Raw genomic sequence first — 144,179 nt, forward strand, 5'->3', positions numbered from 1 at the left:
GTGGAAATGCCTAGTTAACAACCGGTTGTATTAAATTCTCTGTGAAAATCACTGGTATGATTTCCATCTCATGACTAGAGTCTGACACACATTTTTATCAATTTTAAGATTTTGTATTGATTTTTGCAATTTATGAATCACTTAAGAGATCAAAGAATATACCTTAGGGCATCTAATTATCTGTCATAATACTTTACTTACAGTGAGAGACCAAAAAACTTCAGTGAATGAAGTTTATCTGCCTACAACATACTTATCACTTCTGAGCATATCCTCTGAACTCTGCCCAAAGAGCCTCACTGATTCTCCAAGTAGTTTCTTCCTTTTGATAAGTTTAAGAACCTTCTGACAAAGACTTTAAAATCTGTTCAAGCGTTTGCTCATTTGGGGAATTGCACCTTGAGTATCTGTATCTGCTTGTCAAGTTTTATTTGGTAATTTGTTTTTACGTTTATCTGCTCTTACTTCAGGTAAACATTTCAAAGAACTTCCAGGCTTACACTTTTCCAGTGAAACTTCATCCATAATTTGTTCTTTTCACTTATTTTAAAAAAGAGAACTGCTTTTCTTCAATTATCCCTCTTCCATCAGGATACTGATAACAGTTACATTACGCTTCCTTGTGTATATAAATGAGAGCAGAAACTAGTGATGTTATGCTCTCAAAGATTCAGTAATTACACAGTGCCTCTCACAAACAAACTATCCACTCTAAGCAAATTTTTATTAAATTCTTATCTATACAATTTGATAACTGACACTCATTTAGCACAAAACATTCACTTCACAGATTAAAAATAAAAATAAAAACTAAGTAAAATTGGAAGTCCAGGGCTTAAAGTGACTTGTTTAAGATCAGATACTACAGCTTTTATCTTTACTTCACAGTCTAGATAACAACTACTTGCAGTGTACAAAGTTCAGTGTGAGACTGTTTTCTGAAAATGTCAGGTTAAACAGTGGATGAGAATGGCAATATCTTTTATTTGTCCCTTTCCTTTTTTTGCTTGGTTATTTCTTTTAAGGCATATGGAAAATTACTCCTAAAATGGTGTTTGAAATCAGTAAGGTAATTCTTTCAAAGCCATGACTCCTAGTAAAATAAGCACAGATTAGAAAATCTGTAAGAAACAATAACTTAAAATAGCAAATAAGACTTTAAGCAGAAACTTAACAACTTGTCAATATTCACTTACAAATTTACCCTTATAACACACCTTTTGCTAATGATATAATATGTAAATAAATCTTAAAATCTGAATTAACTGTTAGGCCATCCAACTTTCACCCACAGTTCTTTTTGGTGCTTTCATTTTTACATGCATTTCATCTACTTAAAATGAGAAAAAAAGGGAGAAAGTAAAATTTAATAAAATTCTGATTTTGAACTACTAATGCAATATTTATAAAGTATACAAGAAAATCTTCTACTTAGTGTTCCATTTAAGAGTAACTATATTCTCTAGAAATTCTATTGCTCATTAAAGACATTTAATACCTTCACAAATCAATGTGTTTGTCTAAATTCTTCAGCAGTATTCTTCAATGTATCATGTTCTCCTACCTGAAACACTGATTCCCTACTATCCAGAGGACCAATCATTCCAGTCTGCCAGTGGCTGAGGGGTTGCTTGGGATATGGGACATGAGACACTACAATAGCTAGCTCCAGCTCTAGCAAACCTGGAGGCCAAACTCAGACCATAAATCAACAGCTAGCTATTGCAGCATATCTCCTTAGTTACCTTCACTGGGTTTTCCTCTTTTTCTTAACCTAAAAATGTGTCCTTGACAACCTCTGGACTTCTACTAGGTATCTTAAACTTAACATGAATAAACTGAACTCTCCTATGGGCAGTCACATCATCATCTGGACCACAGTACAGGCATCACCCCTGCTCCTCTTTCCTTAACTACATACACCAGCATTCCTGCTGGTTTCACCAGAATCTGGCTGCTTCTCATCACTTCAACCACCACCTGCCGTTCGACTCCAAGCCACCATCACCTCTCACTTAAGACTGCTGTCTCAGGCTCCCAAAGGCCCTCATGCTTTTCCTCTTGCCCCCCTAAACTTAACTCTCTACACGGCAGCCAGGGTGATCTTTTAAAACACAAATCCTACTTCACAATATTACAGGGAAGGATAAAGGAGATAATATATATAAAGGAAGGACAGGTCATCCATGGGATCAATGATCTCAGTTGGGCCCATTTTGCTAGAGTTGGAGAATGAGGGCATGGGGGTTTTTAACTGTTTTATTTGTAAATCTGGCATATTAAAGTTAAATAAACATAATTTAGATCATGCCACTCCTCTGCTCAAAACCCTCCAATGTCTTTTCACCACACTCAGGTTAAAATTCTAAGTCTTTACCACAGACCACAAGGTACCACATGATGTGGCTACTGTCCGTCATGTCCCCCCTCATCACCCACCATTCTCCCAGGACCTCACTTGCACATGCCTTGCTGCCATTCCTCAAGTATGTCCAATCTGTTCTCACTTCAGGGTTTTGCACTTGCTGTTCCCTGTGCCTAGAAGGGTCTTCCTACAGGTCTTCACAAGACTTGCTCCTTCTCTTCATTCACTGACATGCAAATATTAAGAAGGCATTTCCTGACCACCTAGTTAACAGGTACCTCCCCGCACACTGTTTCATTACATCTTCTCTCTTACCCACTTTCATCTTTCTTCCTAATGATGACATGATGGACATCAGCTATTTGTTTGCCATCTCTCAACCCCACCAGGAGCTAAGTGTTTGCCTTGTCAGTCATGTTTATCTCTGTATTCCCAGAGTCTAGACAGAACCTAACTCACTGCAAAGCAGCACTATTCAAAAGACCTTTCTGCAGTGACAGAGCCATTTTGTTCTTGTATTTGTGCTGTCCAATACAGTAGCCACTGCCACCTGAAGCTACTAAGCATCTAAAATGTGACTACTGTTTACTGAGGAACTGAATTTTAATTAAACAGCCAAATTTATAGGTGCTCAATTAACCTTTGCATCTAACTCTTTCTCACAAATTCTGATCTTCATGGTAAAAACAAAACAATAAGGAAACATTTACACTGAACGCAGCAAGCATTAAAATACAAAGCTAGGACACAACAAAATCTCTATAGTGTATAAAATTATACTACTGACGTAAAGTTAATAATACAGGACTCCAAAAACTGAAGTTAATTAAAAAGTTAACATTACATTGTATTTTAAAACACTGTGTGTTTTAAAAATATTAAATACAGTATACTTTAAATTAAGGATCCTAAGGATACAAAGAGTGTATTACAAATAAACCACCTCAGTCAGGATCTGAGTACTCAACCACGGAAAATAAGATTTAATATTAACTTGAGATTTCTTTCCAAAGATGAAAGATTTCAAATTCCTAAAAAGCTTTAAAATAAAAAATACTTGGGCAAAAATGAAACTTCTCAATTATGCAGCAAATACAAACACACTATATGCGTTTAACAAAACTTAAAAAGTAAGCAGTCAGTTACCCTAAGGTTGCACCCTAATACAGATGCCAATTTATCAACAGAAAACCTACACATTTTGAGAGAAAAGAGCTACAATTCAGCCTGTGGTGCATAATTAGAATTTGAGACCAAGAAATGCCATTTCATTCCTCCTAAAATTTGAACTTTGACCACTCAATACTTTAAGTACTAAGCTATAACTAAGGTGAATGAGAAAGTGGAACTGACAGCAGGAATGGTAATGAAAAATAAACTAACAGACATTTTAATGTAATCTGGTGTAACATACATATTTATACTTTGTCTGCAAAGTAATAGATTTACCTTATTCAGTTATTATAGTTCAAATCTGCCATGGTAAATTAGAGAACTCTGCCAATGGATGCTTTTAAATACTATTTCAGTTTGAATTTGCACCATACCTGCAACTGCAGCTTACCTACAGTAAAGGTTAACTTTAAGAAATATTTTCCGATTTATATCCTTTAACAAGAAAATAGAGAGAGACTGAGTAACTCTCTTAGTAAATGTCACATTGCACTTGAAAAGATGTGGGTTATTTTCAAATATCTTTTTATGTTGGTTTCTAACGTAATTCCACTGTGATAAGAGAACAGACCCTGTGTGATTTCAATACCTTTAAGACCATGAAATTTTTGCACGTTGTTTTATGTCCTTGGATAAGTTCCAGAGTCTCCCAATTTACAGTCTATGGGAACTTGAATAGAATTTGTGTCCTACTGTTGTGTAAAAATTGTATAAATCTTAATTATATTGAATTGGTTCATAGTGTTTTTCAGGTCTAGTATATCATTCTATTTCTCTACATATTCATTCTATTAATTTTTGAGAGTTTGATACTAAAACTCCAACTAAAAATCTTAATTTATCTCCTTAAAAAATAATTGTAATATACAGTGTATTTTCCAAGTCTCCTGTAAATGTGTTATCATACTTTCAGAATTTAAAAAATTGAAATTAAAAAACTACTATGTATGAAGTAAATAAACCCCAAGGATGTATTGTACAGCACAGAAAAAATAGTCGTTATTTCATAATAAAATGAAGTATAATCTGTAAAAATACTGATTCACTGTATTGTATAACTGAAACAAATGTAACATTATAAATCAGCTATGTGCTCATGCATACTCAGTCTCTTCCATCGCGTCTGACTCTTTGCCACCCTATGGACTACAGAACACCAGCTCTTCTTTCCATGGGACTCTCCAGGCAAGAATACTGGAGTGGGTTGCCCTGCCCTCCTCCAGGGGATCTTCCCGACCCAGGGATTGAACCCAAGCCTCCCGTGTCTCCTGCATTGTAGGCGGATTCTTTACTGCTGAACCACCAGGGGAGTAAATCAACTATATTTCAATATAAATACCCTCCTCAAAAGAGAGACTGAGTAGGAAGATAAAGATCAGAGAATCTTAAGTGATACATCAGCCAAGAACCCTGATTTAAACAAAGAAGCTCAATTATATATTATGGCAATCAAGGAAATATGAACACTAGATCTTTGATAATATTAAGGAATCGTGGATAATGATAAAGGAATTTAAATTATTTTTTTAAAAGACTCACTGCCTTTTAAGAAAACATGCTGAAACATTTATGGATGAAATGATGGTATAAGATGATTTGCTTTGCTTTGGTTTAGGATTTGCTTCAACCATCTGTATGAAGGGTTGGGGGGTGAGTTGGGTCGAGCAGAAATAGAAAAAGCTTGTCCTTGAGCTGAAAACTTGGAGCTGGAGGATAAGAGAATATGGAGATTTGTGTTCTATTTTTTGTGTGTGAAATTTTCTACACTATAATCTTTAAAAAAAGAAAAAAAGAAAAAACTAGTAGAGCCATTTTTTTTTTTTTTAAATGCAAGTAGGTCATAAGAGAGTAAGAAGATTTCCAATAATGAATAAACAACCTGCAAATAGCTATATATTATGGTTATCCTACTGGAAATTTTAATATAAATAAATTCACTTATTTGGGAAAGTTTCTTTCAGGTTATATGTTGTATTTGGAAAATATAACAGCCATACCCAGGGGCAAGTGACAAGACTCATCTGCACACCTGGGTCTTCACTGCCAGTGCCTGTGACACTTGACTATTTTACCATTTCCACGTCACCATTCTCAGAATATAAGGCAAATCTTGCCTGAATCACTGTCACTGACCCAAGAGGGTCCTAGCCCAGAGTCTTAAGGAAGGTCTTCCTCCAGAAAGTAGACACGGTCCTTGTGTAGTTCTGTCCTCTAGAATCTTTCTCCCAAGTAACATAAGAACAAGAGGAGAAAGGCAGAGATGATCTGGATTTCTTGAGCCATCTGGGTGGATCAAGTTTTTTATTTCTTTCCTCTGCACAAAGTCCCTCACCTGTGACAAGCTTCAGCATTAGGTCCTGGTGACACAGTCCCCTGCGGGGGGAGATAGAGAAGTAAGGAGACAGGTAGTAGTAAGTAGCTTCTTAATCTGACTAAGATCAATTTAATTTGAAAGAGGAAGTAGCTTTACAGCAATCCTTTTTCTCATCATTGCCAGATTACCTCATTGCTTTAAAAGAAAATGAATTCCTCCATCTCAAGTGTTTGGCAAACAATAGTCAGCAGATTTGTGTAAAAAAAAAAAGTATACATAGTCAATTAGGGGTCGATTACAAATTTCTATTTGGGGAGTCTCCAAATTTGGAACCTGAGAGTAGAGTAGAAAAAAGATTTTTCCCTTTGAATACTTCATGCTTTTAAAATTTTGAGCCATGTGAATGTATTGCTTTATGTAATTAATTAGTTAACTTATTAAAAATAAAGATTAAATAAATAAATAAAAATAAAGATAAAAATGGAGATCATAATGCCTAAAAAGAGATTAAGATCACAGGGCCATTTGCTTCTAATGTAAAAACTAATACAAATCACTCTGTTAAGATTCAAAAGGCTATTATAATTAAATGACACATAATATCAGATTTTCTTTTGCAAAATAGGCCCTTATGGGCAAAGTTGGTGAATTCTGAATAAAATCTCTAAGTTAGATAACAGTATTGTATCAATATTAATTTCCTGACTTTAATAATAGTACTGTGGTCATATAAAAGTTTTTTTAAGAAACACACTTCAAAACATTAGGGGTAAAGTGGTGTCATATCTGCAACTTTCTCTGAAAGAGTGGGGATGAGATATATAGAGAAAGACAGAGAGAAAATAATAATAATAAAGTAGACTCGATAAAATGTTGATATTTACTGGCAAAGAGGGGGAGCGCCTGGAACTCTCATACACTAATGGCAGAAGTAAAAAAATTATGACTATTTTTGAAACCAGGCAATGCTTTAATAATGTTAAACATAGACTTATCATATGGCCTAGCAATTACAATCCTAGGTATTTACCCTAGAGAAATTAAAACATAGAGATCCAAAACATGTGTCTAAGAATGTTCATATCAACTTTATTCATAATAGCCCAAAGTGCAAACAATCTCCATGTTCATCAATAGGAGAGTGAATCACATTCATCAATAGGAGATGAATAAACAAATATTTATCAACAGGAGAGTGAATAAACAAATGTATTCTCACACAAATGTTTGACAAACATTATTTTCACAAACAAATGTATCCACCTGCAAAGTGGGAGACCTGGGTTCAGTATAGAAAAGGTGACATAAAATTGTGCTAATTCATTTTACTGTCATTGGTGAAACAAGTGTTATTCAAGCCTTTTGATGTGGCAGAAATATTTTAAGACAACCCCTTCTATTCTTTGAGCAGGAAATAAAATCTAGCAAACTGTGTAGCCAGTAACCTTAGGGATGGTACTTGAGGCTTGATCTCTAAAAGATGTTGAGTCCAAAAGTTGAACCTAAATCTGCCTGTATTGTTCTGCCTTGAGTGAATCTTTCATGCAGGCTGTGATCAGTGCATTTAAAAGAGCAGAGATCTGAATTTTATTGAGATTTACCTTATGTTTTATTATTGTGGGCTTGCCAGGTGGCACTAGTGGTAAAGAACCCACCTGCCAATGCAGGTGATGTAAGAGGTGCTGATTGGATTTCTGGGTCAGGAAGATCGAGGAGGGTGTGGCAACCCACTCCAGTATTCTTGCCTGGAGAATCCTATAAACAGATGAACCTGGTGGGCTACAGTCCGTAGAGTCGCAAAGAGTCGGACACAACTGAAGCAACTTAGCATGCATGCATGTTTTATTAATAATGAATTTCTGTTTAGTAAATGTTTCATAGTTATGTGCCAGACTTGCTTTCCTTATAACATGGTGGCAAGGTTAAGGAGGCATCGTTAGTCTTCATCCACTCTAACTAATAAAAGCTACATGAATCTACCAAAAAGAACCTTATAACTGTGCTTGAAAAGTTGGCTTAGGGTAGCTCTTTATAGGGTGTTTGGGGGAACACTAAACCCCAAGATGCTCATTTGAAGATAGAAGACCTGCAAAAAAAAAAAAAAAAAAAAAGAGAGAGAGAGAGAGAGAGAAGAGAAAGAAGACTTGCATGATTAAATAAACAAAGGAAATGCTGCATAGGCGAATATTTTATTTTTTTTTAATTCAGTCCACCATTTACCAAAGTTATTGATTAAAGATTTTAAAATTTCATAAGAATAACATTTTGTGGAATATATATTTAGCAAAGAATTCTCCAGTGCTCTGGTGAAAATTTTAGCTGTGAAGGGGAACACAGGGATAGAGAGGCAAATTAATTTGGCATTCTTGACTTCAAACTTACATTAACCACATTTGTTTCCACTATTAAATGTAAAGAATTTGATGGATTTAACAACAGTCATCAAGGATAGTCAAAAGGTAACTTCCTCAGTGATCTGGTGCAGCCAAAAATCAACTGGAGAATATACCTCAGGTGCCCGCTGCAACTCGAGAAAAACCATGAGGCTTCCCCCTCGCTACGAGATGAACCCCAATTCCCCAGCATTGCATGAAGACCAATTCCGTGTTCCCCATCAAACAAGAAAGGAGCCTTGACTTCCTTGATGGAACTCCAGAGAGGCCCCAAGAACACTGTCGCAAGTCTAGAGGGACCTGAGGTCACCGCAATCACACAAAAGAGCTCCATGTACCACAAATCAACTCGAGATGAGGCCTGATTCCCCTGCAATGGCTCCAGAGCTAGCAGGCGTTCCCCTGCAAACACAGCAAGTGGCTTGCCTTCCTTTAGGCAACTCCAGAGATTCCGCGAGAACACCATCCCAAGACTAGAGGAACACGAGTTCAGCACAGCAACTAGAGAGAAGCTCCGAGTACAGCAAATCATCTCGAGATGAGAGCTGATTCTCTGGCTTTGACTCAAGAGGAATGCCAACTTTCCACAAGCACCTCAAGAGGAGGCTTCTCTCAGCTATAGGTATGTGAGAGGGACCCTGAGTTTGCTGCCTCAAGTGGAATGGACACCGAGATGCCGTGACTCGAGATAAGGCCGGATTTCCCTGCAGTGACCTGAATGCAAGCTCGTCTTTCATCTCACGAGATGAAGGGATGTCTGAATCCCCTGTGGAGACCCTAGAGAAAGCCCTAGTTCCACGTATCATCTCAACAGGAGGCCTCACACTCCTTTCAAAACTTGAGAGTCACGCAGAGGTCAATGCCTCAAAAGGAGACGATTCCTGACTCCTCTTGAAAATTGATAGGAATCCCAATATCCCTGTGGCAACTGGACAGGAACCCTGGGTCTCTCGCCTCACCTTGAGAGGGGTCCCTATTGCCCTATCAAGCCTCGATGAGAATACCGAGGTGTCCCTAACATCTAGGCAGGAGTCCTGACGTCACTGAACAACATGAGTTTTGAAGGGTCATTCCCGCCGTAACTCGAGAAGATACCCCAGGTCCCCACCACAACTCAAGAAAACCCAGGAGAATTCACCCTCACCGTGAGATGAGGCCCAATTCCACTGCATCGCATGTAAAGCAATTCCGTGTTCCCCATAAAACAGGATATGAGCCTTGACTTCCGTGATGGAACTCCAGAGAGTCCCCAAGAACACTGTCGCAAGTGTAGAGGGACACTGAGGTCCCTGCAGCAACACGAAAGTGCTCCGAGTACCCAGATCAACTCGAGATGAGACCCGATTCCCCTGCACTGGCTCCAGAGCAATCCCGCTTTCCTCATCAAACTAGACAAGTGGCTTGACTTCCCTTAGGCAACTCCAGAGATTCCCTGAGAGCACCGTCCCAAGTCTAGAGGAACACCAAGTTCAGCACAGCAACTCGAGAAAAGCTCCGTGTACCCCAAAACATTCGAGATGAGAGCTGATTCCCTGGCTTCGACTCAAGAGGAATGCCAACTTTCCACAAGCAGCTCAAGCGGAGGCTTTTCTCAGCTCTAGGTATGTGAGAGGGACCCTGAGTTTGCTGCCTCAAGTGGAATGGACACCGAGATGCCCTGACTCGAAATAAGGCTGGATTTCCCTGCAGTGACTTGAATGCAGGCTCGTCTTTCATCTCACAAGATGAAGAGATGTCTGAATCCCCTGTGGAGACCCTAAAGAAAGCCCTAGTTCCCCACCTCATCTCGACAGGAGGCCTTACATCCCTTTGACAACTCGAGAGGAACACGGAGTTCAATGCTTCAAAAGGAGACGATGCCTAACACCTCTTGAAAATTGATAGGAATAGCAATATCCCTGTGGCAACTGCAAAGGGAAGCTGGGTCAACACCTCACCTCGAGAGGCATCCCTATTGCCCTGCCAAGCCTCGAGGAGAATCCCGAGGTGTCCTTCAAAACTAGACAGGAGTCCTGTCGCCGCTCAACCAACACGGGTTTTGAAGGGCCATCCTCGCCGTAACCCAAGAACATACCCTAGGTCCCAGCCGCAACTCAACATAAACCATGAGACTTCCCCCTTGCCGCGAGGTGAGGCCCGATTCCCCTGCACTGAGTGCAGAGCAAATCCGTGTTCCCCATCAAACATGAAAGGAGGCTTCACTTCCTAGATGAAACTCCACATAGTCCCCGAGAACACTGCCAGAGGTCGAGAGGGACCCTGAGGTCACCGCAGCAAAACAAAAGAATTCGTGTAAATGAAATCAACTCGAGATGAGGCGCGATTGCCCTGCATTGGCTCCAGAGCCATCTCGCATTCCCCATCAAACATGACAAGTGGCTTGACTTCCTTTAGGCAACTCCAGAGATTGACCTAGAGTACCGTCCAATATCTAAAGGAACACAAAGTTCAGCACTGCAACTCGAGAAAAGCTCCCTGTACCCCCAAATCATCTCGAGTTGAGAGCTGCTTCCCTGGATTCAACTCAAGAGGAATGCCAACTGTCCACAAGTACCTCAAGAGGAGGCTTCTCTCAATTATATGTATGTGAGATGGGCCCTGAGTTTGTGGCCTCAAGTGAAATGGACACCGAGATGTCCTGACTCGAAATAAGGCTGGATTTCCCTGCAGTGACTTGAATGCAGGCTCGTCTTTCATCTCACGAGATGAAGGGATGTCTGAATCCCCTGTGGTGACCCTAGAGAAAGCCCTAGTTCCTGGCCTCATCCCAACATGAGACCTCACATCCCTGTGAAAACTCGAGAGGCACACGGAGTTAAATGCTTCAAAAGGAGACGATGGCTGACTCTTCTTGAAAAATGATAGGAATCCCAAAATTCCTGTGGCCACTGCAAATGGAACCTGGGTTTCCCCTCTCACCTTGAGAGGCGTCCCTATTGCCCTCCCAAGCCCCGAGGAGAATCCCGAGGTGTCCCTCGCAACTAGACAGGAGTCCTGACATCACTGATCCAACCCGAGTTTTGAAGGGCCATCCTCGTCATAACACGAGAACATAATCCAGGTTCCCACCGCAACTCGAGAAAAACAATGACACTTTCCCCTCGCCACGAGATGAGGCCCGATTCCCCTGCACTGCATGCAGAGCAAGTCCGTGTTCCCCATCAAACAGGAAAGGAGCCTTGACTTCCTTGATGGCACTCCAGAGAGTCCCCAGGAACACTTTCACAAGTCTAGAGGTACCCTGAGGTCCCCGAAACAACATGAAAGCGCTCCATGTACTCCAAATCAACTCGAGATGAGGCCTGATTCCCCTGCACTGCATGCAGAGCAAGTCCATGTTCCCCATCAAACACGAAAAGAGCCTTGACTTCCTAGATGAAACTCCACATAGTCCCCAAGAACACTGTCACAGTTCTGCAGGGACCCTGAAGTGACAGCAGCAGCACGAAAGAACTCGTTTAACTCAAATCAACCCTAGATGAGACCCGATTCCCCTGCATTGACTCCAGAGACATCCCTCATTCCCCATTAAACAGGGCAAATAGCCTGACTTCCTTTAGGCAACCCCAGAGATTCACCGAGAGCACCGTCCCATATCTAGAGGAACACCAAGTTCAGCACAGCAACTCGACAAAAGCTCCGTGTACCCCAAAACATTTCGAGATGAGAGTTATGACACAGGAGGAATGGAAACTTTCCACAAGCACCTCAAGAGGAGGCTACTCTGAGCTATAGGTATGTGAGAGGGATCCTGAGTTTGCTGCCTCGTGTGGAATGGACACCGAAATGCCCTTACTCGAAATAAGGCCGGATTTCCCTGCAGTGACTTGAATGCAGTCTCGTCTATCATCTCACAAGAAGAAGGGATGTCTAAGTCCCCTGTGGATACCCTAGAGAAAGCCCAAGTTCCCTGCCTCATCTCGACAGGAGGCCTCACATCCCTTTGAAACTTTGAGAGGCACGTGGAGTTCAATGCCTCAAAAGTAGATGATGCCTGCCTCCTCTTGAAAATTGATAGGAATCTCAATATCTCTGTGGCAACTGGAAAGGGACCCTGGGTCTCCACTTTACCTCGAGAGACTTCCCTATTGCCCTCCCAAGCCCCGAGGAGAATCCCGAGGTGTCCCTCACAACTAGACAGGTGTCCTGACGTCGCTGACCCAACACAAGTTTTGAAGGTCCATCCCCACCGCAACTCAAGAACATACCCCAGGTTCCCACCGCAACTCGAGAAAAACCTTGAGACATCCCCCTCGCCGTGAGATGAGGTCTGATTCCCCTGCATTGCATGCAGAGCATGTGTGTGTTCCCCATCATACTTGAAAAGAGTTTTGACTTCCTTGATGGAACTCCAGAGAGTCCCCAAGAACACTGTTACAAAGCTAGAGGGACCCTGCGGACTCCGCAGCAACATGAAAGAGCTCGTGTACCCCAAATCAACTCGAGATGAGGCCCAATTCACCTGAATTGGGTCCAGAGCCATCACACGTTCCCCATCAAATACAACATGTGGCTTGACCTCCTTTACGCAACTCCAGAGATTCCACGAGAACATCATTCCAAGTCCAGAGGAACACCAAGTTCTGCAGAGCAACTCGAGAAAAGCTCCATGTACCCCAAATCATCTCGAGATGAGAGCTGATTCGCTGAACTCGACTCAAAGGGAATTCCAACTTTCCACAAGCACCTCAAGAGGAGGCTTCTCTCAGCTATAAGTATCATAGTGGGACCCTGAGCTTGCTGCCTCAAGTGGAATGTACAATGAGATTCCCAGACTCGAAAAAAGGCCGGATTTCCCTGCAGTGACGTGAATGCAGGCTCGTCTTTCATCTCACAAGATGAAGGGATATCTGAATCCCCCGTGGAGACCCTAAAGAAAGCCCTTGTTCCCCGACTCATCTCGACAGGAGGCCACACATCCCTTTGACAACTCGAGAGGAGTGCAGAGTTCAAGGCGTCAAAAGGAGACGACGCCTGACTCACCTTGAAAATTGATAGGGATCCCAATATCCCTCTGGCAACTGCGAAGGAAGTCTGGGTCTCCTGTCTCACCTCGAGAGGCGTCCCTATTGCCCTGCCAAGCCTCAAGGAGAATCCCGAGGTATCCCTGGCAATTAGACATGAGTCCTGAAGTCGCTGAACCAACATGAGTTTTGAAAGGCCATCCCCGCCGTAATACGAGAACATACCCCAGATTCCCGCTGAAACTCAAGAAAAACCATGAGACTTCCCCATCGCTGCGAGATGAAGCCCGATTGCAATGCTGCGTGCAGAGCAAGTCTGTGTTCCTCATTAAACACAAAAGGAGCCTTGACTTCCTTGATGGACCTCCAGAAAGTCCCCAAGAACACTATCACAAGTCTAGCGGGACCCTGAGGTCCCCGCAGCAACACAAAAGAGCATCGTGTACCCCAAATCGACTCGAGATGAGGTGTGATTCCCCTGCATTGCATGCAGACCACATCTGAGTTCCCCATCAAACACTAAAGGAGCCTTGACTTCCTAGATGAAATTCCACATAGTCCCCAAGAAGACTGGGGACTTCAGCACCTCACAAGTCTAGAGGTGCTGAGGCCACCACAGCAACACATAAGAGCTTCGTGTACTACAAATCAACTTGACATGAGGCCGGATTCCCCTCCATTGGCTCCAGAGCCATCGTGCATTCCCCATCAAACAGATCAAGTAGCTTGACTTCTTTTAGCAACCCCAGAGATTAACCGAGAGCACCGTCCCATATCTAGAGGAACACCAAGTTCAGCACAGCAACTCGACAAAAGCTCCGTGTACCACAAATCATCTCAAGATGAGAGCTGATTCCCTGGATTGGACTCAAGAGGAATGCCAACGTTCCACAAGCAACTCAAGAGGAGGCTTCTCTCAGCTATATGTATGTGAAAGGGAACCTGATTTTGCTGCTTCAAGTGGAATGGACATCGAGATGCCCTGATTCAAAATAAGGCCGGATTTCCCTGCATTGACTTGAATGCAGGCTCATCTTTCATCTCACATAAAGAAGGGATGTCTGAATCCCTTGTGGAGACCCTAGAGAAAGCACTAGTTCCCTGCCTTATCTCGACATGAGGCCTGACTTCCCTTTGAAAACTCGAGAGGCATTCGACGTTCAATGCTTCAAAAGGAGACGAAGCCTGACTCCTTTTCAAAATTGATAGGAATCACGATATCCCTGTGGCAACTGGACAGGAACCCTGGGTCTCTCGCCTCACTTCGAGAGGCATCCCTATTGCCCATGCAAGCCTCGAGGAGAATTCCGAGGTGTCCCTCGCAACTAGAGAGGAATCTTGACGTTGCTGATCCAACACAAGTTTTGAAGGTCCATCCTCGTCGTAACTAGAAAACATAACCCAGGTTCTTGCCGCAACTCGAGAAAAACCATGAGGCTTTCACCTGGCCGTGAGATGAGGCCTGAATCCCCTGCACTGCAGGCAGAGCAATTCCCTGTTCCCCATGAACATGAAAGGAGCCTTGACTTCCTTGATGGAACTCCAAAGAGTCCCCAGGAACACTGTCACTGGTATAGAGGGACACTGAGTTCCCCACAGCAACACGAAAGCGCTCCGTGTACTTCAAATCAACACGAGGTGAGGCCTGATTCCCCTGCATGGTCTCCAGAGCCATCCAGCATTCCCCATCAAACACGACAAGTGGCTTGTCTTCCTTTAGGCAACTCCAGAGTTTACCCGAGAACACCGTCCTAAGTATAGAGGAACACCACGTTCAGCACAGCAACTAGAAAACATCTCTGTGTACCTCAAATCATCTCGAGATGAGCGCTGATTCCCTGGCTTTGACTCAAGAGGAATGCCAGCTTTAAACAACACCTAAAGAGGAGGCTTCTCTCAGCTATAGGTATGTGAGAGGGACCCTGAGTTTGCTGCCTCAAGTGGCATGGACACTGAGAAGCCCTGACTCAAAATAAGGCCAGGTGTCCCTGCAGTGGCTTGAATGCAGGCTCATCTCTCATCTCACAAGATGAAGGGATGTCTGAATCCCCTGTGGAGACCCTAGAGAATACCCTAGTTCCCAGCCTCATCTTAAAAGGAGGCCTCACATCCCTTTGACAACTCGAGAGGAACACAGAGCAACATGTAAAGGCTCTGTGTACTCCAAAACAACTCGAGATGAGGCCCGATTCCCCTGCACTGCGTTCAGAGCAAGTCTGTGTTCCCCATCAAACACGAAAGGAGCTTTGACTTCCCTGATGGAAATCCAGAGAGTCCCCAGGAACACTGTCACAAGTTTCGAGGGTCCCTGAGGTCCCCGCAGCAACATGAAAATGCACTGTGTACTTGAAATCAACTCGAGATGAGGCCCGCTTCCCATGCACTGCATGCAAAGCAAGTCTGTGTTCCCCATAAAACACGAAAGGAGCCTTGACTTCCTTGATGGAAATCCAGAGAGTCCCCAGGAACACTTTGAAAAGTCTAGAGGGACCCTGAGAACCCCACAGCAACATGAAAGTGCACTGTGTGCTTCAAATCAACTCGAGATGAGGCCCGATTCCCCTGCATTAGCTCCAGAGCCATCACTCATTCCCCATCAAACACAACAAGTGGCTTGACTTCCTTTAGGCAACTCCAGAGATTACCTGAGAATACCGTCTCAAGACAAGAGGAATACCAAGTTTAGCACAGCAACTCGAGAAAAGTTCCGTGTACCCCAAATCATCTCGAGATGAGAGCTGATTCCCTGGCTTCGACTCAAGAGGAATGCCAACTTTCCACAAGCCCCTCAAGAGGAGGCTTCTTTCAGCTCTAGGTATGTGAGAGGGACCCTGAGTTTGCTGCATCAAGTGGAATGGTTACCCAGATGCCATGACTCGAAATAAGGTTGGATTTCCCTGCAGTGACTTTAATGCAGGCTCGTCTTTCATCACACATGATGAAGTGATGTCTGAATCCCCTGTGGAGACCCTAGAGAAAACCCTAGTTCCCCGGCTCATCTCGACAGGAGGACTCACAGTCTTTAGAAACCTCCAGAGGCACATGGATTTAAATGCTTCAAAAGGAGAGCATGGCTGCCTCCTCTTGAAAATTGATAGGAATCCCCAAATTACTGTGGCAACTGGAATGGACCCTGGGTCTCCCCCCTCACCTCGAGAGGCATCCTTATTGCCCTACCAAGCCTCGAATAGAATCCCGAGTTGTCCCTTGCAGCTAGACAGGAGTCCTAATGTCACTGAATCAACACGAGTTTGAAGGGCCATCCCAACCATAACTTGAGAACATAACTCAGGTTCCCGCCACAGCTCAAGAAAACCGTGAGAATTCCCCCTTGCCATGAGATGAGGCCCGATTCCCCTGCATTGCATGCAGAGCAAGTCCATGTTCCCCATCAAAAACGAAAGGAGCCTTGACTTCCTAGATGAAACTCCACATAGTCCCCAAGAACTGTGTCAGAAGTCTAGAGGGACCCTGAGGTCAGTGCAACAATAGGAAAGAGCACCGTGTACCACAAATCAACTCGAGATGAGGCCCGATTCCCCTGCACTGGCTCCAGAGCAATCCTGCATTCCTCATCAAAGAGCACAAGTGGCTTGACTTCTTTTGGGCAACTCCAAGATTCCCCGAGAACACCATCCCAAGTCTAGAGCAACACCAAGTTCAGCACAGCAACTCGAGAAAAGCTCCGTGTAGCCCAAATCATTTCGAGATGAGAGCAGATTCCCTGGCTTTGAAACAAGAGCAATGCCAACTTTCCACAAGCAGCTCAAGTGGAGGCTTTTCTCAGCTCTTGGTATGTGAGAGGCACCCTGAGTTTGCTGCTTCAAGTGGAATGGACACTCAGATGCCCTGACTCGAAATAAGGCCGGAATTCCCTGCAGTGACTTGAATGCCGGCTCATCCTTCATCTCAAAAGATGAAGGGATATCTGAATCCCCTATGAAGACCCTAGAGAAAGCCCTAGTTCCCCGCCTCATCTCGACAGGAGGCCTCACATCCCTTTGACAACACGAGGAGAACATGGAGTTCAGTGCTTCAAAAGTAGACAATGATTGAGTCCTCTTGAAAATTGACAGAAGTCCCAGTATCCGTGTGGCAACTTGAAAGGACACTGGGTCTCCCGCCTCATCTCGAGAGGCATCCCTATTGCCCTGCCAAGACTCGAGGACAATCCCGAGTTGTCCATCGCAACTAGACAGGAGTCCTGACGTAGCTGAAAAAACATGAGTTTTGACGGGCCATCCCCATCGTCACTTGAGAATATAACCCAGGTTCCCTCCACAACTCGAGAAAATCCATGAGACTTCCCGCTCGATGAGAGATGAGATCAGATTCCCCTGCACTGAGTGAAGAGCAATTCCGTGTTCCCCATCAAACATGAAAGGAGCCTTGACTTCCTTGATGGAACTCCAGAGAGTCCCCAAGAACACTGATAAATGTCTAGAGGAACCCTGAGGTCACCGCAGCAACATGAAATAGTTCGGTGTACCCCAAATCAACTCGAGATGAGTCCAGATTCCCCTTCATTGGCTCCAGAGCCATCCGGCATTCCCCATCAAACATGACAAGTGACTTGACTTCCTTAAAGCAACTCCAGAGATTCCCCGAGAACAACGTCCTGAGCATAGAGGAACACCACGTTCAGCACAGCAACTAGAAAACAGCTCCGTGTACCTCAAATCATCTCGAGATGAGACTTGATTCCCTGGCTTTGACTCAAGAGGAATGCCAGCTTTAAACAACACCTAAAGAGGAGGCTTCTCTCAGCTATAGGTACGTGAGTGGGACCCTGAGTTTGCTGCCTCAAGTGGAATGGACACCGAGATGCCCTGACTTGAAATAAGGCCGGATGTCCCTGCAGTGATTTGAATGCAGGATTGTCTTTCATCTCACAGATGAAGGGATGTTTGAATCCCCTGTGGAGACCCTAGAGAATACGCTAGTTCCCAGCCTCATCTCGACAGGAGGCCTCACATCCCTTTGACAACATGAGAGGCAAGCGGAGTTCAATGCTTCAAAAGGAGACGAAGCCTGACTCCTCTTGAAAACTGACAGGAGTCACAGTATGGCTCTGGCAACTGCAAAGGGAAACCTGGTGTCCCGCCTCAGTTCGAGAGGCATCCCAATTGTCCTGCCAAGCCTCGAGAAGAATCCCAAGGTATCCCTCGGAACTAGACAGGAGTCCTGACGTCGCTGAACAAACACGAGTTTTGAAGGGCCAACTCTGCCGTAACTCGAGAATATAACCCAGGTTCCACACCACAGCTCCAGAAAAACAATGAGACTTTCCCCTCACCGTGAGATGAGGCCCGATTCCCCTGCATTGCATGCAGAGCAAGTCCGTGTTCCCCATCAAACACGAAAGGAGCCTTGACTTCCTAGATGAAACTCTCCGTAGTCCCCAAGAACTCTGTCAGAAGTCTAGAGGGACCCTGAGATCAATGCAGCAACACGACAGAGCCCCGTGTACCACAAATCAACTCGAGATGAAGCCTGATTTCCCTGCATTGGCTCCAGAACAATCCTGCATTCCTCATCAAAGAGCACAAGTCGCTTGACTTCTTTTAGGCAACTCCAGAGACTCTATGAGAATACCGCCACCAGTCTAGAGGAACACCAAGTTCAGCACAGCAACTCGAGAAAAGCTCCGTGTACCCCAAAACATTTCGAGATGAGAGCTGATTCCCTGGCTTCGACTCAAGAGGAATGCCAACTTTCCACAAGCAGCTCAAGCGGATGCTTTTCTCAACTATAGGTATGTGAGAGGGACCCTGAATTTGCTGCCACAAGTGGAATGGACACTGAGATTCCCTGACTCGACATAAGGCTGGATTTCCCTGCAGTGACTTGAATGCAGGCTTGTCTTTCATCTCAAAAGATGAAGTGATGTCTGAATCCCCTGTGGAGACCCTAGACAAAGCCCTATTTCCCCACCTCATCTCGACAGGTGACCTTACATCCCTTTGACAACACGAGTCGAATGCGGAATTCAATGCTTCATAAGGAGACGATGACTGAGTCCTCTTGAAAATTGACAGGAATCCCAGTATGTCTGTTGCAACTTGAAAGGACACTGGGTCTCCCCCGTCACCTCGAGAGGCGTCACTATTGTCCTGCCAAGCCTTGAGGAGAATCTCAAGGTGTCCCTCGCAACTAGACAGGAGTTCACACATCGCTGAACAAACATGAGTTTTGAAGGGCCATCCCCGCCGTAACTCTAGAACATAACCAGGTTCCCTCCACAACTCCAGAAAAACAATGAGACTTTCTCCTCACCGCGAGATGAGGCCCAGTTCCCATGCAATGTATGCAGGTTAAGTCCGTGTTCCCAATCAAAAGGAAAGGAGACTTGACTTCTTTGAAGGACCTCCAGAGAGACCCCAAGAACACTGTCAGAAGTCTACAGGGACCCTGAGGTCCCCGCAGCAACATGAAAGGGCTCCGTGTACCCCAAATCAACTCAAGATGAGGCCCGATTCCCCTGGACTGCATTCAGAGCAAGTCCGTGTTCCCCATCAAACACGAAAGGAGCCTTGACTTCCTTGATGGAACTCCAGAGAGTCCCCAGGAACACTGTCACAAGTCTAGAGAGACCCTGAGGTCCCCTGCAGCAACATGAAAGAGCACCGTGTACTTCAAATCAACTCGAGATGAGACCCGATTCCCCTGCATTGTCTCCAGAGACATCACTCGTTCCCCATCAGACACACGAAGTGGATTGATTTCCGTTAGGCTACTCCAGAGATTACCCGAGACTACCATCTCAAGACTAGAGGAACACCAAGTTCAGCACAGAAACTCGAGAAAAGCTCTGTGTACCACAAATCATCTCGAGATGAGAGCTGATTCCCTGGCTTTGACTCAAGAGGGATGTCAACTTTACACAAGCACCTGACGAGGAGGCTTCTGTCAGGTATATGTATGTGAGAGGGACCCTGAGTTTGCTGCCTCAAGTGGAATGAACACCGAGATGCCCTGACTCATAATAAGGCCAGAATTCCCTGGAGTGACTTGAATGCAGGCTCGTCTTTCATCAAACAAGATGAAGGGATGTCTGAATCCCCTGTGGAGACCCTAGAGACAGCCCTAGTTCCCCGGCTCATCTCAACAGGAGGCCTCACATCCTTTTGAAACTCGAGAGGCACGTGGATTTAAATGCTTCAAAAGGGGAGTATCGCTCCCTCCTCTTGAAAATTGATAGGAATCCCAAAATTCCTGTGGCAACTGGAAAGGACTTTGGGTTGCCCCTCTCACATTGAGAGGCGTCCCTATTGCCCTGCCAAGCTTCGAGGAGAATCTCGATGTGTCCCTCACAACTAGACAGGAGTCCTGATATCACTGAACCAACACAAGTTTTGAAGGGCCATCCCAGCTGTAACTCGAGAATATAACCCAGTTTCCCGCCACAACTCGAGAAAACCATGAGAATTCCCCCTCGCTGTGAGACGAGGCCTGATTCCCCTGCATTGCATGCAAAGCAAGTCGGTGTTCCCCATCAAACACGAAAGGAGCCTTGACTTCCTAGATGAAACTCCACATAGTCCCCAATAACTCTGTCACATGTCTAGTGGGACCCTGAGGTCAACGCAGCAACACGAAATATCCCCGTTTACCTCAAATCAACTTGAGGTGACGCCTGATTTCCCTGCATTGGCTCTAGAGCAATCCAGCATTCCTCATCAAGCAGGATAAGTGGCTTGACTTCTTTTAGGCAACTCCAGAGATTCCCTGAGAACACCGTCCCAAGTATAGAAGAACACCAAGTTCAGCACAGCAACTCGAGAAAAGCTCCGTGTACCCCAAATCATTTCGAGATGAGAGCTGATTTCCTGGCTTCGAATCAAGAGGAATGCCCACTTTCCACAGCAGCTCAAGCGGAGGCTTTTCTCAGCTCTAGGTATGTGAGAGGGACCCTCAGTTTGCTGCCTCAAGTGGAATGGACACCGAGATGCCCTGACTCGAAATAAGGCCGGAATTCCCTGCAGTGACTTGAGTGCAGGCTCATCTTTCATCTCATCAGATGAAGGGATTCCTGAATCCCCTTGAAGACCCTATAGAAAGCCCTATTTCCCCACCTCATCTTGACATGTGGCCTCACATCCCTTTGACAACACGAATGGAAAGCGGAATTCAATGCTTCAAAAGTAGACGATGACTGAGTCCTCTTGAAAATTGACAGGAATCCCAGTATCCCTGTGGCAACTTGAAAGGACACTGGGTCTCCCGCCTCACCTCGAGAGGTGTCCTCCTTATTGACTTGCCAAGTCTCGAAGTGAATCTCGAGTTGTCCCTCGCAACGAGACTGGAGGCCTGATGTCGCTGAACAAACACGCGTTATGAGGGGCCATCCCCTTCGTCACTCGAGAATATAACCCAGGTTCCTTCTGCAACGCGAGAAAGTCCATGAGACTTTCCACTCGAAGAGAGATGAGATCAAATTCCCCTGCATTGCGTGCAGAGCAATTCCATGTGCACCATCAAACATGAAAGGAGCCTTGACTTCCTTGATGGAACTCCAGAGAGTCCCCAAGAACACTGATACAAGTCTAGAGTGACCCTGAGGTCACCGCAGCAACACGAAAGTGCTCAGTGTACTGCAAATCAACGTGAGATGAGGCCAGATTACACTACATTGGCTCCAGAGCCATCCGGCGTTCCCCATCAAACACGACAAGTGGCTTGACTTCCTTTAGGCAACTCCAGAGATTCCCTGAAAACACTGTCCTAAGTATAGAGGAACACCACGTTCAGCACCGCAATTAGAAAACAGCTCCGTGTACCTCAAATCATCTCGAGATGAGAGTTGATTCCCTGGCTTCGAATCAAGAGGAATGCCAACTTTCCAGAACCCCCTCACGGGGAAGCTTCTCTCAGCTATAGGTACGTGAGAGGGACCCTGAGTTTGCTGCCTCAAGTGGAATGGACACCGAGATGCCGTGACTCGACATAAGGCCGGATTTCCCTGCAGTGACATGAATGCAGGCTTGTCTTTCATCTCAAAAGATGAAGGGATGTCTGAATCCCCTGTGGAGACCCTAGAGAAAGCCCTAGTTCCCCACCTCATTTCCACAGGAGGTCTCACATCCCTTTGACAACTCGAGAGGAACACGGAGTTCTATGCTTCAAAAGTAGACGATGACTGACTCCTCTTGAAAATTGACAGGAATCCCAGTATTCCTGTAACAACTTGAAAGTGACAGTGGGTTTCCCTACTCATCTCGAGAGGCATCCCTATTGTCCAACCAAGTTTCGAGGAGAATCCCGAGGTGACCCTCACAACTAGACAGGCGTCCTGACATCATTGAACAAACAGGAGTTTTAAGAGTCCATCCCTGTCGTCACTCGAGAATATACCCCAGGTTCCCTCCGCAACTCGAGAAAAACCATGAGACTTCCCACTCGATGAGAGATGAGATCAGATTCCCCTGCATTGAGTGCAGAGCAAGTCCGTGTTCCCCATCAAACATGAAAGGAGCCTTGACGTCCTTGATGGAACTCCAGAGAGTCCCCAAGAACACTGATACAAGTCTAGAGGGACCCTGAGGTCCCCGCAGCAACATGAAAGCACTCCGTGTACTCCAAATCAACTCAAGATGAGGCCAGATTCCCCTTCATTGGCTCCAGAGCCATCTGGCGTTCCCCATCAAACACGACATGTGGCTTGACTTCCTTTAGGCAACTCCAGAGATTCCCCGAAAACACTGTCCTAAGTATAGAGGAACACCCTGTTCAGCACAACAACTAGAAAACAGCTCCGTGTACCTCAAATCATCTCGAGATGAGACCTGATTTCCTGGCTTTGACTCAAGAGGAATGCCAGGTTTAAACAACACCTAAAGAGGAGGCTTCTCTCAGCTATAGATATGTGAGAGGGACCCTGAGTTTGCTGCCTCACGTGGAATGGACACCAAGATGCCCTGGTTTGAAATAAGGCCGGATTTCCCTGCAGTGACTTGAATGCAGGTTCGTCTTTCATCTCATAAGAGGAAGGGACGTCTGAATCCCCTGTGGAGACCCTAGAGAATGCCCTAGTTCCCCGCCTCATTTTGACAGGAGGCCTCACATCCCTTTGACAACACGAGAGGCACGTGGAGTTCAATGCTTCAAAAGGAGATGAAACCTGTCTCCTCTTGAAAACTGACAGGAGTCACAGTATTGCTCTGGCAACTGCAAAGGCAAACTTGGTCTCCCCCCTCACCTTGAGAGGCGTCCGTATTGCATTGCAACATCTCGAGGAGAATCCTGATGTGTCTCTCCCAACAAGACAAGAGTCCTGACGTCACTGAACCTCACCCCAGACCCTGCACCTGGGGTCACTCCTCCAGTTTCCAAGGTGACTCCACCTGAAATATCCTGTGTCTGTAATCACATGTGCACATCTCCAGGATGACGCCACTTCCCAGACCCAGTACCTGTGGTCACGCTTCCACAATCTCCAGGGTGATCACAACACACTGGACCATGCACCTGGGGTCACATGTCCACAGTCTGCAGGGTGACATTCTCCCAAACCCTATATCTAGGATCACATATCTACAGTCCCCTGGGTGATCCCTCCCAGACACTGTATCTGGAGTCACACATCCACAGTCTCCACGGTGACCCCTTCCCAAGCCTTGCAACTGGGCTCACAATTCCACAGTCTCCAGGGTGAATTCCTTCTGACCATTCCCCTGGGGTCACATATCCACATTCTTCAGGGTGACCAACCCAGTCCCTGTCCATGGGGTCACATATCAACAGTCTCCAGGGTGACACTCCTCCCCTGAATGCACATTTCAAGGGGAGCACAAAAAGCACACCCAAAATATGCACATTTGACAAAAGGGTTATTTTGGACTGAATAATTAAAAAAAACAAAACAAAACAAAAGAAAAAAACAAACAGCCGCCCCAGGAGGATCTTTGAAAACCAAGTCGAAATTCCATTTTATGAAGTAGATTTACATTTGTTAAGGATATCTCCATCTTTAAGGACGTGTCCCTGTCTGGACCAGGAAATAGAGGATGGCTAAATATCAAGAATGGACTAAGTATCAAGACTGACTTGATATCACTAAATGACTTGACTAAATATCAAGAAGGTCTATGGAATGGACCTGGAAGTTAATCTGCATACCACCATGTCTTTGTTTACTGTGCTTCACCTAATAATCTCCCTTAAATAGCTTCTTCCATTCCTTAACCTCCTTCTTTCATTCTTAGCTGATGATAGCATTTAAGGTAAAGTCTTGGACCATTTCAGAAAGTGACAGTTTTCCCAGGTATCTTTCAACTATATAAGAGGTATGCATGTCATATATTAAACTTCTGATTGTTTTTCTCCAATCCATCTTCCTTTCATTATGAACATCTCAGTGAAGAACATTGAGGCTAGGGGGAAAATTATCTTTCCTCTCATCTAATGCAATAAAATAGCATTCAGAGATATAGAGGAATGAACCACAGATCAATTTAAAATAAAAATAAAGGAAAGCATGAATCTAACACTTACATTACTGAGTGAGGGAATCCAGCCTCAAGTGCTACACACTGTATGATCGTATAAGACATTCTAGCAAAGGTAAAACAGACATGATAAAGAGTTTATGGAATATATGGTTGAAATATTTCACATGGTACTTTAGTGAGGAATACCTGCCACTATGCATTTGTCTAAGCACATAGATTTCTGTTTTCAGAACACAAGTAATTTATTACCTATTCACATTTATTTATTTATGGTATGGAGTGCTAAAGACTGGAATGCAGAATTTAACAAAGAATATAACAGATTGAGAAATAAATGAAAAGCTTCAGACTTCCCTAGGGGCCCAGTGGTTAAGACTCCACGTTGCCAGTGCAGGAAATATGGGTTCAATTCCTGGTCAGGGACCTAAAACCCCACATGACGCGGCACAGCCAAAAGATTTAAAAGGAAGAAGAAAAATTTTAAAAGGCCACTCTCACTCTTAGGACAAAATTATCTGACCTAAGTTCACTGTGTAAATGAATGGAATCTGCAGGCCAAAGGCAAATGTACCATACATAAACAATGGGCTCTGTAAGTTCTTTCCACGGGGGTTTGTAGCTACCAGGACTGAAACTACCATATCAGTTATTGAAGGAGCAAGCCCTGAATTTGATAAGTGATGAGTAGTGGAAGCCAGGTTTCTTACCATTGGAGTGGGAAGTTACAGGCAGACAAAAGGAGAAGGTTATAATTCCTGTGTCATAAGAGATCAGGTTGGAGACATCATTATAAACTATCTTTAGCCTAATGCAGAAACATATAACTCCATGTGAAAATCTTCATAACTGTCTGTATGCATAGTCTGGATACATGCATGTGTATTTCCATGCATTGTCTGCTGAGATTATTAAGTTCCCACATACAAGTTTTTATTAATATGCTCTAACAAAAAGGGACAAGGACTCTTTAAATATGTGTCTGATACTAGGACTGAGACAATAAATATGTAAAGCAGCATAATCTTAAAATGTGAGAAAGAAGGACCAAAAAGCCCCATAAAAGCTGAATTATGTAAAATAAAAGCAGGAGAGTATGGAAAAAGCTCTCAATAGCCAAAGCTAGAATGAACTAAGCAGTCTAATTGGCTGGATTATAGCCAAAAGAAAGTGAAAGTGAAGTGGCTCAGTCGTGTCTGACTCTTTGCAACCCCATGGACTGTAAGCTATGAGGCGCCTCCATTCATGAAATTTTCCAGGCAAGAGTACTGGAGTGGGTTGCCATTTCCTTCTCCAGGGGATCTTCCCCACCCAGGGATTGAACCCAGGTATCCTGCATTGCAAGCATATGCTTTTACAGGCTGAGCCACCAGGGAAGCTCCCAAAAGTTTAAAATAATTTTCAGGTGTCCAAACTGGTAAAAAGTAAAAATTAGGTTTTAGAGTAATGTTGAATAAAAATCTCACACAGAAAGATTCTAAATAATTGATACAGACTCAGCTGTCCATCAAGTATATGAAGCTAACTCTCCTCTCCTCAAATGTGGGTCCTGCATTATGACTTCCTCCTTAATAAGGCACTCAGGATGGACGTGAGGAAAATCAACAATAAAGACAAATAACAAATGTTGGCGAAAATGTACGAAATTGAAGCTCAAAACTTTACTTGTGGAGAGGTAAAATGGTGCAATCAATGTGTCCAAAACAAGCATTTTCTCGAAAACATAAATATGTAATTTTATCACTCAGTAGTGGCCACAGGACTGGAAAAGGTCAGTTTTCATTCCAATCCCAAAGAAAGGCAAAGCCAAAGAATGTTCCAACTGCCACACAGTTGCACTCATCTCACATGTTAACAAAGTAATGATCAAATTTCTCCAAGCCAGGCTTCAACAGTAAGTGAACCATGAATTTCTAGATGTTCAAGCTGGATTTAGAAAAGACAGAGGGACCAGAGATCAAATTGCCAACACCCGTTGCATCACTGAAAGAGCAAGAGAGAAAAACATCCAGAAAAATATTTACTTCTGCTTTGTTAACAATGCCAAAGCCTTTGACTCTGCAGATCACCACAAACTGTGGAAAATTCTGAAAGGTATGGGAATACCAGACTGCCTTACCTGCCTCCTGAGAAATCTGTATGCAGGTGAAGAAGCAACAATTAGAACTAGACATGGAACAATGGACTGGTTCCAAATCAGGAAAGGAGTACAGCACCCTGCTTATTTAACTTATATGCAGAGTATATCATGTGAAATCTCGGGTCTGGATGAGGCACAATCTGGAATCAAAATTGCCAGGAGAAATATCAATAATTTCAGATACACAGAGGACACCACTCTTATGGCAGAAAGCAAAGAAGAACTAAAGAGTCTCTTGATGAAAGTGAAAGAGGAGAGTGAAAAAGTTGGCTTAAAAATCAGTATTCAGAAAACTAAGATCATGGCATCTGGCCCCATCACTTCATGGCAAATAGATAGGAAAACAATGGAAATGGTGACAGAATTTATTGTGGGGGGGGGGGGCTCAAAAATCACTGAAGATGGTGACTGCAGCCATGAAATTAAAAGACACCTGCTCCTTGGAATAAAAGTTATGACCAACCTAGACAGCATATTAAAAAGCAGAGACATTACCAACAAAGGTCCATGTACTCAAAGCTATGGTTGTTCCAATAGTCATGTATAGACGTTACAGCTGGACTACAAAGAAAACTGAGCACCGAAGAAGTGATGCTTTGGAACTGTGGTGTTGGAGAAGACTCTTGAGCATCACTTGGACTGCAAGGAGATCCAACAAGTCAATCCTAAGGGAAATCAACCCTGACTATTCATTGGAAGGACTGATGCTGAAGCTGAAACTGCAATACTTTGGCCACCTAATGTGAAGAACTGACTCATTGGAAAAGACCCTGATGCTGGGAAAGATTGAAGGCAGGAGCAGAAGGGGATAACAGAGGATGAGATGGTTGATGGCATCACCAACTCGATAGACATGAGTTTGAGCAAGCTCTGGGAGTTGGTGATGGATAGGGGAGCCTGGTGGGCTGCAGTCCACGGGGTCACAAAGAGCCGGACATGAGTGAGTGACTGAACTGAAATATCATATGTTTTGGTAACTCCACTCCTAGATATACATCCAAAGAATTTAAAAGAGGTGCTCAAATATATACTTGTACACCAATATTTACAGCAGCAGTGTTCTTGATAATCCAAGTTAAAAACAATGAAAATGTCCACCAACAAGTGAATGGAAGAGCAAATAGGGCAGTTCCATCCATGAGATGCATTACTCTGCCATATAAAGGAATATAGTAAAATAATGCCACAGCTTCAGAAAATAGTAGGGGGCTTTACAAAAACTTAAACACAGAGTTAACATAGAATCCATCAATTCCGGTCCAGGTTATACACTCAAGATATTTAAAACCAAATACTGAAACAGATATTCAAACCCCATATTCATAGCAGCATTATTCATAGTAACCAAAAGGTGGCAGCAGCACAAGTGTTCAACAGATGACTGGATAGGCACGATGTAGTATATACACAGTGGGATCTGATTCAACCTTTAAAAACAAGATAACTCATACATGCTATAATGTAGATGAAACTTCAAGTCATTAGGTGAAGTGAAACAAGCCTGACACAAAAGGAAAAATGTTCTATGATTCCACTAGTATGAGATATCCATATAAGACAAATTCCAAGTAGAGTAAGATGGCCAGGGATTGGGGGTTATGAGTATTTAATGGTTACAGTGTCACTTCAGGAAAAGGGAAAGATTCTGGAGATGAATGGTGGGGAAATTTTTACAATGAGAGTGCAGTTAATGCTATAGAAGTTCATACTTCAAATGACTCAAATAATAAATGTTGTTATATGTTTGTAAGCACAGTGAAAAAAATGACACATGGCACAACATGGAAAAGCACTAAAAACATTCTCAGTGAAAGAAACCACACTGAAAAGCCACCCAGATCATAGTCATCTTGTCACTTTAAATCCATGAAGGTTTTTAACATGAGGGAAAGCCCCAGTGATGGCTCCAGAAAAAGAAAACTGCATTAGAATGAAGAAAGACAGTTGCACAAAGTTTGGGCAGCTGATGAAAGTTGAACTGGTCCTATGGATAGGATTGTAATGTGGAAACCATAATTATCCCCCATTTTGGGGTTGTGGGCTGGTTCCCTGGGAAAGTGACCATGTTTTGGATAAAACACATTGCGGTATTTGGTGTGAATGTAGAAAACTTTGTACCACTAGTTAAAGTAGACACGTTTGAAATTTTACTAGAAAGTAAGTTACTTTTCAATACAGCCATGTAAGTCACATGCCAGAAAATCAGAGATGACATCGAACATTGCAATAGAGGCCAAGAGTTAACCTAACTAAATTCAGCTAAAGTAGTTTGATGCTAATTGCCTTGTACTAGTCCACATGGTATTAAAAGGCACCATAGGAAGAGTATATTAGTAGACACCATGCCCTGGGTGCTGTGGATGACCAGGTGGAACTGAAACTATTAGATGTCTTAATTCTAGTTTTCCACATAACACTACACCAAAGCAACTGTCAGAACTAAAAAGCGAATTCACAGACTTGCCTGGCAGTCCAGTAGTTAAGACTGCACTTCCACTGCAGGGGGCACAGGTTTGATCCTCGGTCAGAGAACTAAGATCCAACATGTCGAGCTGTGGGGCCAAAAAAAAAGAAAAAAGAAAGTCAGCAGAACTGCAAGATCATTTGTGATTCTCTACACTAATAATGAACTATCAGAAAGAGAAATTAAGAAAATAATTCCTTTTACAATTGCATCCCCTCCCCCACACAACTAGAAATCTAACCAAGGACTTGAAAGACCTGAAAGCTAAAAACTACAAGACAATGATCAAAGAAACTAAATGGATACAAGTAAAAAGATATCCCATGCTTATGGGTGAAAATACCATTAAAATATCCATTCTAAACAAAGCAACGTACACATTCATGCAATCACTGCCAACATTTCAATGACATTTTTCACAGAAACAAAAGCAATCTTTACATCTGTGTGGAGCCACAAAGGAACCAGAAGAGCCAAAGGGATCCTGAGAAAGCAGAACAGGCTGGTGGCATGTCTATCCCTGACTTCAATCTAGAGTATGTACCTAAAGTCACCAGAAGACGTGTGGAATTGGCACAGAAATAGTCAAGAGAGCTCAGAAGTAAACCTACAGGTGCATGGTAATTAATTTACAAGAAAGGAACTAAAAATATAAACGCGGGAAAGGACAGTCCCCCCCCACCCCCCTCAATAAACCGTGCTGGGAAAAATGGAAACCACACACCAAGGAACAATATAGGACACAGACAAAAACTACAGACAAAAACTGACTAAAATCCCACAACTTTCCACATCAAGCCCTAACAGTCTTGGGTCCTCTTAAGACAGACTTTCAGCAACAGCCACACACAGAAGCTTCTTCCCAATTTTCCTCACTTTTTCTTTCAGCAGCACATCGTTGCAGGAATCTTGAGGAAACCAGACTCCCGTCAGACTCAACTGAACCCCACAATGTCCCAAAGCTGAAGCACCAATGGGTTCTGAGGAGATCATGGGTCCTGAGGAAACTAGATTCCATCAGCCAAAACTAAACCCCATAATGCCCCAAAGCCAAAATACAATGGATCCTGTGGTGACCCATCTCCTGTCAGCCTGAACTGAACCCCACAATGTCACAAAGCTGAACCCCCATAAGGTCCTGAGGAGATCAAATTCTATCAGCCTGAATTGAACCCCACAATGCCCCAAAGCTGAAACCACATGGGTCTTGTGGTGACCCATCTCCTGTCAGCCTGAACTGAACCCCACAATGTCCCAAAGCTGAACACCCAGCAGGTCCTGAGGAGACCAGATTCCATCAACCTGAACTAAACCCCACAATGCCCCCAAACTGAAGCCCCAGTGGGTTCTGAGAAGACCAGATTCCATCTGCCTGACCTGAACCTCAGAGTATCCTGAAGCTGGGTCCTGAGGAGACCAGAGTGCTGTCAGTGGCCACCAACAGCCAGGTGCTCCAGCAGAGTGGGGAGTTCCCCCTGGGGTGAGGAGAGTGTCAGGGGGGCGGGCTCTTCATTATCATGAATAGGCATGATCAAGAAGGTTTGCAGGGGCCAGGGCAAGGACAAGGGAGATAAGCTCCAGCTCCGAGTATTCTAAGTCCCCACTTTCTGAGATTGCGTGACCTACATGATCCAGACTTTGCAAGGAGCAAGCTGAGTTACAGAGGCAGAAGGAGCAGGAGGTGATGTAAAATTTTAACGTTTCCTCTTCAGGTTCAGAAAGATGAAGCCCTCCCAGGTTCCCAGGTCCTTGTGCCCCAGTGACTGTGAGCTCTTCCTTCTGGGTGTATGACCAACCCCCACACTAAGTCCCCTCTATACCCATGGCCCTGGCCCAAGCCTAACCTCCCCCTCAGGCCCTGATGAAGCTCCCCGCCCCCATTGTGCATCTCACATCCCACCCCAACATGGTCTTTTTGAAGCCTAAACAAGACCATCCTCCTCTCCTCCCTGTGATTCCCCTCACCTGATGAAGCCAGGTCTTCATCCCTTCCAGGTGACTCCAAGGGCCTCATTCTCTCCATGTGTGTGGCCGCTCTCTGTGCCCGTCTTTATGGGCATGTGGTGATCTCCTAAAATGAGGGTTATTTGACAGAGAGAGAGAATGGGGTAAATGGTGGCCACCAAAGATGTGTCCCCCCAGAACAGGGCCGTATCTGGGAAAAGAGTCTTTGTAGATGTAGTTAAGGATAGCAAGGTAAGGTCATCTAGGGTTAGGGTGACCTTCAATCCAACTGACAGACTCCTTCAAAGAGACGAAAGAGGACACAAAGGGGAAGCCTCTTAAAGGCAGAGGCAGAGATGGGAGGGAGGGGGCCACAAGCCCAGGGACCCCTGGAGCCCCTGAAGTTGGAAAAGGCAGGAATGATCCTGTCCTGGAGCCTCTAGAGGGACCTCAGCCCTGTGCCACCTTGATTTCCGGTGTCTGGTCTCCAGGACTGAGAGAGGATGAACTCCTGTTGTTTTAAACCACCCAGCATGTGATCATGTTAGAGAAGCCACAGAGCAGCCACACAGACCCTGCTCTGTAGGATCCTAGAAATGTGGGTCTCATTAAAGCAGATGAAGGGTGGATTACAGAACCCTTAAAATCAGCTCTGGACCCTCAGAAATGCTAAAGCAGTGGCTGGGCTCCAGAATGTTGAGGGGTCAAGTCTGAAGCCTGTGCCTAGGGGTACTGCGTGCACACGCCTCCCCGGGTTCTTACACCAGTACATGTGGTGTAACATCTCAGTCTTGATGGAGGACATTTAATATCAATGGCCACATTGCTAATTAAGAAGCCACCAGTTGCACAGGTGAAAGCCCAATTAGGGCACTTGCTTCAGGGATGAGCAATTCTGAAGATGGTCAGGGATGGGGACTTACTCATGTGTAGCCAGCCAGCAGCCCTTGCACATACCCCACCCCCTCCCCTCCCAAGGAGGGACCTCAGTGGGAAGCTGGGAGACTACACGGAGTCATCTCTAAGTAAATGCTGGCTGACCCCCAGGCTAGCCATTCCTGAACCTCATCCACCCTTCATAGATAAAACACTTGAATATGTGCAAAGACCTCACAGGCTGGAGAAAAGTGGAGCCACTCCAGCGACAGCATGCTTACTGACGTGGCTCCTGTAGGTCAGGCAGAATGGTCCTGGCCTGGGTGATCTGGAAGCTTTGCACTTTCCTACCTGAGTTACTCCTCCTGTGCTGCTCCCATTGCCTGTTTTCTTGCTTCCTCATTTCTGCCTGAGAAGATTTCCAACAGCAGGAACAGGTGACACAGCCCATCCTTAGGAAGTGACAGCTTAGCACCTCCTGCAGAAGGTCCAGCAGAGCCCAACACAGACCCAATCCCCCGAAACACTATGGGCCCTCACTCTCTCTTATCAAGCCAACCCTGCAAGATCTAAGCAGAAAGACAGCATCAGGTACAGCTGCAGGCACTTGAGGGGGTTTATATAGACCTCAACCCAGGCACACATCCAAAGGGCAGGCCAGTCAGGTCAGCCAATCTGCCCACCTGGGCTTGTGGTTTCAGAAAATGGGCCTCGTTGTCCTGGCCAGGGTTCCAGGAACAGGTGTGGGTCCTTTGGGTCAGGATGGATATGGGGCTGCTGCTCTGACTTGTTTTCTCATCTTCTTATCTGACCTATAAGTGGGAGAGGATTTCAGGAAGGCCTTCTTCTAATGAGAGGGACCCAGGGGTCAGGGAGAGGATGGGTGGTGGGTGGAGACAGACTCAGTGCCCAGGTGCTATGGGACCCTCTGGAAAACCTGCTGGAAGGAGGCTGCAACCAGTGAAGCCCAAGGTCACAAAACTATCCTGAAGCTGCTGTATGTTACCTCAGGTCCTCCTCTGAGGGTCTCAAGGTCAGATCTGTCCAACAGAGGAGCTGGGGGCTCTTTGCAGTGAGGGCTCTGTGAACAGCTCCTGGGTGCTGAGCCCTGCAGGATACCTGCCCAGGTGAGCCCCATATCCTGGGAGGCACCTGCCCATAAGAACCATGTATCCTGGGAGGGGCGAGTGAACAAGTATTCTCTCTGTGCAGTTATCACAGATTAGCTTAGTGACTCTCACGTGGGCAGTGCTGGAATTAGATGAGAACAAGGACATGTTGGGGGACGTTCCCTGAAACACCCCCAGGCCCATCCAGAGTGAAGAGTTCAGTAGGTGGGTACTGGTTGCTGTGCTGGGGTGGGAGGTTTCATGGGTGCCTCTTGTTTCTTCACCTGACACCACAGAGGCCTCTGCAGGACACAGAAGACAGCCTGCCCAGGGACGGTGTGAGCCCCTGGCGACCAGGCACGGGAAGTGAGAGGGAAGGACCAGGCTGAGGGGGCCTTTCTGCTCTGAGTTGGGAGTGGACAAGCAAGTGGTGAGTGTGATCTAGGAAAGTGGCTCTGGTGATGGGAGGCTTGTTGAGGCCGTCTGAGTACGAGTTGGAAAAGAATGTTCAGACATAGAGCATTTCAGAAGGGAGTGAGTTTGTATTAAGAACAAAGAGCAGAGATAAAGTGGGCACTGTGGGCTCAGGGGGCCAACCACCTGACAGACTAGGGAAAGTTGACTGATTTCCTGGGTTAAGAGCCAATTTTTACAGTTTCAAGGCAAAGAAAATTCCTACTGGAAGGTTGATATTAGGTGATTGGGTGGGGTACCATAGGGTGTTTACTGGAGTGGGCATCCTTGCCTGGTAGGGAGTCAGGAAGCTCATTAGCGATGATCAGGTGCTTTTGGCAACAGTTGCAAAGGGGGCCCAGTCCGATTCACAGGTGACCTTGGTTCTGGGGCCCACTTCTATGGCCTTGGTGTGAGGACTCCCAGTTGTGGCCTTGGGGAAGGAGTCACCTCAACAAGACTGACCCTGCTTCAGAGTAAAAGTTCCATCAAGTTTTCTCTGCAGGAGAGATCTAGTGATCCTAGATCTGTTTGGAAAAGTCTTGGACACTGCAGGGACACATACTGAGTGTGAAACTGGATATTGAACCTTGTTGGCAAAACTCACCTTTTCTCTCTGTTGGCATTAAAAGGGTGTGGGCTGACAGCTACCTGAGAATCCATCCAATTGACAATTTCCTATTTACAACATAAATGAGTTTGGTCAAATTATTTCTATTTCTATGCAAACAGGCAGCTTGCAACACCTTGTGGCAGGATCATTTCCAATAGATTGTCAACTAATCAAGGTAACAACATTATGACACTCAACACATTTAGATATAATTTCCTAAGCCTTTTTCTTGAGGGACAGACCCAATATGAGCTAGGAATGTGTTCAAAAGGCTCAGAAAGTGCAGGAAAATACACTGGCTATGACTGGAAATTAGGGTCTCTGTGCAAACCTGGAGTTCTGACATCTTACAATCTAGACAGTTCCTGATAGACAGATGCATGAAAAACACTCTACTTTTATGTTTTTCTTTCATCAAAGGAACATGGATTTCCTAGCATTCTGTGTGCTGAGAGTAACTCACTGCTCTAAAATGCTTGCTTGGACTTCATTTTTCAGTAAGAACTTCCCCTGACTGTGTTACAGTCAGGACGGTCCCACACTCACAGGGAAAAAGCAAACTAGCATCCAAACGTTTGTTCCATCAGGTTTTCTCTGTAGGAGAGATCCAGTGATCCTAGGTCTGTCTGGAAAATGCTTGGGTAGTGCATGGACACATACTGAGTGTGAAGCTGGATCCTGGACCTTGTTGGCTAAATCAGCATTTTCTTTCAGGTGGTCCTAAAATGGCGCAGAGTAGCAACTGCCTGAAGATCCATCCATTTGCTGTTTTCTTACTTGTGACAGCAATATCTTTGGTCAGACCTCTTGGATTTCTGCAGCAAACATGGGACTTTCAATTCCTTGCCACTGGATCATTTCCAATGGCAGGTAAACTCATTAGGTAACCAGACTCGATGGCATTCAGCACTCTCAGACACACTCCTACAGCCTGTTTCTTCATAGACAGTCCCAGGATGACCTAGGAATGGGTTCGCTAGTATCAGAAATGTGAGCAAACATACTGGCTGTGACTCTGAAAATTAGGTGCTCTGTGCAAATCTGGAGTTTTAACATTTTAGAATCTAGACAGTTTCTGATAGATGTCTGAAATACACTCCTTTTTATTTTTTGCCTTTCATTCCTCAAAGAAACACAGATGTCACAGCATTATGTTTGCTGAGAGTGACAGACTGCTTGGAAATTCTTGCCTGGAAGTCATTTTGAAGTAACAATTTCCCCTCCCCTGTGTTACCATGGGAAATGCCCCCACACTGACAGAGAAAAGTAAACAAATGTCAAAACATCTGTTCCGTGAAGTCCCCTGTAGGAGGGATCCAGTGATCCTAAGTCTGTCTGGAAAATTCTTGGATAGTGCTTGGACACATGCTCAGTGTGAACCTGGATTCTGGACCTTGTTGGCAAATTAGAATTTTCTCTGTGTTGGCCACAGTAGGCTGGGGTTTAGCAACTCCTTGAAAATCAGTACACTTGCTCTTTTCCCACTAACGACAGCAATAGCTTTGGTCAAAACACTGGAATTGCTGAAGCAAGCAGGCAGCGTGCAACTCCTTGTGGCAAGATCATTTCCATTGGAATGCCAATTAAACTACTTAGAAACAGTATGGCACTCAGCTGTGTCAGACACACTCCTCCAGACTCTCTCCTCATGGTGTGTCCCAGTAAGATAGAGTACTGTGCTCATGAACCATGGAAAGTTCAGGGAAACTTACTGGCTGTGTCTCTGGAATTGAGGGCATCTGTGGAAGCGTGGTCTTCTCACATCTTAGAATCCAGACAGCAGTCATGGATAGAGAGATGCCTGAAAAGCACCCTATTCATTGCCGCTCATTCCACGAGTGAACACAGGTGTCCCAGCATTCTGTTTGCTGAGAGTAACCCGCTAAGTGGAAACCCTTGCCTGGAAGTCATTTTTAAGTAAAAATTTCCCCTCACGTGTGTTACACTAGGGAAGGCTCCCACACTCACAGGGAAAAGCAAGCAAACATCAAAATGTCTCTTCCATCAATTTTTCTCTGTCAGAAGGATCCAATGGCCCCAGGTCTCTCTGGAAATTTCTTGGATACTGCAAGGGAAACATACTGACTGTGAACCTGAATATTTGACCTTCTTGGCAAAATTAGCATTGTCTCTCTTTTGGCACTAACAGGATGTGCGCTGGCAGCTGCCTGAAAATCCATCCAATTGATATTTTCCTACTTCTGACATCAATAGGTTTGGTCAAATCTTTCAGGTTTCTGACACAAGCAGGTGGCTTGCAACCCCATCGAGCTGGATCATTTCCATTAAAATGTCAAATAATCTAGGTAACAACAGTATGGCTCTCAGCAATCTTAGATAATTTCACAGCCAGTTTCCTCTGAATCAGACCCAATAGGAGCCAGGAATGTGTTCATAAGGCTCTGAAAGTGCAATGAAATATACTGGCTATGACTTTGGAAATTAGGCCCTGTGTGCAAACCTGGAGTTCTCACATCTTAGACTTTAGATAGTTCCTGACAGATAGATGCCTGAAAAACACCCACTTTTATGTCTTTCATGCATTTAAGTAACATAGTTATCCCAGATTTCTGTGTGATGAGAGTAACACACTGGTTGAAAATCCTTGCTTGAAGGTGATTTTTCAGTAACAATTTCCCATGACTGTGTTACTGTAGGGAAGACCCCCAAACTCACAGGAAAAAGAAAACAACCAACCAAATGTCTATTCTATAAAGTTTTCTCTTTAGGAGAGATCCAATGATCCTCTGCCTGTCTGGAAAATTCTTGGATACTACAGGGACACATACTGAGTGTGAATCTGCATCCTTGAATCTGTTGGCAAAATTAGCAAATTTTGTCGGTTGGATCTAAAAGAGTGCGGCCTTAGCAACTGCCTGAAGATTCATCCAATTGGTCTCTTCCTAATAATGACAGTGATAACATTGGTCAAACCTTTGAGGTTTCTAAAGCAAGCAGGCGGCTCACTACTCCTATCTGCTGGCCCATTTCCAGTGTAATGTCACCTCATCTAGTTAAGCACTGTATGGCACCCAGCCCTCTCAGACATACTCCTGCATCCTGTTTCCTCATGGGCAGGCCCAGTTTGAATAAGGAATGTGTTTAAAGCCTTGGAAGGTGCAGGGAAACACAGTACCCTAACTCTGGAAGTTAGGACCCTGGGAAAGCCTTGAAGTCTCATGCCTTGAGTTCTAGACAGTTCCTGATAGATAGAGGCCTAAAAATACACTCCGTATGGATGCCTTTCTGTCCTCGAAGGAACATAGCTTTCCCAACATTCTGTGTGCTGAGAGACACACGGTGCTTGAAAACACTTGCTTGTAGGCCATTGGTCAGTAGAAAATTCCCCTGAAGGTGCAATGGTAGGGAAGGCTCCCACGCTCACTGGGAAAGGCAAACCAACATCCAAACGTGTACTCCATAACATTTTGTCTTTAGGTGCGATCGAGTGAGCCTAGGTCTGTCTGGAGAATTCGTGGGTATTGTGGGGACACATCATGAGTGTGAACTTGTATATATGAACTTGGTGGCAAAATTCTCATTTTCATCTCCCACACTCATTTTGGGACCACATTGGTTCTAAAATGGTGCAGTGTAGCAAATCCTTGAAAATCCATCCAATTGCTGTTTTCTTACTTTTGACAGTGATAGATTTGTCCACCCTTTGGAATTTCTGAAGCAAGCAGGTTGCTCACCACTCCAGCCACTAACTGATTTCCATTGTACTGGCACCTCATGCAGGTAAGCACAGTATGCTGCCCAACACACTCGGATACACTCGTGCAGCCTGTTTCTTCAGGAGCAGTCCCAGTATATACTTGGAAAGTGTTTACAAGGCTTGAAAAGTTCATGGAAACACACTGCCCTGACTCTGGGTGTTAGGATCCCTAGGAAAGACTGAAGGTCTCACGACTTAGAATGTAGACAGCTCCTGATAGATAGAGGGCTGAAAGCACTCTCTGTTGATGCATTTCTTTTCTTGAAGGAACATAACTTTCCAAACATTTTGTGTGCAGAGAGACACACACGGCTTGAATATGCTGGCATGGAGGTCATTTTTCAGTAGCACTTTCCCCTGATGGTGTGACCATGGGGATGCCGCACTCTCCATTTTTAGAGAAAGACAAATTAGCATTCAAACATCTGTTCCATCACATTTTCTCAGTAGGATCGATCCACTGAGACTAGTTCTGTCTGGAAACATTGTGGATACTGCATGGAGACATCCTGAGTCTGGACATGGATACCGGATTTTTGGGGCAAAAATAATATTTTTTCTCTTGATTTGGGAAAATGCTACGGCCTTGCAACTGCTTGGAAATCCATCCAATTGCTGTTTTCTTCCTTCTGACAATGATAGCTTTGGTCCATCCTTTGGGATTTCTGAATCAAGCAGGCGACTCACCACTCCTACCCTCTGGCCCATTCCCAGAGGAATGTCATCTCATCTAGGTAAGCACAGTATTGGTACCATACAATCTCAGACACTCTCCTACAGTCTGTTTCCTCATGGGCCATCCCTATATGAGCTAGGATGTCTTTGGGAGGCTTGGAAGGTGTAGGAAAAATAGTGCCTTGACTCTGGTAGTTAGGTCCCCTGGACAAGCCTGGAGGTCAATGTTAGATTCTAGACAGTTACTAATAGATATAGGCCTAATAACACACTCTCTGTTGATGCCTTTTCTTCCTTGAAGAAACATACTTTTCCCTGCATTCTCTGTGCTGGGGATCACACACTGCTTGAGAACGCTCTTTGGAGGTCATTTTTCAGTAGAAACTTCCTCTGACAGTGTAACCTTAGGGAAGGCCCCCACACTCACTGGAAAAGGCAAACCAACATCCAAACTTCTGTTGCATCACATTTTGTCTCTAGGAGTGATCCAGAGAGCCTAGGTCTGTCTGGAAAATCGTGTATACTGCAGGACCACATCCTAAGTGTGAACCTGGATACTGGAACTGGTGGCACAATTCACATTTCTCTTTCGGTTTGTCCTAAAACTGTGTGGCCTGGCACCTGCTTGAAAATCCATCTAATTGCTGTTTTCTTACTTTGAAGAGCAATAACTTTGGTTCACCCTTTGGGATTTCTGAAGCAAGCAAGGAGATCACCACTCCTAGTCATGGGCCTATTTCCAGTGGAATGTCACCTTATCTAAGTAAGCACATAATGGCCCCTCTGTATACTCAGACACACGCCCACAGTCTGTGTCCTCATGGACAGTCCCAGTGTGACCTAGGAATATGTTTACAAAGCATTAAAAGGGCAAGGAAGACACTGCCCTGACTCTGGAAGTTCCGTTCACTGGGAAGGCTGGAGGGCTCTTGTTAGAATCAAGACAGTTCTTCATAGATAGAGGCCTGAAAACACACTCTCTGTTGATACCCTTCCTTCCTCGAAGAAACAGTACTTTCCCAGTATTCTGTGAACTGAGAGTCACACATTGCTTGAAACCGTTTGCTTGCAGGTCATTTTTCAGTAGCAATTTCTTGTGATGTTGTGACAGTAAGGATGTCCTCTACACTCACAGGGTAAGGCAATCCAAGATCCAAACATCTGTTCCATCACATTTTCTCTATCAGAGCAGCCAGTGAGCCTAGGTCTTTGTGAAATATGGGTAGATACAGCAGAGACACCTCCTGAGTCTGACAGTGGATACCGGAACTTGATGGTCAAATTTGCAACTGCTAGAAAATCCATACAATTGCTTTTTTTTTTTTTTTTTTAATTTCTAACAGTGGTCACTTTTGACCCACCTTTGGGATTTCAGAAGCAAGAAGGCAGCTTGCAAGTGCTGCTGACGGCCTATTTGCAATGGAATGTCACCTCACCTGGGTAACAACAGCATGGCACCCTGCAGTCTGAACACATTCCTGCAGCCTGTTTCCTCATGGGCAGTTCTGGGATGATGTAGGAAGGTGGTTAAAAGCCTGGGTTAGTGCAGGGAAACACACTGCCCTGACTCTGCAAGTTAGGTCCTCAGGGTAAGACTGGAGGTCTCACATCTTAGAAATCTAGACAATTCTTGATAGATAAAGGACTGAAAATTCATTCTCTGCTGATGCCTGTCTTTCCTTGAAGGAACATTGTTTTCCCAACATTCTGCTTCCTGAGTGTCACACACTTGCTTGGAGGTCATTTATCACTAAGAATTTCCCCTGAAGATGTGACTGGAGGGAAAGCCCCACAAACACAGTAAAAGGGAACCACATTCAAATGTCTGTTCCATCACGTTTGCTCTGTAGGTGAGATATAGTGAGCCTAGTCCTATCTGGAAAATTCTTGGATACTGCAGGGACACATCATGAATGTGAATCTTGATAGCAGATCTTGGTGGCAAAATTTGCATTATCCTCTCCATTGGGCTTAAAACGTTGTGGCCTAACAACTGCTTGAAAGTTCATTTAATATCTGTTTTCTTACTTCTGACAATGATGGCTTTGTTCCAGCTTTCTGGATTTCTGAAGCAACAGGCGGTTCATAACTCCTAGTCCCTGGCCCATTTCCAGTGGAATGTCAGTTCATTTGGTAAGGGCAGAATGACACACAGCACACACGGACACTCCTCCATCGCCTGTTTCATCATGGACATTCCTGAGTGATCTTGGAATGTGCTTACAAGGCTCAAAATTTGCAGGGAAACACTGCCCAGACTCTGGAAGATGGGTCCTCTGGACAAGCCTGGAGATCTCACATCTTAGAATATAGACAGATCCTGATAGATAGAGGCCTGAAAACACACTCTCTATTGATGCCTTTCCTTCCTCAAATGAACGTAGCTTTCCCAGCATTCTGTGTGCTGAGAGTCACATACTGCTTGAAAATGCTTGCCTGGAAGTTGTTTTTCAGTAGCAATTTCCCTTGATGGTTTGACCATAGGGAAGTCCACCACACTCACAGGAAAAGGCAAAACATCATCCAAACGTCTGTTCCATCATGTTTCTCTGTAGGAGAGATCCTAGGGTTAGGGTTAGGGTTAGGGTTAGCCTAGGTCTGTCTTGAAAATTCTTCAGTGCTGTGGGGACACATCCTGCGTGTGAACCTGGGTAATGGACCTTGGTGGCAAATTTCGCATTTTCCTCTAGGTTGGCCCTAAAATGTTGGGAAAGCAATGGCCCTTTGAGTAAGGAAAGGCGTCACCAGAGAGTGTGTTTCCAGGCCTCTATCTATTAGGAACTGTCTAGATTGTAAGACGTGAGACCTCCAGTCTTGCCCAGATGACCTAACATCCCGAGTCAGGGGATATCCATACAATTTCTGAGCCTTGTAAATACATTCCTAGGTCATACCAGGGCTGCCAAGGAGGAAACAGGCTGTCAGAGTGTGTCTGAGAGAGCTGGGTGCCATGTGGTGCTACCTATATTATGTGACATTTCACAGGAAAGGGACCATCAGATAGAAGTGGCAAGCAGACTGCTTGCTTCAGAAATTACATGGGTGAACCATATCTGTCACTGTCAGAAATAAGAAAACAAGTACTGGATGGATATTTAAGCAGTGGCTATGCCAAACCATTTTAGTGCCAACTGAGAGAAAAAGGTGAATTTTGTCCTGTATTCAGGTTCACACTCAGGATGTGACCCCACAGGATCCAAACTTTTCCAGATAGACCTGGGTTCACTGGACCTCTCTAACAGAGAAAACGTGATGGAACAGGTATTTGGATGCTTGCTTGTCTTGTGATTGTGGGCGCTTCCCTACTGTCACAGTCTCAGGGGAAATTGCCACTGAAAAATGAACTCCAAGCAAATGTTTTCAAGCAGTGTGTGACTCTCAGCACACAGTACATTGGGAAAGTTATGTTCCTTCAATGAAGGAAAGGCATCAACAGAGAGTGTGTTTTTTATAGCAGGAACTGTTCAGCTTCTAAGATGTGAGAGCTCAGGCCTGATTAAAGGACCTAAGTTCCAGAGTCAGGACAGTGTGTCTTGCTGCACTTTCTGAGACTTCTAAATGCATTCCTAGGGCATACCAGGTCTGCTCCTAAGGAAGGATGCTGAGGGAGTGTATCAGACTGTGCTGGGTGAAATACTGTGGTCACATAGATGAGGTGTCATTCCACTGGAAATGGGCCTGCAGCTAGGAGTTGCAAGTCATTCACATGCTTCAAAAATCCCAAAGGGTGAACCAAAGCTAGCATTGTCAGAAGGAAGAAAACAACATTCAGATGGAATTTCAAGCAGTTGCTCGGCGGCACTCTTTTAGGGCCAAGTGAGAGAAAAATGCATATTTTAACACCAACGTCTGGTATCCAGATTCAAACATAGGTGTTTCCCCGCAGTGTCCACGGATTTTCTAAATAGACTTACATTGATGAATGGCCCCACCAAGAAAACGTGATTGAACAGATGTTTGGAAGTGCTTTTGAACTTACCTGTGAGTGTGGCGCCTTCCCTACAGTCACACCTCCAGGGGAAATTGCTAATGAAAAATGACCTCCAACAAGCGTTTTCAAGGAGTGTGTGACACTCAGCACACAGAATGTTGAGAAAGCTATATTCCTTTGAGGAAGGAAAGGCATCTCGAGAGAATATGTTATCAGGCCTCTACCTGTCATGAACTGTCTAGATTCAAACATGTGAGTCCTCCAAGTTTCCCAGAGGACCTAAATACCAGAGTCAGGGCAGTGTGTTTCCCACCACTTTCTGAGATTTGTAAACACATTCCTAGGTCAAACCAGATCTGACCATAAAATTCATGCTGCAAGAGTGTGTCTCAGAGTGCTGGGTGACATATTGTGCTAACCTAGATGAGATGACATCTCCCTGGAAAGGGGCCAGTGGCTTGGAGTGGAGAGCCTCCTGCTTGATTCATAAATCCCAAAGGGTGCACCAACACTATCACTGTCAGAAGTAAGAAAACAGCAATTAGATGCATTTTCAGGCAGTAACTAGGTTTAACCGTTTTAGGGCCAACTGAGAAAACAATGGAAATTTTGCTGCCAAGGTCCAGTACCCAGGTTCAAACATAGGGTGTGTAGGAACAGTATCCATGAGCATTCTAGACAGTTAGGTTGAATGGATTGCTCCTATCAAGAAAACGTGATTGAGCAGACGTCTGGATGATCCTTTGCCTTTTCCTGTGGGTGTGGCGGTCTTCCCTAAGGTCACAACATCAGGGGAAGTTGCTACTGAAAAATTACTTCTAACAAGCCTTTTCAAGCAGTTTGTGACTCTGAGCACACAAAAAGCTGGGAAAATTATGTTCCATCCAGGAAGGTAAGGCATCAACAGAGAGTGTTTTATCAGGCCTCTGTGTATCACAAACTGTATAGACTCAAAGATGTGAGACTTCCAGGTTTGCCCTGAGGACCCAAATTCCAGAGTCAGAGCATTGTATTTCCCTACACTTTCTGAGATTGCATCCAAGTACCATATTTTGGACTCGATTGTTGACCATGATGGCTACTCCATTTCTTTTAAGCGGTTCCTGCCCACAGTAGTAGATATAATGGTCATCTGAGTTAAATTCACCCATTCCTGTCCATTATAATTTGCTGATTCCTAGAATGTCGACATTCACTCTTGCCACATCCTGTTTGACCACTTCCAATTTGCCTTGATTCAAGGACCTAACATTCCAGGTTCCTATGCGATATTGCTCTTTACAGCATTGGACCTTGCTTCTATCACCAGTCACATCCACAACTGGGTATTGTTTTTGCTTTGGCTCCATCCCTTCATTCTTTCTGGAGTTATTTCTCCACTGAACTCCAGTAGGATATTGGACACCTACCGACCTGGGGAGTTCCTCTTTCAGTATCCTATCATTTTGCCTTTTCATACTGTTCATGGGGTCCTCAAGGCAAGAATACTGAAGTGGTTTGCCATTCTCTTCTCCAGTGGACTACATTCTGTCAGACCTGTCCACCATGACCCGTCCGTCTTGGGTGGCTCCACACGTCATGGCTTAGTTTCATTGAGTTAGACAAGGTTATGGTCCATGTGATCAGATTGGCTAGTTTTCTGTGATTATGATTTCAGTGTCTGCCCTTTGATGCCCTCTCACAACACCTACCATCTTATTTGAGTTTCTCTTACCTTGGACGTGGGGTATCTCTTTACAGCTGCTCCAGCAAAGCACAGCCACTCCTCCTTACCTTGGACAATGGGTATCTCCTCAGGCCGCCCCTCCTGACCTTGAATGTGGAGTAGCTCCTCTCGGTCCTCCTGCACCCGTGCAGCTGCTGCTCTGTGGATGTGGGATTGCTTCTCTTGGCCACAGCCCCTGACCTTGGGCATGGGGTAGCTCATCTCAGCCACCTCCCCTGACCTCAGGCATGAGGTAGCTCCTCTCGGCCGCTGCCCCTGGTCTCGGACATGGGGTGGCTCCCCTCAGCCACTACCTCTGACCTTGGGCGAGAGATAGCTCCTCATGGCCATGCTTCTGCATGGTCCGTCACAGCCTGCACCATTTGAATGCCGAGTTCCAAAGAATAGCAAGGAGAGATAAGAAAGCCTTACTCTGATCAATGCAAAGAAATGGAGAATAACAACAGAATGGGAAAGACTAGAGATCTCTTCAAGAAAATTAGAGATACCAAAGGAACATTCCATGCGAAGATTGGGCTCAATAAAGGACAGAAATGCTATGCATCTAACAGAAGCAGAAGCTGTTAAGAAGAGGTGGCAAGAATACACAGAACAACTGTACAAAAAAAGATCTTCATGACCCAGATAATTATGATGGCGTGATCAGTCACCTAGAGCCAGACATCCTGGAATGTGAGGTCAAGTGGGCCTTAGAAAGCATCACTACAAACAAAACTAGTGGAGGTGATGGAATTCCAGTTAAGCTATTTCAAATCCTAAAAGATGATGGTGTGAAAGTGCTGTACTCAATAGGTCAGCAAATTTGGAAAACTCAGCAGTGGCCACATGACTGGAAAAGATCAGTTTTCATTCCAATTCCAAAGAAAGGCAATAACAAAGAATGCTCAAACTACTGCACAATTGCACTCATCTCACACGCTAGTAAAGTAATGCTCAAAATTCTCCAAGCCAGGCTTCAGCAATACATGAGCCGTGAACTTCCAGATGTTCAAGCTGGTTTTAGAAAAGGCAGAGGAACCAGAGATCAAACTGCCAACATCTGCTGGATCATTGAAAAAGCAAGAGAGTCCCAGAAAACATATATTCCTGCTATATTGACTACGCCAAAGCCTTTGATTGTGTGTATCACAATAAACTGTGGAAAATTCTGAAAGAGATGGGACTACGAGACCACCTGACCTGTCTCTTGAGAAACCTATGTGCAAGTCAGGAAGCAACAGTTAGAACTGGACATGGAACAACAGATTGGTTCCAAATAGGAAAAGGAGTATGTCAAGGCTGTATATTGTCTCCCTGCTTATTTAACTTATATGCCGAGTACATCATGAGAAACACTGGGTTGGAAGAAGCACAAGCTGGAATCAAGACTGCCAGGAAAAACATCAGTAACCTCAGATATGCATATGATACCACCCTTATGGCAGAAAGTGAAGAGGAACTAAAAAACCTCTTGATGAAAGTGAAAGAGGAGAGTGAAAAAGTTGGCTTACAGCTCAATATTCAGAAAACTAAGATCATGGCATCTGGTCCCATCACTTCATGAGAAAGAGATTGGGAAACAGTAGAAACAGTGTCATACTTTATTTTTGGGGGCTCCAAAATCACTGCAGATGGTGATTGCAGCCATGAAATTAGAAGATGCTTACTTCTTGGAAGGGTTAAGACCAACCTAGATAGCATATTAAAAAGTGGAGACATTTCTTTGCCAACAAAGCTCCATCTGGTCAAGGCTATGGTTTATCCAGTGGTCATGTATGGATGTACGAGTTGGACTGTGAAGAAAGCTGAGCACTGAAGAATTGATGCTTTTGAACTGTGGTGTTGGAGAAGACTCTTGAGAGTCCCTTGGACTGCAAGGACATCCAACCAGTCCATCCTAAAGGAGATCAGTCCTGGGTGTTCATTGGAAAGACTGATGCTGAAACTGAAACTCCAGTACTTTGGCCACCTGATGTGAAGAGTTGACTCATTGGAAAAGACCCTGATGCTGGGAGGGCTTGGGGGCAGGAGGAGAAGAGGATGACAGAGGATGAGATGGCTGGATGTCATCACCAACTCGATGGTCATGAGTTTGTGTAAGCTCCGGGAGTTGGTGATGGACAGGGAGGCCTGGTGTGCTTCGATTCATGGGGTCCCAAAGAGTCGAATACAGCTGAGCGTCTGAACGGAACTGAACTCTTTCTGAGCATTGTAAACACATTCCTAGGTCATACCAGAAGTGCCCTTAAGAAAAAACAGGCTGCAGGAAGATTTCTGAGATTGCTGGGTGCCATGCTGCACTTACCAAGATGATGTAGCATTCCACTGTAATTGGGCGAGCGGCTACGAGTTGCTAGCTGCTTACTTGCTTCAGAAATCCCAAAGGGTGTACCAAGTGATCACTGCCAGAAGTAAGAAACCAGCAGCTAAATGCATTTCCAGGTAGTTGTTATGCTCTACTCTTTTTGGCCAACTGAGAGAGAAAGGTGAATTTTGCCACCAAGGTCCACTGTCCATGTTCACACCTAGGATGTGTCCACTCAGGATCCAAGAATTTCCCAGACAGACCTAGGCACACTGAATCTCCACTACAGAGAAAACATGATGGAACTGACCTTTGGTTGTTGCTTTTCCTTTTCCTGTGAGTTTGGTGGCCTTCCCTATGGTCACACTATCAGGAGCAATTGCTAATGAAAAAGGACTTCCAACAAGTGTTTTCAAGCAGTATGTGACTCTATGGACATGGAATACTGGAAACCTACGTTCCATTGAGGAAGGAAATGTGTGTTTTCAAGAATCTGTCTATTAGGAACTGTCTAGCTTCAAAGATGTGAATTCTCCATATTTGCCCAGAGGACCTCAATTCCAAAGTCAGGGCAATGTGTTTTCCTGCACTTTTTGAGCTTTGTAAATACATTTCTTGGTCATACCAGGACTGCCCATGAGGAAACAGGCTCTCTATATGAGGAACTGTCTAGATACTAAGATATGAGACCTCTAGGTTGGTACAGAGGACCTAAATTTCAGAGCAAGGGCAGTGTGTTTTTGAGCATTTTCTGAGCTTTGTAAACACATTTCTGAGTAACGCCAGGTCTGCTCATGAGAAAACAGGCTTCAGGTGTGTGTCTGAGGGTGCTGAGTACCATACTGTGCTTACCTAGATGAGGTAACTTTCCATGGCAAATCGGCACGTGACCAGGAGTTGTGAGCCATCAACTTGCTTCAGAAATCTTGAATGGTGGACTAAAGTTTGCACTGTCAGAAGTAAGAAAAAAGTAATTGGGTGGATTTTCAAGCAATTGCTAGCCACACCTCTTTATGGCTCCAGAGAGATAAATACAAATTGTGCACCCTAGGCCCTTTATTCAGGTTCACACACGGGATGTGTTCCCTCGTGATTCAAGAAATTTCCAGACAGACCTTTGCTCCCCAGAGTTCTTCTACAGAGAAAACTGGTTGGAACAGCCATTTGGATGTTGCTTTGCCTTTCCCTGTGAGTGTGGGGCCGCTACTTATGGTCACAGCCTCAAGGAGATATTGCCACTGAAAATAGACTCGCAAGCAAGCACTTTTCAAGCAGAGTGTGACTCTCAGGTCGCAGAATGTGAAGAAAGCTATCTTCCTTTGAGGAAGGAAAGACGTCCACAGAGAGTGTGTTTTCAAACCTCTATCTTGCAGGAAATTTTGAGCTTCTAAAACATGAGACCAGCAGGTCTGCTGAGAGGACCTATATTCCTGAGTCAGGGCCGTGTGTCTCCCTGTAATTTCCGAGTCTGACAAACACATTCCTAGATCATAACGGTACTGACCATGAGAAAGCTGGCAGCAGGAGTGTGTCTGAAAGGGCTGAGTGCCTTACTGTGGTCAACTGTGTGAGGTGACATTCCAGTGACAGGCTCAAAGCTCCAAGGTGTGAGCCACCCGCTTGCTTCAGAAACCCCAAAAGGTAGAGCAAAGCTAGCTCTGTCAGAGGTAAGAAAAGAGCAATTGGACGGATTTTCAAGCTGTTGCTAGGCCGAACCACTTTAGGGCCCCCTGAGAGAAAAATGTGAATTGTGCCCTGTAGGTCAGGTATCCAGGTTCAAACACAGGGTGTGTCCCAGCAGGATCCAAGAATTTTCCACAGAACTAGGCTCACTAGACCTCTCCTGCTGGGAAAATGGGATGGAACAGACATTGGAAGTTGGTTTGCCCCTCCCTATTGTCACAGACTCAAGGAGAAAGTGCCCCTGAAAGATGACCTCCAAGCAAGCACTTTTCAAGCAGTGTGTGACTCTCAGTTCACAGAATGCAGGGAAAGATATCTTCCCTCAAGGAAAGAAAGGCATCAAAAGAGAGTGTATTCTCAACCCTCTATCTTGCAGGAACTGTTTAGCTTCCCAGATGGGAGGCCTCCAGTAGTGCTCAGAGGAACTAAATTCCAGAGTCAAGGCCATGTTTCTCCCTGCACTTTCCAAGCCTTGCAAAGCCATTCCTAGGTTATACCAGTACTGCACATGAGGAAGCAGTCTGCGAGAGTGTGTCCAAGAGGGCTAGGTTCCTCACTATACTCACTTCAGCGAGGTGGCATTCCACTGTAAAAAGGCCCACAGCTGGGAGTTGAAATTCACCCACTTGCTTCAGAAATCAAAAAGGAAGGAGCAAATCTAGCTCTCTCAGAATCAAGAAAAGAGCAAGTGGATGGATTTTCAAGCTGTTGCTAGGCTACATTGCTTTAAGGTCCACAGAGAGAAACACAAATTGTGCCCCCTCATTCTGGTATCCTGGTTCACAAACAGGGTGTGTCCCCAAAGGATCCAAGAATTTTCCAGACAGACTTACGCTCACTAGAGTTCTCCTACAGAGAAAACGGGATGGAACAGACATTTAGATATTGCCTTGTCTTTCCCAGTGAGTGTGGAACCCCTCTGTTTGACTACAGCCCCAAGTGGAAATTACCATTGAAAACTCATGTCTAAGCGAGCACTTTTCAAGCACTGTGTGACTCTCAGTTCGCAGGATACTGGCAAACCTATATTTCTTCAAGGAAGGAAAGGCATCCACAGAGAGTGTGTTTTCAAACCTGTCCCTTGCAGGAACTCTTTAGCTCCTAAGACATGAACCCTCTAGTTCTGCTCAGAGGACCTAAATTCGAGAGCCTGTGCCCTGTGTCTTGGTGCATTTTCCCACCTTTCAAACACATATCTAGGTGATACTGGTACTGCCCTTGAGGAAGCAGACTGTGGGAATATGTCTCAGAGTGCTGGGTCCCTTACTGTGGTCACTTCTGTAAGGTGACACTCCAGTGTAAATAGGCCCAAAGATAGGAGTTGCGAGCTGCCCATGTGCTTCAGAAACCCCAGGGGTGGAACAAAGTTAGCTCTGTCAAAAGTAAGAAAATGGCAATTGGACGGATTTTCAAGATGTGGATAGGTTACACCACTTTAGGGCCACCCGAGAAAAATATGCAAATTTGAACCTGGGTGTCCAGATTAACGCACAGGGTGTTTCCCCACATGATCCAAGAATTTTTCAGACAGACCTAGGTTCACTGGAGCTCTCCTGCAGAGGAAACATACATCCAGAGTCTCCAGTGTGAACCCTCCAAAATCTATACCTGGTGTCACGAATCCACAGTCTCCAGGATGACCCTACCCTCAAGATCCTGTACCTGGGGTCACAAGTCCACTATTTCCATGTCGAGTCCACCTCCAAGAACTTGAACTTGTGGTCACATGTCCAGAGTCTTCAGGGTGACCCCACCTCCCTGAAGCTACTGGTGTGAAGCATCCACAGTTTTAAGGATGGACCCAATTCCCAGAACCTGTAGCTGGGGTCACACTTCCAAATTCTAAGGGTTACCCCACCTCCCACACATTGAACCTGGTTTCCCATGTCCCTGTTAGCCAAGGTTACCCTCTCCATGACCCTGTAATGGGGATCACATGTCCACAGTCTGCTGTGTGTCGTCACTTCCCAGACCCTTCACCTAGAGTCACAATCACAGTTTCCAGGTTACTCCTTTGCAGACCCTGCACCTGGAGTCACTTATCCACAGTCTCCAGGGTGACTCATTCAAAACCCCACACTGGGGCTCACATGACCACAGTCTCCAGGGTGACCCAAGCACCCAGATCCTGCACCCAGGGTCACATATCCACAGGCTCCAGGGTGTACCTCTTGCAGACCCTGCACCTGGGGTCACATATCTACAGCCTCCAGTGTGATCCCCATCCCCAGACCTGATTTGGGTGAGAAATATCCATAGTCTCCAGACTCACACCTTGGATCACATATCCACAGTCTCCAGAGTCACACCTTGGGTCACATAGCCATAGTCAGCAGGGTGAACTCACCTCCCAGAGCCTGTACATGGTGTCAAATGTGCACATTCTCCAGGGTTACCACCCTTCCAACATGCTGTACCTGGGTCAAAAGCCCACAATCTCAAGGGTGACCCCCTCTCAGACCCTGTTCCTGGGGTCACATGTCCAGAATCTCCAGAATGATCTACCTCCAAGATGAAGCACCTGATGTCACATGTCAACAGTCTCCAAGGTGACCCCGTCCTCAGAATCTGCACCTGTGGTTACATTTCTCCAGTCTGCAGGATGACCCCCAATCTCAGTATTTGTATTACGTGTCACATGTACATAGTCACCAGGGTAACCACTGCAGGCCCTTTTTCTGACATAACATTTCCACAGACTCCTGAAGAACTCCCTTCCCAGACTCTGAACCTGGGATCCTACCTCCAGGGTCTCGAGGGTGATGCCCTTCCCTGTCCCTTCACCTGGTGTCAAACATCCACAGTCTCCATGGTAACATCCACACCAAAGTCTGATATTGGGGACACAGATCCATAGTCTTCTGGGTCGCAACCCCTCCCAGATCATGCACCTGGTCTCACATGTCCTCAGTCTCCAGGTTGACACCCCTCCCAGACACTGCAGCTGGGGTTACACATCCACAGTCTCCAAGGTGAACCCACCTCACTGACTATTGTACCTCTGGCCACATGGCCTCAGTCTCCAGGGTGACCCTATATCTCAGACACTGTACTTGAGGTTACATATCAACGGTCTCCAGGATGACACCTCTCCCCAGACCCTGTACCTGGGGTCGCATTTGCACAGTCTCCAGGGCGATGCTATATTCCCAACCCTGTACCTGGGGTCACAGGTCGCAGTCACCAGGCTTTCCCCACCCTCAAGAGCCTTTACCTGGGGTCATACGTCCACAGACTCCAGGGTGACTCCCTCCCAGACCCTTCACCTGGCATCCTATGTCCACAGTCTCCTGTGTGGTATCACTTCCCAGACCCTATACCTGTGGTCACAGATCCACAGTCTCCATGGTGATCCCCTTCCCAGACCCTGTAATTTGGATCCCATGTCCTCAGTCTCCAGTGTGACACCACCTCTCATACCTTGTACTTTGGTGACTTGTCCACAGTTTCCAGGATGACCCAAACGGTGCATGTGGAGTCACATGTCCACATTCTGCAAAGTGACCCCAGTCCCTAACCCTGAACCTTAGTCACACAGCCACAGTTTCCAGAATGACCTCACTCCAGACCCTGCACATAGGGTCACACCTCCACCTTCTCCATATTGACCCCCTCCTTGAACTTCTATCAGGTTTCACACATGCACCATCTCCACAGTGACCACCACCAGATCCTGTAGCTGTGGTCAGGGTCCGCAGTCTGCAGGGTGAGACCATTTTGTACCTTAAACCTTGGTTCACCTAGCCAGTCTCCAGGGTCATCCCTGCCAAACCTGCACCTGGGGTCACATGTCCATACTCTCCATGGTGACATCCCCCAGGCCCTGTACTGCTGCTGCTGTTGCTGCTGCTGCTAAGTCATGCCAGTTGTGTCCAACTCTGCGACCCCATAGATGGCAGCCCACCAGGCTCCCCCATCCCTGAGATTCTCCAGGCAAGAACACTGGAGTGGGTTGCCATTTCCTTCTCCAAAGCATGAGAGTGAAAAGGGAAAATGAAGTCACTCAGTCATGTCTGACTCTTAGGGACCCCATAGACTGCAGCCTACCAGGCTCCTCCATCCATGGGATTCTCCAAGCAAGAGTACTGGAGTGGGTTGCCCACTCCAGTACCTAGTGTCATATATCTGCGCAGACCCTATACGTAGTGTCATATATCCACAGTTTCCCGGGTTACCCCACTTCCCATATCATGCACCTGGGATCACATGCTCAGTCTGCAAGGTGACCCCGATCCCATTCCTGTACCTTGTGTCACAAGTCCACAGCCACCAGGATGGCCCCACCCTCAAGATCCCATACCTGGGGTCACACTCCTGTCTCCAGTGTGATCTCACCTCCCAGAAACTTTACCTGGGGATAAACGTCTACTGTTTTCAGGATGGTCCCAACTCCCTGAAACGGTACCTGGAGTCACTCTTCCATAGACATTGAGGCTGTTCCATGCCCCTGGTCCACAGGGTTACACCCTCCAAGACCCTGTAATGTGGTTTACATGTCCACAGTCTCCTGTATGTCATCACTTCCCAGAACCTTCACCTGCAGGCACACAAACAGAGGTTCCAGGATGACTCCCTCATAGACCCTGCACTTGGAGCCACATATCCACAGTCTCACAGGTGACTCATCCAAATCACTGTACCAGGGCTCACATAACCACAGTCTTCCAGATGCTGGACTATTGACCCCAGCACCCAGTGTCACATGTCCACAGATTCTAGCATGGCCTCACACTCCAGACACTGTACCTTGGGACACATACCCACAGTCTCTAGGGTGAACACCCTCCTAGACACTGTACATGGTGTCACATGGGCACATTCACCAACTCCCAAACCCTGTACCTAGGGTCACACGTAGATAGTCTCAGGGTGACCCCACTTGCCAGAACTTGCACCTGGGTTCATATGTCCGCAGCGCCCAGGGTAACACCACCTGTCAAACAATTGTACTCGGTTCAAACACCCACTGGTTCTAGGGTGACACCAATTCCAAGCCCGTGAACCTAGCTAGGGTCACACATCCATGGTCTCCTGGGTGGCAAACCCTCCCAGATCATGCACCAGGTCTCACACCTCCGCAGTCTCCAGGGTGACTACACCTCACAGAATATTGTAATTCTGGTCACATTGCCCCAGTCTCCAGGGTGACCCCGTATCTCTAACCCTCTACCTGGGGTTACATGTACATGTTGGCCAGGAATACACGTCTCCCCAGACTCTGTACACGTGATTACATTGGCACAGTCGCCAGGGTGACTCCAACTTCCCCACCCTATACCTGGGGTCACATGTCCAGAGTCTCCTGGATTTACCCACATTCAAGGGCTAGTAACTGGGATCACATGTCCACAGTCTCGAGGCTTTCCCCACCCACAAGTGCCTGTACCCAGGGTCACACGTCAACTGACTCCAGGGTGACTCCCTCCCAGACCGTTCACCTGGCATCCCATGTCCCTAGACTTTTGTGTGATGTCATTTCCCAGACTCTGCACATGTACTAACAGATTCACAGGCTCCGTGGTGACCCCCTTCCTGGTCTCTGTAACTTGGGTCACATGTTCTCAGTATCCGGTGTGACCCGACCTCTCATGCCCTATACCTTTGGTGACTTGGCCACAGATTCCAGGGTAACCCTCCCCTGCCAGACCCTGTGCTTATTTACACACATCCACAATCTCCAGGATGTTCGCCCTCCCATACCCTGCACCTGGAGTCACATGTCAACAGTTTCCAACGTGAACCCCACTTTGCCCACTGCACCTGGGCTCACATATCCACATCATGCAGGGTGACACCCCTTCCAGACCATTTCCCTGCCATTAAATGCCTGCAGTCCCCAGAGTGACCCCGTACCTCCCAGACACTGTACCTGAGGTCACATATACAGAGTTTCCTGGATCACCCCCATCCTAGACCCTGTACCTGGGTTCAGATATCCTAGTGTCTTGGGGGACCCAGGTCAGACCTTGCATCTAGGGTCGAATGCCCACTATCCAGGATGACTTGCCTCCCCAATCAGTGCATCTGGGGTCATATGTCCACAATCTTCAAAGTGACCCCATCCCCTAACCCTGCACCTTACTCACACATCCACAGTCTCCAGAGTGATGTCCACTGTCTCACGGGTGACCTCTTCCCTGAACTTGTTCCAGATTTCACACGATCACCATTGCCACAGTGACCACCAGCAGATCCTGAACTTGTGGTCACAGTTCAACAGTCTGCCTGATGAGACCCATTTTGTACCCTGAACATTGTGAACCTGCACCTGGGATCACAAGTCCATATTCTCCATGGTGTCATCCCCCAGACCCTGTACCTAGTGTCATATATACAGTCTCCTGGACTTCCCCACTTCCAATACCATGCACCTGTGATCACACATCCACAGTATCCAGGGTGATCCCCCTCCTAAACCTGTACCTGGTGTCACAAGTCGACAGACTCCAGGATGACTCTACCGTTAAGACCCTGTACCTAGGGTCACAAGTCCACTGTTTCCAGGGTGAGACCCCTCCCAGACTCTGCACTTGGGGTCACTTGTCGAGAGTCTCCAGGGTGACCCCACTTCCCAGAAACTGTACCTAGGGTGAAACATCCACAGTCACTCAGGTTGGCCCCAATTCCCAGAACCTGTACCTGGGGTCCCACTTCCATAGTCTCGGTTACCACACGCCAAGACATTTAACATGTTGTCCCATGATCTTGGATGCCAGGGTTACCCCCTCCAAGACCCTGTAATGGGGTCACATGTTCACAGTCTCCAGAGTGTCGTCACTTCCCAGACCCTCCACCTGGAGTCACACAAACACAGGTTCCAAGGTGACTCCCTCGCAGGCCCTGCACCTGGAGTCACATATTCACAATCTCACCTTGGGGAATCCCATTCAGACCCTGGATTTACGGTCACGTATCCAGTCTGCAAGATGATTTGCCTCCCAAATGGTGCATTTGAGGTCACATGACCACAATCTTCAAAGTAAACGCGTCCCCTAACCCTGCATCTAAGTCACACGGCAAATAGTTTCCAGAGTGACCTCAACCCAGACCCTGAAACGAGGGTCACATGTACACAGTCTTGGAGGGTGACCCCCTCCGTGAACTTGTACTAGGTTTCATACGTCCATCATCGCCACAGTGACTACCACCAGATCCTGTACCTGTGGTCATAGATCCACAGTCTACAGGGTGAAACCCTTTTCCTACCCTGAACTTTGGGTCACACGACCACAGTCTCCAGGGTGACCCCACCCAAACCTGCACCTGGGGTCACATGTCCACACTTTCCATGGGGACATACCTGAGACCCTGTACCTACTGTCATATATCCACAATCTCCTAGGTTACCAAACTTCCCATACCATACACCTGTGATCACATGTCCACAGTCTCGAAGGTGGCCCCCTGTATAACCTGTACTTGGTGTCACAAGTCCACAGCCTCCAGGTGACCCCACCCTCAAGATCCTGTATCTGGGGTCACAAGTCCACTTTTTCCATGGTGAGTCTACCTCCCAGACCCTGCATTTGGGGTCACATGTCCAGAGTCTTCAGGGTGACCCCACCTCCCAGAAACCATACCTCGGGTGAAATGTCCACCATTTTCAGGATGGCACCAACTCCCAGAACCTGTACCTGGGGTCACACTTCCATACTCTCAGGGTATCCCCACCTCCCAGACATATAACCTTGCATCCCATGACCCTGGCCACAAAGGTTCCCCCCTCCAAGACCCTGTAATAGGGGTCACATGTCCACAGTCTCCTGTTTGTCAAAACTTTGTAGACCTCACCTGGAGTCACACAAACACAGGTTCCATGGTGACTCCCTTGCAGACTCTGCACCTGGAATCACATATTCACAGGCTCCAGGGTGACCCCCTCAGAAATCCTGTACCTGAGATCACATATCTACAGTCTCCAGGGTGAATCCCATCCCCACACACTGTCTGAGCGGAATCATCCAGTCTCCCATGAGACCCCAATGTCAAGAACTCATCCCTTGTGCTAGAAGTCTACATTCTCCAGGGTGACATTATTTCCCACACCCTGCACCTTGGGTAGCATATTCACAGTCTCCAAGGTGACCTTACCTCCCAGACCCTTTACCTGGGGTCACATGTGCAAATTATCCAGGATTCCCGCCACTCCAACACCCTGCACCTGGGTCAAAAGCCCACAGTCTCAAGGGTGACCTCCTATCTGACCATGTTCCTGAGGTACATGGCCAGAATCTCCAGGATGATCTTGAAAGGTATTGCTGAACCACGCAAAGACACTGGAATTCTTGGCCTCCAGAGGAGATGAATTCAATTCAAGTCCAGAGACGAGGCTTGATTGCTTAGAGCTTTTGTGTAATAAAGTTGTATTAAAGTATAAAGGAGATAGAGAAATCTTCTGACATAGGCATCAGAAGAGGGCAGAAAGAGTAGCCCCTTGCACGTGTTAGCAATGGAATTATATGGCTCAAATGGTAAAGCATCTGTCTGCAATGCTGGAGACCCAGGTTAGATCCCTGGGTCAGGAAGATCTCCTGGAGAAGGAAATGGCCACCCACTCCAGTACATTTGCCTGGAAAACCCCATGGACAGAGGAGCCTGGTAGGCTACAGTCCATGGGGCCACAAAGAGTTGGACATGACTGAGCAACTTTACTTTACTTTTAATTAGTTATTCATATCAGTTCAGTTCCGTTCAGTCGCTCAGTCATGTCTGACTCTTTGGGACCCCATGAATCACAGCACGCCAAGCCTCCCTGTCAGTCACCAACTCCCGGAGATTTCTCGAACTCATGTACATCGAGTCGGTGATGCCATGCAGCCATCTCATCCTCTGTCATCCCCTTTTCCTCCTGTCCCCAATCCCTTACAGCATCAGGGTATTTTCCAATGAGTCAGCTCTTCGCACCAGGTGGCCAAATTATGGGAGTTTCAGCTTCAGAATCAGTCGTTCCAATGAACACCCTGGACTGATCTCCTTTAGGATGTACTAGTTGGATGCCCTTGCAGTTCAAGGAACTCTCAAGAGTCCTCTCCAACACCACAGTTCAAAAGCATAAACTCTTCGGTGCTCAACTTTCTTCACAGTCCAATTCTCACATCTGTACATGACCACTGGAAAAACCATAGCCTTGAACAGAGGGACCTTTGTTGGCAAAGTAGTGTCTCTGCTTTTTATTATGCTATCTAGGTTGGTCATAACTTTCCTTCCAAGGAGTAATTTTCTTTTAATTTCATGGCTGCAATCACCATCTGCAGTGATTTTGGAGCCCAAAAAGATAAAATCTTACACTGCTTCCACTGTTTCCCCATCGATTTCCCATGGAGTGATGGGACCTGTTGCCATGATCTTAGTTTTCTGAATGTTGAGCTGTAAGCCAACTTTTTCACTCTCCTCTTTCACTTTCATCAAGAGGCTTTTTAGTTCTTCTTCACTTTCTGCCATAAGGGTGGTGTCATCTGCATGTCTGAGATTATTGATATTTCTCTTGGCAATCTTAATTCCAGCTTGTGCTTCTTCCAGCCCAGCATTTCTCATGATGTACTCGGCATATAAGTTAAATAAGCAGGGTGACAACGTACAGTCTTGACGTACTCCTTTTCCTATTTGGAACCAGTCTGTTGTTCCATGTCCAGTTCTAACTGTTGCTTCCTGACCTGCATACAGGTTTCTCAAGAGGCAGGTCAGGTGGTCTGGTAGTCCCATCTCTTTCAGAATTTTCCACAGTTAATCGTGATCCACACAGTCAAAGGCTTTGGTGTAGTCAATAAATCAGAAATAGATTTTTTTTTTCTGGGACTCTCTTGCTTTTTCAATGATCCAGCAGATGTTGGCAGTTTGATCTCTGGTTCCTCTGCCTTTTCTAAAGCCAGCTTGAACATCTGGAAGTTCACAGTTCACGTATTGCTGAAGCCTGGCTTGGAGAATTTTGAGCATTACTTTACTAGCGTGTGAGATGAGCATAATTGTGTGGTATTTTGAGCATTCTTTGGGATTACCTTTCTTTCTATTTGGAATGAAAACTGACCTTTTCCAGTCCTGTGGCCACTGCTGAGATTTCCAAATTTGCAGGCATTATGAGTGCAGCACTTTCACAGCATCATCTTTCAGTATTTGAAATACTTCAACTGGAATTCCATCAACTCCACTAGCTTTGTTCTTACGATGCTTTCTAATTGCCACTTGACTTCACACTCCAGGATGTCTCGCTCTAGGTGAGTGATCACACCGTTGTGATTATCTGGGTCATGAAGATATTTTCTACAGTACTTCTGTGTATTCTTGCCACATCTTCTTAATAGCTTATGCTTCTGCTAGGTCCATAGCATTTCTATCTTTTATCAAACCCAGTTTTGCATGAAGTGTTCCCTTGGTATCTCTAATTTTCTTGAAGAGATCTCTAGTCTATCCCATTCAGTTCTTTTCCTGATTCACACGTGATGCACACAAGGTGCACATGAGGTGCACACGTGATGCCCACGTGATGAACACGTGATGCACACGTGATGCACATGTGATGAATATGTGGTGCACAAGTGAGGCACACGTGATGAACACGTGATTCACACGTGATGCACATGTAATGAACAGGTGATGCACACGTGATTCACACGTGATACACATGTGATGAACACGTGATGCACACATAACACACACGTGATGAATACGTGATGAATAAGTGATTCACAGGTGACGCACACGTGGCGCACACGTGACGAACACGTGTTGCACAAGTGATGCACATGTGATGGACATATGATTCACACGTGAAGAACACGTGACTAACATGTGATGAACACGTGCCTCACACATGATGAACATGTGATGCACACGTGATGAAAACATGATGCACACGTCACACAGACGTTGTGAACAAGTGAACAACACGTGAGGCACATGTGATGAACAAGTCATGAACACGTGATGCACACGTGATGCACACGTGATTCACGCGTGATACACATGTGACGCACACGTGACGGACACGTGATGCACACGAGATGCACACGTGACGCACATGTGATGCACACATGATGGACACGTGATCAACACGTGACACACACGTGATGAACACATGATTCACACATGACGCAAACTTGATGAACACGTGATGCGCACGTGACGAACACGTGACGCACACGTGTCGCACATGTGATGCACATGTGATGCACACGTAACACATATGTGATGAATACGTGATGCAGACGTGACACACACGTGACGAACACGTGACGCACACATGACGAACATGTGATGCACACGAGACGCACATGTAACTCACACGTGATGTACACATGATGGACACGTGATGAACACGTGACACACACGTGACGAACACGTGATTCACACGTGACGCAAACTTGATGCACACGTGATGCACACGTGATGAACACGTGACGAACACATGTCGCACACATGATGAACTCGTGACGCACACGTAACGCACACGTGATGGACACGTGATACACCAGTGACGCACACGTGATGTACACGTGATGCACACACGATTCCCACGTGCACACACGTGATGCACACGTGACACACAAGTGACACACATGTGATGAACACGTGATTCACCCGTCATGGACACGTGACACACACCTGATGAACACGTGACTCACACGTGATGGACATGTCACACACACGTGATGCACAAGTGATGCACACGTGACACACACGTGACACACACATGATGGACACGTGATTCACACTTGATGCACACGTGATTCACACGTGATTCACTCATTTCAACTCGAGATGAGGCCCGATTCCCCTTCATTGGCTCCAGAGCCATCCCACTTTCCCCATCAAACACGACAAGGCGCTTGACTTCCTTTAGGCAACTCCAGGGAATCCCCGAGAACACTGTCATAAGTCTAGAGGAACACCAAGCGTAACACAGCAACTCGAGGAAAGCGCCATGTACCCCAAATCGTCTCGAGATTAGAGTTGATTTCCTGGCTTCAACTCAAGAGGTATGCCAACTTTCCACAAGCACCTCTAGAGGAGGCTTCTCTCAGCAATAGGTATGTAAGTTGGACCCTGAGTTTGCTGCCTGAAGTGGAATGGGCCCCGAGATGCCCTGACTCAAAAGAAGGCCCGATTTCTCTGCAGTGGCTTTAATGCAGGCTCGTCTTTCATCTCACCAGATGAAAGGATGTCTGAATCCCCTGTGGAGACCCTAGAGAAAGCCCTAGTTCCCCATCTCATCTCGACAGGAGGCCTCACATGACTTTGATACATAGAGAGGCACCAAGAGTTCATTGCTTCAAGAGGTGACGATGCCTGACTCCTCTTGAAAAGTGATAGGAATCCCAATATCCATGTCACAAGTGGAAAGGGATTTTGGGTCTCCCGCCTCATCTCCAAAAGTGTCCCTATTGCCTGCCAAGCCTCGAAGAGATTCCCGAGGTGTCCCTCTTAACTAGACAGGAGTCCTGACATAGCTGAACAAATCCGAGTTTTGAAGGGCCATCCCCACCGTAACTCGAGAATATACCCCAGGATCCCACCGCAACTCGAGAAAAACCATGATACTTCTCCCTGGCCACGAGATGAGCCCCGGTTCCTCTGCATTGCATGCAGAGCAATTCTGTGTTCCCCATCAAACATGTAAGGAGCCTTGACTTGCTTGATGGGACACCAGAGAGTACCCAAGAACACTGTAACAAGTCTAGAGTGACCGTGAGGTTAGTGCAGAAACGGGAAATAGATCCGTCTACCCCAAATCAACTCGAGATGCTGCCCCATTCCCCTGCATTGGCTCCAGAGTCATTCTGCGTTCCCCATCAAACACAAGTGGCATGACTTCATTAAGCAACTCCAGAGATTCCCCGAGAACACTGTCCCAAGTGTAGAGGAACACCAGGTGCAACACAGCAACTCGAGGAAAGCCCCATGTACCCCAAATCGTCTTGAGATTTAGAGCTGATTTCCCTGCTTCGACTCAAGAGGTATGCCAACTTTCTGCAAGCACCTCAAGAGGAGGCTTCTCTCAGCAATATGTATGTGAGTTGGACCCTGAGTTTGCTTCCTGAAGTGGACTGAACACCAAGATGACCTGACTCAAAAGAAGGCCAGATTTCCCTGCAGTGGCTTTAATGTAGGCTCGTCTTTCATCTCACAAGATGAAGGGATGTCTGAATCCCCTGTGGAGGACCTAGAGGAAACCCTATGTCCCCGCCTCATCTCGACAGGAGGCCTCACATCCCTTTGACATCTCGAGAGGCACGCGGAGTTCAATGCTTAGAAGGTGACGATGCCTGACTCCTCTTGAAATGTGATAGGGATCCCAATATCACTGTGGCAACTGGAATTGGACCCAGGGTCTCCCGCCTCACTTCAAGAAGCGTCCCTATTGCCCTGCCAAGCCTCAAAGAGATTCCTGAGGTGTCTCTCATAACTAGACAAGAGTCCTGATGTCGCTTAACAAACAGGAGTTTTGAAAGTCTATCCCCACCTTAACTCGAGAATATGCCCCACGTTCCCACCGCAACTTGAGATAAACCATGAGACTTCCCCCTGGCCGCAAGATGAGGCCTGATTGCTCTGCATTGCAGAGCAATTCCGTGTTCCCCATCAAACACGTAAGGAATCTTGACTTGCTTGATGGCATTCCAGAGAGTCCCCAAGAACACTGTCACAAGTCTAGAGGGACCCTTGTGTCACCGCAGCAATGCAAAATAGCTCCATACTGCAAATCAACTCGAGCCGAGGCCCAATTCCCCTGCATTTGCTCCAGAGCCATCCCGTGTTCCCCATCAAACAGGAGTAGTGGCTTTACTTCCTTTAGGCAACTCCAGAGATTCCCCGAGAACACCGTCCCAAGTCTGGAGGAACACCAGTTGCAACACAGCACCTCGAAGAAAGCCCCATGTACCCCAAATCGTCTCGAGATTAGAGCTGATTCCCTGGCTTTGACTCAAGTGGTATGCCAACTTTCCACAAGCACCTCTAGAGGAGGCTTCTCTCAGCAATAGGTATGTGAGTTGGACCCTGAGTTTGCTGCGTCAAATGGAATGGACACCGAGATGCCCTGACTCAAAAGAAGGCCTGATTTCCCTGCAGTGGCTTGAATGGAGGCTTGTCTTTCATCTCACCAGACAATGGGATGTCTGAATCCCTTGTGGAGACCCTAGAGAAAGCCCTAGTTCCCCTCCTCCTCTCGACAGGAGGCCTCACATGCCTTTGACACCTAGGGAGGCACCAAGAGTTCATTGCTTCAAGAGGTGACGATGCCTGACTCCTCTTGAAAAGTGATAGGAATCCCAGTATCCCTGTGGCAACTGGAAAGGGACCCTGGGTCTCCCGCCTCACCTCTAGCAGCGTCCCTATTGATGTGTCAACCCTCGAAGAGATTCCTGAGGTGTCCCTCATAACTAGACAGGAGTCCTGACGTCGCTGAACAAACACGACTTTTGAAGGGCCATCCCCGCTGTAACTCGAGAATATACTCCAGGTTCCCAGCGCAACTCGCGAAAAAGCATGAGACATCCCCTCGCCACTATATGAGGCCAGATTCCTCTGCATTGCGTGCAAAGCAATTCCGTTTTCCCCATGAAATGCGTAGGAGCCTTGACTTGCTTGATGGAACTCCAGAGAGTCCCCAAGAACACACTCACAAGCCTAGAGGGACCCTGAGGTCACTGCAGCAACGCGAAATAATTCCGTGTACACCAAATCAGCTGGAGATGAGGCCCGATTCTGCCACATTAGCTCCAGAGAAATTCCGCTTTCCCCATCAAGCAAGACAAGTTGCTTCACTTTCTTTAGGCAACTCCAGAGACTCCCCGAAAACACCGTCCCATGTCTAGAGGAACACCAGGTTCAGCACAGCAACTTGAGGAAAGCTCTATGTACCCCAAATCATCTCGAGATGAGAGCAGATTCCCAGGATTCAACTTAAGAGGTATGCCAACTTTCCACAAGCACCCCAAGAGGAGGCTTCTCTCATCAATAGATATGGGGGAGGGACCCTGAGTTTGCTGCCTCAAGTGGAATGGAGTCCGAATGCCCTGACAAGAAAGAAGGCCGGATTTCCCTGCAGTGGCTTGAATGCAGGTTCGTCTTTCATTGCACAAGATGAAGGGATGTCTGAATCCAATACGGAGACCCTAGAGAAAGCCTTAAGTCCTGGCCTCATCACGCCAGGAGGTCTCACATCCCTTTGACATGGAGGTAGGCGGAATTCAATGTTTCAAAAGGTGATGACGCCTGACTCCTCTTGAAAATTGATAGGAATCCCAGTCTCACTGTGGCAACTGGAAAGGAACCCTGGGTCTCCCGCCTCACATTGAGAAGCGTCCCTATTGCCCTGCCAAGCCTCGAAGAGATTCCTGAGGTGTCCCTCATAACTAGACAGGAGTCCTGACGTCGCTGAACAAACATGAGTTTTGAAGGGCCATCCCCGCCGTACCTGGAGAATATATCCCAGGTTCGCACCGCAACTCGAGAGAAACCATGAGACTGCCTTCTCGCCGCGAGATGAGGCTTGATTCCCCTGCATTGCATGCAGAGCAATTCCGTGTTCCCCATCAAATACGTAAGGAGCCATTACTTGCTTGATGGAATTCCAGAGAGTCCCCAAGAACACTGTCTCAAGTCCAGAGGGACCCTGATGTCACTGCAGCAATGGGAAATAACTTCGTGTATCCCAAATCAACTCGAGATGAGTCCCTATTCCACTGCATTGGCTTCAGAGCCATCCCGTGTTCCGCATCAAACACGACAAGTGGGTTGGCTTCCTTTAGGCAACTGCAGAGATTCCCCGAGAACACTGTCCCAAGTCTAGAAGAACACCAAGTTCAGCACAGCAACTCGAGGAAAGCTCCATGTACCCCAAATCATCTTGAAATGAGAGCTGATTCCCTGGCTTCCACTCAAGAGGTATGCCACCATTCCACAAGCACAACCAGAGGAGGTGTCTCTCAGCAGTAAGTATGTGGGAGGGACCCTGAGTTTGCTACCTCAAGTGGAATTGACCCTGAGACGCCCTGACTCAAAAGAAGGTCCGATTTCCCTACAGTGGCTTGAATGCAGGCTCATCTTTCATCTCACAGGATGAAGGGATGTGTGAATCCCCTATGGAGAGCATAGAGAAAGTCCTAGGTCCCCGCCTCTTATCGACAGGAGGCCTCACATCCCGTTGACACCTTGAGAGGCATGCAGAATTCAATGATTCAAAAGGTGATGATGCCTGACTCCTCTTGAAAATTGGTAGGAATCACAATATCCCTATGGCAACTGGAAAGGGACCCTAGGTCTCCCTCCTCACCTCGAGAAGTGTGCTGATTGCCCTGCCAAGCCTCAAGGAGATTCCTGTGTCCCTCATAACTAGACAGGAGTCCTCAAATTGTCCAAGAACACTAGAGCAAACAAGCCCATTCATAACTGGTAAAGATTGAAATAGACACCTGGCCACGGAGGGTATACTGATAGTAAACTCTCCTACAGAAACATACTCAAGATACTGGTGGGATGCATGCACAGCCCCCTTTGGAAGACAGTCTGACAGTTGTTTCAGTAACCACATGGGACAAGCACTGAATTCCATACATGACAAGTGGTGGAAGCCAGGTATCTTTCCATTGGAATGGTAAGTTATGGATAAACAAAAGGAAAGGTTACAAGATTCATGGAGACATCATCACAAATTACCTTCAACTGAATATATAAGCTGGAATACATGTATATATTTCCAAATATTGTCAGCTGAGCATATTTAGCTCCTACATGTATGTTTTAAATATCACTCTATAATGAAAAAGAACAGGAAATGTCCCTGGTGGCCCAGTGGTAAAGGATCTGCCTACCAATGCAGGGAACACTGGTTCAACCCCTGGTCCTAGAGGATTCCACATGCCCAGGGGCAACTAAGCCCCCGTACAACTATTGAAGTACTTGCATGCTCCAGAGCCCAAGTTCTGCAACCAGAGAAAGCGCTGCAATGAGAAGCCATGGCAAGTCAACTAGAGGGTAGCCTCTGCTCACTACAACTAGGCATCTAGCTACAAAGACCCAGCATTGTCAAAAATAATTCAGTGTTTAAAAAAAAGGACAGAAATTCTTTGAATAAACGATTGAGACTAGGGGCGAGACAGTAAATATATAAGCTAGGATAATCTTAAAGTATGAGGAAGTAAAGAAAGTAAAGACAACTATCAAGCTGTCCAAGCTGATAAAAATGAATGATTACACAGTTTTATCTGTATACACTAGCAAATAATAATCTGAAAAGGAATTTAAAAAAACAATTTCCTTTTGATAGTGTCAACATTAATAAAATATTTTGCCATGGGTGTAATGAGGATGACAAGACTGGCACATTGGAAATTATACACGATTGCTGAAAAATATCCTGAATACATGCACAGATATTCCATAGCGATGGAAAGACTTAAGATGGCAATACCATGGAATGCATCTTCAATCTGAAATGAAGATTCAATATGAATTACAAAAGACTGAAAGGTCATTGCTGAACCACAAAAGGCGCCAGGATTTTTGGCCTCCAGAGGAGAAGAATTCAATCCAGGGCCAGTTGACAAAGCTTGATCGCTCAGAGCTTTTGTGTCATAAAGTTTTATTAAAGTATAAAAGAGATAGAGAAAGCTGCTGACATAGACATCAGACGGGGGCAGTAAGAGTACCCCCTGCTAGTCTTTAGGCAGATGTTATACAGCCACTAGCAGTCTGCTAATGAAAGAAAGGCAATGTCTCAGAGAATGACACCAGGCCCCTCACCCACAACATGCATTGAGATAATATTGGCAGCAGGTGAGTCATCCCGGGCCATAGAATGATTGACATGAATTTTGAAGAAAGGCAGATTTCCAAGCAAATATATCATTTCATTAACATAAATTAGGAGAACAGGTATGAGTAAAACATATTGGTTTGTCAAGTCGGTTCTGAACCTTTAGGGGGAACCGACCTGAAGACAGAGTCTAGCAGAAATACGTAGTATATTAACATAGCTTAAGACAAACCTTTCCTTAAGACAAAATGCATTGCTTAGCTGAAGGTTTGAGAAAAGTTAAGTTCAGGTGGAGCCAGGAGTCGTCATAGCAACACAAAATTTTAAGAGAAACCTCTTAAATTTGTATTGAGAAGGGGAAAAAATGTAGCACTCGTTTCGTTCCTCCAGCTGCTTGAGAGATGAAAAAACGTCTGACACTTGCAGCCTATTCCCTCTGTCTGGAGACCCCTGGCCTTCCTGCCTATTACCCTCTCCAGGCCTTTAGGAAGCAATATACAAGCTGACCCTAACATACACGTGGAATAACAAGGGACTCCAAAGAATCCAAACAATCACATGAGTCTGCAATTCAAAGGTCCTATGGTATGCTGTGCTAAGTCGCTTCAATCACGTCTGACTGTCAGAGCCCACCAGGCTCCTCTGTCCATGGGAATTTTCCAGGCAAGAATACTGGAGTGGGCTGGGTGCCCTCCTCCAGGGGATCTTCCCAACCCAGGGATAGGATTCCTGCATTGGCAGGTAGGTTCTTTACCACTAGCACCACCTGGGGAAAAAGTGCCTAAAGGAGATCATGGAAACCCATTTAGGAAAAGGGACTCAGAGGAAAGACAGTGAGGGAAGGAAACTCTTAATCACACTCAGAGAAGCCCAGCAGGTAGTTCTGCAGGTGGAAGAGGAGGAGGAAGCATGCTGGAGCTGTGTAGAAGATGAAAGAGGGAACTAAAGCAGGGGCCCCCAACCTCTAGGATCTAATGCCTGATGATCTGAGGTGGAGCTGGTGAAATAATAATAGAAATAAGAGTTTGATCACTCAGCCATGTCCAGCCCTTGGTAGCCCACCAGGCTCCTCAGTCCATTGAATTCTTCAGGCAAGAATACTGGAGTGGGCTGTCATTTCCTTCTCCAGGGGATTTCCCTGACCCAGGGATTAAACCCGGGTCTCCCTCATTGCAGGCAGACTCTTTACCAACTGAGCCTCCAGGGAACAGAAACAGAAATAGAGTGCACAATAAATGGACTGCACTTGAAACATCCCAAAACCTTGCCCCACCCCTGTCTGTCAAAAAATTGTCTTCCAAAAAAACTCCCAAGGTCAAGGAAGGAACTTCAAGTGTACTCAGCTGTCCTAGATTGCTGGTTTAGGGAGATGCTGAAGTGGGGATGTCCCAAGAGGTAGACCCTCCCTTGTGTGGAGTCTGCAATAGACCTCTGATAGCCTTGGTGATGATCAGAGAGATTTGTTTCATTTTTTAAAAATATCCTTGTGGGTACCAACTGGGACCATCACTGTTCTAATATACCTCATAGTGTTGCTGACACTACAGATACAATTGTGTGACATTGAACTTATTCAATAAAAATGATGAAGCATCTGCCCTGTGCCCAGCACTTTCCAAGGGCTGGGAAGTACAATGAAAATACTCCATAAGATGCACAGCTGGTAGGCACATTCTTTCAAAAAGCCTTTTTCATTTCCACCAATAGTTTATTCTCAATGTCAACCCTTGCCACTTAATGACCATGCTGGGTAGGAAGCTCATTAAAAACCCAGGAGCCAGTGTTCCTGGAAGGATATCCCATTCTCCCTTGGACAGTCCTCCGCCCTCTCCGACTCTCAGTTTCCTCATCTGCGAAATCATGGACAACTGACTATAATTCATCACCGGAACCCAAGCCTATTGAGGGGGAGGGGAAATATTACTCCAAGGCCTGGATGATAGACCAGATTGAAAGAAAAATATGCCATTTCTGGTTTTCAGTCAAACAGACAAATACAATGAAGAAAGGAGTCCCTGGCCCTGTGGGATTTGCCTAGGGGTCTAGTCTGGGAAATTCTTACACATCAGGAGATGGCTCTGAGCTGGATTTCCACAAACAAGAACATCCATGCAAAGGACAAGCCTGCAGAGCTCTGTGCCCATTGGTCACAAGAGACTGCCTCCCGATGGCCAGCAGCATTTACAAGTGACCTCCTAAGACCTTCACCAAACTCCTGGGGCACCTCTGGCTTTTCTGTTTCCCTCACTTTTCTGACCCTTTTCTTTAAAAAACGCACATTTCTTCATAGAATGCCACAGTGGAAGGAAAATAGGCCTTCAAGTTTGAGGCCTCAATTTGCAGAAAACTTGGAGCTGCTTGTTTTTTTTTTTTTTTAATTAAAGCACCACATAAATTAAAAATTTTACACGTTCTAATTATTCAGTTCCAAAACACCAAACTTATTGCACAGGGTCCCCATGGAAAGGCCCCCTCTCAGCAGGACAGCCACAGATTCCCCCATGAAAGGGCAGCAAGGTGCCCTCCTCCCTTCTCTCCTGCCTGGGTGGCCACCAGGTTTTTAAATACATGCACCCTACTAAGTTTCTAGGATGCAATTCGTGGACCCTTCCCTTTCCTGTCCCAGCAGGTGGTCAAGGGCCTGCTGGCCTGCAAAGTGCTGGAAGCAGGGCTGGGTCAGCCGGCCAGACTAAGGGTTGTGGAGTCCCAGCTGGTGAAATTACCAGGCAGGATAAATCCCTTGGACTTCCAGCAGGCACTACGCTGCATGGGAAAATAGATAGATATAACCGGCCTGGAGCCTCAGGGTGGGACCTAAAGTTCGATTTTGTTTTCTCCAATGTTAAATGATACAAGCAAGGGCCTTTGAGACTGTTGTTTTCTTTTCTAAGCCCAAAGACTCCTTCAGTTACTAATGTAGGTATCCTAGAAACTATGTGACATCCATGAAAATCTGATATGTCCTGGTAAAATGCTGTCAGTTATAATTCTAGTTATCATATTAAAGTGTTTCAAGTCACAGCAGTGACTATTTTGTCACTTTTTTTGTCAATTTTTATTTTGTCAATTTTGTCAATTTTTATTTTGTCAATTTTTATCTAATCAGGTTTTAAACATGCCTTCCATGGTTTCACACTGATGCCTTTGCAAAAATACTGCTACCTCAAGATACATGGAAAAGACTTTCCTGAGCTAACCCATAAACAACGCTTTTTGTTTGTTATCTGGTAAGCTGGTACCAGACTGGAATTTAGTCTACTCTCTAGGTTAAGAGAACACAGCTTTCTTAGAATGCAGCTTTCAATCACAGATGATGAATTTATTTACCTTTCAGTGATTTATATTTGTTTTTATCATCTGTGTTTTTTTTTTTTTTTTTTTTTTTTTTTTTACTTCCGTAAAATAAATAAGCATTATTTAAGTACGGTACATGTAGGATGGACCAAGATTTCCCCACTCCTGCAAATTCCCTTAAGCCCTCAGATTCTTCTCTTGGGACCAAGGTCTCACTTTCCTCCAGAGGGACAATCCAAGTTTTTTATCAGCTAGCTGATCTGCCCCTGATATCAGAGTCAATTTGAGCATGAGTTGGTCTATAATTTAGGCATGAAACTGTGATTACATAAAAGAAAGATGACTTTTTGATGGAGGATGTCCATGATATTCCTTGAACTTCAGAGAAAATTGGTTAAAATGAAACTTTTTTCCCTTGGAAACTGCAAAGGCAGTTCTTTTAGCATATGCAATTGAAAACATCTAGGTTGTTAGCTCAGTTTTCATTCCAGTCTCAAAGAAAGGCAATGACAAAGAATGTTCAAACTGTCACACAACTGGACTCATCTCACATGCTAGTAAAGTAACACTCAAAATTCTCCAAGCCAGGCTTCAGCAATATGTCAACCGTGAAATTCCAAATGTTCAAGATGGATTTAGAAAAGGCAGAGGAACCAGAGATCAAATTGCCAAAATCCACTGGATAATTGAAAAAGCAAGAGAGTTCCAGAAAAACACTTATTTCTGCTTTGTTGACTATGCCAAAGCCTTTGACTGTGTGTATCACAATAAACTGGGGAAAATTCTGAAAGAGATAAGAATACCAGATCACCTGACCTGCCTCTTGAAAGACCTATATGCAGGTCAGGAAGAAACAGAACTGGACCTGGACCAACAGACTGGTTCTAAATAGGAAAAGGAATATGTCAAGGCTGTATATTGGCACCCTGCTTATTTAACTTATATCTGCTTATATATAGGGCATCGTGAGAAATGCTGCACTGGATGAAGCACAAACTGGAATCAAGATTGCTGGGAGAAATATCAATAACCTCAGATATGCAGATGACACCACCCTGATGGCAGAAAGTGAAGAACTAAAGAGCCTCTTGATGAAAGAGAAAGAGGAGAGTGAAATAGGTAGCTTAAAGCTCAGCGTTCAGACAACTAAGATCATTGCATCCAGTCTCATCACTTCTTGGCAAATAGATGGGAAAACAGTGGAAACAGTGGCAGATTTTATTTTTCGGGGCTCGGAAATCATTGCAGATGGTGACTGCAGCCATGAAATTAAAAGATGCTTACGACTTGGAAGGAAAGTGATAACCAAACTAGACAGCATATTAAAAAGCTGAGACATTGCTTTGCCAACAAAGATCCGTCTAGTCAAGGCTAAGGTTTTTCCATGTCATGTATGGATGTGAAAGATGGACTATAAAGAAAGTTGACAGCCAAAGATTTGATGCTTTTGCACTGTGGTGCTGAAGAAGATGCTTGAAGTTTGCTTAGACTATAAGAGGACCCAACCACTCCATCCTAAAGGAAATCAGGTCTGAATATACATTGGAAAGACTAATATTGAACCTGAAACTCCAATACTTTGGCCACTAGATGTGAAGAGCTGACTCATTTGGAAGTTGCTTTGATTTGCCTGTGAGTGTGGGCGCCCTACCTGGGCACAGGGCCTCAGGGGCCATTGCCACTGAATCATGACCTCCACGCAAGCACATTCCAGCTGTGTGACACTCAGCATGCAGGAGACTGGGAAAGCTATCTTCCTTGGAGGAAGGAAAGTCATACACAGAGTGTGTTTTCAGGCCTCTATTTGCAGCAAGTGTTTTGCTTCTCAGATGTCAGACCTGCAGGCCTGCCCCAAGGACCTCAATTCCAGAGTCAGGGCCATGGGTCTCCCTGCACATTCCGAGCCTTGCAAACACATTCCTGGGTCAGAGAGGTGCTTCCCATGAGGAAGAAGGCTGCGGGAGTGTGTCTGAGGGGGCCAGGTGGCATGCTGGGGTCACCTGGTTGAGGGCACCTTGCACATCCATTGTGCCCCAGGAGAGCAGTTATGGACTCGCCCCTTGCTTGAGATATCCCAAAGCAAGGAGCAATGCTAGCTGTTTCAGAAGGAGGAAAACAGCAATGGGATGGATTTTCAAGCAGTTGCTAGGTCACACTGTGTTAGGGTTCCCCAGGAGACATGTGAGAATTTTGGCCCCTAGGCCCGGTATCTAGGGGTGTGCACAGGGTGTTTTCCCCACAGGATCCAAAATGTTCCAGACAGACCTAGGCTCAATAGCTGTTGCTAGGCTGCACCGCTTTAGGCACACCGAGAGAAGCAGGCACACTGTGGCCCCGAGGTCCGGTATGCAGGTTCACATATGGGGTGTGTCCCCGTAGGAGCCAAGAATTTTCCTGACAGTCCTAGGCTCCCTAGAGCACTCAGGTCTGCTCAGAGGACCGAAGTTCCAGAGGCAGGGTCATGTATCTCCCCTTCCCTTTGTGATCCTTGCAAAGACATTCCAAGCTGATAGTGGTACTACCCATGAAGAAGCAAGCAGTGGGAGTATATTTGACACGACTGGGTGCCTTGATGGGCTCAGCTCCTCAAGGGGGCCTTTCCTCTCAAAGTAGGCCCCATGTCCGCTTGAGGACGGGGTTGGGCCCTCTTCCCTCCACACTGCCAAAGGGTGGAACAAAGCTAGGTGTCAGAGGTAAGAAAGTAGCAATTGGATGGATTTTCAAGCTCTCACTAGGCTGTACTGCTTCAAGGCCCACTCGAGCAAAACAGGCGCCCTGTGGCCCCTAGGTCGGGTATGCAGGTTCACACACAGGGTGTGTTCCCGTCAAAGCCAAGAATTTTCTGACAGACCTAGGCTCACTAGAATTGTCCTACAGAGCAAAGGGGATGGAAGAGATGTGTGGAGGTGGGTCTGCCTTCCCCTGTGAGTGTGGGGCTACTCCCTATGGCCCCAAGTTGAGGGATAACTGCAACTAAGAAAGGAACTCCAAGAAGGAACTCCAAGAAGCGCTTTTCCAGGAGGCTGGGACAGGGAGTCCGCAGGATGCAGGGAAAGGGAGCCTTCTTCAGGGAAGAAGAGGCAGCCACTCGGGGTGTGTTTGCAAGCCTCTTTGGAAGGCACAGTTTCGCTGATACAATTGAATTCCAGTTCTGCTCAGAGGACTGAAATTTCAGAGGCAGGGCCATGTATCTCCCCTTCCCTTTTCAATCCTTGCAAAGACATTCCTAGCTGATAGTGATACTGCCCATGAGGAAGTAAGCAGCTGGAGTGTGTTTGACATGACTGGGTGCCTTCCTGGGCTCAGCTCCTCAAGGGGACTTTCTACTCAAAGTAGGCCCATTGCCTACTTGGGGAGAGGGTATGGAAGGTTTGCTTCCAAATGGCGAAAAGGTGGAGCAAATCTAGCTTTGTCAGAGGTACGTAAAGTGCAATTTAATGGATTTTCAAGCTGTTGCCAGGCAACACCGCTTCAGGGTCCCCTCTCCCAGAAGAAAACAGGCGCCCTGTGGCCCCTAGGTCTGGTATGCAGATTCACACACAGGATGTGTCCCCACAGGAGCCAAGAGTTTTCCTACCAGGCCTAGGCTTACTAGAGCTCTACTATAGAGCAAAGGGGATGGAACAGAAGTGTGGATGTGACTTTGCCTTTACCTTTGACTGTGAGGCCCCTCCATAAGGTCCCAGGCGAAATTGCCCTCGCCCTTGCCCTAACCCTAACCCCAACACGACACCCTAACCCTAACCAACACCGTAACCCTATCCCAGAACCTAACACCAACCCGACCCCCTAACCCTAACCTGACACACTAACCCTAACGCATCATCCCAACCCTAACCTGACACCTTCACCCCTCAGCCCTCACCCTCACCCACACCCCTAACTTCTAACCCCTAAGCCACAATGTAACCCACACCCTAATCCACACCCTTAACCTAACCCACACCCTCCCCCCCACCCTACTCACACCCTCAACCCTAGACTTAACCTGCATCATCTTCAATTTCAGCACTACTCATGCATCACAAAAGACAAGGGAGTCATATTTCAAACGTGAATCCAAGACCCATTAACCACATAACAGGAATATAAACACTGTGAACACATCATTTAAATCACTTGCACCACCAAATACCTCTCCACCACATATCATATCAATAACAGTGGAACTCATGTATGCCATACATATTGTAACATAGCAATCTAATACCCAACAGTAATCTGGGTAATTATATACACAAGATATATTTAAACCAAAAATATTTAAACAAATTCCAGTTTTTACGATGGTTTTAATCCTCACAAAAGTAGGATTAACAGCATGTTTTTCCACTAGGATCCAAAGCATTGAGCAAAATTGCCGAGGTCCAGCCCCAGCAGGACCAGGAATACCCAAGGGATGAGTGGCGTCAGCGAGGAAGAAGACAGACAGAAGACACACAGATGTTGCATAGAAGAGGTAGCTTTTTTTTTAATTTTTAGGATAGCTCAGTTTTTTTTTTTTTTTTAATTTTATTTTATTAGTTGGAGGCCAATTACTTCACAACATTTCAGTGGGTTTTGTCATACATTGACACGAATCAGCCATAGAGTTACACGTATTCCCCATCCCGATCCCCCCTCCCACCTCCCTCTCCACCCGACTCCTCTGGGTCCTCCCAGTGCACCAGGCCCGAGCACTCGTCTCATGCATCTCACCTGGGCTAGTGATCTCTTTCACCATAGATAAAATACATGCTGTTCTTTTGAAACATCCCACCCTCACCTTCTCCCACAGAGTCCAAAAGTCTGTTCTGTACTTCTGTGTCTCTTTTTCTGTTTTGCATATAGGGTTATCATTACCATCTTTCTAAATTCCATATATATGTGTTAGTATGCTGTAATGTTCTTTATTTTTCTGGCTTACTTCACTCTGAATAATGGGCTCCAGTTTCATCCATCTCATTAGAACTGATTCAAATGAATTCTTTTTAATGGCTGAGTAATATTCCATGGTGTATATGTACCACAGCTTCCTTATCCATTCATCTGCTGATGGGCATCTAGGCTGCTTCCATGTCCTGGCTATTATAAACAGTGCTGTGATGAACAATGGGGTGCACGTGTCTCTTTCAGATCTGGTTTCCGTGGTGTGTATGCCCAGAAGTGGTATTGCTGGGTCAAATGGCAGTTCTATTTCCAGTTTTTTAAGAAATCTCCACACTGTTTTCCATAGTGGCTGTACTAGTTTGCATTCCCACCAACAGTGTAAGAGGGTTCCCTTTTCTCCACACCCACTCCAGCATTTATTGCTTGTAGACTTTTGGATAGCAGCCATCCTGACTGGCGTGTAATGGTACCTCATTGTGGTTTTGATTTGCATTTCTCTAACAATGAGTGATGTTGAGCATCTTTTCATGTGTTTGTTAGCCATCTGTATGTCTTCTTTGGAGAAATGTCTGTTTAGTTCTTTGGCCCATTTTTTGATTGGGTCATTTATTTTTCTGGAATTGAGCTTCAGGAGTTTCTTGTATATTTTTGAGATTAATCCTTTGTCTGTTTCTTCATTTGCTATTATTTTCTCCCAATCTGAGGGCTGTCTTTTCACCTTACTTATAGTTTCCTTTGTAGTGCAGAAGCTTTTAAGTTTCATTAGGTCCCATTTGTTTATTTTTGCTTTTATTTCCAATATTCTGGGAGGTGGGTCATAGAGGACCCTGCTGTGATTCATGTCGGAGAGTGTTTTGCCTAAGTTGTCCTCTAGGAGTTTTATAGTTTCTGGTCTTACATTTAGATCTTTAATCCATTTTGAGTTTATTTTTGTGTGTGGTGTTAGAAAGTGTTCTAGTTTCATTCTTCTACAGGTGGTTGACCAGTTTTCCCAGCACCACTTGTTAAAGCAGTTGTCTTTTTTCCATTGTATATCCTTGCCTCCTTTGTCAAAGATAAGGTGTTCATAGGTTCGTGGATTTATCTCTAGGCTTTCTATTCTGTTCCATTGATCTATATTTCTGTCTTTGTGCCAGTACCATACTGTCTTGATGACTGTGGCTTTGTAGTAGAGACTGAAGTCAGACAGGTTGATTCCTCCAGTTCCATTCTTCTTTCTCAAGATTACTTTGGCTATTCGTCGTTTTCTGTATTTCCATACAAATTGTGAAATTATTTGTTCTAGTTCTGTGAAAAATACCGTTGGTAGTTTGATAGGGATTGCATTGAATCTATAGATTGCTTTGGGTAGAATAGCCATTTTGACAATATTGATTCTTCCAATCCATGAACACGGTATGTTTCTCCATCTGTTTGTGTCCTCTTTGATTTCTTTCATCAGTGTTTTATAGTTTTCTATGTACAGGTCTTTTGTTTCTTTAGGTAGATATACTCCTAAGTATTTTATTCTTTTTGTTGCAATGGAGAATGGTATTGTTTCCTTAATTTCTCTTTCTGTTTTTTCATTGTTAGTATATAGGAATGCAAGGGATTTCTGTGTGTTAATTTTATATCCTGCAACTTTACTATATTCATTGGTTAGCTCTAGTAATTTTCTGGAAGAGTATTTAGGGTTTTCTATGTAGAGGATCATGTCAACTGCAAACAACGAGAGTTTCACTTGTTCTTTTCCTATCTGGATTCCTTTTACTTCTTTTTCTGCTCTGATTGCTGTGGCCAAAACTTCCAAGACTATGTTGAATAATAGTGGTGAGAGTGGGCACCCTTGTCTTGTTCCTGATTTCAGGGGAAATGCTTTCAATTTTTCACCGTTGAGGGTGATGCTTGCTGTGGGTTTGTCATATATAGCTTTTATTATGTTGAGGTATGTTCCCTCTATTCCTGCTTTCTGGAGAGTTTTAATCATAAATGAGTGTTGAATTTTGTCAAAGGCTTTCTCTGCATCTATTGAGATAATCATATGGTTTTTATCTTTCAATTTGTTAATGTGGTGTATTACATTGATTGATTTGCAGATATTGAAGAATCCTTGCATTCCTGGGATAAAGCGCACTTGGTCATGGTGTATGATTTTTTTAATATGTTGTTGGATTCTATTTGCTAGAATTTTGCTAAGGATTTTTGCATCTATGTTCATCAGTGATATTGGCCTGTAGTTTTCTTTTTTTGTGGCATCTTTGTGTGGTTTTGGAATTAGGGTGATGGTGGCCTCATAGAATGAGTTTGGAAGTTTACCTTCTTCTGCAATTTTCTGGAAGAGTTTGAGTAAGATAGGTGTTAGCTCTTCTCTAAATTTTTGGTAGAATTCAGCTGTGAAGCCATCTGGTACTGGGCTTTTGTTTCCTGGAAGATTTTTGATTACAGTTTCGATTTCCTTGCTTGTGATGGGTCTGTTAAGATCTTCTATTTCTTCCTGGTTCAGTTTTGGAAAGTTATACTTTTCTAAAATTTGTCCATTTCATCCAAGTTGTCAATTTTATTGGCATAGAGCTGCTGGTAGTAGTCTCTTATGATCCTTTGTATTTCAGTGTTGTCTGTTGTGATCTCGCCCTTTTCATTTCTTATTTTGTTAATTTGGTTCTTCTCTCTTTGTTTCTTAATGAGTCTTGCTAATGGTTTGTCAATTTTGTTTATTTTTTCAAAAAACCAGCTTTTAGCTTTGTTGATTTTTGCTATGGTCTCTTTAGTTTCTTTTGCATTTATTTCTGCCCTAATTTTTAAGATTTCTTTTCTTCTGCTAACCCTGGGGTTTTTCATTTCTTCCTTCTCTAATTGCTTTAGGTGTAGAGTTAGGTTATTTATTTGGCTTTTTTCTTGTTTCTTGATGTAAGCCTGTAATGCTATGAACCTTCCCCTTAGCACTGCTTTTACAGTGTCCCATAGGTTTTGGGTTGTTGTGTTTTCATTTTCATTCATTTCTATACATATTTTGATTTCTTTTTTGATTTCTTCTATGATTTTTTGGTTATTCAGAAGCGTGTTATTTAGCCTCCATATGTTTGAATTTTTAACAATTTTTTTCCTGTAATTGAGATCTAATCTTACTGCACTGTGGTCAGAAAAGATGACTGGGATGATTTCAATTTTTCTGAATTTTCCAAGACCAGATTTATGGCCCAGGATGTGATCTATTCTGGAGAATGTTCCGTGTGGACTTGAGAAAAAGGTGAAATTGATTGTTTGGGGGTGAAATGTCCTATAGATATCAGTTAGGTCTAGCTGGTCCATTGTATCATTTAAGGTTTGTGTTTCCTTTTTGATTTTCTGTTTAGTTGATCTATCCATAGTTGTGAGTGGGGTATTAAAGTCTCCCACGATTATTGTGTTACTATTCATTTCCTCTTTCATACTCATTAGCGTTTGCCGTACATATTGCGGTGCTCCTATGTTGGGTGCATATATATTTATAATTGTTATATCTTCTTCTTGGATTGATCCTTTGATCATTATGTAGTGTCCTTCTTTGTCTCTTTTCACATCCTTTATTTGAAAGTCTATTTTATCTGATATGAGTATTGTGACTCCTGCTTTCTTTTGGTCTCCATTTGCGTGAAATATTTTTTTCCAGCCCTTCACTTTTAGTCTGTATGTGTCTCTGGTTTTGAGGTGGGTCTCTTGTAGACAGCATATATAAGGGTCTTGTTTTTGTATCCATTCAGCCAATCTTTGTCTTTTGGTTGGGGCATTCAACCCATTTACATTTAAGGTAATTATTGATAGGTGTGGTCCCGTTGCATTTACTTTGTTGTTTTGGGTTCATGTTTATACAACATTTCTGCATTTCCTGTCTAGAGAAGGTCCTTTAGCATTTGTTGAAGAGCTGGTTTGGTGGTGCTGAATTCTCTCAGCTTTTGCTTGTCTGTAAAGCTTTTGATTTCTCCTTCATATCTGAATGAGATCCTTGCTGGGTACAGTAATCTAGGTTGTAGATTATTTTCTTTCATTACTTTCATTATGTCCTGCCATTCCCTTCTGGCCTGGAGGTTTCTATTGGTAGATCAGCTGTTATCCTTATGGGAATTCCTTTGTGTGTTATTTGTTGTTTCTCCCTTGCTGCTTTTAGTATTTGTTCTTTGTGTTTGATCTTTGTTAATTTGATTAATATGTGTCTTGGAGTGTTTCGCCTTGGGTTTATCCTGTTTGGCACTCTCTGGGTTTCTTGGACTTGGGTGGCTATTTCCTTCCCCATTTTAGGGAAGTTTTCAGCTATTATCTCCTCGAGTATTTTCTCATGGCCTTTCTTTTTGTCTTCTTCTTCTGGGACTCCTATGATTCGAATGTTGGGGCGTTTCACATTGTCCCAGAAGTCCCTGAGGTTGTCCTCATCTTTTGATCATTTTTTCTTTTTTCCTCTCTGCTTCATTTATTTCCACTATTCTATTGTCTACCTCACTTATCCTATCTTCTGTCTCCGTTATTCTACTCTTGGTTCGCTCCAAAGTGTTTTTGATCTCATTCATTGCATTATTCATTTTTAATTGACTCTCTTTTATTTCTTCTAGGTCTTTGTTAAGCATTTCCTGCATCTTTTCAATCTTTGTCTCCAGGCTATTTATCTGTAACTCCATTTTGTTTTCAAGATTTGGATCATTTTTATTATCATTATTCTAAATTGTTTTTCAGATAGATTCCCTATCTCCTCCTCTTTTGTTTGACTTGGTGGGCACTTGTCATATTCCTTTACCTGTTGGGTATTGCACTGTTCTTGCACTAGTGCACATGGCAAGTATTAGGTTCGGTTTCTAAGTGAGAAACTAATGGTTACATTCACAGCTGGCCACTGAGGTACTTAATGGGAGAGGCGAACCCAGCTCTGCCAAGCAGTAGCCAACATGAAATCAGCTATTGTCATTGTAGCCAAGTTCCTTGAATTTGTAGTGTTATTTGCTGTGTTCTTCAAGAAGATGCCTTCGCCCTGCCAGTAAGACATATTTCCATAACACATAGCCATGCACTCAATCGATGTGCATCCTCCAGTAAAGCCCAGCCCCGATGTCTTAGAGGAGCCTCTCTGCCCATTGTCATAAGCCAGTCTAATTTTGTCTGAGACCATGAAAACTCAATGTCTTTATTACGCTTGTGCTTCAGACGGGAGGTCTGAGAAGGCACTTCTGAAGGTTTATTCCTACCAGTCATTGTCATTTTTATCGAGTCTTTAGGTTTTTTTATTTGTTGTTGTTGTTTTATTTATTAGTTCTACGAGTTTCTTGCTACCAACCCGTCTCCCTCCACCCTCGTGCACACACGATCAGTCATGGAATCCCGTGGACTTCAGCCCGCCAGACTCCTCTGTCCATGGATTTTTCCAGGCAAGAATACTGGAGTGGGTTGCCATTTCCTTCTCCATGTATGGAGTCTTTAAATATTCCGTCACTGAGGTTTTGCTTCTCCACTTGTACATGCCGTTTCTCCCTAAGTGCAGTAGAAGTCATCCCCACTTCCCAACATGTCTGTCTTCCGACCTCTGCAGAATGTTTTGCTTGAGCTCACCACAGCGTCAGGATATTCTAGAAAGCCTTCTGATTGCAGTCTCCTCAGGAGGTTACAAGTGTTTCAAACCTCAGGATTTTACAAAGCACTTTTTACAACCTCAGCTGAAAGGGACGTCAACACTCAGTGAAAGTCACAGGCTTCCATGGCCTGGACTTGATTATGGGTTGTGCTTTCATAATCATCGTGTTTCATATACCAACTAAGATGTCACTGAGAATTTTTTTTTTCTCATCTTTCTATCTTTCATGCTTATTTAGATATATTATGGGTTTTCCTATATACCTTCCGTTAGGGATGAGGGTCTTAAGTCAGTACAACTTACAGCAAGTGACTTCCAGTTAGCTGTGTTAGGACAGGAAAAAGAATGACCAGCTGCTGGATTCTTAAGATTATGTACGAAAACATTATTCGTTTTCCTGTGTGCAGTCATCCAATACTAACTTTGTGAAGTAGGCATTCAGAAAAATCACAAAACCGCCTAACTACTAGGCGGTATCCCATGCAAGTACTGACCAGGCCCGGCCCTACTCAATTTCCCAGATCAGAGGAGATAGAGCACGTTCAGTGTGCTATGGCCTTAGACCGAGGCGGCTGTCAGGTGCCCCAAGAGCTCCGCGTTGCTCCTCCCTTGCGTTCTGACCTGCCCTTCGGGCCTGGGGCCACAGCTCTCGAGCTGGCGCACGCTGCAGTTGAGCCGCACGACCCGGTCTGGACTCCGACCAACCAGGGCCGGCAGCTCGGGGGACAGCGGAGGGCGCCACGGCCCCGCACACCGCCAGCCCCGGCCAGCACCCGTCTGGCCCGGCCGGGGCCTGGCGTGCCTGCGGGACCTGGTGTGGGGGGAGGTGGGGTGGGTAGAGCAGCGAGGACGTCTCGGTGCCCCCTCACTCCCTGCCCCCCACCATCCCGTTCGCTGCTCAGGGTCACGTGGCTCCAGACGAGCGGGGCTTCCGCCCGGGGCCGCGGTCCCCGGAGCCTCCTGCGGGCTAGAGGCAGCCCAGCCGGGGCCCCAGTCGCACATCCTGCCCGCTGCGCAAACCCCCTGGAGCGCCTCAACCCCGCCTTTTCGCCCTACCGAGACCCGCCCTGCCCCCACTCTGCCGGCCCAGCAAAAGTCTTTCCTGAGAGAGCAGAGAAGCGAAAGCCAGGCACACGGACAGGCATTCGCACGCACCCACGCCAGGTGAGACAGAGGCAGAAAGAGACGAGGTTTCAGAGAGAGACTCGAAGACAGTTTGTGGGCAGGGGGGGACTCGGGCAGGATGCCGGGCAGCTGCAGAGGCCACCCGGCCCTGAGCAGCGAATGCGATGGGGGCAGGGGGAAGCCGCTGAGTAGGGGCGGGCATGGAGAGGCCCAGGGTGCGAGGGCACCTGAGATCTCCTCGCTCCGCACCCTGCCCCCGTTCTCCCAACCCCCTGCACGCACGCCACGCCCGGGCGCTCTGACACTAGCTTCTCCGGAGTGTGGTCACCTGAATTTCTATCCTTGTGCTCAACAGAGTGATGACAGTGTATTTAACAGCTAGGTCATTTCCAAATAAATTAAGCTTAGTGTTTCACAGGACACCCGGACAGGAATGCAGAGACCAGCACGGATGCATGGACACCAACCTTGGTAACTGGACAACCAATGGGAAATTACTGTCTGACTCAGGAGAGAGAAAGAAACCCAAACAGATGGAATGAAATGATCAGAAACACAAACTTTGCAACTCACACCCTAATTCAATTACAAAAAAAAAAAAAAAAAAGAAAAAACAACAGTATAACCATTTTAGAAAAACAATAGACTTCTCCATGACCTTTGGTCGGGTGATGAGTTCTAGCACACGACAAAATAAGCCACCTTTTCCAAATCGGGAATATGTTAGTTCACACATTGACTTTTACATTGAAATGTGTAACAAATAAACTTAAAATCATTGACTCACTACATATGCCTGGAAGTATTTTAAACATAAAATATGTTCTATAGTATTCAGGAAGCATTTGGCACATGTCTCACTGTATGAGAACTAAAACTGGAAGTTAGTTGAAGAGTCAGGATAGTCTAAAAATGAATCCCTAAATAAAAGGAATACACAGGATTACTGTAGATAAAAAAGGTTAAAGAAGAGAAACTAGAAATCAGTCAATAAATGTTTTAGGGGTTAGCTCAGAGTGGCTAGCCTCTGCGTGACTTTTTAAATTTTCCATGTTGCATCTTCCAAATTTTCCATGCTGAGAATAATACTTTCATATCAGTTTCGAAATCAGTCTCACACTAAAGACAGTAAGACTGAAATAAGAAATAAGTAATGCTTGGGGGGAAAAAAATGCTTGAACTAAAGGTGGTACTGATGAAATTATTTGCATTTCAGCAAAGGAGTCACAGATGTAGAGAACAGACTTATGGACATGGGCAAGGGGGAGGAAGGAGAGGGTCAGATGTATGCAGAGTAACAGGAAAATATATTACCATATGTAAAAACAGATGCCAATGAAATTTGCTGTATGACTCAGGGGCTCTGCAACAAGCTAGGGGTGGAATGGGGAGGGAAATGGGAGAGAGGTTCAGGAGGGAGGAGACATATGTATACCTGTGGATCATTCATGCTGATGTTTGGCAACAAAATTCTGTAAAGCAACTATCCTTCAATTGAAAGAAAAAGTCATGTTTGGACTTACCAAACAAGGTCTTGTGTACTTCTAGCATGGCCTTCTGTTTCGTGCTGCCCCCCCTTAACTCATTCTTCCATATCATTAAACAGACTAGTCAAGTTTTTGCCAAAAATATCTTGAGCTCCTGCATTATGCTGATCCACTGCCTTCTCACGATCCAGTTTAGAATGGAGACCAAAGAAACCTTTTGTCGTGTCTTCAAGTATTTGAGGCCACACTATGTGACTTTTAAAAATAAATGTGGATAAGATGGATATGACCAAAGCAATCTAATGACAATATCTGTGCTTCATTCAAGACTTCTGCAGAGAACTAGTAAATTTTATATATAGTATCAGAAGAATTTTTAAAATGCATGCCAACGTTTATTTCTCCTCCGCTAGCCATGTGGACAAGGAAAACTGAGTTTACCAATCAATGTCCATAGTTATGCTCCCTCACCGATTTTTACCCAATATGTGTTACTCAGGCAGGAGACCCTGGTTCAGTTCCTGGGTCAGGAAGATCCGCTGGACAAGGGATAGGCTACACACTCCAGTAGTAGTGGGCTTTCCTTGTGGCTTAGTTGGTAAAGAATCATTCCTCTTTCACAAGACTAGCTCAACTCCTTTCAAAGCAAATACAGGATGGTAATAACTATGCAGGACAAAGCTGATTCTGTATATTTATAGTACTCACTCATGAGCTTGACAGAGCTACTAGATCTGTTACCACATTTCTTGTTCTAAGTAATCTCCGCATTTGCAGGTGAAAGTGGCTCAGTTCGTGCCTGACTCTTTGCGGCCCCATGGACTATAGAGTCTGTGGAATTCTCTAGGCCAGAATACTGGAGTGGGTAGCATATCCCTTCTCCAGGGGATCTTCCCGACCCAGGACTGAAAGCGGGGTCTCCTGCGTTGCAGGCAGATTCTTTACCAACTGAGCTAGTAGGGCTTCCCTGGTCGCTGAGTTGCTAAAGAATATCTGCATAACTGTCTATCCACTTGGCATTAGCAATTTGTCTGCGAGCAGGGCCGGTCATAAGCAGCTTCTGTGAGAAAACAGAAGCATGTCTGTCTGACTTGCTTCTCCGCGGAGCTTTCACTGTTCTTGCGCTAGTGCACATGGCAAGTATTATGTTCGGTTTCTAAGTGAGAAACTAATGGCTACATTCACAGCTGGCCACTGAGGTACTTAATGGGAGAGGCGAACCCAGCTCTGCCAAGCAGTAGCCAACATGAAATCAGCTATTGTCACTGTAGCCAAGTTCCTTGAATTTGTAGTGTTATTTGCTGTGTGCTTCAAGAAGATGCCTTCACCATGCCAGTAAGACATATTTCCATAACACATAGCCATGCACTCAATCGATGTGCATCCTCCAGTAAAGCCCAGCCCCGATGTCTTAGAAGAGCCTCTCTGCCCATTGTCATAAGACAGTCTAATTTTGTGTGAGACCGTGAAAACTCAGTGTCTTTATTACGCTTGTGCTTCTGACGGGAGGTCTGAGAAGGCACTTCTGAAGGTTTATTCCTACCAGTCGTTGTCATATTTATCGAGTCTTTATTTTATATTTTTTCTTATTTTTTACTTCTACCAGTTTCTTGCTACCAACCCGTCTCCCTCCACCCTCGTGCACACACGATCAGTCATGGAATCCCGTGGACTTCAGCCCGCCAGACTCCTCTGTCCATGGATTTTTCCAGGCAAGAATACTGGAGTGGGTTGCCATTTCCTTTTCCATGTATGGAGTCTTTAAAGATTCCGTCACTGAGGTGTTGCTTCTCCACTTGTACATGCCCTTTCTCCCTAAGTGCAGTAGAAGTCATCCCCACTTCCCAACATGTCTGTCTTCCGACCTCTGCAGAATATATTGCTTGAGCTCACCACAGCCTCAGGATATTCTAGAAAGCCTTCTGATTGCAGTCTCTTCGGGAGGTTACAAGTGCTTCAAACCTCAGGATTTACAAAGCACTTTTTACAATCTCAGCTGAAAGGGAAGCCAACACTCAGTGAAAGTCACAGGCTTCCATGGCCTGGACTTGATTATGGGCTGTGCTTTCAAAATAATCGTGTTTCATATACCAACTAAGATGTCACTGAGAATTTTTTTCTCATCTTTCTATCTTTCATGTTTATTTAGATATATTATGGGTTTTCCTATATACCTTCCATTAAAGATGAGGGTCTTAAGTCAGTAGAACTTACTGCAACTGACTTCCAGTTAGCTGTGTTAGGACAGGAAAAAGAATGACCAGCTGCTGGATTCTTAAGTTTATGTACAAAAACATTATTCGTTTTCCTGTGTGCAGTCATCCGATTCTAACTTTCTGAAGTAGGCATTCAGAAAAATCACAAAACCGCCTAACTACTAGGCGGTCTCCCATGCAAGTACTGACCATGCCCGGCCCTACTCAATTTCCCAGATCAGAGGAGATAGGGCACGTTCAGGGTGCTATGGCCTTAGACCTAGGCGGCTGTCAGTCGCCCGAAGAGCTCCGCCTTGTGCCTCCCTTGCGTTCTGACCTGCCCTTCGGGCCTGGGGCCACAGCTCTCGAGCTGGCGCACGCTGCAGTTGAGCCGCACGACCCGGACTGGACTCCGACCAACCAGGGCCGGCAGCTCGGGGGACAGCGGAGGGCGCCACGGCCCCGCATACCGCCAGCACCGGCCAGCACCCTTCTGGCCCGGCCGGGGCCTGGCGTGCCTGCCGGACCAGGGCTGGGGGGGGGTGGGTAGAGCAGCGAGGACGTCGCGGTGCCCCCTCAACCCCTGCCCCCCACCATCCCGTTCGCTGCTCAGGGTCACGTGGCTCCGAACGAGCGGGGCTTCGGCCCTGGCCCGTGGTACCCAGAGCCTCCTGCGGGCTTAGAGGCAGCCCAGCTGGGGCGCCAGGTGCACGTCCTGCCCGCTGTGCAAACCCCCTGGAGCGCCTCAGCCCCGCCTTTTCGCCCTACTGAGACCCGCCCTGCCCCCACTCTGCCAGCCCAGCAAAAGTCTTTCCTGAGAGAGCAGAGGAGCGATAGCCAGGCACATGGACAGGCACTCGCACGCACCCACGCCAGGTGAGACAGAGTCAGAAAGAGACGAGGGCTCAGAGAGAGACTCGAAGACAGCTTGTGGGCAGGGGGGGACTCGGGCAGGATGCCGGGCAGCTGCAGAGGCCACACGGTCCTGAGCAGGGAATGCGATGGGGGCAGGGGGAAGCCGCTGTGTAGGGGCGGGCCTGGAGAGGCCCAGGGTGCGAGGGCACCTGAGATCTCGTTGCTCCGTGCCCTGTCCCCGTCCTCCCTACCCCCTGCACGCACACCAGGCCTGGGCGCTCTGACACTAGCTTCTCCGGAGTTTGGTCACCTGAATTTCTATCCTTGTGCTCAACTGAGTGATGACAGTGTATTGAACAGCTAGGTCATTTCCAAATAAATTAAGCTTAGTGTTTCACAGGACACACGGACTTGAATGCAGAGAACAGCACGGATGCATGGACACCAACCTTGGTAACTGAACAACCAATGGGATATTACTGTCTGACTCAGGAGAGAGAAAGAAACCCAAACAGATGGAATGAAATGAACAGAAACACAAACTTTTCAACTCAAACCCTAACACAATTACAAAAAAAAAAAAAAAAATCAATATAACCATTTTAGAAAAACAATAGACCTCTCCATGACCTTTGGTCGGCTGAGGAGTTCTAGCACACGACAAAAAAAGCCACCTTTTCCAAATCGGGAATATGTTAGTTCACACATTGACTTTTACATTGAAATGTGTAACAAATAAACGTAAAATCATTGACTCAATACATAAGCATGGAAGTATTTAAAACATAAAATATATTCTATAGTATTCAGGAAGCAATTTGCACATCTGTAAGTGTATCAGACCCAAAACTGGAACGTAGTGGAAGAGTCAGGATAGTCTAAAAATGAATCCCTAACTAAAAGGAACACACAGGATTACTGTAGATAAAAAAGGTTAAAGAAGAGAAGCTAGAAATCAGTCAATAAATGTCTTAGGGGTTAGCTTAGAGTGACTAGCCTCTGCGTGACTCTTTAAATTTTTCATGTTTGCAGCTTCCAAATTTTCCATGGTGAGAATAATACTTTCGCCCCCAAACCAGAGTGACATGGTGACACAAAGGTAGAAGTCGATAATTTTCTTTGCCTATGTCTGAATATTTACAGTCAGAGGTAGAAAAGGAGGAGTCTGTCCCTTGTCTAGATGATGTCAATCCCCAGGTGTGGGATGTCTCCAGCTCTGGTTTAGCCATAAATGTTCCACCAGTAAAGATTTCTCTGAGACCAAATGCTCCCTAGCCCTGGAAAAGACAATATCCCTTAAAACCAGAAGCTCTTGAGGGTCTTAGACCATTAGTTAACAAATACCGAGATACTGGAACTCGAATCAGCTGTGAGTCCCCCTGCAACACCCCAATCTTGCCCGTTCAAAAACCAGATGGATCTTACCGATTCGTCCAGGATCTAAGAGCTGTGAATGAAGCTGTGGTTCCCATCCACCCCATAGTCCCAAACACATATACCCTCCTATCCCAAGTCCCAGGAAATGCCAAGTACTTCTCAGTCTTGGACCTTCAAGGTGCTTTCTTTTGCATTCCTCTCCATCCTGAATCCCAAAAACTCTTTGCTTTTGAGTGGCGGGACTTGGAAACAAGAGAGACCATACAACTCTCGACTGGACTCGACTACCCCAAGGGTTTAGGGACAGCCCTCATATCTTCGGGACTTCCTCGGGGAGAGAACTAAGGGAATTAACTTTAACAAACAGTAGTCTAATACAGTATGTGGAAGACTTGCTCATAGCTAGGCCAGATTTTACCAGCTCTCAAATGGACACTATTTAAAACGCTAACTTTCCTGTATGAAAAGGGTTATCGAGTATCCCCCAAGTAGGCTCAGATTAGCTTAACCCAAGTAAAATACCTTGGATTTATAATTACGGAGAGAAAAAGAATGCCTGACCCCGAGGGCACATCCCTCATCTTAAATACCCCGTACCCCCAAACAAAACAACAGCTTAGGGGATTTTTAGGAAGGACTGGGTTTTGCAGGATCTGGATTCCTAATTATGGCAATCTGGCCAGACCCCTATATGAAAATTTAAGGGGGAAAGAGGAAGAGCCACTCGACTGGCATGAGACCTGCAAGGTGGCCTTTAATGCCCTAAAAGAGTCCATCACTACAGCCCCAGCTTTAGGCCTCCCCAACCTGGAGAAGCCTTTTAGACTCTATGTTTCAGGAAGGACAGGAACTGCTCTTGGGGTGTTAGAGCAGATGATGGGGCCCGTATTACAACCTGTGACTTATCACTCAAAATAACTAGATGAGGTGGGCAGAGGGTCGCCCACTTGCCCCCGGGCAGTAGCAGCCACCGCTCTTATGGTTAAGGAGGCATCTAAGCTGACCCTGGGTCAGCCCACCACAGTGTATACGCCACACCGTGTGCAAGCAGTCTTGGAAACGAAAGGGGACAGGTGGATGACAAGGGGAAGGATCACCCAATACCAAGCCCTCCTCCTTGACACTCCAGAAATAAAGTTGAGGGTCTGCCAGTCTTTAAATCCAGCAACCTTACTGCCAGATCCCCCTACCTCCCCTCTGGATCACCAATGAATACAAATCACAGACGAGTTATACTCTTCTCGCCGGGACCTATCAGAGACACCTTTATCTGACCCAGAGGAAAACTGGCACACAGATGTCAGCAGTTTTGTAGAAAAGGGAGAGAGGAAAGCAGGATATGCTGTAGTGAGCCTGGAAGAAACTAAGGAAAGTGGGTCTCTTCCCCCAGACACCTCAGCCCAGAAAGCTGAACTTTTTGCCCTGACAAGAGCTTTGGAGTTAGGAGAAGGAAAGAGGATTAATGTGTGTATGGATACTAAGTATGCTTTCCTCATTCTGCATGCCCGTGCAGCAATTTGGAAAGAAAGAGGGATGCTCAGTGCTCGAAGCTCTGCTATTAAACACAAAGAGCTCATTCTCAGGCTCCTGGAGGCAGTCAAACTTCCTGCAAAATTAGCTGTCATCCACTGCAAGAGTCACCACAAGGGGCAAGAAAAAGAGGCTCAGGGAAATAGGAAAGCTGATCAAGAGGCATGACGAGCTGCCGGGGAAGCTACCTCTGCCACTGCTATCTGCCCCCTTTTCCCCAAGGAAACCCTGACTCCAGATTTTACCCCAGGGGGACACTCCCGATATGCGGAGCGGGGATGGGAGATTGGGTCACATGGGTGGTTTCAGCCTGATCAGGCCCAAATAATACTCCCTGATTCTCAGGTTTAAAACATTACTAACTCCTTACAAAAGAGCACCCATTTTGGAAAAGATAATCTAGAAATCTTGCTTAAGCCTATTCTCTCCCATCCCCAGTTAGCTAAGGTTGTTAAACAGGTCACACAAAATTGTGACACCTGTCTAAAAAAAAACCCAAAAACCAGACCTCCTCTAATTACACCTGTCCATCATCGGGGATCATACCCAGGAGTGGACTGGCAAGTAGAATTTACAGCCATGCCCAAGAACCAAGGGTTTTCTTACTTGCTAGTCTTTATTGACACATTCACAGGATGGATCGAAGCGTTCCCTACTGAGACTGAGAGAGCTACAGAAGTCTGTAAATCTCTGCTGAAGAAGATAGTGAATAGGTTTGGGCTGCCTCGGTCACTTCAGAGTGACAACGGACCCTCACTTACAGCCACGATACCCCAGAACCTAGCCACATGCTTAGGCATAAAATACCAGCTCCGTTCATCCTGGAGGCCTCAAGCTTCAGGAAAGGTAGAGAGAGCCAACCAGACTCTTAAAAGGGCTCTGGCTAAGCTATGTCAGAAACACATAATAAGTGGACACATATGCTGCCCATAGCCCTCATGAGGCTACGGACATCCCCCAAACGGCCACTATTGTTAAGTCCTTATGAAATCATGTATGGCGACCATTCTGAACTTCTGATTTGTTTCTTGACGAGGATGCCAATACACTCTTAAAACATATAATTGACCTGGGAAGGTTTCCGCAAGAACTCCAACGGTATGGAGAACAAACCACAGGAAGACTTGAAAAATCCCCAGGTAAAGCCAGGGGATCAAGTATCAGTAAAGACCTGGCAAGAAAAAGGGAGTCCAAACCAGCTGTCCGAGAAATGGACAGGGCCATATCAGGTTGTTCTAGTGATTTCAACTGCTGTAAAAGTGAAGGGTCTATCTGCCTGGGTCCACAATTCTAGAATAAAACCCTATGGCCTCCAGGAGGGGGAGACAGAAACTGAGACCCCAAAGCCAGAGGACAGCTATTCCTGTGAACCTGTTGAAGATCTCAGGCTCTTGTTCAAGCAGAACCCCATCAATCCTGCCTCAGATAAGTAAAATGCATCATATGATGTTCTTCCTCTTTCTAATCATATCTCCTTGTATGGCTATTGATCTCTCCCTAAACGAGGAATGTTCACTTGCAAACCACACTGCTTCTCAACTCAACCTTAGTAGCCCGGGCTGCATCTGCATTAATGACAAAGGTTGGGGGTATGTCCAACCCATCCCAGGGTATCACTATCAAAGGCCCACCCTTCCAGCCGAGCTATGGGCTGTTACTCAGTGCCCCCATGTGGTCGTAATGTGGCCTTTTGGGGAAAGGGGGAAAAAAAACTTCATGTCTTGGTACCAGCAACAACTGTCTCTATTTACCCCCTGGATGACATCTGCAATCCCACCTGAGCCCTTATTTTCTCTCATGACTAACATCGCCCAAGTGACCTTCCCTATCTCTCTAAAAAGCCACTCCCTAACAGGGGTGTCAGTGAGAAATCTAGACGACTCACAATGTGGGGTGACCGTCACTGTTGAAACTGATGGGAAAAACCGGGACAGGCCCTGCAGCTGGGAGACCAGCCGACGCCACCCCCGGCCAGAACGCGCCTGGCCCGGGCCGGGGCGCTTCCCGGACCCCGAGCGGCCTGGCGAGGCTGCGGGAGCTCTGGCGGGGTTTGGGGATGGGGGTGGCTTGAGCGGGGAGGACGTCTCGGTTCCCCCCCACCCCCCGCCCCCCACCATCCCGTTCGCTGCTCAGGGTCACGTGGCTCCGGAAGAGCGGGGCGTCTGCCCGGGGCCGCGGTCCCCGCAGCCTCCTGCGGGCTTAGGGGCAGCCCAGCCGGGGCCCCAGGAGCCCATCCTGCCGGCTGTGCAAATCCCCTGGAGTGACTCAGCCCCGCCCTGTCCCCAAACCGAGGCCCGCCCTGCCCCCACGCCACGGGCCCAGCACAGGACCTTCCTGAGAGAGCGGAGGAGCGACAGCCAGGCACACGGACAGGCACTCGCACGCACCCACGCCAGGTGAGACAGAGGCAGAAAGATTCGAGGGTTAAGAGAGAGACTGGAAGACAGCGTGTGGGCAGGGGAGGCCTCGGGCAGGATGCCTGTCATCTGCAGAGATCATCCGGCCCTGAGCAGCCAAAGCGATGGGGGCGAGGGGAGGCCACGTATCAGCCGCGGGACTGGAGAGGCCCAGGGTGGGAGGACACCTGAGATCTCCGCGCTCCGCGCCTTGCCCCCCTCCCCCCAACCCCCTGCACGCATGCCATGCCGGGTCGCTCTGACACTAGCTTCTCTGGAGTTTTGTCACTTGAATTTCTCTCCCTCTGCTCAACTGAGTGATGACAGTGTATTGAACAGCTAGGTCATTTCCAAATAAATTAAGCTTAGTGTTTCACAGGACACCCGGACATGTATGGAGAGACCAGCACGGATGCATGGACACCAACCTTGGTAACTGGACAACCAATGGGAAATTACTGTCTGGCTCAGGAGAGAGAAAGAAACCCGAACAGATGGAACGAAATGAACAGAAACACAGGCTTTGCAACTCACACCCTAATTCAATTACCAGAAAATAAACAACACTATAACCATTTTAGAAAAACAATAGACCTCTCCATGACCTTTGGTCGGGTGAGGAGTTCAAACACACAGCAAAAAAAAGCCAACTTTTCCAAGTCGTGAATATGTTAGTTCACACATTGACTTTTACATTGAAATGTGTAACAAATAAACTTAAAATCATTGACTCACTACATAAGCATGGAAGTATTTTAAATATAAAATATGTTCTATAGTATTCAGGAAGCACTTGGCACATCTCTAAGTGTATCAGACCCAAAACTGGAACGTAGTGGAAGAGTCAGTATAGTCTAAAAATGAATCCCTAACTAAGAGGAACACACAGGATTATTGTAGATAAAAAAGGTTAAAGAAGAGAAGCTAGAAATCAGTCAATAAATGTCTTAGGGGTTAGCTTAGAGTGACTAGCCTCTGCGTGACTCTTTAAATTTTTCATGTTTGCAGCTTCCAAATTTTCCATTTTGAGAATAATACTTTCGCCTCCAAACCAGAGTGACTTGGGGACACAAAGGTAGAAGTCGATAATTTTCTTTGCCTATGTCTGAATATTTACAGTCAGAGGTAGAAAAGGAGGAGTCTGTCCCTTGTCTAGATGATGTCAATCCCCAGGTGTGGGATGTCTCCAGCCCTGGTTTAGCCATAAATGTTCCACCAGTAAAGATTTCTCTGAGACCAAATGCTCCCTAGCCCTGGAAAAGACAATATCCCTTAAAACCAGTAGCTCTTGAGTGTCTTAGAACATTAGTTAACAAATACCGAGATACTGGAACTCGAATCAGCTGTGAGTCCCCCTGCAACACCCCAATCTTGCCCGTTCAAAAACCAGATGGATCTTACCGATTCGTCCAGGATCTAAGAGCTGTTAATGAAGCTGTGGTTCCCATCCACCCCATAGTCCCAAACCCATATACCCTCCTATCCCAAGTCCCAGGAAATGCCAAGTACTTCTCAGTCTTGGACCTTCAAGGTGCTTTCTTTTGCATTCCTCTCCATCCTGAATCCCAAAAACTCTTTGCTTTTGAGTGGCGGGACTTGGAAACAAGAGAGACCATAAACTCTCGACTGGACTCGACTACCCCAAGGGTTTAGGGACAGCCCTCATATCTTCGGGACTTCCTCGGGCAGAGAACTAAGGGAATTAACTTTAACAAACAGTAGTCTAATACAGTATGTGGATGACTTGCTCATAGCTAGGCCAGATTTTACCAGCTCTCAAATGGACACTATTTAAAACGCTAACTTTCCTGTATGAAAAGGGTTATCAAGTATCCCCCAAGAAGGCTCAGATTAGCTTAACCCAAGTAAAATACCTTGGATTTATAATTACGGAGAGAAAAAGAATGCCTGACCCCGAGGGGAGATCCCTCATCTTAAATACCCCGTAACCCCCCCAAAAAAAACAGCTTAGGGGATTTTTAGGAAGGACCGGGTTTTGCAGGAATTGGGATCCTAATTATGGCAATCTGGCCAGACCCCTATATGAGAATTTAAGGGGGAAAGAGGAAGAGCCACTCGACTGGCATGAGACCTGCAAGATGGCCTTTAATGTCGTAAAAGAGTCCATCACTACAGCCCCAGCTTTAGGCCGCCCCAACCTGGAGAAGCCTTTTAGACTCTATGTTTCTGGAAGGACAGGAACTGCTCTTGGGGTGTTAGAGCAGATGATGGGGCCCGTATTACAACCTGTGGCTTATCTCTCAAAATAACTAGATGAGGTGGCCAGACGGTGGCCCACTTGCCTCCGGGCAGTAGCAGCCACTGCTCTTATGGTTAAGGAGGCATCTAAGCTGACCCTGGGTCAGCCCACCACAGTGTATACACCTCACCGGGTGCAAGCAGTCTTGGAAAAGAAAGGGGACAGGTGGATGACAGGGGGAAGGATCACCCAATACCAAGCCCTCCTCCTTGACACTCCAGAAATAAAGTTGAGGGTCTGCCAGACTTTAAATCCAGCAACCTTACTGCCAGATCCCCCTACCTCCCCTCTGGATCACCAATGCATACAAATCACAGACGAGTTATTCTCTTCTCGCCGTGACCTATCAGAGACACCTTTATCTGACCCAGAGGAAAACTGGCACACAGATGGCAGCAGTTTTGTAGAAAAGGGAGAGAGGAAAGCAGGATATGCTGTAGTGAGCCTGGAAGAAACTAAGGAACGTGGGTCTCTTCCCCCAGACACCTCAGCCCAGAAAGCTGAACATTTTGCCCTGACAAGAGCTTTGGAGTTAGGAGAAGGAAAGAGGATTAATGTGTGTATGGACTCTAAGTATGCTTTCCTCATTCTGCATGCCCGTGCAGCAATTTGGAAAGGAAGAGGGATGCTCAGTGCCCGAAGCTCTGCTATTAAACACAAAGAGCTCATTCTCAGGCTCCTGGAGGCAGTCAAACTTCCTGCAAAATTAGCTGTCATCCAGTGCAAGAGTCACCAAAAGGGGCAAGAAAAAGAGGCTCAGGGAAATAGGAAAGCTGATCAAGAGGCAGGACGAGCTGCCGGGGAAGCTACCTCTGACACTGCTATCTGCCCCCTTTTCCCCAAGGAAACCCTGACTCCAGATTTTACCCCAGGGGGACATTCCCGATATGCTGAGCGGGGTTGAGAGATTGGGTCACATGGGTGGTTTCAGCCTGATCAGGCCCAAATAATACTCCCTGATTCTCAGGTTTAAAACATTAATAACTCCTTACATAAGAGCGCCCATTTTGGAAAAGATAATCTAGAAATCTTGCTTAAGCCTATTCTCTCCCATCCCCAGTTAGCTAAGGTTGTTAAACAGGTCACACAAAATTGTGACACCTGTCTAAAAAATAACCCAAAAACCAGACCTCCTCTAATTATACCTGTCCAACATCGGGGACCATACCCAGGAGCGGACTGGCAAGTAGAATTTACAGCCATGCCCAAGACCCAAGGGTTTTCTTACTTGCTAGTCTTTATTGACACATTCACAGGATGGATCGAAGCGTTCCCTACTGAGACTGAGAGAGCTACAGAAGTCTGTAAAGCTCTGCTGAAGGTTATAGTGCCTAGGATTGGGATGCTTCAGTCACTTCAGGGTGACAACGGGTCCTCACTTACAGCCACGATACCCCAGAACCTAGCCGCATGCTTAGGCATAAAATACCGGCTCCGCTCATCCTGGAGGCCTCAAGCTTCAGTAAAGGTAGAGAGAGCCAACCAGACTCTTAAAAGGGCTCTGGCTAAGCTATGTCAGAAACACATAATAAGTGGACACATATGCTGCCCATAGCCCTCATGAGACTAAGGACATCCCCCAAACGGCCACTATTGTTAAGTCCTTATGAAATGATGTATGGACGACCATTCTGAACTTCTGATTTGTTTCTTGACGAGGATGCCAATACACTCTTAAAACATATAATTGACCTGGGAAGGTTTCAGCAAGAACTCCGACGGTATGGAGAACAAACCACAGGAAGACTTGAGAAATCCGCAGGTAAAGCCAGGGGATCAAGTATCAGTAAAGACCTGGCAAGAAAAAGGGAGTCCTAACCAGCTGTCCGAGAAATGGACAGGGCCATATCAGGTTGTTCTAGTGACTTCAACTGCTGTAAAAGTGAAGGGTCTATCTGCCTGGGTCCACAATTCTAGAATAAAACCCTATGGCCTACAGGAGGGGGAGACAGAAACTGAGACTCCAAAGCCAGAGGACAGCTATTCCTGTGAACCTGTTGAAGATCTCAGGCTCTTGTTCAAGCAGAACCCCATCAATCCTGCCTCAGATAAGTAAAATGCATCATATGATGTTCTTCCTCTTTCTAATCATATCTCCCTGTATGGCTATTGATCTCTCGCTAAACGAGGCATGTTCACTTGCAAACCACACTGCTTCTCAACTCAACCTAAGCAGCCCGGGCTGCATCTGCATTAATGACAAAGGTTGGGGGTATGTCCAACCCATCCCAGGGTATCACTATCAAAGGCCCACCGTTCAAGCCGAGCTATGGGCTGTTACTCAGCGCCCCCATGTGGTCGTAATATGGTCTTTTGAGGAAAGGGGGAAAAAAAACTTCATGTCTTGGTACCAGCAACAACTGTCTCTATTTACCCCCTGGATGACATCTGCAATCCCACCTGAGCCCTTATTTTCTCTCATGACTAACATCCCCCAAGTGACCTTCCCTATCTCTCTAAAAAGCCACTCCCTAACAGGGGTGTCCGTGAGAAATCTAGACGACTCACAATGTGGGGTGACCGTCACTGTTGAAACTGATGGGAAAAACCGGGACAGGCCCTGCAGCTTGGAGACCAGCCGACGCCACCCCCGGCCAGCACGCGCCTGGCCCGGCCCGGGGCGCTTCCCGGAACCCGAGCGGCCTGGCGAGACTGCGGGAGCTCTGGCGGGGGTTGGGGAGGGGGGTTGCTTGAGCGGGGAGGACGTCTCGGTGCCCCCCCACCCCCCGCCCCCCACCATCCCGTTCGCTGATCAGGGTCACGTGGCTCCGGACGAGCGGGGTGTCGGCCCGGGGCCGCGGTCCCCGGAGCCTCCTGCGGGCTTAGGGGCAGCCCAGCCGGGGCCCCAGGCGCCCATCCTGCCGGCTGTGCAAACCCCCTGGAGTGCCTCAGCCCCGCCCTGTCCCCAAACGGAGGCCCGCCCTGCCCCCACGCCACGGGCCCAGCACAGGACCTTCCTGAGAGAGCGGACGAGCGACAACCAGGCACACGGACAGGCACTCGCACGAACCCAAGCCAGGTGAGACAGAGGCAGAAAGAGTCGAGGGTTCAGAGAGAGACTGGAAGACAGCGTGTGGGCAGGGGGGGCCTCGGACAGGATGCCGGACAGCTGCAGAGACCACCCGGAAATGAGCAGCCAAAGCGATGGGGGCGGGGGGAGGCCACTGAGCATCGGCGGACCTGGAGAGGCCCATGGTGGGAGGACACCTGAGACCTGCGCGCTCCGCGCACCGCCCCCTCCCCCCAACCCCCTGCACGCATGCCACGCCGGGGCGCTCTGACACTAGCTTCTCTGGAGTTTTGTCACTTGAATTTCTCTCCCTCTGCTCAACTGTGTGATGACAGTGTATTGAACAGCTAGGTCATTTCCAAATAAATTAAGCTTAGTGTTTCACAGGACACCCGGACATGTATGGAGAGACCAGCACGGATGCATGGACACCAACCTTGGTAACTGGACAACCAATGGGAAATTACTGTCTGACTCAGGAGAGAGAAAGAAACCCGAACAGATGGAATGAAATGAACAGAAACACAGGCTTTGCAACTCACACCCTAATTCAATTACCAGAAAATAAACAACACTATAACCATTTTGGAAAAACTATAGACCTCTCCATGACCTTTGGTCGGGTGAGGAGTTCAAACACACAGCAAAAAAAAGCCAACTTTTCCAAGTCGTGAATATGTTAGTTCACACATTGACTTTTACATTGAAATGTGTAACAAATAAACTTAAAATCATTGACTCACTACATAAGCATGGAAGTATTTTAAATATAAACTATGTTCTATAGTATTCAGGAAGCACTTGGCACATCTCTAAGTGTATCAGACCCAAAACTGGAACGTATTGGAAGAGTCAGGATAGTCTAAAAATGAATCCCTAACTAAAAGGAACACACAGGATTACTGTAGATAAAAAAGGTTAAAAAAGAGAAGCTAGAAATCAGTCAATAAATGTCTTAGGGGTTAGCTTAGAGTGACTAGCCTCTGCGTGACTCTTTAAATTTTTCATGTTTGCAGCTTCCAAATTTTCCATTTTGAGAATAATAATTTCGCCTCCAAACCAGAGTGACTTGGGGACACAAAGGTAGAAGTCGATAATTTTCTTTGCCTATGTCTGAATATTTACAGTCAGAGGTAGAAAAGGAGGAGTCTGTCCCTTGTCTAGATGATGTCAATCCCCACGTGTGGGATGTCTCCAGCCCTGGTTTAGCCATAAATGTTCCACCAGTAAAGATTTCTCTGACACCAAATGCTCCCTAGCCCTGGAAAAGACAATATCCCTTAAAACCAGTAGCTCTTGAGGGTCTTAAACCATTAGTTAACAAATACCGAGATACTGGAACTCGAATCAGCTGTGAGTCCCCCTGCAACACCCCAATCTTGCCCGTTCAAAAACCAGATGGATCTTACCGATTCGTCCAGGATCTAAGAGCTGTTAAAGAAGCTGTGGTTCCCATCCACCCCATAGTCCCAAACGCATATACCCTCCTATCCCAAGTCCCAGGAAATGCCAAGTACTTCTCAGTCTTGGACCTTCAAGGTGCTTTCTTTTGCATTCCTCTCCATCCTGAATCCCAAAAACTCTTTGCTTTTGAGTGGCGGGACTTGGAAACAAGAGAGACCATACAACTCTCGACTGGACTCGACTACCCCAAGGGTTTAGGGACAGCCCTCATATCTTCGGGACTTCCTCGGGCAGAGAACTAAGGGAATTAACTTTAACAAACAGTAGTCTAATACAGTATGTGGATGACTTGCTCATAGCTAGGCCAGATTTTACCAGCTCTCAAATGGACACTATTTAAAACGCTAAATTTCCAGTATGAAAAGGGTTATCAAGTATCCCCCAAGAAGGCTCAGATTAGCTTAACCCAAGTAAAATACCTTGGATTTATAATTACGGAGAGAAAAAGAATGCCTGACCCCGAGGGGAGATCCCTCATCTTAAATACCCCGTAACCCCCCCAAAAAAAACAGCTTAGGGGATTTTTAGGAAGGACCGGGTTTTGCAGGATCTGGGTTCCTAATTATGGCAATCTGGCCAGACCCCTATATGAAAATTTAAGGGGGAAAGAGGAAGAGCCACTCGACTGGCATGAGACCTGCAAGATGGCCTTTAATGTCGTAACAGAGTCCATCACTACAGCCCCAGCTTTAGGCCGCCCCAACCTGGAGAAGCCTTTTAGACTCTATGTTTCTGGAAGGACAGGAACTGCTCTTGGGGTGTTAGAGCAGATGATGGGGCCCGTATTACAACCTGTGGCTTATCTCTCAAAATAACTAGATGAGGTGGCCAGACGGTGGCCCACTTGCCTCCGGGCAGTAGCAGCCACTGCTCTTATGGTTAAGGAGGCATCTAAGCTGACCCTGGGTCAGCCCACCACAGTGTATACACCTCACCGGGTGCAAGCAGTCTTGGAAACGAAAGGGGACAGGTGGATGACAGGGGGAAGCATCACCCAATACCAAGCCCTCCTCCTTGACACTCCAGAAATAAAGTTGAGGGTCTGCCAGACTTTAAATCCAGCAACCTTACTGCCAGATCCTCCTACCTCCCCTCTGGATCACCAATGCATACAAATCACAGACGAGTTATACTCTTCTCGCCGGGACCTATCAGAGACACCTTTATCTGACCCAGAGGAAAACTGGCACACAGATGGCAGCAGTTTTGTAGAAAAGGGAGAGAGGAAAGCAGGGTATGCTGTAGCGAGCCTGGAAGAAACTAAGGAACGTGGGTCTCTTCCCCCAGACACCTCAGCCCAGAAAGCTGAACTTTTTGCCCTGACAAGAGCTTTGGAGTTAGGAGAAGGAAAGAGGATTAATGTGTGTATGGACTCTCAGTATGCTTTCCTCATTCTGCATGCCCGTGCAGCAATTTGGAAAGGAAGAGGGATGCTCAGTGCCCGAAGCTCTGCTATTAAACACAAAGAGCTCATTCTCAGGCTCCTGGAGGCAGTCAAACTTCCTGCAAAATTAGCTGTCATCCACTGCAAGAGTCACCAAAAGGGGCAAGAAAAAGAGGCACAGGGAAATAGGAAAGCTGATCAAGAGGCAGGACGAGCTGCCGGGGAAGCTAACTCTGACACTGCTATCTGCCCCCTTTTCCCCAAGGAAACCCTGACTCCAGATTTTACCCCAGGGGGACATTCCCGATATGCTGAGCGGGGTTGGGAGATTGGGTCACATGGGTGGTTTCCGCCTGATCAGGCCCAAATAATACTCCCTGATTCTCAGGTTTAAAACATTACTAACTCCTTACATAAGAGCGCTCATTTTGGAAAAGATAATCTAGAAATCTTGCTTAAGCCTATTCTCTCCCATCCCCAGTTAGCTAAGGTTGTTAAACAGGTCACACAAAATTGTGACACCTGTCTAAAAAATAACCCAAAAACCAGACCTCCTCTAATTATACCTGTCCAACATCGGGGACCATACCCAGGAGCGGACTGGCAAGTAGAATTTACAGCCATGCCCAAGACCCAAGGGTTTTCTTACTTGCTAGTCTTTATTGACACATTCACAGGATGGATCGAAGCGTTCCCTACTGAGACTGAGAGAGCTACAGAAGTCTGTAAAGCTCTGCTGAAGGTAATAGTGCCTAGGTTTGGGCTGCCTCGGTCACTTCAGGGTGACAACGGGCCCTCACTTACAGCCACGATACCCCAGAACCTAGCCGCATGCTTAGGCATAAAATACCGGCTCCGCTCATCCTGGAGGCCTCAAGGTTCAGGAAAGGTAGAGAGAGCCAACCAGACTCTTAAAAGGGCTCTGGCTAAGCTATGTCAGAAACACATAATAAGTGGACACATATGCTGCCCATAGCCCTCATGAGGCTACAGACATCCCCCAAACGGCCACTATTGTTAAGTCCTTATGAAATCATGTATGGCGACCATTCTGAACTTCTGATTTGTTTCTTGACGAGGATGCCAATACACTCTTAAAACATATAATTGACCTGGGAAGGTTTCCGCAAGAACTCCAACGGTATGGAGAACAAACCACAGGAAGACTTGAAAAATCCCCAGGTAAAGCCAGGGGATCAAGTATCAGTAAAGACCTGGCAAGAAAAAGGGAGTCCAAACCAGCTGTCCGAGAAATGGACAGGGCCATATCAGGTTGTTCTAGTGATTTCAACTGCTGTAAAAGTGAAGGGTCTATCTGCCTGGGTCCACAATTCTAGAATAAAACCCTATGGGCTACAGGAGGGGGAGACAGAAACTGAGACTCCAAAGCCAGAGGACAGCTATTCCTGTGAACCTGTTGAAGATCTCAGGCTCTTGGTCAAGCAGAACCCCATCAATCCTGCCTCAGATAAGTAAAATGCATCATATGATGTTCTTCCTCTTTCTAATCATATCTCCTTGTATGGCTATTGATCTCTCCCTAAACGAGGAATGTTCACTTGTAAACCACACTGCTTCTCAACTCAACCTTAGTAGCCCGGGCTGCATCTGCATTAATGACAAAGGTTGGGGGTATGTCCAACCCATCCCAGGGTATCACTATCAAAGGCCCACCCTTCCAGCCGAGCTATGGGCTGTTACTCAGTGCCCCCATGTGGTCGTAATATGGCCTTTTGGGGAAAGGGGGAAAAAAAACTTCATGTCTTGGTACCAGCAACAACTGTCTCTATTTACCCCTGGATGACATCTGCAATCCCACCTGAGCCCTTATTTTCTCTCATGACTAACATCGCCCAAGTGACCTTCCCTATCTCTCTAAAAAGCCACTCCCTAACAGGGGTGTCAGTGAGAAATCTAGACGACTCACAATGTGGGGTGAACGTCACTGTTGAAACTGATGGGAAAAACCGGGACAGGCCCTGCAGCTGGGAGACCAGCCGACGCCACCCCCGGCCAGAACACGCCTGGCCCGGCCCGGGGCGCTTCCCGGACCCCGAGCGGCCTGGCGAGGCTGCGGGAGCTCTGGCGGGGGTTGGGGATGGGGGTGGCTTGAGCGGGGAGGACGTCTCGGTGCCCCCCCACCCCCCGGCCCCCACCATCCCGTTCGCTGCTCAGGGTCACGTGGCTCCGGAAGACCGGGGGGTCGGCCCGGGGCCGCGGTCCCCGCAGCCTCCTGCGGGCTTAGGGGCAGCCCAGCCGGGGCCCCAGGAGCACATCCTGCCGGCTGTGCAAATCCCCTGGAGTGTCTCAGCCCCGCCCTGTCCCCAAACCGAGGCCCGCCCTGCCCCCACGCCACGGGCCCAGCACAGGACCTTCCTGAGAGAGCGGAGGAGCGACAGCCAGGCACACGGACAGGCACTCGCACGCACCCACGCCAGGTGAGACAGAGGCAGAAAGATTCGAGGGTTAAGAGAGAGACTGGAAGACAGCGTGTGGGCAGGGGGGGCCTCGGGCAGGATGCTGGGCAGCTGCAGAGACCACCCGGCCCTGAGCAGCCAAAGCGATGGGGGCGGGGGGAGGCCACTGAGCAGCGGCGGACCTGGAGAGGCCCAGGGTGTGAGGACACCTGAGATCTCCGCACTCCGCGCACCACCCCCTCCCCCCAATCCCCTGCATGCATGCCACGCCGGGACGCTTTGACACTACCTTCTCTGGAGTTTTGTCACTTGAATTTCTCTCCCTCTGCTCAACTGAGTGATGACAGTGTATTGAACAGCTAGGTCATTTCCAAATAAATTAAGCTTAGTCTTTCACAGGACACCCGGACATGTATGGAGAGACCAGCACGGATGCATGGACACCAACCTTGGTAACTGGACAACCAATGGGAAATTACTGTCTGACTCAGGAGAGAGAAGGAAACCCGAAGAGATGGAATGAAATGAACAGAAACACAGGCTTTGCAACTCACACCCTAATTCAATTACCAGAAAATAAACAACACTATAACCATTTTAGAAAAACAATAGACTTCTCCATGACCTATGGTCGGGTGAGGAGTTCAAACACAAAACAAAAAAAAGCCAACATTTCCAAGTCGTGAATATGTTAGTTCACACATTGACTTTTACATTGAAATGTGTAACAAAAAAACTTAAAATCATTGACTCACTACATAAGCATGGAAGTGTTTTAAACAGAAAATATGCTCTATAGTATTCAGGAAGCACTTGGCACATCTGTAAGTGTATCAGACCCAAAACTGGAACGTAGTGGAAGAGTCAGGATAGTCTAAAAATGAATCCGTAACTAAAAGGAACACACAGGATTACTGTAGATAAAAAAAGGTTAAAGAAGAGAAGCTAGAAATCAGTCAATAAATGTCTTAGGGGTTAGCTTAGAGTGACTAGCCTCTGCGTGACTCTAAATTTTTCATGTTTGCAGCTTCCAAATTTTCCATGGTGAGAATAATACTTTCGCCTCCAAACCAAGTGACTTGGGGACACAAAGGTAGAAGTCGATAATTTTCTTTGCCTATGTCTGAATATTTACAGTCAGAGGTAGAAAAGGAGGAGTCTGTCCCTTGTCTAGATGATGTCAATCCCCCGGTGTGGGATGTCTCCAGCCCTGGTTGAGCCATAAATGTTCCACCAGTAAAGATTTCTCTGAGACCAAATGCTCCCTAGCCCTGGAAAAGACAATATCCCTTAAAACCAGTAGCTCTTGAGGGTCTTAAACCATTAGTTAACAAACACCGAGATACTGGAACTCGAATCAGCTGTGAGTCCCCCTGCAACACCCCAATCTTACCCGTTCAAAAAACCAGATGGATCTTACCGATTCGTCCAGGATCTAAGAGCTGTTAATGAAGCTGTGGTTCCCATCCACCCCATAGTCCCAAACCCATATACCCTCCTATCCCAAGTCCCAGGAAATGCCAAGTACTTCTCAGTCTTGGACCTTCAAGGTGCTTTCTTTTGCATTTCTCTCCTTCCTGAATCCCAAAAACTCTTTGCTTTGGAGTGGCGGGACTTGGAAACAAGAGAGACCATACAACTCTCGACTGGACTCGACTACCCCAAGGGTTTAGGGACAGCCCTCATATCTTCGGGACTTCCTCGGGGAGAGAACTAAGGGAATTAACTTTAACAAACAGTAGTCTAATACAGTATGTGGATGACTTGCTCATAGCTAGGCCAGATTTTACCAGCTCTCAAATGGACACTATTTAAAACGCTAACTTTCCTGTATGAAAAGGGTTATCGAGTATCCCCCAAGTAGGCTCAGATAGGCTTAACCCAAGTAAAATACCTTGGATTTATAATTACGGAGAGAAAAAGAATGCCTGACCCCGAGGGGAGATCCCTCATCTTAAATACCCCGTACCCCCAAACAAAATAACAGCTTAGGGGATTTTTTGGGAGGACCGGGTTTTGCAGGAACTGGGTTCCTAATTTTGGCAATCTGGCCAGACCCCTATATGAAAATTTAAGGGGGAAAGAGGAAGAGCCACTCGACTGGCATGAGACCTGCAAGGTGGCCTTTAATGCCCTAAAAGAGTCCATCACTACAGCCCCAGCTTTAGGCCTCCCCAACCTGGAGAAGCCTTTTAGACTCTATGTTTCTGGAAGGACAGGAACTGCTCTTGGGGTGTTAGAGCAGATGATGGGGCCCGTATTACATCCTGTGGCTTATCTCTCAAAATAACTAGATGAGGTGGCCAGAGGTTGGCCCACTTGCCTCCGGGCAGTAGCAGCCACCGCTCTTATGGTTAAGGAGGCATCTAAGCTGACCCTGGGTCAGCCCACCACAGTGTATACGCCTCACCGGGTGCAAGCAGTCTTGGAAACGAAATGGGACAGGTGGATGACAGGGGGAAGGATCACCCAATACCAAGTCCTCCTCCTTGACACTCCAGAAATAAAGTTGAGGGTCTGCCAGACTTTAAATCCAGCAACCTTACTGCCAGATCCCCCTACCTCCCCTCTGGATCACCAATGCATACAAATCACAGACGAGTTATACTCTTCTCGCCGGGACCTATCAGAGACACCTTTATCTGACCCAGAGGAAAACTGGCACACAGATGGCAGCAGTTTTGTAGAAAAGGGAGAGAGGAAAGCAGCATATGCTGTAGCGAGCCTGGAAGAAACTAAGGAAAGTGGGTCTCTTCCCCCAGACACCTCAGTCCAGAAAGCTGAACTTTTTGCCCTGACAAGAGCTTTGGAGTTAGGAGAAGGAAAGAGGATTAATGTGTGTATGGACACTAAGTATGCTTTCCTCATTCTGCATGCCCGTGCAGCAATTTGGAAAGAAAGAGGGATGCTCAGTGCCCGAAGCTCTGCTATTAAACACAAAGAGCTCATTCTCAGGCTCCTGGAGGCAGTCAAACTTCCTGCAAAATTAGCTGTCATCCACTGCAAGAGTCACCACAAGGGGCAAGAAAAAGAGGCTCAGGGAAATAGGAAAGCTGATCAAGAGGCAGGACGAGCTGCCGGGGAAGCTACCTCTGCCACTGCTATCTGCCCACTTTTCCCAAAGGAAACCCTGACTCCAGATTTTACCCCAGGGGGACATTCCCGATATGCTGAGCGGGGCTGGGAGATTGGGTCACATGGGTGGTTTCAGCCTGATCAGGCCCAAATAATACTCCCTGATTCTCAGGTTTAAAGCATTACTAACTCCTTACATAACAGCGCCCATTTTGGAAAAGATAATCTAGATATATTGCTTAAGCCTATACTCTCCCATCCGCAGTTAGCTAAGGTTGTTAAACAGGTCACACAAAATTATGACACCTGTCTAAAAAATAACCCAAAAACCAGACCTCCTCTAATTACACCTGTCCAACATCGTGGATCATACCCAGGAGCGGACTGGTAATGCCGCTCCACATTTACAATTTACAGCTATGCCCAAGACCCAAGGGTTTTCTTACTTGCTAGTCTTTATTGACACATTCACAGGATGGTTCGAAGCGTTCGCTACTGAGACTGAGAGAGGTACAGAAGTCTGTAAAGCTCTGCTGAAGGAGATAGTGCCTAGGTTTGGGCTGCCTCGGTCACTTCAGAGTGACAACGGGCCCTCACTTACAGCCAAGATACCCCAGAACCTAGCCGCATGCTTAGGCATAAAATACCGGCTCCGCTCATCCTGGAGGCCTAAAGCTTCAGGAAATGTAGAGAGAGCCAACCAGACTCTTAAAAGGGCTCTGGCTAAGCTATGTCAGAAACACATAATAAGTGGACACATATGCTGCCCATAGCCCTCATGAGGCTACGGACATCCCCCAAATGGCCACTATTGTTAAGTCCTTATGAAATGATGTATGGACGACCATTCTGAACTTCTGATTTGTTTCTTGACGAGGATGCCAATACACTCTTAAAACATATAATTGACCTGGGAAGGTTTCAGCAAGAACTCCAACGGTATGGAGAACAAACCACAGGAACACTTGAAAAATCCCCAGGTAAAGCCAGGGGATCAAGTATCAGTAAAGACCTGGCAAGAAAAAGGGAGTCCAAACCAGCTGTCCGAGAAATGGACAGGGCCTTATCAGGTTGTTCTAGTGACTTCAACTGCTGTAAAAGTGAAGGGTCTATCTGCCTGGGTCCACAATTCTAGAATAAAACCCTATGGCCTACAGGAGGGGGAGACAGAAACTGAGACTCCAAAGCCAGAGGACAGCTATTCCTGTGAACCTGTTGAAGATCTCAGGCTCTTGTTCAAGCAGAACCCCATCAATCCTGCCTCAGATAAGTAAAATGCATCATATGATGTTTTTCCTCTTTCTAATCATATCTCCCTGTATGGCTATTGATCTCTCCCTAAACGAGGCATGTTCACTTGCAAACCACACTGCTTCTCAACTGAACCTAAGCAGCCCGGGCTGCATCTGCATTAATGACAAAGGTTGGGGGTATGTCCAACCCTTCACAGGGGATCAATATCAAAGGCCCACCCTTCCAGCCGAGCTATGGGCTGTTACTCAGCGCCCCCATGTGGTCGTAATATGGCCTTTTGGGAAAAGGGGGAAAAAAAACTTCATGTCTTGGTACCAGCAACAACTGTCTCTATTTACCCCCTGGATGACATCTGCAATCCCACCTGAGCCCTTATTTTCTCTCATGACTAACATCCCCCAAGTGACCTTCCCTATCTCTCTAAAAAGCCACTCCCTAACAGGGGTGTCAGTGAGAAATCTAGACGACTCACAATGTGGGGTGACCGTCACTGTTGAAACTGATGGGAAAAACCGGGACAGGCCCTGCAGCTGGGAAACCAGCCGACGCCACCCCCGGCCAGCACACGCCTGGCCCGGCCCGGGGCGCTTCCTGGACCCCGAGCAGCCTGGCGAGGCTGCGGGATCTCTGGCGGGGGTTGGGGAGGGGGGTGGCTTGAGCAGGGAGGACGTCTCGCTGCCCCCCCACCCCCCGCCCCCCACCATCCCGTTCGCTGCTCAGGGTCACGTGGCTCCGGACGAGCGGGGCGTCGGCCCGGGGCCACGGTCCCCGGAGCCTCCTGCGGGCTTAGGGGCAGCCCAGCCGGGGCCCCGGCGCCCATCCTGCCGGCTGTGCAAACTCCCTGCAGTGCCTCAGCCCCGCCCTGTCCCCAAACCGAGGCCCGCCCTGCCCCCACGCCACGGGCCCAGCACAGGACCTTCCTGAGAGAGCGGACGAGCGACAGCCAGGCACACGGACAGGCACTCACACGCACCCACGCCAGGTGAGACAGAGGCAGAAAGAGACGAGGGCTCAGAGAGAGACTCGAAGACAGCTTGTGGGCAGGGGGGACTCGGGCAGGATGCCGGGCAGCTGCAGAGGCCACCCGGCCCTGAGAAGCGAATGCGATGTGGGCAGGGGGAAGCCGCTGAGTAGGGGCGGGCCTGGAGAGTCCCAGGGTGCGAGGGCACCTGAGATCTCCTTGCTCCGCGCCCTGCCCCCTTCCTCCCAACCCCCTGCACGCACACCAGGCCGGGGTGCTCTGACACTAGCTTCTCCGGAGTTTTGTCACCTGAATTTCTATCCTTGTGCTCAACTGAGTGATGACAGTGTATTGAACAGCTAGGTCATTTCCAAATAAATTAAGCTTAGTGTTTCACAGGACACCCGGACATGAATGCAGAGACCAGCACGGATGCATGGACACCAACCTTGGTAACTGGACAACCAATGGGAAATTACTGTCTGACTCAGGAGAGAGAAAGAAACCCGAACAGATGGAATGAAATGAACAGAAACACAAACTTTGCAACTCAAACCCTAAATCAATTACAAAAAAAAAAAAAAAAAAAAACCAGCAACACTATAACCATTTTAGAAAAATAATAGACTTCTCCATGACCTTTGGTCGGGTGAGGAGTTCTAGCACACGACAAAAAAAGCCACCTTTTCCAAATCTTGAATATGTTTGTTCACACATTGACTTTTACATTGAAATGTGTAACAAATTAACTTAAAATCATTGACTCACTACATAAGCATGGAAGTATTTTAAACATAAAATATGTTCTATAGTATTCAGGAAGCCTTTGGCATATGTCTCACTGTATGAGACCTAAAACTGGAAGTTAGTTGAAGAGTCAGGATAGTCTAAAAATGAATCCCTAACTAAAAGGAATACACAGGATTATTGTAGATAAAAAAGGTTAAAGAAGAGAAACTAGAAATCAGTCAATAAATGTTTTAGGGGTTAGCTAATAGTGGCTAGCCTCTGCGTGACTTTTTAAATTTTTCATGTTTGCATCTTCCAAATTTTCGATGGTGAGAATAATACTTTCATATCAGTTTCGAAATCAGTCTCACACTAAAGACAGTAAGACTGGAATAAGAAATAAGTAATGCTTGGGGGGAAAAAAATTCTTGAACTAAAGGTGGTACTGATGAAATTATTTGCAGGGCAGCCAAGGAGTCACAGATGTAGAGAACAGACTTATGGACATGGGCAAGGGGGAGGAAGGAGAGGGTCAGATGAATGCAGAGTAACATGAAAATATATTACCTTACGTAAAAACAGATGCCAATGAAATTTGCTGTATGACTCAGGGGCTCTGCAACAAGCTAGGGGTGGAATGGGGAGGGAAATGGGAGAGAGGTTCAGGAGGGAGGAGACATATGTATACCTGTGGCTCATTCATGCTGATGTTTGGCAACAAAATTCTGTAAAGCAACTTTCCTTCAATTGAAAGAAAAAGTCATGTTTGGACTTACCAAACAAGGTCTTGTGTACTTCTAGCATGGCCTTCTGTTTCGTGCTGCCACCCTTAACTCATTCTTCCATATCATTATACAGACTAGTCAAGTTTTTGCCAAAAATATCTTGAGCTCCTGCATTATGCTGATCCACTGCCTTCTCACGATCCAGTTTAGAATGGAGACCAAAGAAACCTTTTGTCGTGTCTTCAAGTATTTGAGGCCACACTATGTGACTGTTAAAAATAAATGTGGATAAGACGGATATGACCAAAGCAATCTAATGACAATATCTGTGCTTCATTCAAGACTTCTGCAGAGAACTAGTAAATTTTATATATAGTATCAGAAGAATTTTTTAAATGCATGCCAAAGTTTATTTGTCCTCCGCTAGCCATCTGGACAAGGAATACTGAGTTTACCAATCAATGTCCATAGTTATGCTCCCTCACCGATTTTTACCCAATATGTGTTACTCAGGCAGGAGACCCTGGTTCAGTTCCTGGGCCATGAAGATCCGCTGGACAAGGGATAGGCTACACACTCCAGTAGTAGTGGGCTTTCCTTGTGGCTTAGTTGGTAAAGAATCATTCCTCTTTCACAACACTAGCACAACTCCTTTCAAAGCAAATACAGGATGGTAATAACTATGCAGGACAAAGCTGATTCTGTATATTTATAGTACTCACTCATGAGCTTGACAGAGGTACTAGATCTGTTACCACATTTCTTGTTCTAAGTAATCTCCGCATTTGCAGGTGAAAGTGGCTCAGTTCGTGCCTGACTCTTTGCGGCCCCATAGACTATAGAGTCCGTGGAATTCTCTAGGCCAGAATACTGGAGTGGGTAGCATATCCCTTCTCCAGGGGATCTTCCCGACCCAGGACTGAAAGCGGGGTCTCCTGCGTTGCAGGCAGATTCTTTACCAACTGAGCTAGTAGGGCTTCCCTGGTCGCTCAGTTGCAAAAGAATATCTGCATAACTGTCTATCCACTTGGCATTAGCAATCTGTCTGTGAGCAGGGCCGGTCATAAGCAGCTTCTGTGAGAAAACAGAAGCATGTCTGTCTGACTTGCTTCTCCGCGGAGCTTTCACTGTTCTTGCGCTAGTGCACATGGCAAGTATTAGGTTCGGGTTCTAAGTGAGAAACTAATGGCTACATTCACAGCTGGCCACTGAGGTACTTAATGGGAGAGGCGAACCCAGCTCTGCCAAGCAGTAGCCAACATGAAATCAGCTATTGTCATTGTAGCCAAGTTCCTTGAATTTGTAGTGTTATTTGCTGTGTGCTTCAAGAAGATGCCTTCACCCTGCCAGTAAGACATATTTCCATAACACATAGCCATGCACTCAATCGATGTGCATCCTCCAGTTAAGCCCAGCCCCGATGTCTTAGAGGAGCCTCTCTGCCCATTGTCATAAGCCAGTCTAATTTTGTGTGAGACCGTGAAAACTCAGTGTCTTTATTATGCTTGTGCTTCTGACGGGAGGTCTGAGAAGGCACTTCTGAAGGTTTATTCCTACCAGTCGTTGTCATATTTATCGAGTCTTTATTTTATACTTTTTCTTATTTTTTACTTCTACCAGTTTCTTGCTACCAACTCGTCTCCCTCCACCCTCGTGCACACACGATCAGTCATGGAATCCCGTGGACTTCAGCCCGCCAGACTCCTCTGTCCATGGATTTTTCCAAGCAAGAATACTGGAGTGGGTTGCCATTTCCTTTTCCATGTATGGAGTCTTTAAAGATTCCGTCACTGAGGTGTTGCTTCTCCACTTGTACATGCCCTTTCTCCCTAAGTGCAGTAGAAGTCATCCCCACTTCCCAACATGTCTGTCTTCCGACCTCTGCAGAATATATTGCTTGAGCTCATCACAGCGTCAGGATATTCTAGAAAGCCTTCTGATTGCAGTCTCTTCGGGAGGTTACAAGTGCTTCAAACCTCAGGATTTTACAAAGCACTTTTTACAATCTCAGCTGAAAGGGAAGCCAACACTCAGTGAAAGTCACAGGCTTCCATGGCCTGGACTTGATTATGGGTTGTGCTTTCATAATCATCGTGTTTCATATACCAACTAAGATGTCACTGAGAATTTTTTTTTTCTCATCTTTCTATCTTTCATGTTTATTTAGATATATTATGGGTTTTCCTATATACCTTCCGTTAGGGATGAGGGTCTTAAGTCAGTAGAACTTACTGCAACTGACTTCCAGTTAGCTGTGTTAGGACAGGAAAATAAATGACCAGCTGCTGGATTCTTAAGTTTATGTACAAAAACATTATTCGTTTTCCTGTGTGCAGTCATCCGATTCTAACTTTCTGAAGTAGGCATTCAGAAAAATCACAAAACCGCCTAACTACTAGGCGGTCTCCCATGCAAGTACTGACCAGGCCAGGCCCTACTCAATTTCCCTGATCAGAGGAGATAGGGCACGTTCAGGGTGCTATGGCCTTAGACCTAGGCGGCTGTCAGGCGCCCGAAGAGCTCCGCCTTGCGCCTCCCTTGCGTTCTGACCTGCCCTTCGGGCCTGGGGCCACAGCTCTCGAGCTGGCGCGCGCTGCACTTGAGCCGCACGACCCGGACTGGACTCCGACCAACCAGGGCCGGCAGCTCGGGGGACAGCGGAGGGCGCCACGGCCCCGCATACCGCCAGCACCGGCCAGCACCCGTCTGGCCCGGCCGGGGCCTGGCATGCCTGCGGGACCAGGGGTGGGGGGGGGGGTGGGTAGAGCAGCGAGGACGTCGCGGTGCCCCCTCACACCCTGCCCCCCACCATCCCGTTCGCTGCTCAGGGTGACGTGGCTCTGAACGAGCAGGGCTTCGGCCCTGGCCCGCGGTACCCGGAGCCTCCTGAGGGCTTAGAGACAGCCCAGCCGGGGCGCCAGGTGCACGTCCTGCCCGCTGCACAAACCCCCTGGAGCGCCTCAGCCCCGCCTTTTCGCCCTACCGAGACCCGCCCTGCCCCCACTCTGCCGGCCCAGCACAAGTCTTTCCTGAGAGAGCAGACGAGCGAAAGCCAGGCACACGGACAGGCACTCGCACGCACCCACGCCAGGTGAGACAGAGGCAGAAAGAGACGAGGGTTAAGAGAGAGACTCGAAGACAGCTTGTGGGCAGCGGGGGACTCGGGCAGCATGCCGGGCAGCTGCAGAGGCCACCCGGCCCTGAGCAGCGAATGCGATGGGGGCAGGGGGAAGCCGCTGAGTAGGGGCGGGCATGGAGAGGCCCAGGGTGCGAGAGGCCCTGAGATCTCCTTGCTCCGCGCCCTGCCCCCGTCCTCCCAACCCCCTGCACGCACACCAGGCCGGGGTGCTCTGACACTAGCTTCTCCGGAGTTTGGTCACCTGAATTTCTATCCTTGTGCTCAACTGAGTGATGACAGTGTATTGAACAGCTAGGTCATTTCCAAATAAATTAAGCTTAGTGTTTCACAGGACACCCGGACATGAATGCAGAGACCAGCACGGATGCATGGACACCAACCTTGGTAACTGGACAACCAATGGGAAATTACTGTCTGACTCAGGAGAGAGAAAGAACCCCGAACAGATGGAATGAAATGAACAGAAACACAAACTTTGCAACTCACACCCTAATTCAATTACAAAAAAAAAAAAAACAACAACACTATAACCATTTTAGAAAAACAATAGAACTCTCCATGACCTTTGGTCGGGTGAGGAGTTCTAGCACAGGACAAAATAAGCCACCTTTTCCAAATCATGAATATGTTAGTTCACACATTGACTTTTACATTGAAATGTGTAACAAATAAACTTAAAATCATTGACTCACTACATATGCATGGAAGTATTTTAAACATAAAATATGTTCTATAGTATTCAGGAAGCATTTGGCACATGTCTCACTGTGTGAGACCCAAAACTGGAACTTAGTTGAAGAGTCAGGATAGTCTAAAAATGAATCCCTAACTAAAAGGAATACGCAGGATTATTGTAGATAATAAAGGTTAAAGAAGAGAAACTAGAAATCAGTCAATAAATGTTTTAGGGGTTAGCTTAGAGTGACTAGCCTCTGCGTGACTTTTTAAATTTTTCATGTTTGCATCTTCCAAATTTTCAATGGTGAGAATAATACTTTCATATCAGTTTCAAAATCAGTCTCACACTAAAGACAGTAAGACTGGAATATGAAATAAGAAATGCTTGGGGGAAAAAAAAATGCTTGAACTAAAGGTGGTACTGATGAAATTATTTGCAGGGCAGCCAAGGAGACACAGATGTAGAGAACAGACTTATGGACATGGGCAGGGGGGAGGAAGGAGAGGATGAGATGAATGCAGAGTAACATGAAAATATATAACCATAGGTAAAAACAGATGCCAATGAAATTTGCTGTATGACCCAGGGGACTCAAACAAGGGCTCTGCAACAAGCTAGGGGTGGAATGGGGAGGGAAATGGGAGAGAGGTTCAGGAGGGAGGAGACATATGTATACCTGTGGCTCATTCATGCTGATGTTTGGCAACAAAATTCTGTAAAGCAACTATCCTTCAATTGAAAGAATAAGTCACGTTTGGACTTACAAAACAAGGTCTTGTGTAATTCTAGCATGGCCTTCTGTTTCGTGCTGCCCCCCTTAACTCATTCTTCCATATCATTAAACAGACTAGTCAAGTTTTTGCCAAAAATATCTTGAGCTCCTGCATTATGCTGATCCACTGCCTTCTCATGATCCAGTTTAGAATGGAGACCAAAGAAACCTTTTGTCGTGTCTTCAAGTATTTGAGGCCACACTATGTGACTGTTAAAAATAAATGTGGATAAGATGGATATGACCAAAGCAATCTAATGACAATATCTGTGCTTCATTAAAGACTTCTGCAGAGAACTAGTAAATTTTATATATAGTATCAGAAGAATTTTTTAAATGCATGCCAACGTTTATTTCTCCTCTGCTAGCCATCTGGACAAGGAAAACTGAGTTTACCAATCAATGTCCATAGTTATGCTCCCTCACCGATTCTTACCCAATATGTGTTACTCAGGCAGGAGACCCTGGTTCAGTTCCTGGATAAGGAAGAACCGCTGGAGAAGGGATAGGCTACCCACTCCAGTATTAGTGGGCTTTCCTTGTGGCTCAGTTGGTAAAGAATCATTCCTCTTTCACAAGAGTAGCTCAACTCCTCTCAAAGCAAATACAGGATGGTAATAACTATGCAGGACAAAGCTGATTCTGTATATTTATAGTACTCACTCATGAGCTTGACAGTGGTGCTAGATCTGTTACCACATTTCTTTTTCTAAGTAATCTCCGAATGTGCAGGTGAAAGTGGGTCAGTTCGTGCCTGACTCTTTGCGGCCCCTTGGACTATAGAGTCCGTGGAATTCTCTAGGCCAGAATACAGGAGTGGGTAGCCTATCCCTTCTCCTGGGGATCTTCCCGACCCAGGACTGAAAGCGGGGTCTCCTACGTTGCAGGCAGATTCTTTACCAACTGAGCTAGTAGGGCTTCCCTGGTCGCTCAGTTGCTAAAGAATATCTGCATAACTGTCTATCGATTTGGCATTAGCAATCTGTCTGTGAGCAGGGCCGGTCATAAGCAGCTTCTGTGAGAAAACAGAAGCATGTCTGTCTGACTTGCTTCTCCGCGGAGCTTTCATTGTTCTTGCACTAGTGCACATGGCAAGTATTAGGTTCGGTTTCTAAGTGAGAAACTAATGGCTACATTCACAGCTGGCCACTGAGGTACATAATGGGAGAGGCGAACCCAGCTCTGCCAAGCAGTAGCCAACATGAAATCAGCTATTGTCATTGTAGCCAAGTTCCTTGAATTTGTAGTGTTATTTGCTGTGTTCTTCAAGAAGATGCCTTCGCCCTTCCATTAAGACATATTTCCATAACACATAGCCATGCACTCTATCGATGTGCATCCTCCAGTAAAGCGCAGCCCCGATGTCTTAGAGGTGCCTCTCTGCCCATTGTCATAAGCCAGTCTAATTTTGTGTGAAACCGTGAAAACTCAGTGTCTTTATTACGCTTGTGCCTCTGACGGGAGGTCTGAGAAGGCACTTCTGAAGGTTTATTCCTACCAGTCGTTGTCATATTTATCGAGTCTTTATTTTATATTTTTTCCTATTTTTTACTTCTACCAGTTTCTTGCTACCAACCCGTCTCCCTCCAAACTCGTGCACAAACGATCAGTCATGGAATCCCGTGGACTTCAGCCCGCCAGACTCCTCTGTCCATGGATTTTTCCAGCCAAGAATACTGGAGTGGGTTGCCATTTCCTTCTCCATGTATGGAGTCTTTAAAGATTCCGTCACTGAGGTGTTTCTTCTCTACTTGTACATGCCCTTTCTCCCTAAGTGCAGTAGAAGTCATCCCCACTTCCCAACATGTCTGTATTCCGACCTCTGCAGAATGTATTGCTTGAGCTCACCACAGCGTCAGGATATTCTAGAAAGTCTTCTGATTGCAGTCTCTTCAGGAGGTTACAAGTGCTTCAAACCTCAGGATTTTACAAAGCACTTTTTACAACCTCAGCTGAAAGGGAAGTCAACACTCAGTGAAAGTCACAGGCTTCCATGGCCTGGACTTGAATATGGGTTGTGCTTTCATAATCATCGTGTTTCATATACCAACTAAGATGTCACTGAGAATTTTTTTTTTCTCATCGTTCTATCTTTCATGTTTCTTTAGATATACTATGGGTTTTCCTATATACCTTCCGTTAGGGATGAGGGTCTTAAGTCAGTAGACGTTACTGCAACTGACTTCCAGTTAGCTGTGTTAGGACAGGAAAAAGAATGACCAGCGGCTGGATTCTTAAGATTATGACCGAAAACATTATTCGTTTTCCTGTGTGCAGTCATCCAATTCTAACTTTCTGAAGTAGGCATTCAGAAAAATCACAAAACCGCCTAACTACTAGGCGGTCTCCCATGCAAGTACTGACCAGGCCCGACCCTGCTCAGTTTCCCAGATCACAGGAGAGAGGGCACGTCAGGGTGGTATGGCCTTAGACCGAGGCGGCTGCCAGGCGCCCCAGGAGCCCCACGTTGCGCCTCCCTTGCGGTCTGACCTGCCGGTCGGGCCTGGGGCTGCAGTTCTCCAGCGGGCGCGCGCTGCACTTGAGCCGCACGACCCGCGACTGGACTCTGGCCAGCCAGAGCCTGCAGCTCGGCGGCCAGTGGAGGGCGCCCCCGCTCCGCACACCGTGAGCCCAGGCCAGCACCCGTCTGGCATGGCCGGCCGGGGCCTGGCGTGCCTGCGGAACCTGGGGTGGGGGGAGGGGGGGTGGGCAGAGCAGCGAGGACATCTCGGTGCCCCCTCACCCCCTGTCACCCACCATCCCGTTCGCTGCTCAGGGTCAGGTGGCTCCGGACGAGCGGGGCTTCGGCCCGGGTCCGCGGTCCCCGGAGCCTCCTGGGGCTTAGGGGCAGCCCAGCCGGGGCCCCAGGCGCCCGTCCTGCCGGCTGCGCAAACCCCTGGAGCGCCTCAGCCCCATCTTTTCGCCCTACCGTGGCCCGCCCTGTCCCCACGGCGTGGGCCCAGCACAGGACCTTCCTGGGAGAGCAGACGAGCGACAGCCAGGGATATGGACAGGCACTCGCACGCACCCACGCCAGGTGAGACAGAGGCAGAAAGAGTCGAGGGTTCAGAGAGAGACTGGAAGACAGAGTGTGGGCAGGGGGGGCCTCGGGCAGGATGCCGGGCAGCTGCAGGGACCACCCGGCCCTGAGCAGCCAAAGCGATGGGGGCGGGGGGAGGCCACTGAGCAGCGGCGGACCTGGAGAGGCCCATGGTGGGAGGACACCTGAGACTTCCGCGCCCCGCGCACCGCCCCCTCCCCCCAACCCCCTGCACGCAGGCCACGCCGGGGCGCTCTGACACTAGCTTCTCTGCAGTTTTGTCACTTGAATTTCTCTCCCTCTGCTCAACTGAGTGATGACAGTGTATTGAACAGCTAGGTCATTTCCAAATAAATTAAGCTTAGTGTTTCACAGGACACCCGGACATGTATGGAGAGACCAGCACGGATGCATGGACACCAACCTTGGTAACTGGACAACCAATGGGAAATTACTGTCTGACTCAGGAGAGAGAAAGAAACCCGAACAGATGGAATGAAATGAACAGAAAAACAAGCTTTGCAACTCACACCCTAATTCAATTACCAGAAAAGAAACAACACTATAACCATTTTAGAAAAATAATAGACTTCTCCATGACCTTTGGTCGGGTGAGGAGTTCAAACACACAGCAAAAAAAAGCCAATTTTTCCAAGTCGTGAATATGTTTGTTCACACATTGACTTTTACATTGAAATGTGTAACAAATAAACTTAAAATCATTGACTCACTACATAAGCATGGAAGTATTTTAAACATAAAATATATTCTATAGTATTCAGGAAGCAATTTGCACATCTGTAAGTGTATCAGACCCAAAACTGGAACGTAGTGGAAGAGTCAGTTTAGTCTAAAAATGAAAACCTAACTAAAAGGAACACACAGGATTATTGTAGATAAAAAAAGGTTAAAGAAGAGAAGCTAGAAATCAGTCAATAAATGTCTTAGGGTTTAGCTTAGAGTGACTAGCCTCTGCGTGACTCTTTAAATTTTTCATGTTTGCAGCTTCCAAATTTTCCATTTTGAGAATAATACTTTCGCCTCCAAACCAGAGTGACTTGGGGACACAAAGGTAGAAGTCGATAATTTTCTTTGCCTATGTCTGAATATTTACAGTCAGAGGTAGAAAAGGAGGAGTCTGTCCCTTGTCTAGATGAGGTCAATCCCCAGGTGTGGGATGTCTCCAGCCCTGGTTTAGCCATAAATGTTCCACCAGTAAAGATTTCTCTGAGACCAAATGCTCCCTAGCCCTGGAAAAGACAATATCCCTTAAAACCAGTAGCTCTTGAGGGTCTTAGAACATTAGTTAACAAATACCGAGATACTGGAACTCGAATCAGCTGTGAGTCCCCCTGCAACACCCCAATCTTGCCCGTTCAAAAACCAGATGGATCTTACCGATTCGTCCAGGATCTAAGAGCTGTCAATGAAGCTGTGGTTCCCATCCACCCCATAGTCCCAAACCCATATACCCTCCTATCCCAAGTCCCAGGAAATGCCAAGTACTTCTCAGTCTTGGACCTTCAAGGTGCTTTCTTTTGCATTCCTCTCCATCCTGAATCCCAAAAACTCTTTGCTTTGGAGTGGCGGGACTTGGAAACAAGAGAGACCATACAACTCTCGACTGGACTCGACTACCCCAAGGGTTTAGGGACAGCCCTCATATCTTCGGGACTTCCTCGGGGAGAGAACTAAGGGAATTAACTTTAACAAACAGTAGTCTAATACAGTATGTGGATGACTTGCTCATAGCTAGGCCAGATTTTACCAGCTCTCAAATGGACACTATTTAAAACGCTAACTTTCCTGTATGAAAAGGGTTATCGAGTATCCCCCAAGTAGGCTCAGATTAGCTTAACCCAAGTAAAATACCTTGGATTTATAATTACGGAGAGAAAAAGAATGCCTGACCCCGAGGGCAGATCCCTCATCTTAAATACCCCGTACCCCCAAACAAAACAACAGCTTAGGGGATTTTTAGGAAGGACCGGGTTTTGCAGGATCTGGATTCCTATTTATGGCAATCTGGCCAGACCCATATATGAAAATTTAAGGGGGAAAGAGGAAGAGCCACTCGACTGGCATGAGACCTGCAAGGTGGCATTTAATGCCCTAAAAGAGTCCATCAATACAGCCCCAGCTTTAGGCCTCCCCAACCTGGAGAAGCCTTTTAGACTCTATGTTTCTGGAAGGACAGGAACTGCTCTTGGGGTGTTAGAGCAGATGATGGGGCCCGTATTACAACCTGTGACTTATCTCTCAAAATAACTAGATGAGGTGGCCAGAGGGTGGCCCACTTGCCTCCGGGCAGTAGCAGCCACCGCTCTTATGGTTAAGGAGGCATCTAAGCTGACCCTGGGTCAGCCCACCACAGTGTATACGCCACACCGTGTGCAAGCAGTCTTGGAAACGAAAGGGGACAGGTGGATGACAAGGGGAAGGATCACCCAATACCAAGCCCTCCTCCTTGACACTCCAGAAATAAAGTTGAGGGTCTGCCAGTCTTTAAATCCAGCAACCTTACTGCCAGATCCCCCTACCTCCCCTCTGGATCACCAATGAATACAAATCACAGACGAGTTATACTCTTCTCGCCGGGACCTATCAGAGACACCTTTATCTGACCCAGAGGAAAACTGGCACACAGATGGCAGCAGTTTTGTAGAAAAGGGAGAGAGGAAAGCAGGATATGCTGTAGTGAGCCTGGAAGAAACTAAGGAAAGTGGGTCTCTTCCCCCAGACACCTCAGCCCAGAAAGCTGAACTTTTTGCCCTGACAAGAGCTTTGGAGTTAGGAGAAGGAAAGAGGATTAATGTGTGTATGGACACTAAGTATGCTTTCCTCATTCTGCATGCCCGTGCAGCAATTTGGAAAGAAAGAGGGATGCTCAGTGCCCGAAGCTCTGCTATTAAACACAAAGAGCTCATTCTCAGGCTCCTGGAGGCAGTCAAACTTCCTGCAAAATTAGCTGTCATCCACTGCAAGAGTCACCTCAAGGGGCAAGAAAAAGAGGCTCAGGGAAATAGGAAAGCTGATCAAGAGGCAGGACGAGCTGCCGGGGAAGCTACCTCTGCCACTGCTATCTGCCCCCTTTTCCCCAAGGAAACCCTGACTCCAGATTTTACCCCAGGGGGACACTCCCGATATGCGGAGCGGGGCTGGGAGTTTGGGTCACATGGGTGGTTTCAGCCTGATCAGGCCCAAATAATACTCCCTGATTCTCAGGTTTAAAACATTACTAACTCCTTACAAAAGAGCACCCATTTTGGTAAAGATAATCTAGAAATCTTGCTTAAGCCTATTCTCTCCCATCCGGAGTTAGCTAAGGTTGTTAAACAGGTCACAGAAAATTGTGACACCTGTCTAAAAAATAACCCAAAAACCAGACCTCCTCTAATTACAACTGTCCATCATCGGGGATCATACCCAGGAGTGGACTGGCAAGTAGAATTTACAGCCATGCCCAAGACCCAAGGGTTTTCTTACTTGCGAGTCTTTATTGACACATTCACAGGATGGATCGAAGCGTTCCCTACTGAGACTGAGAGAGCTACAGAAGTCTGTAAAGCTCTGCTGAAGGAGATAGTGCCTAGGTTTGGGCTGCCTCGGTCACTTCAGATTGACAACGGGCTCTCACTTACAGCCACGATACCCCAGAACCTAGCCGCATGCTTAGGCATAAAATACCAGCTCCGCTCATCCTGGAGGCCTCAAGCTTCAGGAAAGGTTGAGAGAGCCAACCAGACTTTTAAAAGGGCTCTGGCTAAGCTATGTCAGAAACACATAATAAGTGGACACATATGCTGCCCATAGCCCTCATGAGGCTACGGACATCCCCCAAACGGCCACTATTGTTAAGTCCTTACGAAATGATGTATGGACGACCATTCTTAACTTCTGATTTGTTTCTTGACGAGGATGCCAATACACTCTTAAAACATATAATTGACCTGGGAAGGTTTCAGCAAGAAGTCCAACGGTATGGAGAACAAACCACAGGAAGACTTGAAAAATCCCCAGGTAAAGCCAGGGGATCAAGTACCAGTAAAGACATGGCAAGAAAAAGGGAGTCCAAACCAGCTGTCCGAGAAATGGACAGGGCCATATCAGGTTGTTCTAGTGACTTCAACTGCTGTAAAAGTGAAGGGTCTATCTGCCTGTGTCCACAATTCTAGAATAAAACCCTATGGCCTACAGGAGGGGGAGACAGAAACTGAGACTCCAAAGCCAGAGGACAGCTATTCCTGTGAACCTGTTGAAGATCTCAGGCTCTTGTTCAAGCAGAACCCCATCAATCCTGCCTCAGATAAGTAAAATGCATCATATGATGTTCTTCCTCTTTCTAATCTTATCTCCCTGTATGTCTATTGATCTCTCCCTAAACGAGGCATGTTCACTTGCAAACCACACTGCTTCTCAACTCAACCTAAGCAGCCCGGGCTGCATCTGCATTAATGACAAAGGTTGGGGTTTTGTCCAACCCATTCCAGACTATCACTATCAAAGGCCCACCCTTCCAGCCGAGCTATGGGCTGTTACTCAGCGCCCCCATGTGGTCGTAATATGGCCTTTTGGGGAAAGGGGGAAAAAAAACTTCATGTCTTGGTACCAGCAACAACTGTCTCTATTTACCCCCTGGATGACATCTGCAATCCCACCTGAGCCCTTATTTTCTCTCATGACTAAAATCCCCCAAGTGACCTTCCCTATCTCTCTAAAAAGCCACTCCCTAACAGGGGTGTCAGTGAGAAATCTAGATGACTCACAATGTGGGGTGACCGTCACTGTTGAAACTGATGGGAAAAACCGGGACAGGCCCTGCAGCTGGGAGACCAGCCGACGCCACCCCCGGCCACCACGCGCCTGGCCCGGCCCGGGGCACTTCCCGGATACCAAGCTGCCTGGCGAGGCTGCGGGAGCTCTGGCGGGGGTTGGGGATGGGGGTGGCTTGAGCGGGGAGGACGTCTCGGTGCCCCCCCACCCCCCGCCCCCCACCATCCCGTTCGCTGCTCAGGGTCACGTGGCTCCGGACGAGCGGGGCGTCGGCCCGGTGCCGTGGTCTCCGGACCCTCCTGCGGGCGTAGGGGCAGCCCAGCCGTGGCCCCAGGCGCCCATCCTGCCGGCTGTGCAAACCCCCTGGAGTGCCTCAGCCCCGCCCTGTCCCCAAACCGAGGCCCGCCCTGCCCCCACGCCACGGGCCCAGCACAGGTCCTTCCTGAGAGAGCAGATGAGCGACAGCCAGGCACACGGACAGGCACTCGCACGCACCCACGCCAGGTGAGACAGAGGCAGAAAGAGTCGAGGGTTCAGAGAGAGACTGGAAGACAGCGTGTGGGCAGGGGAGGCCTCGGTCAGGATGCCGGGCAGCTGCAGAGACCATCCGGCCCTGAGCCGCCAAAGCGATGGGGGCGGGGGGAGGCCACTGAGCAGCGGCGGGCCTGGAGAGGCCCAGGGTGGGAGGACACCTGAGAACTGCGCGCTCCGCGCCCCGACCCCATCCCCCCAACCCACTGCACGCATGCCACGCCGGGGCGCTCTGACACTAGCTTCTCTGGTGTTTTGTCACTTGAAATTCTCTCCCTCTGCTCAACTGAGTGATGACAGTGTATTGAACAGCTAGGTCATTTCCAAATAAATTAAGCTTAGTGTTTCACAGGACACCCGGACATGAATGCAGAGACCAGAACGGATGCATGGACACCAACCTTGGAAACTGGACAACCAATGGGATATTACTGTCTGACTCAGGAGAGAGAAAGAAACCCGAACAGATGGAATGAAATGAACAGAAACACAGGCTTTGCAACTCACACCCTAATTCAATTACCAGAAAATATACAACACTATAACCATTTTAGAAAAACAATAGTCCTCTCCATGACCTTTGGTCGGGTGAGGAGTTCAAACACACAGCAAAAAAAAGCCAACTTTTCCAAGTCGTGAATATGTTAGTTCACACATTGACTTTTACATTGAAATGTGTAACAAATAAACTTAAAATCATTGACTCACTACATAAGCATGGAAGTATTTTAAATATAAAATATGTTCTATAGTATTCAGGAAGCACTTGGCACATCTCTAAGTGTATCAGACCCAAAACTGGAACGTAGTCGAAGAGTCAGGATAGTCTAAAAATGAATCCCTAACTAAGAGGAACACACAGGATTACTGTAGATAAAAAAGGTTAAAGAAGATAAGCTAGAAATCAGTCAATAAATGTCTTAGGGGTTAGCTTAGAGTTACTAGCCTCTGCGTGACTCTTTAAATTTTTCATGTTTGCAGCTTCCAAATTTTCCATTTTGAGAATAATACTTTCGCCTCCAAACCAGAGTGACTTGGGGAAACAAAGGTAGAAGTCGATAATTTTCTTTGCCTATGTCTGAATATTTACAGTCAGAGGTAGAAAAGGAGGAGTCTGTCCCTTGTCTAGATGATGTCAATCCCCAGGTGTGGGATGTCTCCAGCCCTGGTTTAGCCATAAATGTTCCACCAGTAAAGATTTCTCTGAGACCAAGTGCTCCCTAGCCCTGGAAAAGACAATATCCCTTAAAACCAGTAGGTCTTGAGGGTCTTAAACCATTAGTTAACAAATACCGAGATACTGGAACTCGAATCAGCTGTGATTTCCCCTGCAACACCCCAATCTTGCCCATTCAAAAACCAGATGGATCTTACCGATTCGTCCAGGATCTAAGAGCTGTTAATGAAGCTGTGGTTCCCATCCACCCCATAGTCCCAAACCCATATACCCTCCTATCCCAAGTCCCAGGAAATGCCAAGTACTTCTCAGTCTTGGACCTTCTAGGTGCTTTCGTTTGCATGCCTCTCCATCCTGAATCCCAAAAACTCTTTGCTTTGGAGTGGCGGGACTTGGAAACAAGAGAGACCATACAACTCTCGACTGGACTCGACTACCCCAAGGGTTTAGGGACAGCCCTCATATCTTCGGGACTTCCTCGGGGAGAGAACTAAGGGAATTAACTTTAACAAACAGTAGTCTAATACAGTATGTGGATGACTTGCTCATAGCTAGGCCAGATTTTACCAGCTCTCAAATGGACACTATTTAAAACGCTAACTTTCCTGTATGAAAAGGGTTATCGAGTATCCCCCAAGTAGGCTCAGATTAGCTTAACCCAAGTAAAATACCTTGGATTTATAATTACGGAGAGAAAAAGAATGCCTGATCCCGAGGGGAGATCCCTCATCTTAAATACACCGTACCCCCAAACAAAACAAAAGCTTAGGGGACTTTTAGGAAGGACCGGGTTTTGCAGGTTCTGGATTCCTAATTATGGCCATCTGGCGAGACCCCTATATGAAAATTTAAGGGGGAAAGAGGAAGAGCCACTCGACTGGCATGAGACCTGCAAGGTGGCCTTTAATGCCCTAAAAGAGTCCATCACTACAGCCCCAGCTTTAGGCCTCCCCAACCTGGAGAAGCCTTTTAGACTCTATGTTTCTGGAAGGACAGGAACTGCTCTTGGGGTGTTAGAGCAGATGATGGGGCCCGTATTACAACCTGTGGCTTATCTCTCAAAATAACTAGATGAGGTGGCCAGAGGGTGGCCCACTTGCCTCCGGGCAGTAGCAGTCACCGCTCTTATGGTTAAGGAGGCATCTAAGCTGACCCTGGGTCAGCCCACCACAGTGTATACGCCTCACCGGGTGCAAGCAGTCTTGGAAACGAAAGGGGACAGGTGGATGAGAGGGGGAAGGATCACCCAATACCAAGCCCTCCTCCTTGACACTCCAGAAATAAAGTTGAGGGTCTGCCAGACTTTAAATCCAGCAACCTTACTGCCAGATCCCCCTACCTCCCCTCTGGATCACCAATGAATACAAATCACAGACGAGTTATACTCTTCTCGCTGGGACCTATCAGAGACACCTTTATCTGACAGAGAGGAAAACTGGCACGCAGATGGCAGCAGTTTTGTAGAAAAGGGAGAGAGGAAAGCAGGATATGCTGTAGTGAGCCTGGAAGAAACTAAGGAAAGTGGGTCTCTTCCCCCAGACACCTCAGCCCAGAAAGCTGAACTTTTTGCCCTGACAAGAGCTTTGGAGTTAGGAGAAGGAAAGAGGATTAATGTGTGTATGGACTCTAAGTATGCTTTCCTCATTCTGCATGCCCGTGCAGCAATTTGGAAAGAAAGAGGGATGCTCAGTGCCCGAAGCTCTGCTATTAAACACAAAGAGCTCATTCTCAGGCTCCTGGAGGCAGTCAAACTTCCTGCAAAATTAGCTGGCATTCACTGCAAGAGTCACCAAAAGGGGCAAGAAAAAGAGGCTCAGGGAAATAGGAAAGCTGATCAAGAGGCAGGACGAGCTGCCGGGGAAGCTACCTCTGCCACTGCTATCTGCCCCCTTTTCCCCAAGGAAATCCTGACTCCAGATTTTACCCCAGGGGGACATTCCCGATATGCTGAGTGGGGCTGGGAGATTGGGTCACATGGGTGGTTTCAGCCTGATCAGGCCCAAATAATACTCCCTGATTCTCAGGTTTAAAACATTACTAACTCCTTACATAAGAGCGCCCATTTTGGAAAAGATAATCTAGAAATCTTGCTTAAGCCTATTCTCTCCCATCCCCATTTAGCTAAGGTTGTTAAACAGGTCACACAAAATTGTGACACCTGTCTAAAAAAAAACCCAAAAACCAGACCTCCTCTAATTACACCTGTCCATCATCGGGGATCATACCCAGGAGTGGACTGGCAAGTAGAATTTACAGCCATGCCCAAGACCCAAGGGTTTTCTTACTTGCTAGTCTTTATTGACACATTCACAGGATGGATCGAAGCGTACCCTACTGAGACTGAGAGAGCTACAGAAGTCTGTAAATCTCTGCTGAAGAAGATAGTGAATAGGTTTGGGCTGCCTCGGTCACTTCAGAGTGACAACGGACCCTCACTTACAGCCACGATACCCCAGAACCTAGCCACATGCTTAGTCATAAAATACCAGCTCCGTTCATCCTGGAGGCCTCAAGCTTCAGGAAAGGTAGAGAGAGCCAACCAGACTCTTAAAAGGGCTCTGGCTAAGCTATGTCAGAAACACATAATAAGTGGACACATATGCTGCCCATAGCCCTCATGAGGCTACGGACATCCCCCAAACGGCCACTATTGTTAAGTCCTTATGAAATCATGTATGGCGACCATTCTGAACTTCTGATTTGTTTCTTGACGAGGATGCCAATACACTCTTAAAACATATAATTGACCTGGGAATGTTTCCGCAAGAACTCCAACGGTATGGAGAACAAACCACAGGAAGACTTGAAAAATCCCCAGGTAAAGCCAGGGGATCAAGTATCAGTAAAGACCTGGCAAGAAAAAGGGAGTCGAAACCAGCTGTCCGAGAAATGGACAGGGCCATATCAGGTTGTTCTAGTGATTTCAACTGCTGTAAAAGTGAAGGGTCTATCTGCCTGGGTCCACAATTCTAGAATAAAACCCTATGGCCTCCAGGAGGGGGAGACAGAAACTGAGACTCCAAAGCCAGAGGACAGCTATTCCTGTGAACCTGTTGAAGATCTCAGGCTCTTGTTCAAGCAGAACCCCATCAATCCTGCCTCAGATAAGTAAAATGCATCATATGATGTTCTTCCTCTTTCTAATCATATTTCCTTGTATGGCTATTGATCTCTCCCTAAACGAGGAATGTTCACTTGCAAACCACACTGCTTCTCAACTCAACCTTAGTAGCCCGGGCTGCATCTGCATTAATGACAAAGGTTGGGGGTATGTCCAACCCATCCCAGGGTATCACTATCAAAGGGCCACCCTTCCAGCCGAGCTATGGGCTGTTACTCAGTGCCCCCATGTGGTCGTAATATGGCCTTTTGGGGAAAGGGGGAAAAAAAACTTCATGTCTTGGTACCAGCAACAACTGTCTCTATTTACCCCCTGGATGACATCTGCAATCCCACCTGAGCCCTTATTTTCTCTCATGACTAACATCGCCCAAGTGACCTTCCCTATCTCTCTAAAAAGCCACTCCCTAACAGGGGTGTCAGTGAGAAATCTAGACGACTCACAATGTGGGGTGACCGTCACTGTTGAAACTGATGGGAAAAACCGGGACAGGCCCTGCAGCTGGGAGACCAGCCGACGCCACCCCCGGCCAGAACGCGCCTGGCCCGGCCCGGGGCGCTTCCCGGACCCCGAGCGGCCTGGCGAGGCTGCGGGAGCTCTGGCGGGGGTTGGGGATGGGGGTGGCTTGAGCGGGGAGGACGTCTCGGTGCCCCCCCACCCCCCGGCCCCCACCATCCCGTTCGCTGCTCAGGGTCACGTGGCTCCGGAAGAGCGGGGCGTCGGCCCGGGGCCGCGGTCCCCGCAGCCTCCTGCGGGCTTAGGGGCAGCCCAGCCGGGGCCCCAGGAGCCCATCCTGCCGGCTGTGCAAATCCCCTGGAGTGTCTCAGCCCCGCCCTGTCCCCAAACCGAGGCCCGCCCTGCCCCCACGCCACGGGCCCAGCACAGGACCTTCCTGAGAGAGCGGACGAGCGACAGCCAGGCACACGGACAGGCACTCGCACGCACCCACGCCAGGTGAGACAGAGGCAGAAAGATTCGAGGGTTAAGAGAGAGATTGGAAGACAGCGTGTGGGCAGGGGAGGCCTCGGGCAGGATGCCTGGCATCTGCAGAGATCATCCGGCCCTGAGCAGCCAAAGCGATGGGGGCGGGGGGAGGCCACTTGTCAGCCGCGGGACTGGAGAGGCCCAGGGTGGGAGGACACCTGAGATCTTCGCGCTCCGCGCCCCGCCCCCCTCCCCCCAACCCCCTGCACGCATGCCATGCCGGGTCGCTCTGACACTAGCTTCTCTGGAGTTTTGTCACTTGAATTTCTCTCCCTCTGCTCAACTGAGTGATGACAGTGTATTGAACAGCTAGGTCATTTCCAAATAAATTAAGCTTAGTGTTTCACAGGACACCCGGACATGTATGGAGAGACCAGCACGGATGCATGGACACCAACCTTGGTAACTGGACAACCAATGGGAAATTACTGTCTGACTCAGGAGAGAGAAAGAAACCCGAACAGATGGAACGAAATGAACAGAAACACAGGCTTTGCAACTCACACCCTAATTCAATTACCAGAAAATAAACAACACTATAACCATTTTAGAAAAACAATAGACCTCTCCATGACCTTTGGTCGGGTGAGGAGTTCAAACACACAGCAAAAAAAAGCCAACATTTCCAAGTCGTGAATATGTTAGTTCACACATTGACTTTTACATTGAAATGTGTAACAAATAAACTTAAAATCATTGACTCACTACATAAGCATGGAAGTATTTTAAATATAAAATATGTTCTATAGTATTCAGGAAGCACTTGGCACATCTGTAAGTGTATCAGACCCAAAACTGGAACGTAGTGGAAGAATCAGTATAGTCTAAAAATGAATCCCTAACTAAGAGGAACACACAGGATTATTGTAGATAAAAAAGGTTAAAGAAGAGAAGCTAGAAATCAGTCAATAAATGTCTTAGGGGTTAGCTTAGAGTGACTAGCCTCTGCGTGACTCTTTAAATTTTTCATGTTTGCAGCTTCCAAATTTTCCATTTTGAGAATAATACTTTCGCCTCCAAACCAGAGTGACTTGGGGACACAAAGGTAGAAGTCGATAATTTTCTTTGCCTATGTCTGAATATTTACAGTCAGAGGTAGAAAAGGAGGAGTCTGTCCCTTGTCTAGATGATGTCAATCCCCACGTGTGGGATGTCTCCAGCCCTGGTTTAGCCATAAATGTTCCACCAGTAAAGATTTCTCTGACACCAAATGCTCCCTAGCCCTGGAAAAGACAATATCCCTTAAAACCAGTAGCTCTTGAGGGTCTTAAACCATTAGTTAACAAATACCGAGATACTGGAACTCGAATCAGCTGTGAGTCCCCCTGCAACACCCCAATCTTGCCCGTTCAAAAACCAGATGGATCTTACCGATTCGTCCAGGATCTAAGAGCTGTTAAAGAAGCTGTGGTTCCCATCCACCCCATAGTCCCAAACGCATATACCCTCCTATCTCAAGTCCCAGGAAATGCCAAGTACTTCTCAGTCTTGGACCTTCAAGGTGCTTTCTTTTGCATTCCTCTCCATCCTGAATCCCAAAAACTCTTTGCTTTTGAGTGGCGGGACTTGGAAACAAGAGAGACCATACAACTCTCGACTGGACTCGACTACCCCAAGGGTTTAGGGACAGCCCTCATATCTTCGGGACTTCCTCGGGCAGAGAACTAAGGGAATTAATTTTAACAAACAGTAGTCTAATACAGTATGTGGATGACTTGCTCATAGCTAGGCCAGATTTTACCAGCTCTCAAATGGACACTATTTAAAACGCTAAATTTCCAGTATGAAAAGGGTTATCAAGTATCCCCCAAGAAGGCTCAGATTAGCTTAACCCAAGTAAAGTACCTTGGATTTATAATTACGGAGAGAAAAAGAATGCCTGACCCCGAGGGGAGATCCCTCATCTTAAATACCCCGTAACCCCCCCAAAAAAAACAGCTTAGGGGATTTTTAGGAAGGACCGGGTTTTGCAGGATCTGGGTTCCTAATTATGGCAATCTGGCCAGACCCCTATATGAAAATTTAAGGGGGAAAGAGGAAGAGCCACTCGACTGGCATGAGACCTGCAAGATGGCCTTTAATGTCGTAACAGAGTCCATCACTACAGCCCCAGCTTTAGGCCGCCCCAACCTGGAGAAGCCTTTTAGACTCTATGTTTCTGGAAGGACAGGAACTGCTCTTGGGGTGTTAGAGCAGATGATGGGGCCCGTATTACAACCTGTGGCTTATCTCTCAAAATAACTAGATGAGGTGGCCAGACGGTGGCCCACTTGCCTCCGGGCAGTAGCAGCCACTGCTCTTATGGTTAAGGAGGCATCTAAGCTGACCCTGGGTCAGCCCACCACAGTGTATACACCTCACCGGGTGCAAGCAGTCTTGGAAACGAAAGGGGACAGGTGGATGACAGGGGGAAGCATCACCCAATACCAAGCCCTCCTCCTTGACACTCCAGAAATAAAGTTGAGGGTCTGCCAGACTTTAAATCCAGCAACCTTACTGCCAGATCCTCCTACCTCCCCTCTGGATCACCAATGCATACAAATCACAGACGAGTTATACTCTTCTCGCCGGGACCTATCAGAGACACCTTTATCTGACCCAGAGGAAAACTGGCACACAGATGGCAGCAGTTTTGTAGAAAAGGGAGAGAGGAAAGCAGGGTATGCTGTAGCGAGCCTGGAAGAAACTAAGGAACGTGGGTCTCTTCCCCCAGACACCTCAGCCCAGAAAGCTGAACTTTTTGCCCTGACAAGAGCTTTGGAGTTAGGAGAAGGAAAGAGGATTAATGTGTGTATGGACTCTCAGTATGCTTTCCTCATTCTGCATGCCCGTGCAGCAATTTGGAAAGGAAGAGGGATGCTCAGTGCCCGAAGCTCTGCTATTAAACACAAAGAGCTCATTCTCAGGCTCCTGGAGGCAGTCAAACTTCCTGCAAAATTAGCTGTCATCCACTGCAAGAGTCACCAAAAGGGGCAAGAAAAAGAGGCACAGGGAAATAGGAAAGCTGATCAAGAGGCAGGACGAGCTGCCGGGGAAGCTACCTCTGCCACTGCTATCTGCCCCCTTTTCCCCAAGGAAACCCTGACTCCAGATTTTACCCCAGGGGGACATTCCCGATATGCTGAGCGGGGTTGGGAGATTGGGTCACATGGGTGGTTTCCGCCTGATCAGGCCCAAATAATACTCCCTGATTCTCAGGTTTAAAACATTACTAACTCCTTACATAAGAGCGCTCATTTTGGAAAAGATAATCTAGAAATCTTGCTTAAGCCTATTCTCTCCCATCCCCAGTTAGCTAAGGTTGTTAAACAGGTCACACAAAATTGTGACACCTGTCTAAAAAATAACCCAAAAACCAGACCTCCTCTAATTATACCTGTCCAACATCGGGGACCATACCCAGGAGCGGACTGGCAAGTAGAATTTACAGCCATGCCCAAGACCCAAGGGTTTTCTTACTTGCTAGTCTTTATTGACACATTCACAGGATGGATCGAAGCGTTCCCTACTGAGACTGAGAGAGCTACAGAAGTCTGTAAAGCTCTGCTGAAGGTAATAGTGCCTAGGTTTGGGCTGCCTCGGTCACTTCAGGGTGACAACGGGCCCTCACTTACAGCCACGATACCCCAGAACCTAGCCGCATGCTTAGGCATAAAATACCGGCTCCGCTCATCCTGGAGGCCTCAAGGTTCAGGAAAGGTAGAGAGAGCCAACCAGACTCTTAAAAGGGCTCTGGCTAAGCTATGTCAGAAACACATAATAAGTGGACACATATGCTGCCCATAGCCCTCATGAGGCTACGGACATCCCCCAAACGGCCACTATTGTTAAGTCCTTATGAAATCATGTATGGCGACCATTCTGAACTTCTGATTTGTTTCTTGACGAGGATGCCAATACACTCTTAAAACATATAATTGACCTGGGAAGGTTTCCGCAAGAACTCCAACGGTATGGAGAACAAACCACAGGAAGACTTGAAAAATCCCCAGGTAAAGCGAGGGGATCAAGTATCAGTAAAGACCTGGCAAGAAAAAGGGAGTCCAAACCAGCTGTCCGAGAAATGGACAGGGCCATATCAGGTTGTTCTAGTGATTTCAACTGCTGTAAAAGTGAAGGGTCTATCTGCCTGGGTCCACAATTCTAGAATAAAACCCTATGGGCTACAGGAGGGGGAGACAGAAACTGAGACTCCAAAGCCAGAGGACAGCTATTCCTGTGAACCTGTTGAAGATCTCAGGCTCTTGGTCAAGCAGAACCCCATCAATCCTGCCTCAGATAAGTAAAATGCATCATATGATGTTCTTCCTCTTTCTAATCATATCTCCTTGTATGGCTATTGATCTCTCCCTAAACGAGGAATGTTCACTTGCAAACCACACTGCTTCTCAACTCAACCTTAGTAGCCCGGGCTGCATCTGCATTAATGACAAAGGTTGGGGGTATGTCCAACCCATCCCAGGGTATCACTATCAAAGGCCCACCCTTCCAGCCGAGCTATGGGCTGTTACTCAGTGCCCCCATGTGGTCGTAATATGGCCTTTTGGGGAAAGGGGGAAAAAAAACTTCATGTCTTGGTACCAGCAACAACTGTCTCTATTTACCCCTGGATGACATCTGCAATCCCACCTGAGCCCTTATTTTCTCTCATGACTAACATCGCCCAAGTGACCTTCCCTATCTCTCTAAAAAGCCACTCCCTAACAGGGGTGTCAGTGAGAAATCTAGACGACTCACAATGTGGGGTGAACGTCACTGTTGAAACTGATGGGAAAAACCGGGACAGGCCCTGCAGCTGGGAGACCAGCCGACGCCACCCCCGGCCAGAACGCGCCTGGCCCGGCCCGGGGCGCTTCCCGGACCCCGAGCGGCCTGGCGAGGCTGCGGGAGCTCTGGCGGGGGTTGGGGATGGGGGTGGCTTGAGCGGGGAGGACGTCTCGGTGCCCCCCCACCCCCCGGCCCCCACCATCCCGTTCGCTGCTCAGGGTCACGTGGCTCCGGAAGACCGGGGCGTCGGCCCGGGGCCGCGGTCCCCGCAGCCTCCTGCGGGCTTAGGGGCAGCCCAGCCGGGGCCCCAGGAGCCCATCCTGCCGGCTGTGCAAATCCCCTGGAGTGTCTCAGCCCCGCCCTGTCCCCAAACCGAGGCCCGCCCTGCCCCCACGCCACGGGCCCAGCACGGGACCTTCCTGAGAGAGCGGAGGAGCGACAGCCAGGCACACGGACAGGCACTCGCACGCACCCACGCCAGGTGAGACAGAGGCAGAAAGATTCGAGGGTTAAGAGAGAGACTGGAAGACAGCGTGTGGGCAGGGGAGGCCTCGGGCAGGATGCCTGGCATCTGCAGAGATCATCCGGCCCTGAGCAGCCAAACCGATGGGGGCGGGGGGAGGCCACTTATCAGCCGCGGGACTGGAGAGGCCCAGGGTGGGAGGACACCTGAGATCTCCGCGCTCCGCGCCCCGCCCCCCTCCCCCCAACCCCCTGCACGCATGCCATGCCGGGTCGCTCTGACACTAGCTTCTCTGGAGTTTTGTCACTTGAATTTCTCTCCCTCTGCTCAACTGAGTGATGACAGTGTATTGAACAGCTAGGTCATTTCCAAATAAATTAAGCTTAGTGTTTCACAGGACACCCGGACATGTATGGAGAGACCAGCACGGATGCATGGACACCAACCTTGGTAACTGGACAACCAATGGGAAATTACTGTCTGACTCAGGAGAGAGAAAGAAACCCGAACAGATGGAATGAAATGAACAGAAACACAGGCTTTGCAACTCACACCCTAATTCAATTACCAGAAAATAAACAACACTATAACCATTTTAGAAAAACAATAGACCTCTCCATGACCTTTGGTCGGGTGAGGAGTTCAAACACACAGCAAAAAAAAGCCAACTTTTCCAAGTCGTGAATATGTTAGTTCACACATTGACTTTTACATTGAAATGTGTAACAAATAAACTTAAAATCATTGACTCACTACATAAGCATGGAAGTATTTTAAATATAAAATATGTTCTATAGTATTCAGGAAGCACTTGGCACATCTGTAAGTGTATCAGACCCAAAACTGGAACGTAGTGGAAGAGTCAGTATAGTCTAAAAATGAATCCGGAACACACAGGATTACCCTTGATAAAAAAGGTTAAAGAAGAGAAGCTAGAAATCAGTCAATAAATGTCTTAGGGGTTAGCTTAGAGTGACTAGCCTCTGCGTGACTCTTTAAATTTTTCATGTTTGCAGCTTCCAAATTTTCCATTTTGAGAATAATACTTTTGCCTCCAAACCAGAGTGACTTGGGGACACAAAGGTAGAAGTCGATAATTTTCTTTGCCTATGTCTGAATATTTACAGTCAGAGGTAGAAAAGGAGGAGTCTGTCCCTTGTCTAGATGATGTCAATCCCCAGGTGTGGGATATCTCCATCCCTGGTTTAGCCATAAATGTTCCACCAGTAAAGATTTCTCTGAGACCAAATGCTCCCTAGCCCTGGAAAAGACAATATCCCTTAAAACCAGTAGCTCTTGAGGGTCTTAAACCATTAGTTAACAAATACCGAGATACTGGAACTCGAATCAGCTGTGAGTCCCCCTGCAACACCCCAATCTTGCCCGTTCAAAAACCAGATGGATCTTACCGATTCGTCCAGGATCTAAGAGCTGTTAATGAAGCTGTGGTACCCATCCACCCCATAGTCCCAAACCCATATACCCTCCTATCCCAAGACCCAGGAAATGCCAAGTACTTCTCAGTCTTGGACCTTCAAGGTGCTTTCTTTTGCATTCCTCTCCATCCTGAATCCCAAAAACTCTTTGCTTTTGAGTGGCGGGACTTGGAAACAAGAGAGACCATACAACTCTCGACTGGACTCGACTACCCCAAGGGTTTAGGGACAGCCCTCATATCTTCGGGACTTCCTCGGGGAGAGAACTAAGGGAATTAACTTTAACAAACAGTAGTCTAATACAGTATGTGGATGACTTGCTCATAGCTAGGCCAGATTTTACCAGCTCTCAAATGGACACTATTTAAAACGCTAACTTTCCTGTATGAAAAGGCTTATCGAGTATCCCCCAAGTAGGCTCAGATTAGCTTAACCCAAGTAAAATACCTTGGATTTATAATTATGGAGAGAAAAAGAATGCCTGACCCCGAGGGGAGATCCCTCATCTTAAATACCCCGTACCCCCAAACAAAACAACAGATTAGGGGATTTTTAGGAAGGATCGGGTTTTGCAGGATCTGGATTCCTAATTATGGCAATCTGGCCAGACCCCTATATGAAAATTTAAGGGGGAAAGAGGAAGAGCCACTCGACTGGCATGAGACCTGCAAGGTGGCCATTAATGCCCTAAAAGAGTCCATCACTACAGCCCCAGCTTTAGGCCTCCCCAACCTGGAGAAGCCTTTTAGACTCTATGTTTCTGGAAGGACAGGAACTGCTCTTGGGGTGTTAGAGCAGATGATGGGGCCCGTATTATAACCTGTGGCTTATCTCTCAAAATAACTAGATGAGGTGGCCAGACGGTGGCCCACTTGCCTGCGGGCAGTAGCAGCCACCGCTCTTATGGTTAAGGAGGCATCTAAGCTGACCCTGGGTCATCCCACCACAGTGTATACGCCTCACCGTGTGCAAGCAGTCTTGGAAACGAAAGGGGAGAGGTGGATGACAGGGGGAAGGATCACCCAATACCAAGCCCTCCTCCTTGACACTCCAGAAATAAAGTTGAGGGTCTGCCAGACTTTAAATCCAGCAACCTTACTGCCAGATCCCCCTACCTCCCCTCTGGATCACCAATGCATACAAATCACAGATGAGTTATAGTCTTCTCGCCGAGACCTATCAGAGACACCTTTATCTGACCCAGAGGAAAACTGGCACACAGATGGCAGCAGTTTTGTAGAAAAGGGAGAGAGGAAAGCAGGATATGCTGTAGCGAGCCTGGAAGAAACTAAGGAACGTGGGTCTCTTCCCCCAGACACCTCAGCCCAGAAAGCTGAACTTTTTGCCCTGACAAGAGCTTTGGAGTTAGGAGAAGGAAAGAGGATTAATGTGTGTATGGACTCTAAGTATGCTTTCTTCATTCTGCATGCCCGTGCAGCAATTTGGAAAGAAAGAGGGATGCTCAGTGCCCGAAGCTCTGCTATTAAACACAAAGAGCTCATTCTCAGGCTCCTGGAGGCAGTCAAACTTCCTGCAAAATTAGCTGTCATCCACTGCAAGAGTCACCAAAAGGGGCAAGAAAAAGAGGCTCAGGGAAATAGGAAAGCTGATCAAGAGGCAGGACGAGCTGCCGGGGAAGCTACCTCTGCCACTGCTATCTGCCCCCTTTTCCCCAAGGAAACCCTGACTCCAGATTTTACCCCAGGGGGACATTCCCGATATGCTGAGCGGGGCTGGGAGATTGGGTCACATGGGTGGTTTCAGCCTGATCAGGCCCAAATAATACTCCCTGATTCTCAGGTTTAAAACATTACTAACTCCTTACATAAGAGCGCTCATTTTGGAAATGATAATCTAGAAATCTTGCTTAAGCCTATTCTCTCCCATCCCCAGTTAGCTAAGGTTGTTAAAAAGGTCACACAAAATTGTGACACCTGTCTAAAAAATAACCCAAAAACCAGACCTCCTCTAATTACACCTGTCCAACATTGGGGATCATACCCAGGAGAGTACTGGCAAGTAGAATTTACAGCCATGCCCAAGACCCAAGGGATTTCTTATTTGCTAGTCTTTATTGACACATTCACAGGATGGATCGAAGCGTTCCCTACTGAGACAGAGAGAGCTACAGAAGTCTGTAAAGCTCTGCTGAAGGAGATAGTGCCTAGGTTTGGGCTGCCTCGGTCACTTCAGAGTGACAACGGGCCCTCACTTACAGCCACGATACCCCAGAACCTAGCTGCATGCTTAGGCATAAAATACCGTCTCCGCTCCTCCTGTAGGCCTCAAGCTTCAGGAAAGGTAGAGAGAGCCAACCAGACTCTTAAAAGGGCTCTGGCTAAGCTATGTCAAGAAAGATATAATAAGTGGACACATATGCTGCCCATAGCCCTCATGAGGCTACGGACATCCCCCAAACGGCCACTATTGTTAAGTCCTTATGAAATGATATATGGACGTCCATTGTTAACTTCTGATTTGTTTTTTGACGAGAATGCCAATACACTCTTAAAACATATAATTGACCTGGGAAGGTTTCAGCAAGAACTCCAACGGTATGGAGAACAAACCACAGGAAGACTTGAAAAATCCCCAGGTAAAGCCAGGGGATCAAGTATCAGTAAAGACCTGGCAAGAAAAAGGGAGTCCAAACCAGCTGTCCGAGAAATGGACAGGGCCATATCAGGTTGTTCTAGTGACTTCAACTGCTGTAAAATGAAGGGTCTGTCTGCCTGGCTCCACAATTCTAGAATAAAACCCTATGGCCTACAGGAGGGGGAGACAGAAACTGAGACTCCAAAGCCAGAGGACAGCTATTCCTGTGAACCTGTTGAAGATCTCAGGCTCTTGTTCAAGCAGAACCCCATCAATCCTGCCTCAGATAAGTAAAATGCATCATATGATGTTCTTCCTCTTTCTAATCATATCTCCCTGTATGGCTATTGATCTCTCCCTAAACGAGGCATGTTCACTGCTTCTCAACTCAACCTAAGCAGCCCGGGCTGCATCTGCATTAATGACAAAGGTTGGGGGTATGTCCAACCCATCCCAGGGTATCAATATCAAAGGCCCACCCTTCCAGCCGAGCTATGGGCTGTTACTCAGCGACCCCATGTGGTCGTAATATGGCCTTTTGGGGAAAGGGGGAAAAAAAACTTCATGTCTTGGTACCGGCAACAACTGTCTCTATTTACCCCCTGGATGACATCTGCAGTCCCACCTGAGCCCTTATTTTCTCTCATGACTAACATCCCCCAAGTGACCGTCCCTGTCTCTCTAAAAAGCCACTACCTAACAGGGGTGTCAGTGAGAAATCTAGACGACTCACAATGTGGGGTGACCGTCACTGTTGAAACTGATGGGAAAAACCGGGACAGGCCCTGCAGCTGGGAGACCAGCCGACGCCACCCCCGGCCAGCACGCGCCTGGCCCGGCCCGGGGCGCTTTCCGGACCCCGAGGGGCCTGGCGAGGCTGCGGGAGCTCTGGCGGGGGTTGGGGAGGGGGGTGGCTTGAGCGGGGAGGACGTCTCGGTGGCCCCCCACCCCCCGCCCCCCACCATCCCGTTCGCTGCTCAGGGTCACGTGGCTCCGGACGAGCGGGTTGTCGGCCCGGGGCCGCGGTACGCGGAGACTCCTGCGGGCTTAGGGGCAGCCCAGCCGGGGCCCCAGGCGCCCATTCTGCCAGCTGTGCAAACCCCCTGGAGTGCCTCAGCCCCGCCCTGTCCCCAAACCGAGGCCCGCCCTGCCCCCACGCCACGGGCCCAGCACAGGACCTTCCTGAGAGAGCGGACGAGCGACAGCCAGGCACACGGACAGGCACTCGCATGCAACCACCCCAGGTGAGACAGAGGCAGAAAGAGTCGAGGGTTCAGAGAGAGACTGGAAGACCCCGTGTGGGCAGCGGGGGCCTCGGGCAGGAATCCGGGCAGCTGCAGAGACCCCCCGGCCCTGAGCAGCCAAAGCGATGGGGGCGGGGGGAGCCCACTGAGCAGCGGCAGGCCTGTAGAGGCCCAGGGTGGGAGGACACGTGAGATCTCCGTGCTCCGCGCTCCGCCCTCCTCCCCCCAACCCCCTGCACGCATGCCACGCCGGGTCGCTCTGACACTAGTTTCTCTGGAGTTTTGTCACTTGAATTTCTCTCCCTCTGCTCAACTGAGTGATGACAGTGTATTGAACAGCTAGGTCATTTTCAAATAAATTAAGCTTAGTGTTTCACAGGACACCCGGACATGTATGGAGAGACCAGCACGGATGCATGGACACCAACCTTGGTAACTGGACAACCAATAGGAAATTACTGTCTGACTCAGGAGAGAGAAGGAAACCCGAACAGATAGAATGAAATGAACAGAAACACAGGCTTTGCAACTCACACCCTAATTCAATTACCAGAAAATAAGCAACACTATAACCATTTTAGAAAAACAATAGACCTCTCCATGACCTTTGGTCGGGTGAGGAGTTCAAACACACAGCAAAAAAAAGCCAACTTTTCCAAGTCGTGAATATGTTAGTTCACACATTGACTTTTACATTGAAATGTTTAACAAATAAACTTAAAATCATTGACTCACTACATAAGCATGGAAGTATTTTAAATATAAAATATGTTCTATAGTATTCAGGAAGCACTTGGCACATCTCTAAGTGTATCAGACCCAAAACTGGAACGTAGTGGAAGAGTCAGGATAGTCTAAAAATGAATCCCTAACTAAAAGGAACACACAGGATTACTGTAGATAAAAAAGGTTAAAGAAGAGAAGCTAGAAATCAGTCAATAAATGTCTTAGGGGTTAGCTTAGAGTGACTAGCCTCTGCGTGACTCTTTAAATTTTTCATGTTTGCAGCTTCCAAATTTTCCATTTTGAGAATAATACTTTCGCCTCCAAACCAGAGTGACTTGGGGACACAAAGGTAGAAGTCGATAATTTTCTTTGCCTATGTCTGAATATTTACAGTCAGAGGTAGAAAAGGAGGAGTCTGTCCCTTGTCTAGATGATGTCAATCCCCAGGTGTGGGATGTCTCCAGCCCTGGTTTAGCCATAAATGTTCCACCAGTAAAGATTTCTCTGACACCAAATGCTCCCTAGCCCTGGAAAAGACAATATCCCTTAAAACCAGTAGCTCTTGAGGGTCTTAAACCATTAGTTAACAAATACCGAGATACTGGAATTCGAATCAGCTGTGAGTCCCCCTGCAACACCCCAATCTTGCCCGTTCAAAAACCAGATGGATCTTACCGATTCGTCCAGGATCTAAGAGCTGTTAATGAAGTTGTGGTTCCCATCCACCCCATACTCCCAAACCCATATACCCTCCTATCCCAAGTCCCAGGAAATGCCAAGTACTTCTCCGTCTTGGACCTTCAAGGTGCTTTCTTTTGCATTCCTCTCCATCCTGAATCCCAAAAACTCTTTGCTTTTGAGTGGCGGGACTTGGAAACAAGAGAGACCATACAACTTTCGACTGGACTCGACTACCCCAAGGGTTTAGGGACAGCCCTCATAACTTCGGGACTTCCTTGTGGAGAGAACTAAGGGAATTAACTTTAACAAACAGTAGTCTAATACAGTGTGTGGATGACTTGCTCATAGCTAGGCCAGATTTTACCAGCTCTCAAATGGACACTATTTAAAACGCTAACTTTCCTGTATGAAAAGGGTGATCGAGTATCCCCCAAGTAGGCTCAGATTAGCTTAACCCAAGTAAAATACCTTGGATTTATAATTACAGAGAGAAAAAGAATGCCTGACCCCGAGGGGAGATCCCTCATCTTAAATACCCCGTACCCCCAAACAAAACAACAGCTTAGGGGATTTTTAGGAAGGACCGGGTTTTGCAGGATCTGGATTCCTAATTATGGCAATCTGGCCAGACCCCTATATAAGAATTTAAGGGGGAAAGAGGAAGAGCCACTCGACTGGCATGAGACATGCAAGGTGGCCTTTAATGCCCTTAAAGAGTCCATCACTACAGCCCCAGCTTTAGGCCTCCCCAACCTGGAGAAGCCTTTTAGACTCTATGTTTCTGGAAGGACAGGAACTGCTCTTGGGGTGTTAGAGCAGATGATGGGGCCCGTATTACAACCAGTGGCTTATCTCTCAAAATAACTAGATGAGGTGGCCAGAGGGTGGCCCACTTGCCTCCGGGCAGTAGCAGCCACCGCTCTTATGGTTAAGGAGGCATCTCAGCTGACCCTGGGTCAGCCCACCACAGTGTATACGCCATACCGGGTGCAAGCAGTCTTGGAAACGAAAGGGGACAGGTGGATGACAGGGGGAAGGATCACCCAATACCAAGCCCTCATCCTTGACATTCCAGAAATAAAGTTGAGGGTCTGCCAGACTTTAAATCCAGCAACCTTACTGCCAGATCCCCCTACCTCCCCTCTGGATCACCAATGCATACAAATCACAGACGAGTTATACTCTTCTCGCCGGGACCTATCAGAGACACCTTTATCTGACCCAGAGGAAAACTGGCACACAGATGGCAACAATTTTGTAGAAAAGGGAGAGAGGAAAGCAGGATATGCTATAGCGAGCCTGGAAGAAACTAAGGAAAGTGGGTCTCTTCCCCCAGGCACCTCAGCCCAGAAAGCTGAACTTTTTGCCCTGACAAGAGCTTTGGAGTTAGGAGAAGGAAAGAGGATTAATGTGTGTATGGACTCTAAGTATGCTTTCCTCATTCTGCATGCCCGTGCAGCAATTTGGAAAGAAAGAGGGATGCTCAGTGCCCGAAGCTCTGCTATTAAACACAAAGAGCTCATTCTCAGGCTCCTGGAGGCAGTCAAACTTCCTGCAAAATTAGCTGTCATCCACTGCAAGAGTCACCAAAAGGGGCAAGAAAAAGAGGCTCAGGGAAATAGGAAAGCTGATCAAGAGGCAGGACGAGCTGCCGGGGAAGCTACCTCTGCCACTGCTATCTGCCCCCTTTTCCCCAAGGAAAACCTGACTCCAGATTTTACCCCAGGGGGACATTCCCGATATGCTGAGCGGGGCTGGGAGATTGGGTCACATGGGTGGTTTCAGCCTGATCAGGCCCAAATAATACTCTCTGATTCTCAGGTTTAAAACATTACTAACTCCTTACATAAGAGCCCCCATTTTGGAAAAGATAATCTAGAAATCTTGCTTAAGCCTATTCTCTCCCATCCGGAGTTAGCTAAGGTTGTTAAACAGGTCACACAAAATTGTGACACCTGTCTAAAAAATAAACCAAAAACCAGAACTCCTCTAACTACACCTGTCCATCATCGGGGATCATACCCAGGAGCGGACTGGCAAGTAGAATTTACAGCCATGCCCAAGACCCAAGGGTTTTCTTACTTGCTAGTCTTTATTGACACATTCACAGGATGGATCGATGCGTTCCCTACTGAGACTGAGAGAGCTACAGAAGTCTGTAAAGCTCTGGTGAAGGAGATAGTGCCTAGATTTGGGCTGCCTCGGTCACTTCAGAGTGACAACGGGCCCTCACTTACAGCCACGATACCCCAGAACCTAGCCGCATGCTTAGGCATAAAATACCGGCTCCGCTCATCCTGGAGGCCTCAAGCTTCAGGAAATGTAGTGAGAGCCAACCAGACTCTTAAAAGGGCTCTGGCTAAGCTATGTCAGAAACACATAATAAGTGGACACATATGCTGCCCATAGCCCTCATGAGGCTACAGACATCCCCCAAACGGCCACTATTGTTAAGTCCTTATGAAATGATGTATGGACGTCCATTCTTAACTTCTGATTTGTTTTTTGACGAGGATGCCAATACACTCTTAAAACATATAATTGACCTGGGAAGGTTTCCGCAAGAACTCCAACGGTATGGAGAACAAACCACAGGAAGACTTGAAAAATCCCCAGGCAAAGCCAAGGGATCAAGTATCAGTAAAGACCTGGCAAGAAAAAGGGAGTCCTAACCAGCTGTCCGAGAAATGGACAGGGCCATATCAGGTTGTTCTAGTGACTTCAACTGCTGTAAAAGTGAAGGGTCTATCTGCCTGGGTCCACAATTCTAGAATAAAACCCTATGGCCTACAGGAAGGGGAGACAGAAACTGAGACTCCAAAGCCAGAGGACAGCTATTCCTGTGAACCTGTTGAAGATCTCAGGCTCTTGTTCAAGCAGAACCCCATCAATCCTGCCTCAGATAAGTAAAATGCATCATATGATGTTCTTCCTCTTTCTAATCAAATCTCCCTGTATGGCTATTGATCTCTCCCTAAACGAGTCATGTTCACTTGCAAACCACACTGCTTCTCAACTGAACCTAAGCAGCCCGGGCTGCATCTGCATTAATGACAAAGGTTGGGGGTATGTCCAACCCATCCCAGGGTATCACTATCAAAGGCCCACCCTTCCAGCCGAGCTATGGGCTGTTACTCAGCGCCCCCATGTGGTCGTAATATGGCCTTTTGGGGAAAGGGGAAAAAAAAACTTCATGTCTTGATACCAGCAACAACTGTCTCTATTTACCCCCTGGATGACCTCTGCAATCCCACCTGAGCACTTTTTTTCTCTCATGACTAACATCCCCCAAGAGACCTTCCCTATCTCTCTAAAAAGCCACTCCCTAACAGGGGTGTCAGTGAGAAATCTAGACGACTCACAATGTGGGGTGACCATCACTGTTGAAACTGATGGGAAAAACTGGGACAGGCCCTGCAGCTGGGAGACCAGCTGACGCCACCCCCGGCCAGCACGCGCCTGGCCCGGCCCGGGGCGCTTCCCGGACCCCGAGCGGCCTGGCGAGGCTGCGGGAGCTCTGGCGGGGGTTGGGGACGGTGGTGGCTTGAGAGGGGAGGACCTCTCGGTGCCCCCCACCCCCCGCCCCCCACCATCCCGTTCGTTGATCAGGGTCACGTGGCTTCGGACGAGCGGGGCGTCGGCCCGGGGCTGCGGTCCCCGGAGCCTCCTGCGGGCTTAGGGGCAGCCCAGCCGGGGCCACAGGCGCCCATCCTGCCGGCTGTGAAAACCCCCTGGATTGCCTCAGCCCCGCCCTGTCCCCAAACCGAGGCCCGCCCTGCCCCCAGGCCACGGGCCCAGCACAGGACCTTCCTGAGAGAGCGGACGAGCGACAACCAGGCACACGGACAGGCACTCGCACGCACCCAAGCCAGGTGAGACAGAGGCAGAAAGAGTCGAGGGTTCAGAGAGAGACTGGAAGACAGCGTGTGGGCAGGGGGGGCCTCGGGCAGGATGCCGGGCAGCTGCAGAGACCACCCGGCCCTGAGCAGCCAAAGCGATGGGGACGGGGGGAGGCCACTGAGCAGCGGCGGGCCTGGAGAGGCCCAGGGTGGGAGGACACCTGAGATTTCCGCGCTCAGCGCCCCGCCCCCCTCCCCCCAACCCCCTGCACGCATGCCACGCCGGGGCGCTCTGACACTAGCTTCTCTGGAGTTTTGTCACTTGAATTTCTCTCCCTCTGCTCAACTGAGTGATGACAGTGTATTGAACAGCTAGGTCATTTCCAAATAAATTAAGCTTAGTGTTTCACAGGACACCCGGACATGTATGGAGAGACCAGCACGGATGCATGGACACCAACCTTGGTAACTGGACAACCAACGGGAAATTACTGTCTGACTCAGGAGAGAGAAAGAAACCCGAACAGATGGAATGAAATGAACAGAAACACAGGCTTTGCAACTCACACCCTAATTCAATTACCAGAAAATAAACAGCACTATAACCATTTTAGAGAAACAATAGACCTCTCCATGACCTTTGGTCGGGTGAGTAGTTCAAACACACAGCAAAAAAAAGCCAACTTTTCCAAGTCGTGAATATGTTAGTTCACACATTGACTTTTACATTGAAATGTGTAACAAATAAACTTAAAATCATTGACTCACTACATAAGCATGGAAGTATTTTAAATATAAAATATGTTCTATAGTAATCAGGAAGCACTTGGCACATCTCTAACTGTATCAGACCCAAAACTGAAACGTAGTGGATGAGTCATTATAGTCTAAAAATGAATCCATAACTAAAAGGAACACACAGGATTACTGTAGATAAAAAAGGTTAAAGAAGAGAAGCTAGAAATCAGTCAATAAATGTCTTAGGGGTTAGCTTAGAGTGACTAGCCTCTGCGTGACTCTTTAAATTTTTCATGTTTGAAGCTTCCATATTTTCCATTTTAAGAATAATACTTTCGCCTCCAAACCAGAGTGACTTGGGGACACAAAGGTAGAAGTCGATAATTTTCTTTGCCTATGTCTGAATATTTACAGTCAGAGGTAGAAGAGGAGGAGTCTGTCCCTTGTCTAGATGATGTCAATCCCCAGGTGTGGGATGTCTCCAGCCCTGGTTTAGCCATAAATGTTCCACCAGTAAAGATTTCTCTGAGACCAAATGCTCCCTAGCCCTGGAAAAGACAATATCCCTTAAAACCAGTAGCTCTTGAGGGTCTTAAACCATTAGTTAACAAATACCGAGATACTGGAACTCGAATCAGCTGTGAGTCCCCCTGCAACAACCCTATCTTGCCCGTTCAAAAACCAGATGGATCTTACCTATTCGTCCAGGATCTAAGAGCTGTTAATGAAGCTGTGGTTTCCATCCACCCCATAGTCCCAAACCCATATACCCTCCTATCCCAAGTCCCAGGAAATGCCAAGTACTTCTCAGTCTTGGACCTTCAAGGTGCTTTCTTTTGCATTCCTCTCCATCCTGAATCCCAAAAACTCTTTGCTTTTGAGTGGCGGGACTTGGAAACAAGAGAGACCATACAACTCTCGACTGGACTCGACTACCCCAAGGGTTTAGGGACAGCCCTCATATTTTCGGGACTTCCTCGGGGAGAGAACTAAGGGAATTAACTTTAACAAACAGTAGTCTAACAGTATGTGGATGACTTGCTCATAGCTAGGCCAGATTTTACCAGCTCTCAAATGGACACTATTTAAAACGCTAACTTTCCTGTATGAAAAGGGTTATCGAGTATCCCCCAAGTAGGCTCAGATTAGCTTAACCCAAGTAAAATACCTTGGATTTATAATTACGGAGAGAAAACGAATGCCTGACCCCGAGGGGAGATCCCTCATCTTAAATACCCCGTACCCCCAAACAAAACAACAGCTTAGGGGATTTTTAGGAAGGACCGGGTTTTGCAGGATCTGGATTCCTAATTATGGCAATCTGGCCAGACCCCTATATGAAAATTTAAGGGGGAAAGAGGAAGAGCCACTCGACTGGCATGAGACCTGCAAGGTGGCATTTAATGCCCTAAAAGAGTCCATCAATACAGCCCCAGCTTTAGGCCTCACCAACCTGGAGAAGCCTTTTAGA

This window comes from Muntiacus reevesi, chromosome 1, assembly GCF_963930625.1.
Source record: "Muntiacus reevesi chromosome 1, mMunRee1.1, whole genome shotgun sequence".
NCBI lineage: Eukaryota > Metazoa > Chordata > Mammalia > Artiodactyla > Cervidae > Muntiacus > Muntiacus reevesi.